The sequence below is a fragment of the Gossypium hirsutum genome, chromosome D06 (assembly GCF_007990345.1).
Source record: "Gossypium hirsutum isolate 1008001.06 chromosome D06, Gossypium_hirsutum_v2.1, whole genome shotgun sequence".
Taxonomy (NCBI): domain Eukaryota; kingdom Viridiplantae; phylum Streptophyta; class Magnoliopsida; order Malvales; family Malvaceae; genus Gossypium; species Gossypium hirsutum.
This window is the reverse complement of record NC_053442.1, coordinates 65,450,221-65,591,631: the sequence shown is the minus strand read 5'-3', so window position 1 is coordinate 65,591,631 and position 141,411 is coordinate 65,450,221. Positions and strand designations below refer to the sequence as shown.

The window sequence follows — 141,411 nt, the reverse complement described above, 5'->3', positions numbered from 1 at the left end:
CCTCCCTAAAAAACTAACTAAAATTTGAAGGTTGGGAGTCAAAGTGACAAAAAAAAGTGAGAAAAAAGGGTAAAAGTACCATAGAGGCTTCTATACTTGGACTCGGATTGTATTTTGTCCCTTTTACTCAAAAAAATGGGCAAATTAATCATTATATGTTATCCAAAGAGCAAATTGGATTTTTTTGTTAAATTTTAATTTATTTTTACTGTTAAAAGCTGATATTTCTATATCATTATAAGGTACACATGATACCTCACTTATTTTTTTTTAGTAGAGGTCACCCAACTATGATTTTTTTTTTCTTTTTTGATCAACTAACGATGAAAAGTTACAAAATGGTCACTCAACTATGTTTTTTTTTCTTTTTTGGTCACCCAACTATGAAAAGTTACAAAATGATCATCAAACTATTTAATTTTTTTTGTCACCAGCTAGCTAACGTGAAAATGGGAACACACAAAAATCCAAGATAGTTGGGTGATCAAAAAAGACAAATTTGGATAGTTAAATGACTATTTTATAATTTTTCATAATTGAGTGACTGAAAAAGAAAAAAATAGCTAGATGACTACTAATATAATTTACCTTATTCTTTATCTTACTATTTAAAAGTTTATATATTTTATGAATCGAGTTTTAGTTCAATTATCTTAAAAAATACGAGTTAAAACGTGTCCGGAAATTATGATTACTTAAAATGGAAAAGAAAACAAATACCCAAATGATTTATATAGTTATGTATACCTAAATTAAGGTAAAGACAAATTTCTATAGGAAAAAGAAAACAAAGAGAAAGAGAAACGTGCTGCAAATAATGTCTTGTTGCTTGGGCTACTCAATGTAATTGGAGTACACTCTAGGAAGCTTTTATCATATACTTTTACGTGAAGGCTTTGCAATTTGCCCTTTTTTTAGGTCTCGTTAGTGTAAACGAGTTATGTTAATTGAAAATATTAAATGGGTAAATTTCACCTGTTAATAAATTATTAGTAAGTTTACGTTTTGGTTATTTAATTTCAAAAAGTTACAAGATGACCGTTGAACTATTCGAAAGTTTTCATTAAAGTTATTAGACTATTTGAAAGATTTTATTTAAGACATTGGGTTGTTAAGTTTTTTTTTTAAGTCCAACTTGTGAGCTCCAATCGACGATTTGACGATCAATACAGTGGATTGGTACCCATTGATGAGTAGAAGAACATATCTTAGATCCAAGTCGATTTGACGGTCAGTGTCAGACATAAAAGAAATTAAATTGTAAAACAGAAAGAGAAGGAGAACTTTCAGTTGGTGTAGGCGGTGTGAACAAAGAAAGCCATATAGCAATGATTTTAATAGCCTAATGACTTAAATGAAAACTTTCGGATAGTTCAATGACCATTTTGTAACTTTTTGAAGTTAAGTGATCGAAACATAAATTTACTAATAGTTTAATGACTTTAGATGTAGTTTACCACATTGGATAGACGTATTTGTCATTCGACATGAAACTAATATAATGGTTAGAAACGTATCTTTTTTATGGATAACATATAGAGTTTCACTCTAGCTTGTTTTTTTATTAGACTTGTTCACGGGTAAGGTGAGTCTAAATATGATGTTATTACTTATTATTTCAACTTAGGTTTTGGCCAGATCCCAATTCAAAGCATGGGCATATTGTTTTATCTAGATCGAAACCAAGTCATATTCAAATATTTCATGTTCAATCAGGTCAAATTAATTTGAGCTTGACTTGCTACAATTGAGGGTTGCCGGTTGGAGCTTTCCCCGCTACTAGAGATGGCAACGGGGCAAGATGGTTTTTTGCCGAACTCAACTCAATGCTCCCAACATATAACCTAATTCTAGCTCAATCCGAAATTAAATATTAATTTATTCATCTCAAACCTTACTTGAAAAATCAAAGTTATACTCGTCTTTGACTCGATCTAATTCGATATGCCACAATTTTAATTTTGAATTATATTTTTTTAATTGTGATTTATTGTCAAATTATTGTTACATTGTATAAAAAATATTACATTAGTTAAATACAATTTTAGTTGTTTTACTAAAATATATATATTTTTTAAGTTTATAAATATAATAGCGTTGCTAAGAAAAATATAATAACCAAACTATGCAAAAATGGTTTTCATGCACTATATTATGGGATATGAATATGATGTCACTTGAGAGATGGAGCTTCACACAAGCATCGAGTTATGAACTCTTTAATTTGAGACGTTCAAAATTTCGAAATGTGGTTGAGAAGATATTTGTTCTAAAAAAAATTCTCATATTAATAACATCACTTTAGTGTAGTATAAAAAAGAAAAAAGGTTGGACCATACTAATGTGTTGCATACTTTGCAACTTCATTCATAGGTGGATTCAGGAATGTCAATACTTCGAAGAATACATGAAAGAAAGAGATCTTGATAATATTAATGATACAGATTCGGATGATGATAATGAACTCGATCAAGGATCAACATTCAATGAAAATGAGCTCATGTTAAATACGAAAGAGGAAATTAATAACCCAACAAATATGGAACAATTAAATAAAATTGCATATGACGTTTATTTTTCTTGTTATTTTTATTAGTAATCGTATTATCGGTTACTTTTTTGAACTAACATAATACATATGATAATTTGATTTGATTTTAATTTTGGTTACTTGTTTAGAATTTTTTTTATCATGCTAATAATTTTTTATAGTATTTAATATTTTTAAAAATACAAATTACGTAACTGTTTAATTATAACTTATACTACAAAACATAACATACAGAATTATAGTTAGCCACACACATTTAAGGAATTATATATTTTTTAAAATTACAATTACACTCTCATTCAATTATTAGGTTCTATCCAAACAGACCCTGTATATATAACAGTATATTGATAATTATCCCGAAATAGGATAGAACAACTTTTTTCTAAACTCAACCCGACTCACTTAATCAATTTAAAAATTAGACCAGTTCCAAAATCCGATTTAATAACAAAAATTATCAAATCAAGATAGAAACTCTAACAACTTTTTTTCATCCCTACCCACTATCATTGCACTTGCCCCATTGAAGAAGGAACATCATTGATTAGAAGGGTTCATATCTTTGGGTGTTTCTTAACAGAATTGCAAGCATTAAAGGGCGACATGAAGCAATCTTGTTTTAGGTTAAAATATGGCACAATTTTTTGTAGTTTTGATAAAATTGAAATTTAGTCCTTTTATTTTTAAAATTTCAAAATCCAGGTTCAATTATTATTGTTAAATTTATTTTATTAAATTCAAGTTTATTACAATGTTACTTTTTAGTTATATTGCTACTGAGGGTTTTTTTTATTTTAAAATGTCACACTAATTAATTTAATAAAAAATTAAAAGTGTTAACGATTGGACTTGAATTTTGAAATATGAAAAGTAGATGGACTAAATTCATAAAAATAAAAGTAAAGAGACTAAATTTTAAATTTGTGAAGAGTACAAGGACCTATGTTTTATTATTTTAGTTGTAGTAAAAGAAGGAATGGGTTTAAGTTTTTGAGAATTATCATTTGGGTTTGGGCTATTGGGTTATAATTTTTTGAATATTTGGCCTGGATTTTAATATAAGAGAAAGTTTTCTATTTATAATATGTAAATGTAGTTAATTATATTAAAAAGGGTCAACTAATTTTTTTAGTTCATTTTAGTCTCAATTTTTTTAATTTCTTTTAATTTAATCCCTAAACTTGATTTTTGTTAATATGTGTGCCATGTCATTATTTAAAATTTTTAAATATATATAATTCTTAATTTTTATACTATATGTATATCTTTTTAAAAAAGGGTGATGAGGTGGCATAATGTCTAAGTGTCACATTATCACACTTTAATGAAATCCATGTTTGGGGATTAAACTGAGAAAAGCTGTCAGGTTTTGGGACTAATGTGAACAATAAAATATTTAGATATCAAAGTGGACCTAAACCTGTCCATGGGTCGGGCGGCCTGGCCCGGCCCGAAATATGGGAGGGTTCGGGTAAAAATATAGGCCCGAAATATGGGCTTGGGCAAAAAAACGAGGCCCATTTAAAAAATGGGCCGGGCCTCGGGCACCACTTTCTTGCCCGGCCCCGGCCCGAATATAATAAATATATATTTTTTATTTTTATTTTTTAATTTTAAAATACTTTTAAAATTTTTTATTTTTTTTTATTTTTAAAATATTTTTTTAATGTTTATTAAAAAATGGGCCAGGCTCGAGCTTATGATATTTTTCCCGGGCCGGGCTTGGGCAAAATTTCAGGCCTATATTTCGGGCCGGGCCCGGGCCAGGAGGCGGGCCGAAAAGTTTTTCCATGGGCAGGTCTAAGTGGACCTGATTATCAGGTTCATGGGTAAAAATTACATCAATTCTATTTAAAAATTCATATAATATATATAATTGAGTTGATTTAGTGCTATACCTAAAAAATTTGGCTAAATGCTTAAATTTAGATTAAACCTTTTAAAGGTTACTCACGTAAGAACCAAACTTTTCAAAATAATAAAATAATGGCTAAACATGTTTGAATATACTCAAATAAAGCGGTTTTCACACATTGCTCTCTTATTTGTAGTATGACATTAGATGAATGACGATCTATTAACAGTTGAGACAGATATTACTTGAAAAAATAACCATAATTAAAAAATTAATATACAATATTTAAAAAACCCTTACTTGAATACTTCAAAAAAGGTTTAGTATTTATTTGACCATTTTAAAATATCTGGTCCTCGTGTGAGTAACCAAGTATTTGCTGCAATTTGATCATTTAGCCTAATTAGATTAGATAAGAGGTTGATAGTTTACTCAAGCCTATTTTATTTATTTATTTATTTTTAACAAACATTTATATATATTGGATAAAACTTTTAAACTTGAACGAATAGTTCAATTTTTTATATAAATTAATTGCTTGAATTTAAAAACATCTCTCATATGAAATTGAAGTAATGATTTTTCTTAAGGGTTAGAATTTGAAGTATAATTTTTTTAGAGAGTTAAAAATGTAATTTCGTCTTTGTATTAACATAAAATCTTACAATTTTTCAGGGGAATGAACTATAACATTTTCGTTCTTAGAGAGGCCGCAATTGATTTTTAAATTTTAGAATGAGTCAAAATACAATTTTACTACTAAATTAACTTAAAACATTTCAAATTTTAGAAGGACTAAAGGGATAATTTCTCATTTTGGGGCCCCTAGCTCTGACTTTATTCATACAGATAACTCAACCATTAAATAAGGATATTTATAAATAAATGAGAGAACACATATTCAAACATTGGAGACAACATTGTTAAGAAAGATAATCACAAACTCTAAACATGGATCATAAAACAAATATGCAAAATAACCAATTTATTTCCTGTTTTATAACTTATATTTCAATATACATATATTTATTTAGGGGATAATATAAATTTTTACCCCTAAACTTGACAACTAGGTTTACTTTGGTACTTGTATTTATTTTTTTGTTTACTTTGACACCTGAATTTTAACAACTGGGTTCATTTTGGTCCCTTAAATTGAAAAATATAAAAGTTTGATTATGTGGCACTCTGAAATTGTGCCTCGTCATCACTTGAAAATTTTAAAAATTATATAAATTCTTAGATGATGACGTCGTACAATATCAGAGTGTCACATTCAATGTTTTAATAATCGGACCAGTGGTTGAATAGGTCTGACAACCGATTCCAGATTCAACCACTTCGACTGATTCGGCTACCAGGCCAACAATAATTAAATAAATAATTAAAAATTCATAGAAATATAAAATATAAAAAATATTAACCTAGTTCAGTTGCCGATTTTTATTAGGATTATTTATCAGTCAGTCCTTGATCCGTCCAATTCTGTCTTGCTCCAATAACATTGATTGCATCATTAAAACTTAACAGGTTCGAAGTTCAGGGGCCAAAATAGATCTAGTTACCAAGTTCAAGAACAAAAATTCATAATTTTTGCCAACTTTAGGGGCCAAAATTCATAATACCCCTTTATTTATTGACCAATGAAATAAAGTCGGTTTGTGGGTCAATCTATAAGGATCCATGGGGCTTCTTATAACCTTTGGGCAATTTAAAGAACAAATAAAAATCAAAGAAACAGAGGAAAGTGAAAGAAAATCGAGAGAAAAAAAAATGGGGCTTGAAGAAAATCTCAAATCAATGAACATCAACGAAGAAGAAAACAAGAACCCTAAGAACCCTAACCCTAACACTAAAGATGAAGAAGATGGTGAACTTGAAGAAGGGGAGATCGCAGGTGAAGAAGATGATACGACGTCGTCTTCGTTAAAGAAAGGTATCGTCGAACAGCCTCACCCGTTGGAGCATTCATGGACCTTTTGGTTTGATAACCCTTTTGCTAAATCAAAACAAGCTATTTGGGGTAGTTCTATGCGCCCTATTTACACTTTCTCCACCATCGAACAATTCTGGAGGTTATTATTTTTCTGTTCTTTTTTTTATTTTTTATTATAAGGGTGTGAATTTTATGATTTATTTTGGGTTTTTGATGATATGTTAGATGTTGGATTAGTTTTTTGGGTTACTTTTTGGGGTTTTGGAGATGTTTGGGTTTCTTGAAATTTGGAAATTTGATTTAGGGCTTTTGTTTTACTTCTGCTATTGATCATTTAATGAATGTATAGGGTTTATTCAAAATAGGGCTTCATAATGAATTTGTAGTACCAAATCCTTGAATAATCTATAGTTATTTTTCTGTTTGGTACTCCAATATATATATATTTGTAATTTAGTCTACTCATTACAGTGAAGTTAACTATTGCTGTTTATAATCTTGTGATTATATATACATATACCAATATACATATATATATGATGAGTGTAAATGGGATTTGCTTTGACTGTTATTGTGGAAGAGTGTTCATATATATATGTACACATACATATATATACGTGTGTTAATATATGTGATGAGTGTAAATGGGAATTACGGGATTGCATTAACTGTTATTGTGGATTATTTTTCACATGTGTGTGTGTGTGTGTGCACGCATGTTTGTTTATATATATGATGAGTGTAAATGGGATTGCTTTAACTGTTATCATCAAAGAATGTTTACTGTAAGGATCTTGGATCTTAATGGATGATATTAAATTGGTCTGTTCTTTAAATTTCATTGTAATCAACCTTGTGGAAAGTGGTTTTATCTGACATAAGGTAATTTAATCTTTGTTTATTAAAATTTGGGATTGTTGCTTGGTGCCTCCTGTCGAATAAGTTACGTGATCATCAGAAAACAGCTATTTGGACCATCTTCATATATATCGCTGCCATTGATTGTGGATTTCATGTGTCATTTATTTTGTTAGTTTCTATTTGTTTCTCAAGTGAATGTGAGCTATGTATTTAACTTTTGAACTTTTCTGATTACAGTCTTTACAATAACATACATCATCCAAGCAAATTGTCTCCTGGAGCGGACTTCCATTGTTTCAAACATAAAATCGAGCCCAAGTGGGAAGACCCTGTCTGTGCTAACGGAGGCAAGTGGACTGTAAGTTTCCCAAAGGGGAAATCAGATACGTCTTGGTTGTACACGGTATTGTTTCAGATGATATAATGGTGTACCTTTTTCCTGAAAATTCGATGCTTAAGTGAAAAACGAGGCCTCATCTGTTGTATATTTTTTTCTGTACTAGTTGCTGGCTTTGATAGGGGAACAGTTTGAGTACGGTGATGAAATCTGTGGAGCAGTTGTTAGTGTGAGAGGCAAGCTGGAAAAAATAGCATTGTGGACCAAGAATGCTGCCAATGAAACTGCGCAGGTGACTTAAGAGTTACTTCATTACGAAAAATGACAGTAAAAGTATCATAGAGGCTTCTATACTAAGAGTTGGATTGAAATTTTCCCCCTCTACTCAGAAAATGGGCAAATCTATCTTTATATATTAGATCAAAGAGAAAACTGGTAGAAAATGGGTAAATCTATCTTTATATATTAGATCAAAGAGAAAACTGGTCATTCTGTTAAAAAGTTCATCCATTTTTGCTGTTAAAAACCAGTCTTTGTACCTCAGTAAGAGGTATATGTGGCATGTCACATGTCTTTGTCTAATTAATTTGTCAGCAACGCTAGTTTTTAACAGTACAAATGGATGAAAATTTTAATATAAAGACCAATTTACTCTTTAATCTAAAGTATAGGGACTAGTTTGCCTATGTTTTGAGTAAATGGGGCAAAATGCTTTCGAACTCCTAGTACAGGGGCCTCCATGGTACTTTTACCGCAATTTCCTTAACCGTTCTCACGGGTTTTTCTTGGTTTGGATGCAGATGAGCATCGGGAAACAGTGGAAAGAGTTACTTGATTACAACGACACTATCGGCTTCATATTTCATGTAATGGCTTCTTTTAATTTGCAGTGATCTTTCAGGTTTATGTCTTGAGTTTCTTGCTTTATAAACAAACACTTCCTTTTTGCCCTTTTCAGGATGATGCAAAGAAGCTCGACAGAGGTGCCAAGAATCGCTACACAGTATGACTTTCTGTAGAGTTCTTCTCTACCGGACGGCATGCGTGGCACAATCGGGACTCTCTGTATGCTTCCTATGGCTTATCTTTGTTGCCTCCTTTCAGATTCTAGTTTCGAGCTATTGCTGTTTTTTACAAAGACTTTTAGCTATATAAAGCGAATCTTAGTACTACCTTAAGTTTCAATTTTATGACCATTTATGAAATGCTTTTTCAATCACTACATTTTGTTATAAGGTTCTTGCTTAAAGGTATTACAGGGTTGCCTTTTTTTAAGCTCTAACCATATCGATCTGGGTTGATTTGGTTTAATTTGTTTCGGCTTTTCGTGTCCCGGGTTTTTTTTTCTGTTAAGCTAAGCAAGTATTGTTTGCAAGGTTGTATCATAATGAGTAATCACTGGTTTTAGACACGAGAGATTAGACCTGTGAATTCTACTTCGAACACGAAAGCTCAATCCGGGTTACTTGAATATGAACTTGACCCAATCTGTCATCATAAAAGTCGATTTTGGATTATTTAGGCTGATGCCAAGCAATTGTAAAGCGAACTTGTGGAATTTTGTTAAAAATGGTTCCATCCGTTAATTGGGCAGGTCAATCTAGTTGGTTTTGGGTTGATTTTAAAAAAATTTGGATTTTTTTTTGCTTTGAGTCAACTTCAAGATTGGGTATGTTTAGGTTTGGGTTAATTTTGGGTTTGAATTGTTTTTGGTTCAAATTATTTCGAGTTTGGGTTGTTTTGAGTTTTGAGCTATGGTTTTTCGGATAGGATGATTTTGAGTTATGGACATTTGGAATGTTTCGGATTAGTTTTGGGTTTGAATTAAATGGATCCGGAGAAAATGAGAGGTTAAGATAACTATTTTATTGATGGTAAAAAGATATAATGATAAATTTAGTCCTCAAAGTTTATGTTTTTTTTTGTTAATTTGGTTCTTATTTTTTTAGTTAAATTTAGTTATTAATTTTTTGAATGTTGATTAAAATATTAATTTTTGAACATTGTTGGCTAGGCAATTTGTGTGGCAATCAATATACATTTTTTGTTAATATGATATCGTGTTTTATGTGTTATGTCAACAAATAAATTAAAAATTATAAAAAAAAACAAAAACTTACAAAAAAATTCGTAAAAAATTTAGCAGAAAGTACACATGAAGTGTTATGTAGGTTAACATGTTTAAAATTTTAATATTTTAGTTTATATTTTCGTTAAAAATTAACTAGATTTTTTTTCTTTAAAGTTTGATGGTCGAATTAATCTTTTTTTAAAAAAAAAATTGAAAAAAAAATTGACAAAAAAAATGCAAATAAAAGTTAAATTGGACACTACATAAAATAGAACATTTTAACTGTAAAATGAAGAAAATGGAAAAGATATCTAAGCATAAACAATCTTCCCGAAATAAGTCTTAATCATGAATATTAAAAAAAAAAATCTTTTTAGTGAAATGTGATTTTAAAAGTAAATAATTTGGATTTGGAAGTGTCTAAATTTAAATTTATTCAAACATGCATATTCAAATGATTTATCTGAATTCGAAACGATTTGAGCTTAAAATGACTAAATTTTAAAATTAATTTATGCTTAAAATAACTTAAACTTAAAATTGACCTAACTAAAATGATGCCGAAAATTTTAAACTTTAAAATTATTTGATCTCGAAATTGATCTAAATTTAAGTGACTCAAAAATTTTAAAATCCAAGTTGATCTGATCTATATTAATAATAACAATTGTCATCTATATTGTTATGAAGCGATTGATTGAACTTGGTGTCACCTGATTTAGTGGCACCAAATAAATAGTGAAATTGTCAAAAACGCGAAAACTTCAATATAACATACATATCAAATTAGGATAAACATGCTAAACAAATCATATTCCACTAAATATTATTTATTTTTCCTACTCTAGATAATACGGATTCAAAATTCATCATCCCCTTACCCTTCCGTTAATGTTGTACTGATAAAATAATAATAGCTACTACCAACCCGTACTATTTGTATATTTGGAATTTTTTTCAATAATTTCATTATAAGTTCCATTATATATGTCCTTTTTGATAGAATGTCTAAAACTATCTATAACCCTTCCTCAACTAGAAGTGCTTATGGGCCGGTTCGGGCCGAGTTCAAGTCGGATTTAAGCATGATTTAACATATTTTATGCTTGTCCAAGCTCGGCCCAGCTCAAAATATGGACCTGAAATTTAACCCAAAATCGCCTATATTTGTAAAAGACTAACTCAAATCGACCCGCCCATATTATTTTTAAATTTTTTTTTAAATTTTTTATTTTATTTTAATATTTAATAATTTTATTAATTTTTAATTTATTGAAATTTTTTATATAGCCGTCTTAACATTATTTAAATGTTTACATTAAAGTAGTATTATATGTTTAGTATATGTTTATTTTTTTATTGTGTTCTAAATTACATAATATATAAATATAACATAATATAAAATATTATAAACTTAAAACGGACCAGGCCGGGCTCGAGCCTTGAATATTCAAGCCAGAGCTCAACCCATATTTTAAACGGGCCTAATTTTTTTTCGCAAACCCTTCCAAATTTCGAGCAAGCTTTTGAGCTTGAGCGGGTAACTCGACCCATGAACAGATTTATCCCCAACACATAAATAGGAAGATAATACGCTTCAGCGCACTTGAATCCACGTTTTTCTGTATTGGTAACAATGCACATGCTAATTGAGTTAAGACTCGATCGACTTATATGGGTTAAATATCTATTTAGGTTACAAAAATTGCAGTTGAGTGGGCTTTTATTTTCCAATTGAGAATTTAGCCCAACTCAATTATTTATTTTCGTATAGATATTTAATTTATAATAATTAATATTCTTTCTTTTACCATATTCCTTTTTATCGTCATATCTTCAAACTTTTTCCATTTCACTTGTCACTTAGTTAATAATTACCTCTCAAAATCAACTCTCTTTCCCAGCATTTTCCTTACAATTTTTTTCTTTTTCTTTTAAAAATTAAAGCTGAAGCAGCTTCTGATCTTGAGGTAATATTCTTTTTTATTTGCTTTTAATTATTTATTATTTAGTAATTTAATCTGCAATACCCAGAATTTCTTTTCGAAGATTGGACTTTTTGAATGGTTGATTAAAAAAAATGACATAAATTATGTGAAAAGTTGAGCATGAAATTGTTACTAAAAGTTCATGATAATTTAGGGAAAATTTATATAAGCCATATATATATATCAAGTGAGATATGGTTGATTTAAATGACGGGTAGCTTTGATTTTTTTTTTTTTTGCTTTTTTTTGTTATTGTTAAAATGAATTATATTTAGCTTAATCGATGGATGATAGAATACTTTTGTATATTGTTTTTGTTCACAGATTGTATGGGGCAGCTTGATTTGATTGTTAAAAACAAGCTGTTGGTATCTAATTCAACAGCTTGTATTATCAGCTTTGAATTTTTCAGGTTACTTAAAGCACTCATTGTAGTTTTTTTTTTGGGTATTTGATGGTGTTAAAGGAGATAGCTTACAGGTTAGTATGTTTTGGGTTAGTGTCAATTCGACGAGTGCTTATTAGGTAAAAATACCATGGTGGCTGTTGTACTAGGAATTAGATTGCATTTGGCCCCTCTCTGCTCAAAAAATGGGCAAATTAGTATCTATATGTTGGATAAAAAAGTTCCATCCATTTTACTATTAAAAATTGGTCATTGAATGTTAAATTGAGGTACAGGTGTTTTGGTTATTCTGTCAGCCAAGCCAGTTTTTAACAGTAGAAATGGATGAAATTATTAACAAAAAAGATCAGTTTGCTATTTGGTCTAATGTATAAGGACTAATTTGCCCATTTTTTGAATAAAAAATACTATTTGACTCCTAGTACAACGGCCTCCATGATACCTTTACCGTGCTTATTATTAAGGGTATGAATGTGTTAGCTGATGTTGCTTCTTTGTTTGGGAATGTTTTGTATATAGAAAAGGATCATGAGTGATAACGAGGATCGATCAGTTTCTCAAAAGAATAAAACAAAAATGCCTGAGAAACATAAACATGTTCCGAGTAGAGATGTTTTGCCCGGGACTGATCTTTGGACAGATGGATTGATTTGTGCTTTTGAGTTTATTCGAGGCCATAAGAAACCAATGAACACAAGATATGGTTATAGGGTGCAAGTGCCTACCAATAAACTAACCGAGGCATCTTCTCGAGGACTTGGTGAACAGAAAGTAATGGAATCCTCTTTCAGTTTAGAGTCAAGGGATCGTGTGGCTGTTTCTTTAGATGAATACAATAATGGACATAGCCTTCAACCAAGCCGGTTTCGTACTACCGAAAAATTTGATGGAAGCTATTGGGCACCTATCGGGTGGGAAAGAATTTCGGACCTTGTCAAAAATGTGCAAGTCAATGGAAGCTGGGATTCACAACAGTTTGAATGGATAGATAATGAAGATGATTTAACCGTTGCAGATTTAGCAGCTCCGTATTGGGAACGACCGGCAGGGCCCATATGGTGGTGCCATTTAGCTGCTGGTAACCCCACCGTTGTGTCTTGGCTCAACAATGCTCAATGGTTACATCCTGCTGTTAGCTTAGCTTTGAGAGATGAAAGCAAACTGATAAGTGAGCGGATGAAGCACCTTCTATACGAGGTAATAGTCCCCGACATTCTGTAGGTAAACTTTATTTTGCATCAGTTAAATATCATTTTAACGAGTTTCGAGTTAAATCAATTTATGTACTATTCGATTCTCTTGAGTCTCAACTAAGGGTGAGTTTGGATGGGCGGTGCGTTTACCTACGGTTTGTGTAAGAACAGCGGTGGCGGTGAGATTAGATACTGTAACGATACTATAGCGTGAGACAAAAAGTAAGTTAAACGCACCACACCGCACCCAATCGCCCATCCAAACCCACCCTAAGTGGTGATAGAATATCAACTTGAGTTATGTGCTGTTTGATTCTGTCTAATGCCAACTAAATGGTGATATAGTATTATACGCATTTCGAGAAAAGTATGAAGAGAATGAATAGTAGCCTGCATCTTTGCTAATCTCTTTTAGGGTAAACTACACTGGTAGTTACTCGACTATTACTAAATTTTTTTTTTGGTCACCCAATTATAAGAAGTTGCAAAATTATCACCAACTATTTGTTTTTTTTTCTTTTTTGGCCACCAGCCGTTACATTACTAATGGAAAAAAAGTTTGGTAGTTTTTAAAATTGGTTTAATAGCAACTTTAACCCTCAACATTTATACATTTTATCCATTTAGTCTTAATTCTAAAAATTTTAACCCTCAACATTTACACATTGTATGATTTGGTCTTTTTTTATAGTTTTGTTTTTTTTTTGTGACACTAATTTTAAAAAAATGAGAAAAGATGAAATTTATTATCATGGATTTTTAGGTATTTTCATTCTTTGTGACATTGAGGATTAATTTTAAAAGAATGAGAAAAGATGTTTTTTTAGTTTTTTAGTGAAAAGATCACAAAGAAAAGCAAAACTACAAAAAAGACCAAATCACATAATGTTCAAATATTGGGGGTTAAATTTTTTAGAATCAAAACTAAATTGATAACATGTATAAATGTTGAGGGTCAGAGTTACCATTATGCCAAATTTAAAAGCTCACATCATCTTTCCCTTGGCCATTTAACGGTGACCAAAAAAGACAAAATCAATTAGTTGGGTGACCACTTTGTAACATTTCATAATTGGGTGACCAAAAAAGTAGCTTCCCAATAATTAGGTGACCACCAGTGTAGTTTACCGGCTGTTTCTTACCAGTATCCCACTTGATATCTATTCAAATGTAATAATTCATATACAGGATATCTATGAAACCTCCTTAGTGGTATTTGGTTTTGTTAGATAATTGATTGCGAATTTTATCATTTATAAAAGGTCCCGGTTAGAGTGGCAGGAGGGCTGTTATTTGAGCTATTGGGACAATCAGTTGGAGATCCACTTGTCGAGGAAGATGACATCCCTATCGTGCTCCGTTCTTGGCAAGCGCAAAACTTCCTCTTAACTGTTCTTCACGTAAAAGGGACCGTATCTGGTGTAAATGTTCTCGGAATAACAGAAGTTCAGGTTGTTCATTTTTTACAACCCCTGTCACAAAGTTGCTTTCATATATTATCCCATACAAGCTAACAGTTCCATGTGATTATCGTTTCATACCATTTTTTTCAGGAGCTTCTTGCTGCTGGAGGTCACAACGTGCCTAGAACAGTTCATGAAGTCATAGCACATCTAGCTTGCCGCCTTACACGGTGGGATGACAGGTAGTTTAACTTATTAATATTAATGTTAACTCTGCTATCAAGTCTTTCCTCCTTTTTGTGTTTGTGATCTCATCAGTTATCCAAGGCAGACATATCAAGCACTTGTCTGTCACTTTTTTTATTGAATTAATTGTGTCAGAGATCCCCAAACTATGACTTTCATTCTAAATTGGTCATTATACTTCAAAGCATTCTAGTTACATCCTCAAACTATCGATATTATATCAATAAGGCCTAAACTTCACAGCATTCTAGTTACATCCTCAAACTATCGTTACTAAATCGTTAATTTAACCGTTAAATGAGATTTAAGATTTTATGTGATATAAGATCTTACGTGTCATTTAATTGTTAAATTAATGGTTTCAATAATGTATGGATTTGATTGATATAACATCGATAGTTTGAGGATGTAACTAGAACGTTTTAAAGTTTGAAGATCAATTTAGTATGAGGGTCATAGTTTGGAGATGGTTGGTGCAATTTACTCTTTTTTATTTTATTTTGAGTGAAGTTTTTGTTTTCATAACCTACATATTGTTTGTTCGAAAACATGGATCAGGCACATATCGATGCCCGTTTTTCACCTCAGTGTCGAGTTCTTAGCATTGCAAAGTATTAGATGACCATTCCTAATGTTTTTCTCCGTTGAAGCCATACCTTTTTTGTATTTGTATATCGTAGTCATATATGTGCATTGATATTTGAAGCAATGTTTATCAATACATATTATTATATCCATTGAAAATTTCAGTCAATCGAACATTTTACATGGAGAAAAACTGCAGTTTCATCAACTTGAACGTCATTGGGAGAAAACTGTAATGGTTGCAATTCTATAGGTAAAAGTATCATGGAGACCCTTGTATTAGAAGTTGGATTTCATTTTGCCCCCTCTATTTAAGAAATGGGCAAATTAATCCCTGAATGTTAGACCAAAGAGCAAATTAGTCCTTTTGCTAAAAATTCCATCAATTTTTACTATTAAAAGCTGTTCTTGTACGTTAACATGAGGTACATATGGTGTGCGATGTGTTATTATTTGATTATTCTGTCAGCCATGCCAGTTTTTAACAGTACAATTAGGCGAAATTCTTGATAGAAAAGATCAATTTGCTCTTTGAGCTAACGTACAAGGATTAATATATCTATTTTTTTAGTAGAAAGGGCAAAATACAATCTGGCTCTTAGTTTAAGGGCCTTCATGATACTTTTACCCATTTCTGTATGAAAGTAGTTTATTATATTTGGTGTATATATATATATATGCATCATTTTGTGGTTCTTAAACTGATTCATAGTTTCTCTTTAACAATTTCAATTTGTAAGGTTGTTTCGTAAATCCATTTTCGGGGCAGCAGATGAGATCGAATTGAAGTTTATGAACAGGTTCTTTACTTAAAAAGATCATATAAAATTTTCTCTTTAGCATGGAGTTTTTGATATTTCCACGCATAGGAAATGTGAGTGAGAAATAGTTTTATTGTGTAGGAGAAACCACGAGGACATGAATCTTTTCGCCATTATTATGAACCAAGAAATCCGAAGATTGTCAACGCAGGTATATTACGTTCCTTCACTCATCAAAATCCGCCATTGTAATTGGAAAACAATTATATATGGTGAACTTTGATAACTTCTTAATATTCCAAATTGTAGGTAAGAGTACCATGGAGCCTTTGTACTAAGAGTCGGAATGCATTTTGCCCCCCCCACTAAAAAAAAATGCAAATTAGTCCTTATACGTTAGGTCAAAGAGCAAATTGGTCATTATGTTAAAATTTTATCCATTTCTACTGTTAAAAATTAGTCTTTGTATGATTATCTAGTCGTTTCATCAGCCACATCAGTTTTTAACATTACAAATGAAAGAAATTGTTAATAGAAATGATTAATTTGCTCATTTTTTATGTAGAGGGGGTAAAATACAATTTGAGACCTTTATGGTACTTTTACCTCAAATTGTTTAGCTATTAGAGATATTTCTAATTGGTTGTGTTCGCATTAGAGTATGCATTTGATATGGCTGTGTAAATGAAGAGTCATATCTTCGTACCTATGTCTAATTATGTATTGGACACGGGTACTTCAAGAAAAATGAGGAGTTTGAGCAATATGGAGCACTAATACGAGAGCTCACAACTACTCTCAGGATAAAGCTTAGTTGCTCGAACTTGTTCTGATATGGATGTTGCACTTTCTAAATATTATCTGAGTTTTCATCTCCCTTGCTCTCGTAAACTATATAGTGCTACTATATAGTTAATTGCACCAAACATCCCTAAATTATGACGCTCATTTTAAATTGGTATTCAAGCTTCAAAACATTCTAATTACATTATTTATGTTACATCTATAAAGTCCTTCTGTTACTAAAATCGTTAATTTAACCGTTAAATGAGACGTCATATCTTACGTGACATAATTTAAAATGAAAGATTTAAAGAGAAGTGAATATTATAAGAATTTTGGTTTGAGGGTTTCAAACTTTTATAGAAACTATCGTTCACTCCCTTTTTCATTTCGTTTTATTTTGTTTTTAATTTTAAAAGTTATATGGCAACATTTTTTCTTAAATTTTCATTTTAAATTATGTCACGAGATTTTACATGTCATTTAATAGTTAAATTAACGGTTTTGGAAAGGACCTGATCAATGTAATATCGATAGTTTAAGGATGCAATTAGAAGATTTTGAACTTTGGGGACCAATTTAGAATAAGAGGGTCATAATTTGGGGATGTCAAGCGTAATTAACTTGCTACTATATTGTTTGTATTAAATCTGCTCGAAAATGCAACCCTCGTAAATCTGTGTCCTTTTCTGCAACTCAGAAACCGTACAGTAAACACGAGCATAGAAGTCTCATGTAGTTTATGCGGCGCATATTCATGAATTTTGTGTTTCCGTTTTAGGTTATCAGGGTGAAATGGTCACTCCACGCAAGAGAAGAGATTGTTTTCGAGCTTCTGCAACATTTGCGGGGAAATGCGGCTAGAATGTTGCTGGAAGGAATACGAAAGAACACAAGAGAGATGATTGAAGAGCAAGAAGCAGTTCGTGGCCGTTTGTTTACGATTCAAGATGTTATGCAAAGCACTGTTCGTGCGTGGTTACAGGTTTGTATAATTTCATCGATTTCAAAGCCCATCTCATTCTTTTACCTCGTTCTGAGTGATCCGGTGACTTCATTTGCCTATTACGATTACATTATTGCAGGACCGAAGCCTTAGGGTAACTCATAATTTAGGTGTTTTTGGTGGTTGTGGCCTTGTTCTTACCATTATTACTGGGCTGTTTGGAATCAATGTTGATGGGATCCCCGGGGCAGAGGGTACACCATATGCGTTTGGTTTGTTTACGGCCATCCTCGTTGTCATTGGAATTGTGCTAATTGTTATCGGCATGCTTTATCTCGGGTTAAGAGAGCCTATAAATGAAGAGCTAGTGCAAGTTAGGAAGCTAGAGTTACAAGAGCTGGTTAAAATGTTCCAACACGAAGCGGAAGCTCATGCCCAGGTTCGTAAAAGTACTTATCGGAATAACTTGACCCCAACTAGCGGAGATGGATTCCTTGACGATGCCGATTATGTTCTTATCCAATAACACATATACAACTGTTCAAGTACTATAATATGTACCATTTGCTAGCTATTGATGGCTAAAAGAAGTTTGGTTGAAAGACGATAAATTTTGTACTCGTAATCATAACAATCATAACACCGATGAATGCAATTACGATCATTTCTATCCCGGATTCAAAATCGAATGCTTTTTATTGGATGCAATGAGATGGCAGGACAAATAGTATCAAGAAAGCACAACATTGCAATAACATCAATGTAAACAACATCCGCCGCAAGTATATATTCAGTTCTATCGCATTCAAAACAAGGCACAAAAATTATCCTAAAACATATCAAATACAGTATCATTACGGAAAGATAGTACCGTCAAGCTTATCTCGTTTGGTTCAATGTAAACACATTTTACTTGAGGAGAGATCTCGTAAGATGTTCACGAGCGGTAGCCAATGCTTGAGTTATTGTCTGTTGGAGCACCAAATATGTTAATATGGTGGCAATGGATTTGGCTAAGGGATAATCAGAAGAATGAAAAAGAAGTAAGTTTACCTGCTCGGACAAAGGAGCTCCGGCATCCATACTATGACTATCAACTTTTCCGGCAATGACATTTGCATCAGTTTCAAGAATGATACTGTCCATAGATTAAAAAAAGGGAAAAAAAGAAAGTTAAAACACAATGATTGGAGAAGCATCCTATGGGGATAGTTGCTTCTAGTGACTCCCCTTGGTTCTATATCCTAATTTCTATCCTTTTTCATTCCCTATCCAATAAATCCAAACATACGTGAATGAAAACTGTAAAAACTAATCGCTTCCTTTCTTTTTCGGCCTGTATCCTGGCATACATCATTAGAGGATAAAATGTGTGATTAGAACAGAACCAGCCAGATGTTTAACCTAGAGTATTTTGAGGAGAAGAATTAAGAGACATTTCCGGCAAAGAATTTTACCAGAGACGCTGTAAATAATCGAACAAGCAAAGAAAATTTATCTACTTGGAGATTCATGAAACAACATTACTTAAACTACGATAGTACAATGAATGATAATTCATACCCGCCATCAACAATCTCATCGAGGCACAACAAAATAAGATCCAAGTTCTCCAATGCTTCCTTTTTGTCCTCAGTGCCTCTGGAACAAGGGGAATATACTAAAGTTAGGATAATGATATTGAACACAAACGTATCAGAGGACAGTTATAGTACGAAGTATGATGAAAAAACCTAAGGAGGAGTCCAACAGCATCAAAAAATCCCTGGAGCACTGTGGCCAAGATGATCTCGTTTTCATTTTCACCTCCGGTAACAAAAAAGTGAAGGTCTTGAACGAACTTGTATACAACAATATAGTTGTCAAACATTGTTATCTCAGCTGTAAAAAACGCACCATGTTAAAATAGCAATATGAGCCAACCCATAATGTTTCTTGTTCCATGTTACACGGATTTGGGAGTAAATGTGAGATGCAAATATGTCAATTTTATAAACAACAATAATTCGTATATTTGGAGGATTGCACCTATATACTCGTATCTGATTATGTCTCGAATATGGGTGATTCGAACATGGATTATTCAAGAAAAATGAAGAGCCAGAGTGAAATGGTTCTAATTGACCCAAGAGAATGGCTATGTTGCTTAAGTACTCTTGTATGACACTCGTGCCTGACACACGGATATGAGGATATGACATCCAAGGATCTCCCAATACATAGAAAAACTTAGAAAAGACTAACCATACCCATGAGGGATACATATCTGTATCCGACACTCACAGCCGAATCCGAGTAACACAAGAAAATGGTAAAAGGCAAACAATGTCCAAAACAATATATCCAAGGTAAACCCTTTATGCACAAGAAAAGAGCCTCTCTTTTTTTTTTAATTCTCAATTTCAATAAATTGTGAGCACCATTGATCAACCTTCCTAACATATGTATAAGATCTATACATACAAAAATCAAATCAAATCAAATGTAAGGAAGCATTAACGAAGGAAAAAATGGTGCAAAAACTGATCTACCTTCAGTTCGAGCATTAGTCTTCTGGGTTTTGGTAAACACAGCTTTCTCAAAAGCTTCCTTAGCAGCATTCGTTGGCCAGTCATCTGAGTAATACTTAACAGCTATACGTTTCCCTTCGGAATCCAAAAGAAGGATGTTCTTAATTGTAGGGCATAACTCCTACAAACAAGAAAATCAATGAAACTTCCATATAAATAAAGATTCAACTAACCAAGCTAATTCAAATCTTAAAAGGATAAAAAAAAATCCTTCAAATATAGTTTCAATTTAAAATGCTTTTCTAGCACTCCAGTTCAAGTTAAATCCTAAAATTCTAAATCTAATTTAATTTCAATTTTAAAATTTAATCCTTCAAAACTAAAAAGCTTGGATCTGAGTCTAGCACTTAGAAAAGAATAATATACATGTGAAGGAAAATAAATTCAAATCCTACAAACAAGAAAACCAAAGAATTTTTCATAAAAATAAAGATTCAACTAACCAAGCTAATCCAAATCTTAAAATAGAAAAAAAAACCCTTCAAATTTAGTTTCGATTTAAAATACTTTTCTAGCACTCCAGTTCAAGTTAAACCCTAAAATTCTAAATCCAATTTAATTCCAATTTAAAATTTTTAATCCTTCAAAATTAAAAAAAGCTTGGATCTGAGTCTAACTCTTCGGAAAAAATTAACAATTTTGCATATGAAGGAAATTAAATTCAAATGCGAGGTGAATAAATTCAGATCTGACCTAGAGATAACTGAGCATAGCCAAAGCGGATCTTTAATACAGAAAAATTGGAAATAAACAAAAGAATTATTGAAAGTTCGTATGATGCGAAATTGAAAGACTGCATAACTGAATGAGAGAAAGAAAGCTAACCATTTTTCCTTTTTTTTCTTTGTTTGGCAAGATTTCTCGGGAAAATATCGGGATTTTCTTTTGACAAATGCTCTTTATGAACTGTGTGACTGCGACGAGAAATAACGGGACGAGGGAAGATTGGAACTGGTCTTAATACATGTAATTTTATTATTAGAGTTAATTATAACAACTTCCTCAAATTTTGACTTTCATTCTAAATTGGTCCTTAAATCTTAAAATATTTTTATTGCATTCTTAAATTATCGATGTTATATAAATAATTTTTTTTGTTACTAAAATTAAGTAAAATATCGAATGTTATATGACATAATTTAAAATAAAAAACTCAAAGAAAAAATATGTAAAAATCTTGGTTTTAAGGGTTCTTATTTTACTTTTAGTTTTCAATTTCAAAAGTTAAGCCGAAAAATTTTACTATTCTTTAAAATTTTCAATTAAAATTATGTCAGATAAGATTTTATATGTCATTTAATGGTTAAATTAACGATTTTAAAAATGAAAAGACTTGATTGATATAACATTGATAGTTTTAAGATGTATTAGAATGTTTTGAAGTTAGGAACAAATTTAGAACGAGGGTCGTACTTTGATGTTTAGTACAATTAACTCTTATTATTATTACCACCCAATTAATTATTTACTTAATTGACTGTAAAATAGTTGAGAACACATGTGATTTACCCAGTGACAACGTCGTCTTGGTCCCCTTATAGAATTTAATGGAGTAAACATAAAATTTTCTATTTTAAGGGGATCAAGACGATGCTGTCCGTGGGTAGATCACATGTGAGCTAAAATGCAATTTAACCATGTATTAACTTAATTTTTTATAGAATTTAAAGGAGCAAACATGCAATTTTCCATTTTAAGTTAATACATGGTTAAATTGCATTTTAACTCACCCAAAAATGAAAAATTTTTAATCTAATCTTTTAAAAATTATAAAATTATAAACTGATAAAATGATAAATTTACATTTTAACCGTTAAAAAAATATGTAAACTAGAGTCCCAAAAACTTTTCTGCTTCTACCGCTAAGTCGGCTGCTCAACTTACTTCAGCTCTAGTTCTTCTCTTCTTTTTACATTCCAGTGTGTTGTCCCGCCTCCCTCTCATAATGGGGGCCTCTTTGGGCTCAATGTGGGTTTTCTCTTCTCCGCTAATGAGAGGTTACCACCTTCGCTGGAGTTGTGGTGGATCTGGGTGCTGCTGGCGATGGTGATGTTTACGAGGGCTGGCCTCGGCTTCTTAACTGATGCAATAAATTTTACCTACGGAATGCCGAGGACTATTACCTCATATAGAAGATGCTTCATCATGTAACCACTGGGCATCATTGAGCCAAGACAACGGTGAGGCGACCAGCAACCAAATGGCACCACCATTCGGGCCCTGCCAGTCACTCCCAGTCAAACCATCTTCCATTGACTCGCACATTTTTCAACTATCAAACCTTTCGGTAGCAAGGAACTGGTCTGGTTGAAGGCTACGTCCATTGCTGTATTCATTGAAAGAATTAATCACATGAACATGATCACTTGGCTCCAAATAGAAAGAGGACTCTGTTAGTTTCTGTCCATCCAGTCCTGAAGAAGAAGGCTCGGTTTCTTATGACCTCGAATAAACTCGAAAAGCACAAATTGTTTGCCTAGGACCCTATAACCAACCATATCTGGAGTTTATCAGTTTCTTATGAACCCGAAAGCACAAATCAACCCATCTGTCCAATCTCTCAGGCATGGAACCAGCATGGAATTGGCCTGGTTCAAGGTTAGGTCCATTATTGTATTCATCGAATGAAGCAACCAAACCATCCCTTGGCTCCAAACCGGAAGAGGACTCTGTTAATTTCTGTCCATCCAGTCCCGGAGAAGAAGGCTCGGTTTCTTATGACCTCGGATAAACTCGAAAGCACAGATCGTTTGCCTTGGACCCTATAACCATATCTGGAGTTCATCGCTTTCTTGCCCATCCGTCCAAGGATCAGTCGCAGGCATAACATCTCTACTCGGGACATGCTTATGTCTCTCGAGCATTTTCTTTTTGAGAAACCGGTCCATTACCATTCATGAAGTACCCAAAAACAAACTACAATGAGTGCTTTAAAGTAATCTGAAAAAAAAGTCAAAGCTGATAATGCAAACTGTTGAATTAGATTTAGATACCAACAGCTTGTTTTTAACAATCAAATCAAGCTGCCCCATACAATCTATGAACAAAAACAATATACAAAAATATTCTATCATCCATTGATTAAGCTAAATATAATTCATTTCATACAAGAAAAATCAAAGCTACCCACCATCTAAATCAAACTTAATAATTATGAGGTTATAACAACAGTTTCTGGGAATTGCAGATTAAAATACAAAACAATTAAAGAAATAGAAGAACAATATTATTACTAAATTATACAAAGGCTGCTTAAATTTGCCTACCAGCAGCATCAGCAACGAAAGGTAAATATGGAGTCCGACCCAAAATACTAGAAACCACCCCATAAACAAAACACAAACAACTAAAAACAAAAACCCCCGTATGTCCCCAAACCATGACCTTAAACCCCAACCCGACCCGACCCGGATTAAATATTCTCGTTAGCAACAAAGGCACCACCAGCAACACATCCAATGTCACAGCCTGCATCGAATTGAACCTAACGTAATGACTGAAACTCGGGTTACGAACCACACCAAGGTACAAAGCAAAGAAAGCGACGAAGCTGGCGTAAGGTACGGATTTGTAGAGGGATAAGAAGGGTAAAATGGGGTCAAATAGAATACCCAATTGAGGGTATTGGATGAATAGGTAGCGACCATATTGAAGGGAGTTGAAGAAGGGGAGACTGTAAGCTGCGACGGAGATTAACCGATCTGTGGCTGGAGTAGGGTTAAGTGACATGCGGGTGATGGTGGTGGTGGGTTTCTTTGGAAGGCGGAGATTGGGTTTTGGGTGGCTGAGGAAAGGGATATTGGGGTAGGGTTTGGGGTTTAAAGGGGAAGGTTTTAGGGTTAAAGAGGGTAGAGAGTAACAGAGAGCAGCCATTTTTGGTTTTCTTTGTTTGAATTGAAAGGCTTATGGGATTGGTTCTAATTTTTGCCTTTGGAAATTCGACTTTTATATGTGTTGTGCCGGACCGGTGAATTTTAGGGTTTTGTTAGAGAATAAACAGTAAATCTACCCTGGAGAGGTTCAATTAGTCTTTTTATTTAAAAATTGGTAAATCAGTCTTTTTATATTAGATAAAATATTAAATTGATCCTCTATGTTAAAATTTTTATCTATTTTTACTGTTAAAAACTGACGTAGTTGACAAAATAACTTAGTAGTTACACTTCCACGTGTAACCTTATGCTAACTTATAGTGACTAATTTTAACAGTAAAAATTAATAGAATTTTTAACAATAGGATTACTTTGCCCTTTGATTTAATGTACAAAGACTAATTTGCCCATTTGTTGAGTAGAGAGGGTAAAATGTAATCCGACTCTTAGTACATGACTCTCCATTGTTCCTTTACTAAGGAAATACATTGTTTAGATCATGCGCCAAAATTAGATTTGGGTCAAGTTTAAATAACATATTTCATACTTATCCGAGTCCGACCCAACTTAAAGAATATATTTAAAATTTTGTCCAAACCTACTTATATTTGTAAATGATTATTCTATTCTAAGCCGAGCTTATAAAAATTAATAAATAAAAGACCACTCGCCAAAATATCAATGCTCAAATTTTATAGCTTTGGGCACACTATCTTCATCGTGCTTTTCCTACCTTAAGTGGAAAAAGGTCCTAATTCAAACTCTCGACACTCTGGTTCATAACCACATTCTCTAATCTCTTTTTTGAAATTTAAAATTTAATATTTAATATTTTTTTATTTATTAAAAATTTATATATAAACAACTTAACACTTTTTATATTTACATTATAATATTATATATTATTATAAATTTAATCATTATAAACTATATATAACATAATAAAATTTATTACAAATTTAGATCACAGGCCGAGCTAAGCTCGAGTCTTAAGTGTTTAAGTCTAACTGTTAGCACCATTAAATATTTTTATTCAATTCCGGTCAATTACAAAATCAATATCATTATTATTATATAGCTACTAAGTGAATATTGTTTTTTTTCAAAATACTACGCCATTGATTTTTTTAAAAATCTTTGATCTTAGAAAAGCGCACCATGGTCTGAGTGAACTATAGGCAGCTACAGAAGATAAAATAAAGTGTTGGAACATTTTCAATATATATATAGTGTCTCAATAGTTACAAATGAAAAGTTATAAGTAACTAGAAATTCTTTCACTTGATTATTAGCAAACAATCATGTTATTCAAGACATATATGTCTATCCATTTGAGTAATAATGTTTCTATAAAAAGACGTGAGATCTCTTATAAATAGGTGTGAAATTTCATTTACATGGCACCAATATATATATATAGAGAGAGAAACAAAGTTTCTTTCTATTCTTTCACTATATTTTATATTTATAGATTGTTCTATAAAGAATTACTGTAGAAAGTCTTTATAGAAATTAATGTCTATGCTATGCTCCACTCAGTGCTCGATAGACTGTTTCCGCTAGTGCAAAACGTAGATAGTTATTGGATTTTATTGTATCCTCAAGGTTCATTTGCCGGTAACTCTTTTGCACACTATAATGTAGGTGGGGACGAAAAGAGATCAAGTGAGACAGATTAGAAGAAGCTTTTAATCTGGAGCAAATTCACTGGTTCCACAAGTCTAGGGTGGATTGGTTTGTTGCAGGAGAATGAAACACAAGATACTTTCAAGCATTAGTAAAAAGGAGAAGAGTTAACAATAGAATTTGGCCAATTCGTAACAACAATGGCATATAAGCTATCTCAAGAAAATCTAAATTATCTCTGTTCTCCAATTACTAATGACGATATCACCAACACAGCTTCTTCTCTTGGACCTGATGGTGTAAGCCTGCTATCTTCTTTGCATTGGGACTTTGTGATAAACTGGTCTGTCTGTTATGGGATTTCCTCAATGGTGGATACACCGAAACCTTTCGTGCATATCTTCGATGAACGGAGGAATTCGACAAGGAGATCCTTTATCTCCTTATATTTTCATTCTCTGCCATAATGTCCTTTCCTCAACCTTGATCAAAGAAAAAGATGAAGGCCTCATTCATGGCATTAAGCTAAGCAGAAGAGGTATTGCTCTCTCCCACCTGTTATTTGCTGATGATGGAACTCCAAGGCTGGAGAGCTAATCTCCTCTCCTTGGGTTGTTTCTTCAAGGTTCTAAGCAATGAAACTTTAGCTCTAGCTTCTTCAAGTTGTTTCTTGGCATCATTTGTTTCCTCTTTTCGAGGCTTTTTCGGTAAGCCTTCAAAAAACTCTTTCGCTTCTTTCAAAGCCAAACTTATTATAGCCTTAACTGCTTTAATTACCGCAATCTGGGCATTGCTAGAAACCTCCTTGATCACCATATCGGATTTCGTTTTCTCTTCTACGACAGCGGGTCCAGCATCGGTAGCCCCAAGGGCGACAAGCTGGAACAGCCGCAGGTGCGAGAACAGTAAGTGATTTAATTTATTAATAATAAAATATAAGCGATTTAATTTGATTATAAAATATATAATAATAAAAAATATAAAATTATTTTTATTTAAATTTAATTATAAAATATAAATAATTTCTATACTTTTATTATTTATAACAGTAAGGCAAGGGATTAAATTGGCGTAAATAAAAGTATAAAGACTAAACTGAAAATATATGAAAAGTACAAGGACTTAAAATTCTTTTATCCTTTTTCCATACATCTCTTTACGTACTCCATCTTCATGGCATTCGCATGAATGGACTAAATTAAAACTGTTCCAAAACAAGACACCCATCTACGATATCCTCTGGTGCTAATAATTTCACTTCTTTTTTTTTCATTCAAATTTTTATTTTTATTTTCCATTTCTCAAAATTCCCATTTCTTCTATTGTTCTTCATTGAATCTGCATTTTCTTTTAAAAATTTTCCCCCAATTTTCTTTTTCAAAATGGAAAATGATCAATTACTATCATATTTAAGCCCTAGGAAAAAATTAAGGCCACCCCCAGTTTTTCTCCCATCAATAGTCGAATCACTAAATTCACCAAAGCCGCCGCTACCACCATCATCATCTTCAGATACCATTTTAAACCTTCAAGAATCGCTTTTACTTCAAAATCAACAAAATTCACCAGCAACACGATCAGACCCAAATCTCACATGGCGAAAAATTAATCTCCACCGATGCAAAACGGCACCAGCAATGGCGGTTTTAATGGATGCAATCAATCCATCAATCCCTAAACCTAAATTCGGATCCGAATCAATTGTAAGACAAGCTTGTATACTTTTAATATTGTATTTATCATTGGGTGTTGCCATATATTGGTTTAATCGTCATCATTTCGTCGGTCCAAAAACGAATCCTGTTGTCGATGCATTGTATTTTTGTATCGTCACGATGTGCACCATTGGGTTCGGTGATATTACCCCTAATAGTAACGCTACTAAGTTGTTTTCGATCTTATTTGTGTTGGTCGGTTTCGGATTTATCGATATTTTACTTAGCGGTATGGTTAGTTATGTACTCGATTTACAAGAGAATTATTTGTTGAAAACGGTTCAACATGATGGTGACAAAAGAGATTTAGCAACTAGTTATATCATTGATGTTAAGAAAGGGAGGATGAGGATTAGATTGAAAGTTGGTTTAGCATTAGGTGTTGTGGTACTTTGTATTGGTATTGGTGTTGGTGTTATGCATTTTGTTGAACATCTTGAATGGTTGGATTCCTTTTATCTTTCGGTTATGTCGGTTACGACAGTCGGGTACGGTGATCGGGCATTTAAAACGATGCCTGGTCGGCTTTTCGCTGCAATTTGGTTGCTTGTATCGACCGTTGCCGTTGCTCGTGCTTTTTTGTATCTGGCTGAGGCTAGAGTTGATAAGAGGCATAGGAGGATGGCTAAATGGGTGCTTGGTCAAGACATGACTGTCTCGCAATTTCTCGCCGCCGATATAGACAACAACGGTTACGTAAGGTATGCATCTCCATGAGCACAATATTAAGTTATATTTTTATCCTAAAAAAGTAATTTCCCATTTTAGTAGGGGTCAGGCCCCTGCCAGTCACCCTCCCTTTGCCCCTGCACAAGACGGTTTCGACATCTGCTTTTCGTTATTACGATCGAATATTGATAACTATAAACGCCTTTTATTACCCTTTTCATGTTATGTTTGAAAACTCCCCAAAAACCTTTATGATTTATCTATGACCCCTCTAAAGTAACCTTTTAGCTTCACCCATCTTTATGTTCGTTTAGGTGTTTGTGATATATGATTAAGTTTGATGTCGGTTTACATATGCAGCAAATCCGAGTTCGTGATATACAAACTCAAGGAACTGGGAAAGGTATCGGAAAAAGACATAATGCAAATCTCCCAGAAATTCGACAGGCTCGATTCCGGCAACTGCGGAAGGATATGCCTCGCCGACCTTAAGGATAGTCATCATTAGTATACAACTATGATTTTTGAAGGTGCAATAGGAATACCAACAAGTAGAGAAAAATGGTGGGTTCATGTTTTTGTATTCAAACGTGAGCATCGGTGTTTATACGAGCCTTTGTTCATGTTCTGCTTTGAAGGCATGGAAAAGTATATATATAAATGTGAGAGATACATCATTAAATTATATCTATCTTATCGATCTAAAATATTATATAGATATTTAATGCTTTAATTTTTTACATAAAATGAATAGTTAGACCTTTTTTTAAATTACCAATTGAGCCTTATCTTGATTGACATTGGCATTGTTGCCAATGTAGAAGGATGTGTGTTCAAGTGTGCTAAAACTTATTATCCTCCTATTTATGGATTAGGGAGGGGTTATGGGTAGTTCTAAGCATTATGTAAAAAATAATTTTTTTTTAATTTAGGCATAATGTCAAATTTGTCCCTTAACATTTAATCAATATTTCCGTTAAAAATAACCATTCAATTCTTTTTTAAATGATGGTCAAATTTGACTATTTTTAAAAGGTTGAATGTCAATTTTAACTAAAAAAAGTTTAAATTGAAAAAAATATAAAAATTAAGGACTAAATTTAATATTATATCTATAATTTATGTCAAATTCGACATGCAAGATGTAGGGCATGAAATATAAAAAATATCAAAATCTCATAATCGAGAAAAGTAAAAATAATAAAATAATATTAATTTAATCTAAAATCTAATTTAAATAAGAATTATTTTATATATTTCAAAAATATCTATATTGCTAATACTTAAAAAATGTTAATACATATAAAATTAAATTAATAATATATAAAAATAAGTACGAAATAGCATATCGGAACATACTGATACTAGTACGTATCAATATCAATAAGGAAACGGTATATTCACTAATACGATATTAATTACTTTAATATAAAATTATTTTTAAAAAAATTGAACAATTTCATTATAAGTTCTAATCATATCTGCTCTTTTTGACACAATGCCTAGAACTACCCGTAGCCCCTCCCCAACCCATAAATGGAGGATAATGTGCTTTAGCTAGACCTGTTCATGGGTTGGGCCACTCGATTTGAATCGAGTCTTGTAAAGGTGTGCATTTGATTGAATCGAGTGAAAAAATTACAAGTTAAATGAATTGACGAGTCATATTTTATCATCTTAACTTGATTTGAATTTTTTTTAATTGAATCAAGTCGAATCCAGTGAAATTGTTCAAGTTAAATTAAAAAATTAAACATGTCAAATTAAATACTTGTGACAGTATAATTAATTTCATATTAGAACACATAAATTTGAAACCATATAATATATTTTAAAACATTTTTAAAGAAAAAAAAGAAGATATTTTAGTATGATAAATTTGAATAATTAATTAACTTGTTTATGTCCCAAAATTATTGTTTTAGAAAATTTTAAAATTTTTAACTTACTTTATATATTCTTCAGAATTTTTTTTAAATTTTTTTATAAATTTTTAAAAAAATATATAAATTTTAGAATTTTTATAAATATTTTGATTGTTTTTGTAATTTTTGTTGAAAGAGAGACCAATTTACTTATTTTTAAATTTGACAAGGATCAATGGAATATTTACACCAATCTATTATTCAAATTATTCGAATAGTAAAATTTAATTCAACTCGACTCGAACACGAATTACTTATTAACTTGAAATTCAATTTTTTTTTTCAAATTGAATAGTATTTTTTTCAGCTATATTTTTTATTTTGAAAAGCATAATTGCTGCGAGACAACACAAATTTTATACTTTGAATTTGTGCTCTACAGCATAATGGACATGGTAGGCTATGAGTCGAGTCATCTATTTAAATTTGAAAGTTTTCCTAAAAAACGAGAGGGTTTAGATAAATTGATAGAATATGTAAGTATTGAGGATTAAATGTGTTACTACACCAGTTATAAAAAGGTTTTTCGCTATCAATTTACCAGCGGATAATCAAAACAGGAACAAATTCAAATGTTAACGCCTAAAATTGAAAATTTTTAAAGTTGAATGACCAAAACAGAAAACAGGACTTAATTGGATCAAAATTAATTATCCCTTTTAAAAAAGAAAAACATTTCAATAAATAGAATAGCATGTGCAATTGTCAGTTGATTGAAAAAAGACAACATAGAAATTCAAAGAATATAATTATTATCCACTTGACCCGATCTTATAATTTCTGTTATATTATTTATAAACATTAGATGTATTAAAAATTTAAGTTAAATAAAATTGTATGCAAATACACGTTTTATGTTAATTAATGGTATTTAAATTAGGGAAAATTTTGAATCTCTCGGGTTGATATTGTCTTTGATGGAGATTTTGTCTTTTGATTATGAAAAAAAGCTTGAACCCATTGACTTTTTAGACAACCTTAGTCACTTACGTTCTCATTAGAGTTGGGAGACAAAGCTCTAGTTAAGGACAATACTGATTTGTTGAAGGGTTTGTTGGTTTTCGACGGATGGAACTTTGAAAACTTCTCTTGAAGGAGTTAGTCTCCCTTCAAAATACATATTGCAAGCACTGTTTTCAGAACCGGACCTGATTGAGAATCGACCGAGGTACTAGTTTGGAATAAGGGGTTGGAAAAGCTAACCCACTAACTGATTGAACTGGTTGAATCGGCACTCTAGCCTGTTAAACCAATTTTCTCTATTTTTTAAAATAATTTATTCAAAATAATTTATTAAATTAATCCGATAAAAAATTAATAATCCGACTGATTCAACCTCTGATCCAATTATGAAAACCTTCATTTAGAGATTGTTTTTTTGTATTCAATCATAATTTTTTTTGTTAGGTTGTCAATTATAAGTTATAATAATCATACCTATCTTAATTTGCCTAAACCAATAATAAAACAATATAAAGTTGTTTAGAATAGAAAAAAAAACTTATTTTTTTATCATTTAGTTTAAACCAACCCAAAATAATAACATTAATAATTAGGTAAGGTTCCTTAGTTTGTACTTTTGCATAGTTCCAATACTTAAAAAAATGTAAATTATAAAAAACAAAAATAGTGGTTAGACTCTTTTAATATTATTTACAATAAGATATTTTTAAGTAAATTATATTGGTAGTTGTCGATTGAGTCTTAACTTGATTAGTATGAGTATTATTGTCAATACAAGAGTACGTAAGTTCGAGTGCACTAAAACGTATTATTTTCCTATTTATGGGTTGGGGTGGGATTATGGGTAGATTTAGGCATTGTGTCAAAAAGAACAGATATAATCAGAACTTATAATGAGATTATTAAAAAAAATATTATATTGGTAGTCATCAAACTATTTTTGGTCATTTAATTATAAAAAGCTACAAAATGGTTATCAAACTCTTCGACTTTTTATTCATTTATCCCTAGCCATTAAATTAATAACGAAAATATAACTTGACAACTTTTAAAATAGACATGATAGTAACTTTAACCCTCAACATTTACCCATTATAAAATTTGGTCTTTTATTGAAGTTTTGTTTTTCTTTGTGATATCGAAGGTTAATTTTAAAATAATGAGAAAAGATAAAAACTATTATATTAGATATTTGGGTGTTTCCATTTTATATATATTTATCAAATTTAGTTGATAAATTTGTTAAATTTTTTTTTTAGTTTTTTAAGTATAGGGGTCGTAAAGAAAAACAAAACCAAATTACACAATATGTAAATGCTGATAGTTAAATTTTTTAGAATCAATACTAAATTGACACAATGTATAAATGTTGAGAGTTAAATTTGTTATTATGCCAATTTTAAAAGCCATTAAATCATCTCTCTGCTAGTCATTTAAACGAATAGTGATCAAAAAAGAAAAAAAAAATCAAATAATTGGGTGATCATTTTATAATTTTTCATAATTTGGTGACAAAAATGAAACTTATCAATAATTCAGTGACTACTAGCGTAATTTACTTTTTTTTTTTTAAAATTTGACTCTTACAAATATAAATGCATACCCAAAGCAGCAATTATAGTATGAAATCAAATCAGTATAAAGTATAATAGATGAAGAATCGGAATTCAATGAAATCCTTGTCATATACATGCAGAGACTAAAGACTCGTACACCACAATTGTAAATGATAAGACTCGAATTTAGATAATAAAGATTGAAAGCCTCCACTTTAACCAACAATATAAAAACCAATAAATCGGTTCGATTCTATGTACTTTATAATTTTCACACTTAAACACCAAAGTTAATATTAAATATAAACTATAATCAAACAAAATAAAAATATGATGTGACAAGTTAATAAAATAATATATTTTTAAATATATATAAAAATAAAAATATATAAGGCATTATTGTTTAGTATCAAGTTTTAACATACGCAATTGTCATCTGTAAGTTTTTAATCCCGTTACATGTTGATGTCATGTGAGCATTATTAGTCTGGTGGGCCGGTTTTAATCCTGGGTTATTTTGATTCTTAGTTCAAGTGTACTTTATATTTGATTTAATTCTATCATGTAATTGCTCGAACATAAATTTATAATTGTTTTACTATTACAGTGTATTTGTATTTGTAAACTCTAAAAAAAATTATGACATGACAAAGTCGAATAGGCTTTTTGGTCAATGGTACTTGACATTTCAAATTTGAGTTCATACGTGATTAGTAAGTGGATCAAAATAGACCTTGTTGTCAAATTTAGGTACTAAAGTGAAAAAAAAACCAAGTTAGGGGGGAAAAATATATTATCCCTTTCTTATTTATTTATTTTTTCTTGAAATAAAAAATTTCTAATTTTCTCATTTTTCCTTTCATATCTCACTGTCTCCAACTTCACATTTACAACGCCCCGAAGCTGAAAGCAAAATACTAGCCAGAAAAAAAAAAAAAAAAACCAACTACCACCACGATCACCACCAACCGTTTTATTTCAGAGGAGTGAAAACGACGCCGCATCTGAAACCTTTTCTTTACTCTTCAACCAAGCTGCTGCTCATTCATCCCTTTCTCTCTCTTTTTGGTTTCATTATTAAACACACCAAAAAAAAGAATTTCAAATTATTGGTTTTAAGGTGATCGTATTTATGATCACGTCGTAGCTCTCTATTCCACGCCATTGTTCTTCTGTTTAACTCGGTAACCGTTTCCTTCGTCGTCGTCGTCGTTTTTTCTGTTAATTTTAGGATTTTGATGGATTTATTTTTTTTTACAGTTTTGAGGAGGTTATTGTTTGATCTAGGGAAGAAATGGTTGTTTCTGGGCCAATTACGCCTGGACAGGTACGGTTTTTGAATTGATTTGAATTTTTATTGATTCAGGGTTGCAGGTTTAGTTTAGATTTAGTTTTTGAGATGAACAATGTGGTTTTTGAGCTTCTTCTTTTTTTTTTTAGTTTTTGCTAGTATTGAGTCTGTGATTTCTATGTACTATTTTTGAATTTTTATTGATTCAGTTTAGCTGGTTTAAGTTTAGATTTAGTTTTTTTGAGTCGAACAATGTGATTTTTGAGCCTTCTTTTGTCGTTTTTGTTAGCATTGACTTTGAGATTTCTATGTACCAATTTGAATTTTTATTGATTCTGTGTTGCTGGTTAAGTTTAGATTTTTTTTTTTTGAGATGAACAATGTGATTTTTGAGCCTTTTTTTTTGTCGTTTTTGCTAGCATTGACTTTGAGATTTCTATGTACTAATTTGAATTTTTATTGATTCAGTGTTGCTGGTTAAGTTTAGATTTAGGTTTTTGAGTTGAACAATGTGATTTTTGAGCTTTCTTTCTTTTTTTTTGTAGTTTTTTTTTAATGCTAGAATTGACTTTGTGATTTCTAAGTACTAATTTTGGATTCTTTTATTTGGTTATTGTGATTTTGTACTTCTTTTTTACTATATTATTTGAAGGATTATCAATTCTAGTAAATATTTGTAGAATATATTTTTTTAATTATCATGCTAATTAAAATGATGGTAGTACTTCTAATGTTAGACTTCATTTTCGCTTTTTTAAATTAGAGCATTTTTTTCTTAGAAGAACTTAAGAATTTTTATGATTATTGTATCACGCAACTGTGTGCTTGGTTTGAATGTGTGAAGATATTTGACTTGTAGCTTAGTGACAGTCTAGAGACTGATCTAATTGACTATTGGTTAATTATGATAATACTAGTCTTCATAATGTATTGAGTCTATGTGAATTGTTTGGGATGCAAATTTACTTGATATTTGATGAAAATAACTTATTTGTAATTGTTATAATGCGGGAATCACATTTTCATTCATCTACTGCAATTGATGTTTCATTTTTCTTCTCTTAATTGTTTTCGACCATGCTTGTATGTGTATATTTCACTCCCCTATACTAAATTTAACTATGTTGCCTGTTCTTATGTAAGTATTGTTTTATCTTTCTTTGCCCTTTTTCACTTATTTCATTCTCTCGCAGGCACTAGCTTTGCATGAAATACTTGATGAAACCTTTTCTATTATGTTGCAGGTGTCTTTTCTTTTAGGAATTCTTCCTGTTTTCGTTGCATGGATATATTCAGAGTTCCTAGAATACAAGAGATCTGCATCTCATTCTAAAGTGTAAGAAAATGCCTCTCTTAGGAGTTAAAATGGCTGTACAAATTTGATAGGGGTTTATATTCATTGGATTTATTGACTTCAATATTTGCTGATCCTAATGTCCGAGTTTCAATTTGCAGCCATGCAGACAATAATCTGGTTGAATCAGGAGATGAGAAAATTAAAGAAGATGACCGGGCTCTTTTGCTTGAAGGAGGTCTCACTAGATCAACATCTGCTAAAGTCCATAGTTCAACCATCAAAACAAACTTGATTAGGTTACTTTCTTTGAGTTTCGGTGTTGTTATGGAGTTCTCCATGATTTTACTCTTTACACCCATCTTACCATTTGCTTCTTTTGATTTTCCAGGTTTTTGACTATGGAAGACTCTTTTCTGTTGGAAAATCGAGCAATTTTGAGAGCAATGTTGGTCATTTGCAGAAATACACTTTTTTTGTCAGCTTTCTTTTTCATCTTATGTTTAACAATGTATTTAATGCAGGGCTGAATTTGGTGCTATCCTAGTGTACTTCTATATATGTGACCGCACAAATTTACTAGGAGAATCTGCCAAGGTGTTTTAATACTTCTTGTTTGTGATATTGATTATAATTTGTTTTCATGATTTCCTCTTCTTTTTTTTTTTTTTCAATTTTTTGAAATGCTTCTCAATTATATTGTTGCATCTTCATACCTGATAGGGTCTTGGTTTTCATTTTTATATGTTTCATATTTTTTTTAGTGCTTTCTGGTCATGGTTTCATCTTGCTTTCTTGTCAGTCCGATTTCCTTTCCCCTTCACTATGACAAAAAGAAGATTTAATCTGGGTTCTCTAGTTCTGTAAAAGCTCTTCAAGTAATTTTTGCGGTCCGGAACCCTTTGAACTCATTGTTTTTCTTATTTTCCCTTCTAGGTGAATGTTATTTGTGTAAACAGCCTTTTATTTTTTTCCCTTTGTACTTGCATCCTTCCTTTGGTCCTCAAATTTGGGAGGATACTAATCTGTAATAAGCAGTTTGTGAACACCATGTCCTTTCACTAATAGTTTAATATACATAAATTCCTTAAATTGCCTGAAAGGCTGAAATTATTTTCTTCTCTTATGGTTGGAAATGTTTGATGGCTAAGATTTTCCTTTATTATTGGTTAAAGGGGCTATATATATTAGCAATTGATGATATATTGAGGTTTAGTGCTTTGTTTTAACTCATTGAAGAACACTATAGAGAATTATTTATCTATTTTAAATTATTTCTTATGTGTGTTTCCTTGGACAGAAATACAACCGCGACCTTTTCCTCTTCCTCTACGCTATTCTCATCATAGTTTCAGCAATGACTTCCTTGACGAAACATAATGATAAATCGGCATTCTCTGGAAAGACCATGCAATACCTCAGTAGGCATCAGACTGAAGAGTGGAAAGGATGGATGCAGGTAAGTGTTTATTGCTAGACGATCTTTAGATCTGCACTGATGCTCACACGAGACTTTTTCTATCTCTATCACATTATGAGATTGCTTGTGTTTGCAAGTCCACGGGAATCCATGATATCCGCTGACCTTTTCTTCTGAACCAAATAATTTTTCAGAGTTCTGCCAGCTGCACTTACGTGTCTTTTTTGCTTTTACAGGTCCTATTTCTAATGTACCATTATTTTGCTGCAACGGAGATATATAATGCAATACGTGTCTTTATTGCCGCATATGTTTGGATGACTGGATTTGGAAACTTCTCATACTATTATATTAGAAAGGATTTTAGTTTAGCACGTTTTACCCAGGTAATATTCTCTCTTTGGGTTATAATGCCATATCAGCACTCCAGCCGTGTAGTTTATATATCGGTGAACCAAAGATCCTTGTATAACTTTGATTTGATGCAGATGATGTGGCGACTAAACTTTTTCGTGGCATTTTGCTGCATTGTTCTCAACAATGATTATATGCTTTACTACATCTGCCCGATGCACACGCTTTTCACCCTGATGGTGTATGGAGCTCTTGGGATTTTCAACAAGTATAATGAGAAGCCATCGGTGATGGCTGTGAAATTTCTTGCATGCTTTCTCGTAGTTATCTTTATTTGGGAAATTCCCGGAGTTTTTGAAATATTCTGGAGTCCATTGGCTTTCCTTTTAGGTCAGCGACCTACCTACCTCTTTCTTCTACTTTTCATTTGATTTATTGACTTAGCTGAGTAGTTTACAGTTTAGATAGTTCATGTCCTTTTGATATGCTTCTAAATAATATACATTTTTTATTGCATTTCAATCGGAATGTTGTGCTTTCCGATATGAACCTCATGTGTGAACATGCAAATGAGCCCCATTGAATTAGTTTTCAATTTTATTTCAAAGTTCGTTCATTGTTCTTGGCTTCGATATGTTATAGCTGTTTGGTTATATCATTTCTTTTTCTCCCTTCAAATGGCAGGGTACACGGATCCTGCAAAACCTGATCTGCCTCGGTTGCATGAATGGCAATTTAGATCCGGTCTTGACCGCTATATATGGATAATCGGAATGATATATGCTTACTATCATCCCAATGTAAGCTTTTATAATCTTTTGGTTACATGAAAGTCATGTTTTCTTGGTGCACAAGTACAGTCTCTTTATATTGTTTTAAATCGTAGATCGAGAAATGGATGGAAAAGTTGGAGGAATGTGAACCCAAGAGAAAATTCTCAATCAAAGCAAGCGTTATTTCGGTTTCTCTATTCGTAAGTTTCCTGATCTTTTGATCACTATAGTTTAGATTATGCCTATCGGTTTTCTTATGTAAGCTTTGTTTGTGTATTTTCTTAAATTCTTCAGGTCGGGTATCTGTGGTACGAATATATCTATAAGCTGGACAAAGTTACGTACAACAAATTTCATCCCTACACATCTTGGATTCCCATCACGTGCGTATTATGGATTTCTTTTCGTAATTTACTCGGATTACTTGAGGAAGTTTATATTACTTTAGATGAATTCCGGGATCTGACTCTCTTCTTCTCGGCTTTCTTATGGTTCTAGTGTCTACATTTGCTTGCGGAATTCCACCCAGCAGCTTAGGAATTACTCTTTGACTCTCTTCGCGTATGTTTCCAGACTATTACTAATTTCATTCAATCTGTGCCTCGTTACAACATTGTCGATTATTTATTTGTGTTTTGAGGAGCGTCCGTTGTTATGTTGCTCTTAACCTAATTATGCTACGTTTTTGTGCTTCTCAGGTGGCTTGGCAAGATAACTCTGGAGACATACATTTCTCAATTTCATATCTGGTTAAGGTTTGTTGACAGATCAAAGTTCTCTCTTTTTAATTTGGCCCTCAAAATCGATATCTACGAAATAGCACTGAAGCGGTGAAAGAGTAACAAGTTTACGGGTCTATAAGATTCTCATAATTGCATTTCATACGTGCAGATCAGACATACCTAATGGACAACCAAAATGGCTACTTTCATTTATCCCGGAATATCCACTGCTCAACTTCATGCTTACAACTGCCATTTATGTGTTGGTAAGAAAATTTCCTCTGATATTCCGTACCTTTCCAACTGTTCGTTTTGTTCATTTGCTTGCCGTCTTCGCCCTTCTACAGGTATCTCATCGACTTTTCGAATTAACAAATACGCTCAAGTCCGCTTTCATTCCCACAAAAGAAAACCGACGACTACTATATAATGTTATAGCCGGAGTAGCCATTTCCGTCTGTTTGTACTGCACCTCACTTATTCTTCTTCAGATTCCTCGTTCAACGGTAAGCTCCTAATCCCGATGAAACATTAACTAAATTTCCGAATTCTAAATGATGCATCAGCTCCATTTATTTGCCATACCGTAGTAGCTTCTTATGAACTAGATATTATCAGAATTCACCATGTTCTTAACCTGTCAATAACGATTCCACCATTACAGGCCTGAGAAAACACGATTCATGAATTAGAACCAGCTTTCACACGGGACATACGAAAAAGAAAACATATACTTGGAGCAAAAATAAAGAAAAAGGAACTTGGAAGGTATCTTTAGAATCTTCCTTTTGAACTAGATGTTTCCGATGATTGCGAGTAAAATATGTCGTTTTTTTTCATCTGTCGAGCCAAAACTAGAAGTCTTGGCTCCTGCTTGGCTGCTCGGGTCACCGATGATCGGAACAGGCGTATAGGGACTAAATCTTTCTTTTTCCTTTTTTACATTTCTGCTGTAACATTGCAAAATTTTGCATATATTGTGTTTTCTTTTTGTATTATTTTCGAGTCATTCATTGAAGAAAATGTAGATTCTATGTGACATAATTTGAAATCCAATACTAATGCAATTGTTCTTTTTTTTTTCTGAAACTTAGAAACAAGAAAAATAAAGCAAGTGAGAAATTAGGAATTAGGGTTAATAATTGATTAAAAATAATAGTTTAATTATTAAAATGAGAAAAAAAACCCGAAAGTCCAAAGCGAGGAAAATGGTATAATTCAAGCTTAAACCAAAAAATTATTGTTTATAAATTATATTTTGTTATAAAATAAATAGAGATGGAGAAAATAAAGGACAAAGAAAATATAAAAGCAATAGAGAATGTATTTTATTGATCAAAAGGGATGATTACAATGCTTCATCAGAGTCTCTATTTATAGACATAAGAAATATAAAAGAAGCAGAGATCTAGTTCTATTAACTATTAGAATTTGAAGTATATTAAAATTCTATCTTAGTCATGATGGACATCCACTTAATAAGATATTCATAATACTCTCTTAGATGTCTTTTAATAGATAATATGCCTTATTAAAACTCTTGGATGTCTATTAATAGATAATATGCCTTATTAAAACCTTATTAGGAAAAATCTTGTGTGATAAAAACCTAATGAAGGAAAAAGAGTACACAATCTATAATATGCATAATATGTTGCTTCATTAAAAACCTTACCAATAAAACCTAATGGGACAAAACCTCGATTAAGGGAAAAAGAGTGCAACGCATATTAACTCCCTCTCATGAAAACATCACATATTTTTTCATATTCTACGTATTCAATCTTGTACTAGTTTTTCAAATGACTATTTGAATATATTTGCTAAGTATTTATATTACCATTCTTTTAAAAGTCACGAGTAAGGAAAATTTGAAGAAATATATTTTGATCTCTTCAGGAGATTTAACAATAATCATAATAAACTTTAATCATGATTCTTTTATAAAAGCACAAATAGGTATTTTGGATCATTTTATAATTTTCCTTCAACTACTATTTATTAAGTTAAATTTACCACATATGTTCAAATTATTTCAATTCATATAAATGAACAATTTCTCGAGAATTTCAATATGCTTCTAGCATCCTAAATTCTTCAAGGATTTTAATATAAAACTTTACTATATAGTGATTCATAAAAGGTTGTAATAATAACCATTAGACGCAAGTTAAATCTTTTATGAATTATCAATTTAATAATACATCTAAAAGTTATTACATCCACCACAAAAGAATATTATATCTTTTCATAATCAATGTTAAGACTAAGCGAAAAACTTCATATTTTTATTCCGCTTTTGCAAAACTATTTCAATTGCACCCTCGTTGACTTTATACCTTTAGATATTTGGACTACTAGTCCAAAAACTCCACGAATTTAATTGTACTTGAGTTGTGTCTTTCTATTTTGATCAATTTATTCCATATCTATATTTCTTAATTGATTAATTCAATATCTTCCTTTTATTTCATTACTTCAATAATAATATTGCATACAAAATCATTGTCGACCACATTTATTATTCGGTTTCACATTTTCTCGAATTGAAGTAACTTATCGAGATCAATTATTTTCATTATTTTAAAATTCAGTTTCAGGTACTTGAATCTCTTTTGAAGTTTTACTTATTAGTTATGTCTTGGGTCTCTTTTGGAGCACCCGTCTCCACTATATGACCATCTAGAAGAATTTTAATCTTTGGACCCGATCAATCTATGATTTATTCTAACTGATTGTTGTACTAGGACTTTGATTCAAATTAAAATATTAGATAGTATATAGCACTTGGTTATTCACATTAAGTTTGTAAATACATCTAACAGTTAACTTGTAATGAGTTATCCTTATTGAATTTCTGGTTCAAATTACTCTCCCCCTAACTCATTACAAGATATTATTTCTCTCCCCCTAATGTCGAGAAAACTATCGAATCAAAATTATAATCACAAATCATGTCATAATTGAATCCCGAATACATTCAAAACATTTAATAATATAAAGAAACTTGTAATTAATATATATTCTCAACTTTCTTTGAGGATTCACTCATCTTTATGCATTGTGGTGGAACAATTTGAACATATACGCACATACAAAAATTTAAAGATGAGATGTTTAGCTCTTGATCAAAAACCAATTGTAATGGGGAGTATTTATAACTTATTAGCTTGATGCGTACAACACGTAAATCAACATAATCTCATGTTGAAATAGGAAGTTTAATTCTCATAAGTAATGGTTTAGACATTAATTAGAGGTGTTTAATCAATAATTTTTCTAAACCATTATACGCAAACTTTTAAAAAAGTTTTTCAAACTCAACCAATAAAAGATTGAGATATAAATTCATCAGTATTAGCAAAATGAATTGTTTTAATTGCATGATCTAAAATTAATTATTTAAACAAGCAATCTTGCAAACGATAGATTGCAAATTAATAATACATATGTGATTATTTTGTAAATGCATTTACCAAAATCATATAATATCAAAACCATCTACATGGTGGATGAATGGGTCCATAATCGTTTCAGAAATGCAAGACATTAGATATCAACTTTAGCTAGTGAGTTTCCAATAATCAATTTTCATTGAAAACAAGCAACATATGAGAATTCTTTTAAATTAAAGAATTTTCTAGTTTTTTTAATGAATGTCCATATGTGATTAAATGCTAAAATTACATATTTTATGTAACTAAATTGGTTAATTTACGAGAGCGCACCACTGATTTTTCCATGTTTATGTTGAATTTTATGCAGGGGTGCAATTTGGGGCTAAATAGAAGAAAAAAAATAACAATTGGGCTAGATTGAAGAAATAAGCAAATAAGGAGGGCCAAAGCAAAATTTTTCCAAGACATAATTAGCTGAAATTTTCGTTGACTTAGTGGGAGATTATGTAAGGATTTTTATATCATGGAATATTTTATTTCCTTAATTTTTTATGGCTAGTGGCTCTTAATTTAGCAAAGCCACTAGTATAAATAGGGGGCTACATTGTTCATTTATTCATCAAGTCATTCATCAAGTCATTAATCAAGTTTTCATCTTTGGAATACAATTCCTTATTCATTCTCACGAAGCTATTTGTTGTTTATGGTTTCTTTTTCTTTCAATTTATTAATTTCTAGTTTGTCACCAACTTAAACCATTTACAATTTCTTTTCAAACTTCCTTTTCATTTCCAGTAGCTAAACCATCCCACTCTAATACACTACCAAAATTTTAGCCCCCATACTTAATCACGCCACCCATTATTTTTACCCATTTTTACCTTATTTAATTTATCCAACTCCAATATGCCCTAAACCTTAGTTAACTAAATCCATTTTCAGCTTTAGGTCGGAGTTAGCCTCGTCAAGACCCGTGAGTTACGAACCCGAGTAATTTAACTCCTAAATTCTAGTACTTATTATTTCTCTAGATTAAGAGTATGATTTTTTCAACTCACAAAGTCAAATCAACACTAAGTCAAAAAAGACATCGTTTGAGTTAGTGTGGTTAGACTTACAGTTAGAATTCCGAAAGGATCGATTGTTTAATCGGTTTTTCGTGAACACATTGGAGTGCCAAGTGGGGATTGTTGTTTGGTTTCATCAAGGGAAGTAGTAACCGAATTTAAATGTCCCATGCGGTTGAGGGTATTGGTTCGAGCTAGGCTCTTCTAGAAAGCAAAGCTGCCGGAGTTCTAAATCACGAACGTTTCGTTGGTTGTTCGATCAGTAAGGGTTAGTTATAGGACGTTCCATAACTAATTTACACAAGGAAGAGTTGGTGTCCGAGACGTCCTTGGTAGCAATAACTAGCTTATTGGAAAAAAAGAGTTCATCTAATTTCAAGGATCGGTTCAAATACGAGGAAAAACCCGTGCCTAAAGCTAAGTTTAGTTTAATTAATTTTTCTTCAGATTTATTTAACTGTTTTTATTATTTTATTTTCAGCCTTTACTTTTCACGCATTTTTTCCCTGTTTATTTCAGGTTTCAGGGTTTCGATTTTATCCTCTCCCTAAATTTCTTGGGCACGAAAACTGCCCCGACATAAATCTAGTCAAGAGAGAAACAATTTGCAATAAACCCAGTCTCTGAGGGATCGACCCTAATCCCTATACCGCTTAAATTGCAAATTAGGCATAGGTTTATATTGGTGGAATCAACAGCCATCAGTTTTGGCACCGTTGCTGGGGACTGACAACACTTACAATTGTTTAAATCGTCTTCATGACTAGATCTTCATCCAGAGATCTCGAATACGACCCAGAGATCGAGAAATCGGGACAAGCACGACGAAAAGAGATAGAAGCTCTTAAATGTGCAAGTAAAGCAAAAGTTGAGCTAGGACAAGGGATCCTAGAATCCGACGTCGAAAAGTTGAGACAAGCAATTTGTGTAGAAGCAATTCGACGTGGGAAATAAGTCGAGGTGGTTGATCCTGAGACCAAACCACTTCTCGAAACAAAATAAGCCGAAGACAACCTCGATGAACTAGAAAGGATGGCAAACCGAACTATTCGTCAACTAGCCACTGCTCCCAACAAGCAAACACCGTTATGCATCAACTATCCAACCGGAGAAACCCCGTTAGAGTTGAATCAGGCCTAATTCACCTTTTACCCACTTTTTGAGGCTTGAAGAACAAAAATCCACACACTCACTTGAGAGAATTCCACATGGTCTACTCAAGCATGAAACCTCAGGGAATAACCGAATATGAAATTAAACTTCGGGCATTTTCATTTTCTTTAGTTCATACAGCAAGAGAATGATTATTTTTCTTACCCTCCAGTTCTATTACAACATGGGATAACTTATCTCGTGTATTTCTTGACAGATTTTTCCTAGCATCGCGAGCAGTTGAACTTAAGAGAGACATAGTAGAAATTCACCAAATAGAGAGTGAATCGTTGTATGACTATTGGGAGCGGTATAAAAAACTATGTGCAAGTTGTCCTCAACACGGTTTGACCGAGCAATCACTTCTTCAGTATTTTTACTAGGGTTTGCTTTCTATGAAAATGAATATGATTGACGCTGCTAGTGGAGGGGCACTTGTAAATATGACTCCTCAAAGGGCAAGAGAATTGATATCCACAATGGCGGTAAATTATCAATAGTATCGGCCAAATTCAGAACCCACAAAGCGGGTTAATGAGGTAAACGTTTCATCTTTAGAAGATAAATTGGATAAGCTTACTAATATTGTTCAATCCATGCTTACAGAAAAGAAGAATCTGACCCAACTGTGTGGAATATGTACTACGTCTGAACATCCAACGGATTTATGCCCAATCCTTAACGACAATTCAATAGCAGATGTTGATGCTGTCAAAGGTTTTCCAGGACCTCCAGAAAGACGCTATGATCCTTTCTCCAACACCTACAATCCCAGATGGAAGGATCATCCCAACTTGAATTATGGAGCTAATCACCGGTATAATCCATCATACCAACCAAGACCTCCTCCATCGCCACAACAACAACCCAAACCGAACACATCTCTAGAAGCTGTTATGGAAAGACTTACCATCGATGTTGCAAAATATCAACAGAGGACAAAGACATCAATACAAGAGTTAACTAATCAAGTTAGTAAACTCTTGATGGTAGTTAATCGTTTGGAGTCTTAAGGTAAATTACCTTCCCAGACAGAGCCGAATCCTCGACAGAATGCAAGTGCAATAACTCTTCGTAGCGGAAAAATTTTGGAAACAGTTCCAGACAAAAGTCATGAGCAAGACAAGAAACGAGAAAATTAGATCTTTGATCCAAAAGCCAGACCGAAATCAGAAATTCAAAAAGTGATGCCACCTCTTTTTCCAGGGAGGCTCACAATGGAAAAGAAAGAGAATGAGGAAAAAGAAATCCTCAAAACATTCAGGAAGGTGGAGGTAAATATCCCTTTACTCGACGCTATTAAACAAATCCCTCGCTATGCGAAAATTTTCAAGGAATTGTGTACTAGCAAGAGGAGGTTAATAGGTAACGAAAGAGTAAATGTAGGAGAAAATGTCTCTGCAGTATTGCAAAAAAAAATTCTGCCCAAATACAATGACCAATGTATGTTTGCTATTTCCTGTGAGATAAGTAATGTAGGAATTAAGAAAGCCATGTGTGATTTAAGGGCTTCCATTAATGTTATGCCTTATCCTATTTATAAGTTGATTAACGCGGGTCCTTTAAAAGAGACAGGAGTAATAATCCAGTTGGCGGATAGGTCAGTCGTCTATCCCGAAGGGTTGTTTGAAGACGTCATTGTTAAAGTTAACGAATTAGTTTTCCCTGCAAATTTCTACATTATTAATATGGAATACGACAACTCAACTAATTCGTCTGACATTTTGATTAGAAGGTCGTTCTTAAGTACCGCAAGTGCAAAAATTGACGTTCAGAGCAGAATACTGACAATGGAGTTTGATGGCGAAATTGTGAAATTCAATGTCTACGAAGCTATGAGTCATCCTAACTCACTATCAAATATTTCTAGCATTGATATTATGGATTGTTTAACTCAATCTTATTTTGAATATCATGAATTTGATGAGTTAGAAACTATCCTTTACAGAAGCATTGACATGAATGTTTTAAATAATCTCGAGGAATTAGCAATTATAAAAGATTCGTTGAGAGAAATTGTCAAACACTTAGAGACGCAAACATCGTTGACAAATCGAGGTAACCAATTTGAATTATTACCTTCTCAAACTAAAATATTACCTTCGGTTTTACAGCCACCAACCTTGGAGCTTAAAGCATTACCAAACCACCTTAAGTACGTCTTCTTGGGAGAGAAAGACACTTTATCGGTGATAGTGTCAAACAAACTAATCAAAGACGATGAGGAAAGTCTAGTTCGAGTTCTGAGAGATTATAAGGAAGCTATTGGTTGGACAATAACCGACATAAAAAGGCTAAGTTCATCCACTTGTATGCATAGAATTTCCATTGAAGATAACACGAAACCAAAGAGAGTTGCTCAGAAGTGCCTTAATCCATCCATGATGGAGGTAGTAAAGAAGGAAATCCAGAAACTGTTAGATGCTTGAATGATATACCTGATCTCCAAAAGTGATTAGGTTAGCCCGGTTCATGTCGTACCCAAGAAAATTGGCGTAACAATGGTAAAAAACTCGTCAGGAGAGCTGGTCTCTACCCGAGTCCAGAATGGATAGAGGGTTTGCATCGATTACAGAAAGTTGAATGCAGCTACTCGGAAAGACCATTTTTCACTTCTTTTCATTGATCAAATGCTCGAGCGATTAGCTGGTAAGACCCATTATTGTTGTCTTGATGGGTATTTAGGATTTTTCCAAATTCCAGTGGCTCTTGAGGATCAAGACAAAACAACTTTCACATGCCCCTTTGGAATGTTTGTGTATAGACGAATGCCGTTTGGACTCTGTAATGCTCTGGCCACTTTCCAGATATGCATGGTGAGCATATTCTCCGATTATGTCGAGAGAATAAGTGAAGTCTTCATAGATGACTTCACGGTGTACGGTAACTCTTTTAACAAATGTTTTGATAATCTTGCTAAGATATTACAAAGATGTCTAGAATTTAATCTTGTTTTAAATTATGAAAAATGCCACTTCATGGTTAACAAATGATTAATTTTGGGTCATATAGTTTCCTCAGAAAGTATTGAGGTCGATAAAGCAAAACCATATATTATTAACTCATTACCTTACCCCATATCTGTGAGGGAAGTTCGTTCGTTTTTTGGCCATGCAGGATTTTACAGACGATTCATGGAAAACTTCTCGAAAATCGTGCAACCGCTTTACAGTCTGTTACAAAAAGAGAAAGAATTTGAATTTGACCAAACTTGTAAAGACGCATTTGACGCGCTGAAGTAGAAATTGGTCTCCGCTCTCATAGTGCAACCACCAAATTGGAACTTCCCATTCAAAATCATATGTGACGCAAGTGATCGAAGTGTGGGAGCTGTACTTGGCCAAAGAATAGGCAAAAAGCCTTATGTTATCTATTATGCTTCGAAGACTTTGGATGCTGCCCAAAGTAATTACACAACTATTGAGAAAGAATTATTAGCTGTTGTGTTTGCTTTAGACAAATTTAGATATTCCTGTTGGGAACTAAATTGATTATCCTTTTTGATCATGCAGCTTTGAAATATTTAATAGGGAAGAAGGAGGAAAAACCTCTACTGATTAGATGGATTCTGCTTCTACAAGAATTCGATTTTGAAATTCGGGATAAAAAGGGATGTGAAAAATTGGTAGCTGACCATCTGAGTCGATTACCGATTCCAGTAGATGACACACCATTAAAAGATAACTTCTCAGACGAAAACTTATTTTCAGCAAATGCGCTTCATCTTTGGTACGCAGACTTAGTAAATTATATAATTACAGGAACTGTTCCTTCGGAATTACCAAGGTCTAAAAAAGATAAGATAAAAAAAGATGTTCGGTATTACATTTGGGACAATCTTTACCTTTGGAAGCATTGCTCCGATCAGGTAATTCGATGGTGTGTAGCAGAAACAGAGGTACAGTCTATCTTAACTTTTTGTCATTCTTATGCATGTGGATGACACTTTGGACCTAAACGCACTGCATATAAAATTCTTGAGTGTGGACTATTTTGGCCAAACATCTTTTGTGATGTCTTTTTATTCTGCAAAACCTGTAAAAGATGCCAAAAAGTTGGCAATCTTAGTCGTCGAAATGAGATGCCCCTTACTCCTATTCATATTTGTAAAATTTTCGATGTGTGGGGCATCGATTTTATGGGTCATTTCGTTTATTCTTTCGGTAATTTTTATATACTATTAGTTGTTGATTACGTTTCTAAGTGGATAGAGGCGAAAGCCACTCGCAATGATAATGCTAAGACTATGGTTGACTTTCTTAAAAGTTCTATATTTTCCAAGTATGGCACTCCACGAGCATTAATCAGCGACAGAGGAACTCATTTTTGCAATAAGCTCATAAGTGCACTTATGGAGAAATATGGAGTGACTCAACGAATTGCCATTGCTTACTATCCACAAACAAATGGGCAAGCTGAAGTGTCGAATCGAGAAATCAAGTCCATCTTGGAGAAGACTGTTAGACCTAACAAAAAGGATTAGAGCTTGAGACTAAATGACGCACTTTGGGCTTATAGGACAGCTTACAAGGGACCAATAAGCATGTCACCTTATCGACTCATTTTTGGTAAATCGTGCTATATCCCGGTCGAATTAGAGCACAAAGTATTTTGGACAGTTAAGCAGTGTAATATGGAGATGAAGTCTGCAGGGAAGTCTTGAAAGTTAGACATCCAGGAACTCGAGGAAATTAGAAACGATGCATATGAAAATGCTCAAGTTTACAAAGAAAATATGAATGTGTTTCATGACAAGCTAATCACTAGGAAACAGTTTTCAATGGGACAAAAAGTTCTTCTATACAACTGTAACAACCCAATTTTGGCCTAAATTGGAACAGTGGTTTCGGGACCACACATCTGAGTCTGAAAAATATTTTAATATTTTATTCTGTGTTTATTTTGTGTGAATTTACATGTGTGAAAGTTTCGTGAATTAATTTTGTTGTTTGAGTGTCAATTTAATAAAAAAAAAGGGGGACTTAATCGCGTAAAATGAAAAATTGATGGTTAAATAAGAAAGTGCTTAATTGTTGTTGTCTTTATAATTTGGAGGTCTTATGTTGAAATTTAGCCAAATTATAAGGTAGTGGACGGCATGTTGTTTTAATATATGTTTTTTTATACATTAAAAATAAAAGTTAAAAATGATAATATTATAATATATGTTATAATAATAATAATGATAATAACAAAGCCATTATCATATCATCTTTTCCCACTTTCGAAACTAGAGAAAGAATAAAAGATAAAAGCTTGGCTAGGGTTCGGCCATTGTTGAGCTAGATTAAGGTTAGTCTTTTGTTCGTTTTTTGATAATTTTTACGTTTTTGAGATCGTTGCTTTGTGTTCTTTAAAACCCATGCTTAAATTGCTGAATTGAATGGTATATATATACATTTAGTGATAAAATTATTGAAATAAGATGTATTGAATTGTTGACTTTCGACACTAAGTGTGCGAGTTTAATTGTAAAGCACCAAGTGTGCGAGTTTAATGGTAAAGCACTAAGTGTGCAAGTTTGATTATTGAGCACTAAGTGTGCGAACTTATTAAATATTTTCGTAAATATTTTCGAATAACTATTAGCATTGAGTATTTGTCTTATTGAGAAATCATAATTAGTAAAATGAGTAAACACTTGGAATTTTTGAGTAATAGCCATTATGGTTTTATTTAAGGTTAAATTTATAGGTATTAAACCTATGTGGTGATTATATTTGGAATCATATATATATATAATATGATTCTTTATATTACATGATGAGGAAATGCATAATGTATTTGGTCTTGTGTTTAAATTTGAAGAAATGTTTATGGATGTATAATTATATTGATTTTAGTTAAATCATAGTAATAAGTAAATAATTATCTTATGATATGGTAAGCTAAAGGTAAGATGATTTAGTAGTATGAATTGGTTGAATATTATTTGAGATATCGGTTTAAATAGTAGAGTTTATTTTGCTTATAACTTACAAAGTTAAATTAGCTTACAATGTGTTGGATAATTGTTTTGATGTATAGATTTCGGTGTTCGCTACGTGTTCGGGAATCGTCAGCTAAGCTCGTCACACTATCGATATTTTCTTTTGGTATTTTGCTAAATCGTTCTCAAATATATGGCATATATAGCATAGTTAAAATATTGATTTTGGAACCAATGTGCATATGTATTTTAAAAGCCATGCGAAAATGGCTTATCTCTTTTGGTTTGAATTTGGTATTAATGCATATGCTTTAATGGTTTAAAATGTGGTATATGTTCATGTAATTTTTATGCTTAAATGCTGCCCAATTGATGTATTTATGCTGCTCAAATTGTCATATATATGCTGTCCAAATTTTTGATGTAAAAATGCTGTCCAATTTTGTATACACATGCTGTTAAATTTTGTGTATAAGTGCTGTCCAAATTGGTGTATGTATGCTGCCTAATTTTTGGTGAATCAATGCTGTTCAATTTTGTATATACATGCTGTTAAATTTTGTGTATAAGTGCTGTCCAAATTGGTATATGTATGCTGCCTAATTTTTGGTGAATCAATGCTGTCCAATTTTGTATACACATGCTGTTAAATTTTGTGTATAAGTGCTGTCCAAATTGGTATATGTATGCTGCCTAATTTTTGGTGAAAAAAAAATGCTGTCCAATTTTATATATATATGCTGCTCAATTTTTGATGTATAAGAGCTGTCCAAACAGGGTAGATTACCTATGTTTGTAATATGTAGTATAGTTAGTATATTGAAATGAAATAAATGTTTGGATAAATGTTTGATTTATGATATTAAATTTTGATTAGGTAAATGATAATGATGTGGATGAATTGTTGAAACATGGTTAGTATATGAAACTTGATTAAAGATGCATTTTTGATTTAAAATTGGTTATGTGATAATATATATATATGGAATAAAATTTCGTGGTTGAGTTAAAAAAATTTTTTGAGTTGAATTTTGATCGGTAATGCCTCGTAACTCTAATCCGACGACGGACAAGGGTCGAGGTGTTACAACAACTCTACTTTAAAAATTTTCACTGGTAAGCTTCGATCTAAATGGATAGGTCTATTCATTATAACTAATTTATTTGTCGAATGGTGCAGTGGAAATTCAAAGCGAAGAAACCCGGAAGTGCTTTAAGGTGAATGTCAACGACTGAAACCCTTTTACGAGAATTTTCAAATGCACACAGTTGAGGAGATTGTTCTCGAGGAACCCAGAACTTGAATAACAGGTCGTCGAGCTAACGACGTTAAACAAAGCGTTGTTGGGAGGCAACCCAAATTTTTTCCTTTATGTAAATAAAATTTTTGGTAAAACGGAAAATGAAAATGCATGTCGAGGGTCAGTTCTGTCGAAGGAAAGATTTGATACTTAAGAATGTCCATTGTGACTCACCTCTCTTTCCTGGGAACTTACTTGGTGCATTTATTACGACTATTTTACTAAATCTTATAATCTTGATTTTTAAATAATTTATTTCTTGAGTTTATAGCTTAGCTAATAAATTCAAGAAATAAAAAAATACACATTTTAATTTTAATATTTTTATTTTATTTTTACAGAGAAACATTTCAAGACAAAATTAAATTTCCCATATTAGCCCACAAAATTCTCTTTATTTCAGCCAAGACCCACTTCACCTAACCACCATTTAAACCAATCCAATACCAAAACTAACCCATTAACCAAAACCCAAACTTATCATACCTACCCAAATTCAAACCAAAAAAAAAACCCAACCCCAAAAAAATAAAGAAAAAAACACTCAAACCACCATTCCCAATAAAAAAATAAAAAAATCAAAAATCAAAAATCAAAAATAAAACCCACCCCCAACTGTCAACCCCATACCCCCATTTTAAACATAACCTTTCACCCGTCAAATATTAAACTTTCACCTATCGCATCCATCTTTTCACCTAGAAAACTACAACCCCATACCCCCATTTTAACTCTTCCCTCTCTTCCTAACCGTCTACCTCTTTTCAAAAAAAAAAAAACCTTTCACCCATCAAATCATACTTTTTCACCTAGAAAATTAAAACTTCACTACCACTCTCCTCAAACAAATAAAACACTTCCACCAATCAAATACCCCAATTACCCCCCATTTGACTGGCCATAAACTAAAACCCCTTTTTTGAATCCTACTATTTTTTTCTTTACTAAGTTCCTTCCTTTACCATCTTCAAAACCATCACTCACCACCTCTTTTTTTCAAACTAACCGCCCCACCATGGTCCGCACCCGCGATCACGCAGTGTAAGAACTGCCATCCACAATAAACCGACGACAAAATTGGTTCACCGCCCCACCTTTCGTCACCATCGACTCCGACAAGTCTCCTCCCTTTCCGTCATCGTAACCGCGCCGTCCTAGGAAGAATCGCAACCCAACCCTGATTGTCATCGTCTACCCGCTCCATGAGCCACCTATTTCGGATAAACATCCTCCAAACAGCCTGGTTGAACCACCGAACTCATCCGACAACCAAGATCGACCTTCTCCTCGACCAAGCTTCCATGCGCAGCAACCAACACAACCGGGGCCTTCGAGAAGAACTCCGCGACCCGAACGATGATGCTGAACTACATTCGACGCAAAGACGAACCTGAGGTTACCAACAGCCACCGTTGGCCGGTTCATCAATTTCGACGGCAGACGATGACGAAAATTACGAAGATGAAACGGACCACCACGATACTGACTTTCACCCACGTGAGCGCGGTCAGTTTCGACAAGGAAGAAGATTCATGCCCCCGGAGAACAGATTTCACGGGAATCTAACGTTCACGAACCCGGCACATCAAGCACAATTCGAACAAATCCAACATCGCCCTCTTCTGATATGTAAGCACGTAGACTCATTCTCATTATATTCTTTAGAAATTGAAGAATTTGTTAATCAATATTTTAATGCTATTGGGTGGACTGATTTTGCTGCCATTGATGAACCTGCATATTATGAGTTGGTTTTTGAATTTTATTCCATACTTCAACCGCTCTGTTAACACTGTAGACACATCTCGTGCTGTCAATTTTCACTTACTAGGTGTGCATTATAATCTGTCTATTTCTGTGTTTAATGTTGCTTTGGGATTCGTTAGTGACGACTATTTAGCAACTGACGACTATTATGAATCATATCTCGACAGACCACCTGACTTTGATGCTAATGAAGCTTTAGCATTGTTAACTGAAATGCGACAGATATCCTACGACCCGAAGCATTGTAAAAACATAGGAATTCATAGTCCTACACTTAGATACAAACATAGATTCCTTGCTTTTAATTTTTCCGGACGAAATGATGCATCTGCCTCTTTAACTAAGACTGAATTATTCTTTCTATGGTGCATGCATTTGGGTAGGAAGGTGAATTTAGGCCATTGGTTTGCTATTCAGTTTCACCATGTTTTGCGATCGAATCGGCCACTAATTTTGGGTACTTACATCAAACGTTTAGCCTCCAATTTGAATCCATCAACTATCAATTTTAGTTCTTTGAATTTGGCATACAAAACGGACTCTTTAGATAAGTACTGTTTGGATTATATGGGGTTACTTACCGGTACCCATTCTTCTTTTTATTTTGTTCCTCCAAGTACGAGAATGGACCGATCGCATCAAGTATTCCGACGAAGACACTAGCACGAAACGGAGCCTCCAACTTCTGTTGAATTTTGGTTAACCCGAATCGAGGAAGGACTCTAATCTTTACGCACTTTAGTGACAGACGTTCTCACACACCTACGAGAACACCCTCCACGGCGTTGAAATACATGGGGAGTTTCTTTTTTCTCTCTTTTTCCTACTTATCTTTGCTTTTTATTCCTTAAATTTCATTGGGACAATATAAAATAAGTAGGGGGAGGGAAACATAAATTGGTTCAAATTTGCTTATACGTTATTGTCTTTTTGTACGTTTCACGTGGAAGGTAAATAATTTCCTTGATAAATTAGGATGGTCCACTTATGGTTTGACATATTTAGCTATTTAGATATTTATGTATAAACTTTTCAATAGCTTATTCATTCTCAAAAAAAAAAAAGAGAAAAAAGAAAAGAAAAGAACAAATAATAAATAATACTCCTCTAATACGAATGTTAATAGTGAAAATTGGGGTTGTACAACGGTCCGAGTAACCGGAATGTGGTGCTTGGGTTGTCATCACATCTTGCGTAAAAAGGTTCGTGTGGCTGTCCAAATTTCTTTGCACTCACTCCGCTAACAAGTTATCATGAGTAGGGCGAAATAACCCGCTTAAAGACGTCTGAATCGAGTAACCGGAACATGGTGCTTGGGTTGTCATCATGTCTCGCGTAAAAAGTTTTGAAAATGTCCTAAGTACAAAAATAATAAAATGAGTGGTAAGTTTTTCTTATTTCTTAGGCTAAGTTATTTGGGATGATTATATGTGAAGACTAAATTATTGAATTGTGCAAACCATGGGGTCAAGTCCTATTATGGAGAAAATGTTTCCTTTTGCAGATACATGCATAATGCTCGAGGACTAGCATTAAATAAGTAGGGGGATTTGATTAAATATTAAAATTACATATTTTATGTAATTAAATTGATTAATTTACCAGAATGCACCACTGATTTTTCCATATTTATGTTGAATTTTGTGCAGGGGTGTAATTTGGGGCTAAATAGAAGAAAAATGAAACAATTGAGCTAGATAGAAGAAATAAGAAAAGGAGGAGGGCTAAAGCAGAATTTTTTCAAGATATAATTAGCTGAAATTTTTGTTGACTTAGTGGGAGATTATGTAGGGATTTTTTTTATCATGGAATATTTTATTTCCTTGATTTTCTATGGCTAGTGGCTCTTAATTTAGCAAAGCCACTAGTATAAATAGGGGGCTACATTGTTCATTTATTCATCAAGTTATTAATCAAGTTTTCATCTTTGGAATGCAATTCCTCATTCATTCTCACGAAGTTATTTGTCGTTTTTGGTTTCTTTTTCTTTCAATTTATTAATTTCTAGTTTGTCACCAACTTAAACCATTTACAATTTCTTTTTCAAACTTCCTTTTCATTTCCAGTAGTACACTACCAAAATTCCAACCCCCATACTTAATCACGTCACCCATTCTTTTTACCCATTTTTACCTTATTTAATTTATCCAACTCCAATATGCCCCAAACCTTAGTTAACTAAATCTATTTTCAGCTTTAGGTCAGAGTTAGCCTCGTCAGGACCTGTGAGTTACGAACCCGAGCAATTTAACTCCTAAATTCCAGTACTTATTATTTCTCTATATTAAGAGTATGATTTTGTCAACTCACAAAGTCAAATCAACACTAAGTCAAAAAAGACGTCGTTTGAGTTAGTGTGGTTAGACATACAGTTAGAATTTCGAAAGGATCGATTGTCTAATTGGTTTTTTGTGAACACATTGGAGTGCCAAGTGAGGATTGTTGTTTGGTTCCGTCAAGGGAAGTAGTAACCGAATTTAAATGTCTCATGCGGTTGAGGGCATTGGTTCGAGCTAGGCTCTTCTAGAACGCAAAGCTACCAGAGTTCTAAATCACGAACGTTTCATTGGTTGTTCGATCAGTAAGGGTTAGTTATAGGACGTTCCATAACTAATTTACACAATGAAAAGTTGGTGTCCGATACGTTCTTGGTAGCTATAACTAGCTTATTGGAAAAGAAGAGTTCATCTAATTTCAAGGATTGGTTCAAAGAGGAGGAAAAACCCGTGCCTAAAGCTGAGTTTAGTTTAATTAATTTTTCTTCAGATTTATTCAACTGTTTTTATTATTTTATTTTCAGTCTTTACTTTTTCACGCATTTTTTCCCTGTCTATTTCAGGTTCCAGGTTTTCGATTTTATCCTCCCCCCAAATTTCTTGGGCAGGACAACTACCCCGACATAAATCTGGTAAAGAGAGAAATAATTTGCAGTAAACCCAGTCTCTGAGGGATCGACCCTATTCCCTATATTGCTTAAATTGCAAATTAGGTGTAGGTTTATATTGGTGGAATCGACAGCCATCAATATGAATTCTTAATTAATTTTCGCATCATATGATCCAGAATAATCTAATTGGTCACGCCAAGTAGTAAATGTATTTGTATTAGTAAACTTCTGGTTTACTTAATCATGTTTTTCAATTGTACTAATAATGTAAATATAAATTTTGACAATTAATAATTTTATCGTTTTTTATTTTGTATTCACATATAAGCAATATTGTGATACTTACTTCTGGAAATGTCTAAATCAATATGAATTCTATAATGCTACTAAGTTAATAAATATAATTTCTAAATAATTATATGCAATGTTCGCTTCAGGAATAGCAATTTTTTTGTTTTTTAGATATTAATATATTAACTCTTCTGAAACTTTCAACTAATTTTGTACTATCAAATATTGGAATAATATTTGTTTGTTTTAGTACCAAATAAGATAAATATTTTCTATCTATAATGATAAAATTTATTACTACATTCTCATATTCTTCCTTAAAGAATATTAACAGAAACAAAATATTTGGGCATATGCTACATATGTGGCTAATAATATTTTATATCACATTCGTAACATAAGTTATCTTTACTATTTGAAAAGTTATTTTATAGAACTCTCATTGTTCTCTTATTTATTACTATGTTCCCACTTTTAGTGGTCCATGAGTATATCTTTTATTTTCTTTATGTTTACATTCACTCGGAGAATGCAACAAATCTAGTAGGACGAACTTATAAACATCCCAATAAATTATTTATTTCATAATCACCATCACAAACATGCGTGAGATTTCAAATCAAAATTTATCTATTAATCTTGTCATGATTAGTCTCCAATTATAATAAACATGATATAATAAATAAAATATAGTAAAATATAGCTTAAGATCTTTAACATCATTGTCATCACCATGATCCATTATGAGATTGAATCTTTCAACATCTTAAAAATAAAGTTGTAAGGATGAAAACTTAAGATGAAAGAGGAATTGGATTTGGGGGACGACTTTGAAAGATTTTGAAAAAAATAGAAAATCATCGTGCTAATAACGTGTTATAAAATAAAGAGAGATAGAGAATATAAAGAATAAAGAAAATATTAAAGTAATAGAGAATGTGTTTTATTGATCAAGAGAAATGATTTCAATGCTTCATCAGAGTCTCTATTTATAGGCATAAGAATATAAAAGAAGTAGAGATCTAATTCTAATAACTATTAGAATTTAAAGTAAATTAAAACTTTATATTAATCACGATATTCATAACATATTTAATATTTATTTTACATTAATTCATATTTAATTATTAAAATATAAAAATATTCAAATTAAAAACTTGACTTTGATCCAACTTGGTTTGACTATAAAAGTCAATGATTTAAATCCATTCAATATGAATTCGAATTGACTTAAATATAAATTATATTCAACTCGAATCGTCTTAAGCCTAAATTGGTTTGTATTTTATGTGATCTAAACTAAAAACAATCTAAAATCCAAATGATTCAAACAAATAATCTAAAATTAATACGGACGCATAATAACCTGACTTCAAAAGTCAAACTTAAATTCAAGTGACTAAAATTCAAACCTTAAAAAAACTCGATCTAAAAAATAATTTAAACACGAAATAATTAAAAAATTAAAATTAATTAAAAAAATTTAAAACGAATAAAAAAAAACTTGAACTTATCCACGTGTCTACGTCAAAACAATCAAGACTAAGGGAAGTGAAAGTCTCGACACTTCAATCTTTGGTCAAATTTATTTTTAAACATTTATTCCTTGGTTTCCTCAAAACCCAATATGAAATTAATTTTTAAGTAATTATTTAAATCCCGTCATTTTCTCCTAAAAGTTCTTAAGCTTCTTATATGCCACTCAATGTAGCGTAAATTACATTAATAGTCACTTGTTATATATATATATTTTAATTTTTTAATTATTTTAAAAAATTACATAATGGTCCTTGAATTATTTAATTTTATCTTTTTTATTACTTAATAATCTTAGATTTTTTGGGTGTCTTATAGAACTCTTCATAGTCCAATCGCAATCCGACCTTGCAACCTAGAACTTGACTTTTAACAGACACCCTTACTATCTCGCGAAATTAATATGGAATGCTCCGCAATCTTGCAAGGTGTTATCGACAGGGGATCCTTTGCAACTTGTGCGAGGAATGCTCTTAGCCTTATGAGATGCGATACGCGACTACTTACATGTTATAGGAGGACTTGAAAGCACACCTCGCGAGGTGGGTTAGGTGGCCACTTCTAATAATACTTAGATGTGAGCCCTGTCAGAAAAGACATGTATAGGATATGTGTCAAACTTAAAGGGGGGCATGTCGTCCTGAGTTATATGCATGGCATCTAGTTACCTTCCTAGGATGTCACATCAAGAGAACCATGTCTTACAAATAAGGAAGGATCGCTCTTAGGGGAGACAAAATGAAACTTTAATAGGGTGTTTTTATTTTTATGTTAGCCAACTGGTAAAGGTGTTCATGGGCCGAGCCAGATCAGGCCTAAGCATGATATTAACCTACTATATGCTTGTCTAAACTCGACTCGAAATACGAGTTTAAAATTTTACCCAAACCCGCTCATATTTGCAAAAGATTAACCCAAGCCCATTTTAAGCACACCCATATTATTAGTTTTTAAATTCAAAAAATATATATTTATATTGTATTATTTTAATATTTGATATTTTTACACATTTTTATATGATCATCTTTACATTATTTTAATGTTTGCATTAGAGTAATATTATATATTAGTATAGATTTATTTTTTAATGTGTTCTAAATTACATAATATAAAGTATTATAAACTTAAAAATGGGTCGGACTCGGGCCTTGAATGTTCAAGTTCGAGCTCGCCCCATATTTTAAACGAGCTTAATTTTTTTGCCTAAGCCCATTTTTTGAGCCTAATGTTTTTACCCAAACCCTCTCAAATTTCGGGCGAGTAGTCCGGTCCATGAACAGGTCTACTATCAACTGGTGACCAAAAAAGACAAAATTAAATAGTTAGATGATCATTTTGTAACTTTTTATAGATGAGTGACTTGTTCTGTAATTTACCCAATAATTAATTTCAATTCGCTCACACCAAAATTTCCCGTCCTAATACATCCCCCATCACCGTTCATCACATAAAAAATCGTAAAACATATTGTCGATATCATCGTCCGTCGGATTCGGATTAGTGTCTAAAACACACACACAAAAAAAAAAAAAGGAAAACATAAAATCTTAGTTCATTTAATTTATTTTTATCATTAAATCTCAGATTGCAACGAGAAGACTCCACGGTCCACTCGTAATATATAAATATTTATTCATTTCTTCTTTTTTTCAATTTTTTTTTTATAATTTTGAATTATGCTAAGCTTACAGTTCGAGAAATCTAACTTGACGTTGATCCAAAGTAAACGGTGATTCTTTTACTATATTTTACCCTCTTTTTTTGAATCCACGCTTTAGAAGTTCTTTTTGAATTCCTTCGAAAGCATTTCTTTTTCTTATTATTTTCTCGCGTTTTCTGGCGGTTTTTCTTGCGTTTCAAACGAGCCAAAAAAAAATTTTTTTGATGAAAAAACAATGGCTGCGAGGTGTTCGATTTGTTTTTTCAGCTATGGATTTAACGGTTTGAGTGAAGGTAATTATGGAAATGATGTTGATAGTTGGAAGAAGAACGTATCATTGTTTTTGCCTTCTCGTCGTCGTTTACTTCCTGTTTGTTGTAAAATACAGCGACGGAATCTCAGGTGCTCTTTTTTTTTCTTCACAGCTTTCGAAAATGGTCGGTTTTATTTTTATTTTTTATTGAGGAGACGCTTTTTCTTTTTGGCTTTAATTTAGTTAAATCTAGATATTTCTTTGTTAGAATTTGATTTCGCAATGCATATTAATTGCGGATTAGTACTCTTTTAACATTTATGTGAATGTCGCGATATTGTTTGTCTTAGAAGAAGCTTTTTTGGCCTTAATTCAGTCAAACCTAGACATTCTTAGCTAGAATTTTGATTTTGCAATGCACATTAATGGCGGATCAGTGCTTAATATTTATGAGAATGTCAAATGGTTACTCTTTTCTATTTATTTAGATGGCAAGAAAGAAAGAAGGAAAGAAAGAAACGTTTTTTTGTAATAATGTTAGTAAATGAGCTTGTAATAATTGACTGTTATAATTTGATATTTCATGAATAACTCAATGTCGATTTTACATCATATAAATATATTATCAATAACTTGAAAGAAGAATTTTTATATTTTGTGTTCCTACTGATATATGATCCAGTTGTTTTGATGCTTCTATTGATATATGTGCAGTTCATATAATAGAAGACAAGGGAAGAAGCCTCCTTTTGAACGGATTCGACCAAGTGCAAAGTTGCAGCCAAATAGCGATGATGAATTTGATCCTGAACATTCTGTCCCAAATAATGGAGATATGGAGCCTAGTGTTAATCGTGAAAAAACTTTTGAAGAAGATGTTGACGCTAGGGGAGATGCAGAGCATACTGATGAAAAGAATTTGGGTACTCAATTTGCCTCTGCCATTGAAACTAACAGAGATGTAAAGCATGCCGATGAGCAGATAACGGACAGCCCTGCACAGTCTGCTGTAGCAAAAGCTTCGGTACATTCATTTACCAAGTTCTGGTTTTCCCCCTTTCTTCCCTATATGCCATATAGATATTTCAATTTGATTTGTATATCTTTGTGAACATTTACCGGATGGTGGTGAAGTGGGAAGAGTAGAAATACGTTTACACTGCTTACTTTTTGTGTGTCTGATATACAATATGGAATAATTATATCTTTGTTGAAGTTTGTTAATTAGTATTTTTGTAAGCTTTTTGAATAGAAAATTGGCATTATGGATGTTTCTTTTGGCTTTTAAGATGCATCGTTTAATCTTACTGTTCAAGAAGTGGTTTGAATTCTTTGTTTGATTATCATGTTGTTTTGATAAAAATAATAATTTTCTTTTAGGCTAGATTTATGGGCATATCAAGGCTTGGGAGAAACAATTATTTATTGAACTATTAGATAAACATGCTCATGCACTTCTACCGAAGGCTTAAATTTTAAATACTGATAATCCTTCTTTGCTTTTTGCAGGCCATAAACGGAGTTGGTGCAGAGCTGCTCTCAAGTGTTCAACCAGACGACCTGATAGGCATGATAAAAAATGCGGAGAGAAGTAGGATACATTGCTATTAGAGAATTCTTGTAGATATTTTTATATAGTAATCTTATTGGAATGCTAGTTTCTGTTAAGAGAGGTATATCAAATGTTTGTATACTAATGTTTCTAAATATGTAGATATCCTTCTTCTCAATCAAGCTCGGGTTCATGCACTAGAAGATCTTCATAAGATTCTCAGTGAGAAGGAGACATTGAAAGGTGAAATTAACAAATTGGAAAAAAGATTGGCTGAAGCTGATGCACAGATTAAATTTGCTTCTCAAGAAAAGGTGCATGCAGAACTATTAGAAGATCAGTTAGAGAATTTGCAAAATGAATTGATTAATAGGGGTGGTTCTGGAAAAAGTGAGCTTGAATTGTATGAGAATCGAAGCAAAATTTCCAACGAAGGGGCACTTTTAGCACGTGATGGTCACATTCATTCTCTTAGCAAGGAAGTTGATTCATTGAGGACAGAAAATCTAGCCCTAAAATATGATATCCAAGCGCTTAAGTCAATGCTTAGCAATTTGAAGAACACTGATAAACGCATAGTAACACTGGAAAATGAAAGCTCTTTTCTAGAGTCCTCCGTGAAGGAGCTGGAATCTAAACTGTCAGTTTCTCAGCAAGAGTCTTCAAATATTTCTACTCTAAAGACTGAATGCAAGGACCTATGGGCAAAGGTAGAAAATTTACAACTCTTGCTGGATAAGGCAACTAAACAGGCCGACCAAGCCATTTTAGTGTTACAGCAAAACCAGGATCTTCGGAAGAAGGTTGATAAATTGGAAGAATCTCTTGAAGCGGCTACTATCTTTAAAGCCTCATCTGAGAAAACCCAACAATATAATGAACTTATGCAGCAAAAGATAAAACTACTAGAGGAGCGTCTTCAAAAGTCTGATGAAGAGATATATTCGTATGTTCAATTATATCAAGAATCTATAAAGGAATTTCGGGACACCCTTAATAGTTTGAAAGAGGAAAGCAAGAAAAGGGCATTGGACGAACCAGTTGATGATATGCCTTGGGAATTTTGGAGCTGTTTATTGCTTACTATTGATGGTTGGGTGCTTGAGAATAAAATATTAAACAGTGAGGCAGTGCCGTTGAGAGAAATGGTGTGGAAGAGGGATCGACGCATTTGTGATGCATATGTGATTTGCAAAGAAAAGACAGAGGATGAAGTTATATCTACATTTCTCCAGCTGATATCATCACAAGCTAGGTGCTTATTTAACCAGTCAATTTTACTACATTACTGCCTGTTTTCCCCTTTTAAACTTTTCCATTTTGTTGATCTTTAGTCCAGGGTTGCATGTCATTCATATTGCTGCTGAGATGGCACCAGTTGCTAAGGTATGTGTTAGCCCCTTATATTTGCTGCTCTCTTGGCTAATTTTTAATGAATGAACATTATAAGGGGTCTATCCTTTTTAGTCTTTTTTTCAAGTTGGTGCACTTAACCCTTCTCTATCCCTGATGTCATATTCCCTTTGAAAATTGTGTTCTTCTTCTTTGATTGTAGAAAAGGAAAACCACACATGTAGTTTATTAGATTGTTAATTTTTTTCAAGGTGTTGTGCAACCATTTGATATTTTTGCGGTTCTGATGCCTTGCATTTTTTCACTTTTAGTATAAGAACATATAAGTTAGAGGAACATCTTAACATTTTTCATTTCATGTTCTCTGTAATCTTTGCCTTGCTAGGTTTGCTGGCTAATGTTCTTATCCTGTCCTGTGTGTTTTTTCCATGTTCACCAGTGCTTTTTCCTATGGTTATACTTGCTGCTGTAATGATTGGTGTGCATTCCTAGTTATTATTCTAGTGGTTTCTTATTTAATCATAACGGACAGAATTGCACTATCTTCACTAAAGATTGCACTTTATAAAGCTCACAAAGAGTACTATTGTTCTTTCCTTTTGGAGCGCAAGTAGAAAGCACTAAATTAATGTCTAGGTTAATTTAAAGCTGTTCTTTATGGCTTGGGTTCTTGTGGAAAGACTGAAAACAAGTGAGACCTTTTAAAATTCAAAGAAGCTGACATCTTTCATTTACAGGTTAATCTGCTTATTTCATATGAAACGAGTTTACCACTTTCCTTACTACAGATCAGTCCTCTTTAGCAGTTCTATTTGATCTCCTTGGCCTATTGTTTACCTAGATTAAACAAGCTTAAAGTTTCAAATTAATGTGCCATAGCAAGCTGAGAAGTTCAACCACAAGGATTTCAAATACAGTAATTTTGTAGCTTCCACCTTTTGCCCTTATTACCAAGCGAACAAGCTTATTGGGAAGTATGCTGGAATTTTGCATAAACACAATATATGGCTTCAATTTGCTTGAAAGTAGCTGATAGTGTTAACCATCAATGTCCATGTACCTTCCGCTGTAAGGAATCTTGATACTTTGGTGCTTGGGAATATATTTTTGTGGTCCTGTTTGGACCTGCATGGCTGGATAGCTTGCTGTTTTATGTAATCAGGAATGTCTCAATGGTGATTTTATTTTATCTCTGCATTATCTTTTCCATTTTTTTTCCAATCCACCTCTTTGATTAGTGAATATTAAAATCTATTTTTCACAGTAATCACCAAAATTCTTATATTGAAAAATGGATATGCAATAATTGGTTTGTTATTTTTGTTCTTAAATTTTCTAGTATTATTCTTCTTGTGTATTTTTACATGTTTGTTTGGAGGATTAATTGTTCTTTTCTTTTTTGTTTTTATATATATGTGTGTGTATGTATATTTAATTCAATTATTTTTTATCAGGTTGGTGGCTTGGGAGATGTTGTGACTGGTCTTGGTAAAGCATTGCAGAAGAAAGGGCACCTTGTGGAGATTGTTCTTCCAAAATATGATTGTATGCAATATGATCGTATTCGTGACTTAAGGGTATGTTAGCATATTGGAGATTTGAGAAGCACTAAGTATCTGTGTTTATGATGATTTAAATTTTTGAACAGGTCTTAGATGCGACAGTATACTCGTATTTCGATGGCAAACTATTTCAAAATAAAGTTTGGACTGGTACTGTTGAAGGTGAGAATTTTTTTCCTTTCCCTTCCGCTTGCATGTTATTATCTTTGCGTTCTGAACGTGGAATTTAATTCACAGGTCTTCCTGTTTATTTTATCGAGCCACATCATCCCAGCAAGTTCTTTTGGAGAGGACAATATTACGGAGAGCAAGATGATTTCAAACGTTTTTCATTTTTCAGTCGTGCAGCACTCGAGTTGCTTCTTCAAGTTGGAAAGAAACCCGACATAATTCATTGCCATGATTGGCAGACAGCTTTTGTTGTATGACATTTAAACTCTTGTTTCTTTTGTCACCTGATTCATTTTTCCATATCACTGAAGCTTTTTTCTTTCTATCTCAGGCACCACTTTACTGGGACTTGTATTTTCCAAAAGGTTTGAATTCAGCTCGAATATGTTTTACTTGCCACAATTTCGAGTACCAAGGGGCTGCACCTGCTTCAGAATTGGCATCATGCGGTTTGGATGTCCAGCAGCTACACAGACCTGATAGAATGCAGGATAACTCGGCACATGATAGGGTCAATCCTATTAAGGTGCTGCAATTTTTTTTTTTTAATGTAAAGTTTCTTTCTATTCTTTTTCTAATTTCCCTTCTTTTCAGGGTGCAATTGTGTTCTCTAACATAGTAACAACAGTATCACCAACTTATGCACAAGAGGTCCGAACTGCTGAGGTATGGATATTTTTGTAGCTTTCTTTCAAGGGTAAACGACATTCAAGGTTATTTAACTATTAGTAACTTTATGTTTTGGCTATAAAACTTCAAAAAGTTACAAATTGGTTACTAAATTATTTGAAAGTTTTCATTGAAGTCACTGGCTTATAAAATCGCTGCTGTATGGCCTTTATTTGCACCACCTGCACCAATCGGTAGCTCTCTTTCGCCTTCTCTTTTATATAGTTCAAATTTTTTTATGAAACAACCTGGAACGTCACGAATCTGTGAACTAAGACCCAAATAGCTTTCTTCTTTGATCTCCAAAATTAATCATCATATTGAATTGAATCTAAGGTATGTTTTGCTATTCGTCAATGGATATTGATCCACCATACCGATCATTGAATCACTGTTTGGAGCTTGCTAGCCTGACTTTAAAAAAAAAACTTAACAGCACGTTGAATTAAATAAAAACTTTCGGATAGTTCAATGATTTAAATGAAAACTTTTGAATAGTTTAATGATCTTGGGTGTAGTTTACCCTTCTTTCAACAACTTGGTTTGTTTTCTTAGTTGCGAGGTTTAACTAAAAATTATGCTCTTTTTCTTTCTGTTTTTTTAAAGGGAGGAAAAGGCCTCCATTCTACACTTAATTTTCACTCAAAAAAGTTCATGGGGATCTTAAATGGGATCGATACTGATGCTTGGGATCCTGCCACCGATATTTTTCTCAAAGTGCAGTATACTGCTAACGATCTGCAAGGAAAAGCAGAAAATAAAGCTGCCATGAGAAGGCATCTAAGACTTTCTTCTGCCGATGATTCTCAGCCTCTGGTAATTTTATTTCTAAGGTCCTTTTTTGTAAGATTTCAATGATATCCTAATTAGAACCTTGTACAGTTATGTTAAGTTGATTTGTGGAATACCATATTTTTGCAGTAACTCGAATAAGATTATATGGTCAGGCTTTCCGCTGACAACTTTTTAAGAATTTAATTAATTTCGAGAACAACTGAAAAATAGATTAATCAATTTTGAGAATGAAACTGTAGCATGAAATGGCCTTTATATCCTCATCCAATAAGAACACTGTAATCCGACTGCCTATTAGGAGTTTATTGAGTTTTATTAACATTCTGATATGTTTTTTATATCTTCTCTACGCAAGCTTTTGAGTGTACACTATGAACCGGTTGTCACCTTTGGTTTTGATAACATGGCATCACAAGTTCTTTTTTTCCCCCTCAACCAACTCGTCTTTATTAGACAATGTACCGTGTGAATTCTAACTATGGTCTTTTATTTATTATTGAATAGGTGGGCTGCATAACAAGATTGGTGCCACAAAAGGGTGTGCATCTAATTAGACATGCCATTTATCGAACGTTGGAGATGGGTGGTCAGTTTGTGCTTCTTGGTTCAAGTCCAGTTCCCCACATTCAGGTAAATCTCTACTGCTGTTCTATGTAAATGTAATGACTGGAAAGTAAATAAGGTTCTCGATTTCAAATCGAACAAATTAGTTTCGTTTTTTTTTTTTACCCTTTTGAAGGTTAAGGCTGCCATCTTATCCTTCTGCTCTATTAAGTTTCCTTTAAACAGTTTTCGAAGAAGAGTTTCTTATTGCATTTGTTGGTTGTACTCTTTGTTATTTGGGACTCGGGTGTGATCCTCAGAGGTCATATCTCCATATCCGTGTGTCAGACATGGGTACTTCATGAAAAATGAAGAGTCCGAGCAATATAGGTTGTACTTTTGTTATCATTGACCAACAGGGAAGGAAAATACTTTCCCTCTTTTAAATATTTTTTAGAAGCTAAATGAGTCCTTGAAAAGAAAAACCAGCAAACAATTCATGCAACTCCGTTACCGTTATAACGAAACTGGAACAAAACCTGTTAATCATATGAATACTGCATAAGAGAAAGCACTAAGAGCAGTAAAACCTCCATTTAGGCTTCATTTTATGCATTGAACAACAATGGTTGACCTCCGAAGTAGTTCTTTCATTTTAAGTTCATTTCTTTTACCGTGCTGTATTTCTGTGTTTGAAACCGTTAGTAGGGTGAGATCCTTTATGTATTTTATATTTGATTCTTTTGCAGAGGGAGTTCGAAGGTATCGCAAACCAATTTCAAGATCATGAACACATCCGGTTAATATTAAAATATGACGAGTCTCTTTCTCGTTACATTTATGCAGCATCTGACATGTTCATAATTCCATCTATTTTCGAGCCTTGTGGCCTTACACAGGTATGATCCAACCTTCAGCTTTAGTAATCTTTGTTTGAATGAGAAACTAAACCGAACCATTAAATGGAAATTCATATAAAACATCAGAGCCTCTGTTTTAAGTTTCCCATTTTTTTGTTCTCATACCAGATGATAGCAATGAGATATGGTTCCGTTCCAATTGTCAGAAAAACTGGTGGTCTAAATGACAGGTGAACTGCTTTTCCTTAACATGTATGGTACTTGTCTAAAATGTTGTGAGCTTATTCTTTTATAATTTTCTTCTGCAGCGTTTTCGATGTTGATGACGACACAATACCTTACCAATATCGAAACGGTTTTACATTTGCAACTCCTGATGAACAGGTAATTTTAGTTACAGAATTGTTGAAATGTAATTAACCACAATTCCAAGTTTGTTTCACTTTCTGATATCACTAATTTTTCTCTCTCATACTTCGGCACAAACCCGACAGGGACTAAATGGTGCATTGGATCGTGCATTTAATCTCTACAATAACGACAGCGAGACTTGGCAACAACTTGTCCAAAAGAACATGAACATAGATTTCAGCTGGAGTTCTTCAGCATCACAATACGAGGAGCTGTACGCGAAATCCGTTGCCAGAGCAAGGGCAGCCACAAGTCGCACGTAAGGTTCAGTCCCAAACTCTTTCTTTTTGTTCGAGCAAAGCCGAATATCCATAAATCCCGATAACAAGTGAGTTCATCCATATATATATTTTTACTGCTAACAGATGATTTTTTTTTCATTGTAATATCAATTCACACCGTTCATGTTGTTGATAAGAAAAAAAAGCCTTTAGGTAATATATAATATAATCAGTGTAACATTTTGTGTTAATCCTCTAATACCATATACATTATAGATGGTTGAGAAAATATATTAGGGGAATCTAACCCCTTTAATTAAAATTTTCAGTTAATTATTCTTTTTATCATTTTATTTTGGTCAAATTTTTTGTTGTGATTTTTATGTTTAAATTTGGGATTTAATTCGTATATAGCAAAAATCGTTTCGTTCAATTTGATTGATAATTTTTAGTCAAGTTGATTAGGATGATTAATTTGGTTTTGTAGGTGGTTAAAATAGATTATGTTTATCGGTTATCAATTATTAATTTTCATAATTATATCAAACAATTTAAAATTTTTAAATAATATATTTATGATATATAAAATTTTAATCAAAACTCAAACTATCTCCTATTTGTGTTTTATTTATTATACTTGGAAGTAAAGCTTGTTAAACTAATTTTTTTTAGTTTTTTTATAAATTTTTAATATTTATTTAATCAAACCAATTGGAAGGAAAAAAATTCGAAAGTTAATTTAATCAATCAATATTAGCTTATTAAGTCTATTTGGTTAGGTAGTTAGTTAAAATATAAGCTTGATCAATTAATTTGATTTTAACTGAATAGATCGATCAAACTAATCAAATGATAGAAGAGATTGTTATAGTTTTGATTGTAAGACTTAAAAGTAATTGATCTTTCAAATTCGTATTTTAATTTTTCATAAGTTCAACCTAATTAATCTAAATAATAAGCATAATTATTTTTTTAATTATTCAAATTAAAATATCTATGTTGTTTTTTTAAAATGTCCATTGATTTGTATCATATTTTACGTCACTAACCAACAAAGAAAACATAAGAAGGTATAAAACCACCTCTTTATTTTCTTTAACCTCGCTTTCCGGGAACAAAGTTGGTGGCATTCGCCCAAGCATTGTTGTCTGCAGGGTCAGCCAAGTTCCCTAACAGTCCCTCGGTTCCTTCCGGTCATGATTGCTTAAACGAAGAACCTGAACATCGAAAACATAGCCAATCTCCCGTTCTTAATCTCTTTCACCTTAAGTTCAGCGAATGCCTCCAAGTCATTTGCAAGAACTAACGGGTCAAAATTATTACCAGGGTACAACGGGTCAGTTACTTCATCGAGCGGTCCACCAACAATGCGGTAACCCTGGACAGCACCCATTCAGATAACTTGGCAAGCCCCAATGGCTAAGATGCTTGGAGCATGGATCAAGCTTGGGTTACCCAAATACTCAAAGCCACCTTCGCTGAAGATTTGGGAACCGATTTTGAACCACACGGCTTCCGTTTCGTGATAGGAGCTCGGGGAATATGCACCCCAAAGCTCATAACATCTCCCATTGACAATGGATGATTTCCAGCTCACGGTTTCTAGCAAAGGTCTCTGGGTCAGCGGATAGTCCAATTGTGTCCCAACCGTAAACTCCAGGAACGCTCAGTCTAAGTAAAACTTTGGTTTCCTAGAGAGTGGACTAGCTCTAACCATGGGTCAACTCATCGGCTTATGCTCCAAGATCTATCCGAAAAATGATATAAGCTCAAAAAATAAATTTAGAAAAAAAAAATAAGGCTTGTTTTCTAAATGAGTTGGTATCAAATAAGATTTTTTTGGCTCAGACCTGGCTTAAATCTGTTTAATTTTTTTTCTGTTGTTGTTTTGTTGTCATTTTCTAACATATTGCTACTATTTTATTATTATTGCTTAGATATTGTATAAATTTTGTTTTATTGTTAATTTTTCTACTATTTTAAAGACATTTGCTTGATTAGTTGTAACTATTCTAATATTATTTAAATATAAAAACTTTTTTTTAATGTATTTTTAATTTATTGAGAAACATTTATTTTAATATTTTTAGTGAGTTTGATATATTATAATTTTTTAAATTTATTTTTTATAAGAAAATATAAAAAATTTAATACGTACAGGTCGAATCGAGCTCGAATTTAATAATTTTTTATTTGGAACCAAGCCCAAACTTAAAAAACAGACTTAAAATTTAATATTGACCTAGCTTAACCTGACCCATGATCAGGTCTAGAGTGAATTTAGTACAAAACCCTGTCCAATTCGTACCACGAGCTGCAAGAGGCAACTGGCTTAGTGGTTTTTCTCATGGAAACACAACCACTGGCATTGATCCCGAGAGTGGACGGAGAGAACTTCATAGCTTTTCCGGCGAAGGACAGGGAAGAAAGTGCCATGGTTGCTGTTGTAGTTATATATATATATTTGAATGTTTGATTGTGGTGTTTATATAGATTTTTGTGAAAAGGGTACTTTTTATCTTACAAATATCGATAGGTGAAATCTTATTGGTTGGTTATCATTTTAGAAATTTTATTTTCAATGCCCACGTGGCATCTTTAGAGACCATTAATCCAATATATGTTGATCTCAAGGTTAAGTGTTGTTTATTACACCAATGAGATTATGCCACCTGTGAGTATTAGGCAGCCCAATCAATATCTACTTACAACAGATAACCTTTTCTTTCTCTTTGGCATAATGGCAAATTTAGCCATTCATGCTTACATTTTTTTCAATTTGACCATTATTATTCTTTTATCTAAATTTATCTCTAAACCTTTAAAAAATAGTCGAATTTAACTATCAATCTTTAAAAAAACAGTCCAAATGATAATTTTTTTAATAGAAATACTAACTAAAACGTTAAATTTTCAAAACATGATTATTTGCATGGCAATCCATATGTATTTCATGTTTTTTTTTAATTTTTACGAATTTTTTAATTTTTTAATATTTTTAAAAATTTTAAATTATTTGTTGATATGACATAATATCATCATGAAGTGCATGTGGACTACCACACAGGTTGTAACCCGAACATCGTTGAAAGAATTAATATTTTAGTCAACATTTTCGTTAAAGAAAGCGATTTGACACTTTTTGAAAAGTTAATGATCAAATTTAACTAAAATAAATAAATATGACCAAATTGACAACAAATATAAATGTTAATGGCAAAATTTATAATGAACATATTATCACATTGCTTGTGACAAATTCGATTACATATGACAACGAGGAGGGGTAGTTTTTTGTTTGCCCTAATCCCGCTCTAAACTCGATTTGATTTGATTTTTTAAAATTCATCCTCGACTTTGACCCAACCCAAAAATAACTTTCTTGATCCCACCCATCCTACCTCAAAATTTTAGATAATGTTTTACAAAATATTAATTTTTTTTCGAAATTAAACCAAATATATATTATAAAATTACGAAATTACAACAAAATATATAAAATAATATTTATAAAATTTAAATATATGGTACAAACTCTTATAAAATAATGAAATTATAATTTAAAAAAACATAAAACATAGTTATAAGATTAATTTTTTTTAAAATGGATCCATTATAAAATTAAAAAAGAGGGGTATTTTTGCAAAATGGGGTCAAATAAATTTTTTTAATCTCAACCCGACTTGACATCGAAACTTTTAATTAAAAAATCGACTCACCCCGCCTCGAAACTCGATTTTTTTAAGACAAAAAAGAAATGCATGCATTTTAAGTGGGCACATAAACATGAACATTGAACATATCACCTAACCCATTCAATTTGTTGGCAAATGATTTTGTATAGTTACACAATTTTGTATATTTATTTATTTAATGCTTTTAAGAGGATGAAAATGCTTTAAAAACCAACTTTGGGGACTAAAAAAAACTATAAACATTCAAAAGCTCTGTTATAAAAATCAAAACTTTGTTTTCTCTTACAAATATTATTCCACTTTGCACCAAAATGGCTAAACCAATTGGTTCCACTCCCATTTTCTCCCTCTTTGTTATGTTTTCTTTGTTGTACTCAGGTAAGTTTTGCTGATTCCTTTTACCTTTTAATATTGGTTAAAATATGCCGTAGGTCCTTGTATTCTTTATAAATTTAAAATTTAGTTTTAGTACTTTTATTTCTAGAAATTTAGTCTCTCTATTTTTAGATTTCATAATTTATATCCAATTATTAACACTGTTAAATCTGAAATAATAAAAAAATAATCACTTGGTAGCAATGTAACTAAAAAAAATGATTTTGTAATAAACCTGAATTTAATAAAATAATCTTAGCAATTGGACCTAAATTTTGAAATTTGAAAAGTAGAGGGACTAAATTCTTAAAAATAAAAGTACATAGACTAAATTTTAAATTTACAATGAGTATAAGGATTTATGACATATTTGAACATTTAGTAATTCTATTTTTGTTTATATGCTTTTATTATTCTCGATAATTTAGAACACAATTAAACAAAAAACACGAACCTGATATATAACAAAGGGTGTCTTAATTTGTGTTCCGATGCTTAAACCAATAAAGAATGTTAAGCATATAATAATGGAACAACGAACTTTTTTGGCCCTTCAACTTTATAAAAAAAGTTATTTTAATTATTCGTTTCTTTTAGGCCTTAAACTTGCTTTTGTTTTGTCAAATCATCCCAAAATGGATGGAAAAATTAACGTTTGTTAACTTTGCTAACGTGGCTTACACATGGATGACATGTCAACTTTTAATTAATTTTTTAAAAATTTTAAAATATTTTTTTTGTAATTTTAATAATTTTTAATTTTTTAAAAACAATTTTTATATATTTTAAATTTTTAAAAAATTAATTAAATGCTTACGTGTTATCTGCGTGGTAATTCACGTGTATGCCACATCAGCAAAGTGAAAAAGTTAGTTTTTTCATTTATTTTGGGGTGATTTGACAAAAAAACGTAAGTTTAAGAACTAAAAAAAGGTGAAAATTTAATTGGAGGACTACAATTTTTTTTTTGTAAAATTGGAGGGCCAAATAAACAATTATACCTATAATAATATAGAATGAAAGAAGATATAAGATAAATTTAACGATTTTAGGCTTACCTCGTACCTTGTAGTTAAAAGAAATGATAAAATTGTAATTTAATCTCTCCCAAAATCGTAGAGTTATAAGCTAATATAATGATAAAATTATATATTATACCTTTCAAAAAAATTCTAGTTCCATCCTTGAAGGTATGACCACCATGTTCAAGAGGTAAGGTTTTTTTAGGGTTAACACATTTAAAATGTTAACCCTGTATGATATAACAATATTTATATTTAAAATGTTAACACGTTTAATAATTTATGTTGTGCTTATATTTATACGACTAACACGATACGTGACACATGCATATACATCATAAGTTTAGTATAGTATTTTTATTTATTTCACTTGTGACCCAATTTTTTTTAAGTTAAACTTCAGTTTGATCTGATCCATGTACATTTTTATTTATGCAGGAAGTTCTCAAACGATACCTAATGAACGGGTAACTAATTCAATCTAATACATTTACTTCAACATTTTAGTTAGATTTTACTTAAAACGTCATTAGTTCTTGTATTTTAATAAAATGCGAGATTTAATCGTTGTATTTTTACATTTAAAAAAAGGTTAAAATCCTTTTGCTTTTTTTTATTATTTAAAAATTCAAATCTAGTTATTAATATCATTAGAATTTACGGTCAAAATTTACTAATTTGGCATGTATGTTCTCTATCAATTACGCTCCAAGTCATATGAGAATAGTCAAATCAACTTATCAAGTTGGTAAATTTTGACACAAAAAATACTAACAATACTAATGATTGGATTATGATTTTTTAAATTAAAAAGTCAAAAGATTTAATGATTAACTTTTTAAGTACGGAACCAAGATTTAGTTTGGATGGGCGATGCGTTTATCTCCGGTTAGGATAAAAATAGTGGTGGTGATTAGAGTAAATATTGTAGTGTGGGACAAAAAGAGAGCTAAACAATAAATAACACCTATAAGCTAAACGCACTTACCTCTAATCACGGAATAGCGGAATAACATTCTTTTTAAACAATAAATATTAACTCTGTTGAAATTAAGCCTTATTTGATTATTTTTAACAAAACAAAGACTAAATTATCTATTTAATAATAGATTATAGGTGTTCATGAGCCGGACCGAGCTTAAGCATAGTATTAATGCATTTTATGCTTGCCTAAACCCGACCCGAAATATGGACTAAAATTTTATCCAAGCTTGTCCATATTTGTAAATGGCTAACCCAAGCCAATTTTAGCCCCACCCATATTAATTTTTGAATTTTTTTTAAAAAAATATCTATATTATTTTAAATTTAATATTTAATAATTTTATATAATTTTTTTCATTTATTAAAATTTTATATATAGGTATTTTAACATTTTTTTAATATTTACATTATAGTATTATGTATTACCATAGATTTAGTTTTTATGTGTTATAAATTATATAATATATAAAACATAATATAATATATTATAAAAATAGAAAACAGGTAGGGCCGAGCTTAGGCTTTAAATGTTCGAGTCCAAGCCCGACCCGTACTTTAAACTGGCCTAGTTTTTTTCGCTCAAACCCAATTTTTTGGGTCTAATATTTTCACTTAAACCCTCTAAAATTTGGGATAGATAGCTCGACTCATGAACAGTTCTATAATAAAGGGACTAATTTGATCTGGTCCTTAAAATAAAGGGACCTATTAGATACTTTCACCCCTATATTAACCTACTTAAAAACTTCATTTTTTTTTAATCACAATCCCATGATTATTTGCAGAAAACTTGGTGCATTGCAAATCCATTAGCTAGCAATTCGGCACTGGCTGCCAACATTGAATACATTTGCAGTCAATTAGATTGTGGCTCTATAAACCCTAAGAGCACGTTTGGTTTGCTGTATTGGATTAGAGGCATAATGGAATAGAGGTGTAATGGATTAGAGGTGTAATGGATTAGAGGTGTAATAGCAAATCAACTGTTTGGTTGAATGTAATGGAATAGAGGCGTAATAGTAATCTTGTGTTTGGTTGAATGGAATAGAGGTGTAATAGCATAATGGAAAAAACTAAAATGACTAGAATACCCTTAGCATAAATTTGTTTTGGTAAATGATTATTGTTATTGTTATTTAAATTTTAATAAGATTATTATTATCAATAATAAATAATTTAATCATATTTAAACATAATTATAATTAAATATATTATAATTTAATAAAATTCTTATATGAATTTACTAAAATTATAATATATAATAGTATAAAATATAATTTAAAATAATAATAATTAAATATAATTTAATAAAAAAATATAATTTAATAAAATTCTTAATATTAAAACATTCTTATATGAATTTACTAAAATCATAATATATAATACTATAAAATATAATCTAAAATAATTATTATTAAATATAATTTAATATAAATATATAATTTAATAAAATTCTTAGTATTAAATATTCTTATACGAATTTACTAAAATCATAATATATAATACTATAAAATATAATCTAAAATAATTGATTTTGTGGATTTGATTAATTGATGACTTAATAATTATTATTAAAAAAACCCATTTGAATAATATAGTGTGTTAAATATCTTTCTTTTTTTTAAAAAAGAAAACATGATTTGTTTGTAGCATTTTACTTTTTTTTTGTTTCGTTTGTTGAGATAATTTTTGTAGTGTTAATTATAATTGAACATAATTAAAAAATTAAAAAAGAATTAAAAAATAAACTCCATCAAACCTGTGAGCCATTCAAACTCTATCAAATTCTATTAGTACAAGACTCTTGTAATTCTACAATAACAAACACAATGATACTATTTATTTTGTTACAAGAAAATTGATCAGAAAAGATCTCTGCTTGGAAATGAAAATAATTTAGATGTAGATATTCAAACTCCAAATCTACTTGATAACACATAGTACATACTGAAAAAAAAATCAAGGACTAACTGATATTTAGGAAGAAGCTCTAGGTAAAGCACATTCTACATTTTTGGATATGTTCCCACAGCAATATCGGTATATTGATCTTTAGAAAGAAGCTCTAGGTAAAGCAAACAGTTCTAGTGCATTCAAGATGAACATGAAGGCAACATATTTGTAGAATGCAGGTCTTGCTGCAGAAGGACAAAGAAGCAACAGTAAGTCTATGATTAATCAACTTGCAAAAAATGTAAGTAACTTAGATGAACATACCAGGTTACCTTTCTCTCCACTTGGAATTATGCATTTAGTGGATTACATTTGTGCTTGTATGGTTCTTGAACACAACATGATTCCAACAAATTTTAGGCGCTACTTACCGCATGAATCACAAGTTACAAATGCATAAAAATGTAGATCCTTCGTGCATCCTTTAGCAGCTTCAGAAAAAGAGAGCAAGATCTCTGTCTACAAGTTTTCCAAACAGAACATATTTTAACTTGAAATGTAAGGCATGAACGATTATTTTTATATTTATTTAACACCATTAGCATGAAATCACATATTTTTCACAGCAGGAGATGCATGCTTCAATATAAATTTATAATCTGCATCAATGGCAAACTACTTACTGATTTAAAATGCAGAGTCCAATACTATATACCAGCGGAAAGAAGAAAATAATACCTGATGGCCATGGCATGGCACAATCCCAACTTGAATTGTCTGATAGTTAATGTTTTGGTCTCGGGATATCTTGTATCTTCATCATATTCACCTCTGGTAATATGCAAGTCAGGACAAAGTGTCTTCAAGTAATCTTGAACTTCCTGAAATTTTAGTCCGAATTAGCTGGGCCAGTGGTAATTTTAATAAGAAAAACAAAAACCGTAAAAGTTCAATTGGTAGAAATACTATGGCATAATTTCCATAAAGCTAAAGCTAACAAATCAGGTTCATTTGATTTGTTGTTGGCTATGCAAATAAGAGAAAAATAGCTTTTCAAAAGTGCTTTTAGAGCCATAAGCAATACTAAACAGATAGTAAACTCTTAAATTTTAGACCAAGCTTTTCAAAAGCATTTTTCATAAGCATTTTTTTGCAGCACTTTTCAAAAGCAATGAGAAACTAGCCCTTAGTGACTAACTTCCTACATGTTTCTAAGTTCAACCAAATATGTACTTCAATCCTACTTACTGCTATGCTACACGGACTCTTCTCGTTTTCTCAAAAGTGGCACATATGCCCTACACATATTCAAAGGATTGAGATAAAATCCTTCAAACATACGGAAAAGCTTCGGAAATTTTGAACATACTCATGTCAGAGTTGGGCACAAACTAGTATCTGACACGTGATTATACGCATTTCAGATCAAACATGACAGGAATCATTCTTTGCATGTATAAATGCAAGGTAGCAGCAATGGCTATTCGGATCAAAATTACAATTATCAAATAAAACAATTGCTGGCGATCATTTAAAATACTGATAATTCAGGTATGGTAGCTTCTGCTGCTTTTCCCAAATTCAAACTAGCAAATAATATCTCTTCGCATATTACAACTCAAAGAGAAAATAATTGGGCAAAAACATGAAATACAGATTAAATTAGGCATAAATTTAGCATAACTACTACAAAGGAATGAACAATCCATAGTTCCAAAAAAGGAAGAGAAAATTAATATATTCAATTGCTTGCTGAGAAACATAAAACCCAAAGTGCTAAAGAACTGGAACCAAATTCAACTATGATTTCAGCTAAAAAAAAAAAATCCAGAAAGGAAAAGAAAGATGGGATACCTTGATGCAAAGATTACCAGTGCAAAAGACGTGTTGGATCATTCCAGGAACTAGCATGAACTTGAATTTGGGAGGGAGATCAGCCGCCCGATGGGGTATATGCAAATCCCCCAAAGCCAAAACCAGCACTATCTTCTTCTAATATCTACCAATAACTACAGCAATTTGATTCAGAAATTTTGAAAGAAACCCAAACAAGGAAACATGAGCATGAAAAGAAATTGTATAAAAATGATTGATTACGGGTGAAAGATTTGGCTTTCAATTTTGGGAATGAAACCCAAAAATGCACATAAAACACTATAAATCGGGTGAAATATCAAGTAGTTCCAGAAAAGAATAACTTCAAAATCATTTCTTCCTAAGCACCCAAGCACCGAAATATAAAATCAAACAATAAATCGTGAAATGGATGTGAGAAAAAGGGGTGACCTTGGAAGGATCGACTTTGGGGAAGCTTTTGACAACGTCGAGGACTCCGTCGATTACTTTGGGGAAGCTTTTGACAGCGTTGAGGACGAGGGCAGAAAACGGAAGAGAAAAAAGGGAAAGACGCGGAATGGGTAATCGGCGCTGAGGGGCCGTAATGCCTATTACACGCAATCAATGTAATGGGGGAGTAACCGATTCGGCGGGGAATGGGAAAACAGCGAACCAAACAACCGTTTCCTGGTGGGCCTGCTGCATAGGGGGGGAATACGCATGCAGAGGGGGGAAAACAGCGAACCAAACACGCTGTAAGGGTCCTTGCTTTGAACCAAATTCTCGAATGCACCATGCTTCGTTTGCTATGAATTTGTATTATCAAGCCAATGACAGGCACCTTGCTGATTGTAATTTTATAAACTCGGGTTTGGTTTCGTTGATTGATCCAAGTAAGTGTGCCATTCCCAGTACTTAATTAGAGTGTCTGTTACCTGTTTGTTTAAATGCCCAAGTGAATTTATGGTTCTTTGTTTTATGTTTTTGCAGGTTATGGTAACTGCAGTTTTCATAGTGGTATGTTACTTATCATTAGCCGCCATTTTTAGTAATTTTTTTAATCCTATTTGGTATTGTGTTTAACACTTATATTTGACTAGTGGCGAATCTTGGCGATAAATTAGGGATCTAATTAAAATTTTTAAAAAAATTAGCGGTTTAATGAGAGTTTTCAAAAAATTAGGAGGTTAATTAAATTTTTTTTAAATTAGGGGCTTAATGAGAATTTTTAAAAATTTTGGGATCAAGGCCCTCCTGTCTCCCATCACAATTTAATTAACCATAAAAGGTCAACAATTGAACCCACCTAACCTGAATCCAAAAATGATTCAAACTCGGCATGACTTAAACCAAAGATGAGTTGAAGGGCAAACCCGATCCAAAACTAATCCTCCCACCCATTTGACAAATCTAGTCCAATGTAAATTTGAACAAGGGTACAAGAGTATAATCTTTTTAGGGTTAACTACATCATTAGTCACTAAATTATGGGTAAGTTTTTATTTTGATTATTGAACTTTTTGAAAGTTTTTATTTAAGTCATTGGGCCATTAAGTTTTTTGAAAAAGAGTTCCGCTAGTAAGCTCTAAGCGACGATTGGTACTGTGGATTAGTATCCATGTTTGAGTAGAAAAACATACCTTAAAATTAAGTCAATCTGATGGCCAGTGTCGGAGATTAGAGAAAAAAGCTGTTTGAATTTTGGTTTGCGGATTTATAACATCTAAAGTTGTTTCATGAAAACAAAATCGAATTGAGAAAGGAAAAGAGAGTTTTCGATTGGTGCATGCAATGCGACCAGCGAAAACCATATAATATCAATTTTAATAGCCCAATGACTTAAATGAAAACTTTTGAATAGTTTAGTGACTAAATTGTAACTTTTTTAATTAAATGTCCAAAATAAAAACTTACCAATAGTTTACTAACTAAAAGTGTAATTTACCCATCTTTGCTACAATTAATCTGCTTAATCTAAGATGGTGTTGGTAAACCCTTTTACAGGTGGAGGTCTAGCAGACGAAGAACCATCGGTAATGTTATAAAAGAAAGTTTCAAGGGTTAATATAACTTTTAGTTTTTAAATCTCACAATTAGGTCCATTTTAATAAATATAGTATCTAAATTTGGTAACTTAGTTTATTTAGATCATGAACTTGAATTCTATCCCTATTTGATGACATGATACAATATTAAAGTGTCACATCGTTATTTGAAATTTTTAAATATATATATTTTAATTTTTAGATAATGATGCGGCATAATATTAGAGTATCACGTTATTAGACTTTTACATTTATCAAGTTCGAAGAACAAAATAGACCTAATTACTAAGTTCAAGTACCAAAGAGAAAAAAAAATACAAGTACCAAAGTGGACTAAAAGTTATAGGCATAATGATAAATTTAGCCCTTAACATTTACATATTTTGTCAATTTAGGGCTAAATTTGGCCCTTAATCTTTTAAAAAAGTCAAATAATATTTTTTAATAAAAATGCTGACTAAAACATTGATTTTTTAAGGCGTGGCAACCTATGTAGTATCTACGTGTACTTCATGTTGACATGATACTATTTGTTTTACCAATAAATAATTTAAAATTTATTAAATATTTAAAAATATAAAAATACAAAAATCATAAAAAATATAAATATAAATAATATATAAAAATTTTAAAAAAATAGCATGAAATACATGTGAATTGTCATGCAAATTACCATGTTTAAAAATATAATGTCTTAGTCAATATTTTCATTAAAAAATAATTCAACCTTTTTTGAAAGATTAATTTTCATATTTAATTCTTTTTAAAAAAAGTTGAGGGCTAAATTTAATTAAAAAATAAATAAAGTCTAAATTAACAAAAAAAAATATAAATATTAAAGACTAAATTTATAATCATGTCCCCACCTCACAAAGTACTCTCATTTCTTGAACCATGTCGAGTTCACAATCCGGTATTATTTTCTTTGGATATCTCCAATACATCGAGGCTCGAGAAGAATCAATAATTGGATATCCAAAAAGGACAATACTAAATCATGAGCGCAATGTTACGCGATTTGTGCGGGGAAAATGAGAGTACTCGGTAGGTGGATGGGTCATATAAACTTGGGATCTGATGGTGTGCTAATGGGGGGGGGGGAGTGTAGGAAACTTGGTGTGTGGCAAAGCCAGGAACAAGTGATGAGCTACTACAGTTGAACATAAACTTTGCCTGTAACCTGGTGGATTGCAACGCCACTCATTCCGGCGGCGTTTGCTATTATCCAGCAACACTCATTAACCATGCATCGTACGCCATGAATCTTTACTACCAGATCACCGGGCGGAAGAAATCGAACTGTAATTTCAGGGAAACCAGCCTGATTGTCTCAAGTGATCCAAGATTATATTACCCTGTTTTAGCTGCTTTATTTGAATATATATACTTACTTTTTTTTAGAGAAGGTTGATTTTTTCGGAGAAGTCTTCATGTTGTCTGTTTGGAGTAAATGAACGATAGGGGCGAAGTTAGAAATTTTTGTTTAGGGGAGTCAAAATAAAATTATAAAATTTTTAGGGTCAAAGCTATAAATACTTATATTGGAGGGGCCAGATTTTGAATTTTTCCTTTTAACTAAAGGCTTAAAATGCTTAAATTTATTGTTTTACTTATTGGAGGATCTTATATAGCAATTCTACCATTTGACAAAGGGGGACCAAGGTCATTGCTTGCTCCCCTCTGCTCAACAGGTTAGCATTGTCCTAAGTCGAGTTTGGATTTTCTCTCCTGATTTTATGAATAGTTTGAGTGCCTGAAGAGACCACTTAAAGCACGTGTTCACAAAACGAGAACACCTCATCAGAATGAACTATATATACCACAAAGACATCTATCAGAAAAATGGTGACCATTTGATAAGGTTTGAACCCCAAACTTATAACGTATAAGTAATCTTTAAGGGAAAATGATACCACTTGATTTAGTAATATCACCCCGCTAAAGAGTAAGTCAATTCCAAACGGACAATACTTCAAAGACTTTTTCAAAAGAAGTTGATCCATATATAACCTGTTTTGAGATTGGATTTTTGAGGGTTTTTTTTTTGGCAGGTTATGGGAACTGTTCCTACCCTTGTTTCACAGTGCAGTGAAAAAAAAAAAACACTACAATGGAGTTTCTTAATGTTTGTCGGAAGATTTCATGTTCTTTCGGTTATCTGTCTGAATTTCCCAAAGCAAATTTGGGTTTTAATTTCATAATCTGGTGTTGTTTCCTTTTTACTCTCTAGTTTCTATAACTTATCTTATGGTTCATTGGACTTATAAATTTTCTTACTATTTTCCATTTTGATATTGTTATGGTGTTCGTCATTAACGACCCGTTACCCGATCAGGGTCGACCTAATCCTCTTTACTTCAGTAGTCAAATGGTACAATTCGCTCTTATGAGTTCGCATCATCATGCAAGCGAACTCATACTTAGAAGGGACGTTGACCCTAGAATAAAATAAGTGTTGACATGTATTAGGGCCTACCTAATATGTCACATCTAGGGACAATGTCTCATAAATGGGAAAATTGTTCTCTACGAAGGATAGGCTCACAAAATACTCAACAGATATCAAAAGTTTTATATTTTATCCGTTGATAATATATAATTTTATGCATAAACAACAGACTAGATGATGACATATCATATATATTATAAATTTCCTTACGCACATATTTGTGTGGAAGTTATGTATTTAGAACACAGAAATTATTTTAAAAATAACATACAATAAATAATGAAATTTATGATTTGAAACTAATTGATAATAATATATGAAATATGTACGATATTAAAATAAAAAAATAGATTAAATTGTGAGTGAAATGAAATTTAAACCCGTAAACACATCATATTAAGAATATTAAATGCATTACAATTTTTTATTGTGATGTTGTCATTAATCTTGAGTTAGTGTCGAGTTGACTTGTGACATCGACTCAACCAACAATATTATCGATATATACAATTGATGTAGATAATAAAATATGCATAATATAATTAAAATGTACATATTATATTGAAATTAAACTTTGGTTCAGTGATGAAGTTAATGTTTTATTGACGTAAATAACACATGTTCAAATCCAATCAAATGCATTTTTATGGACTTTTTAAATGACTAAATTACCTTTGAATAATATAACTTATTTTAATTACGGAATGACATTTTTATATTTTTCCTAATCGAGTCGATGCTTGGTTGACTAATAACACCAACTCAGATAAAGGCTTAAATAATATATATATACACACTAGTATCATGAGTAAACCAGATATCATTAATAATTCACATTATATATATCTTAATACATTCGTATATTTAATTTTTTTTATTTTGAATATAGAAAAAAAAGTTGTATATGAAAAGTTAATCCAAATAGTAAGTTTTTTTTAGAGATATCTCAATATCCATGTGTGTCAAGTTATTTAATGAATGTTGAATAGTAACAAAAAATTAATGACAATTTTCATAACACTACTTATGGCAAAAAAAAAAAAAAACCACACATGCTAAAACGGCCTATAGAAATAGCATGACCTTGACATCCATAAATATCGAGTTCTTTTTGTAACAAAAAGGTCTGAACTTCACACCCACAGAATGGAAGTCTTACTATATTATGTCAAATTCATTCGTACAAGATTCTTTAAGGGAATCTTGAAAAAGTAATTAAAATAACTTCGATATCCGTAGGTGTCAAGGTGATGTCATTTTATCAACAAATGATTAAACAACAAACTATACATGTTACTATGTAACATCCGTTAGAGAACTTGAACTCGACATTCATGAGTATTGAAGCACCCTAAAAAAAACTTATTATTAAAATTAATTTCTCCATATACATATTTCGATAACTTTTTTGTTATATTCAAATAAAAAATTCATATATTTATATCGTGTTCACATTTTTTTTTTCATAAATATTTTGATACCTAAGATTTTTTTTTATATATTTTAGACCAATGTGAATATTTTTTTATATAAAAATAAATAAATTGGAGAATATTTATGGTAAAAAAAAAGGAAAAAAAGGAAACAAAAGAAAAAGAGATTATTCCCAAATCTTTGCAAATTATATATATATTTAAACCCACCAAGTAATGGGGAATCTAGAAATTTAGGTTTTTAAAAAAAAAGGCTTTATTCCCATGGGATAATTCTTAATAAGTCCCTAAGCTTTTACAATTGTGCCCCAATCACAAAACAAGTGATTGATTTGTTTATTAATTGATTAACATCAATTACCATCAAAATTAATTGACATAAACCTAATTTAAATAATTAATCTCCACTTTTAATAAAAGTGATCCCTTTGTTTAAGGGGGGAAAATGTTGTCCATTCATTTTAGGTTAAAAAATATGCTATTAAAATTTCTACTTTTATAAAATTTAAAATTTAGTACACAACAATGAATAATATTATAATTTTTTTATATAAAATCTTTAAATAAATATAAAAATTAAATAAAATATCTAAAAGGTTATACTAAACCTTTACCATTCCATCTATACTTTAATTGATTATTATAAATATAATTTTTTTTCACTGTCGTGAGTATGACATAATCTGATTAATTTTGTCCTTAATGTTTACATTTTCTTTTATCATTTTGACTCTAGTTCTTCTTTTTTTGGATGACTTTGGCCTTAACCTTTAAAACTCAGTTAAATTGATTTTCTTTGGACGGAAAAATTATCGAACTGTAAAAATTTTAGCTACATTGACGTGATAGCTTGTATGACAATCTATATGTACTTTAATGCTGAAGTGGATAATTATTCTTAAATTTTTATGAATATATACACAGATTGCCACATAGGTTAGAGTACCAAAGCCGTTAAAATTTCAATATTTTAGTCAAAAGTAATCTGATTAAACTTTAAAGGTAGAATTAAAGCTAAAATGATAAAAAGGTAAACATTAGGGGCTAAATTTGAAATTATACATTTTATTAAATTCTTGATTCATCAAAACGCGGTTTAGTTGTTCGTCTAAAATTTATCAAGCTATAACGCCATCTGCATATATATATATATAAACCACCTCTTAATCCCTCTTCTTCTTCAACCAAAGATTTTTTTAAAAAAATCCCACAAAATATTTTGAAAAAAAAAACCATAATGGGAAGAACAAAGATATGGGCAATATTCAAAAGGCTACTCAAGAAAGAATCATGGAGGTGGAAGTACGTTTTAGGGTCAGCTTTCAAGTGGAAGAGACTACACATTCATCACTTTTCTTTCATTGACGATTTGCTTTTCAAAATTGCTTCCATCTTCGAAGCGATTTTCTTGGTTTCTACTCTCTGTTTCTTCTATCTTTGTTGTGGATGTCAAATTTGATAGATTCTGTATGTACATGTATCTATCTCTGGGTTCTTTTTGGACATTTTCTTTTGGGTTCAGATGGGTTCTGAGAGAAAAGTGATTTCATGGAGACGAAATTAGGGTTTTGTAGCCATTGTTGAAGCTTGTTTTAGAACTTGTTTGAAAGGTGGTGGGAAACTGGAAATGTAGGGAAGAAAGATAACTTATTTGGTAATTTTTCACTCTTTATTTGGGGAAGTTTTATTTAGGTTGAATTATGTTTTAAGTTCTTTTACTCTTTGTAGTTTTGTAATTTAATCCTTTTCCTTTTGTTGTTGAGAAGTTAGTCTATTTGAGATTTAAAAATTTAGATTCAATTGTTGATATCGTTAAAATTATGTTGAAATAAAAAAAATATTGTAATAAATCCGGATTTAATGGAAGAATTTTGATAGTATTAACCATTGAATTTATTTATTTTTTCTAAAAACTGAATTTATGAATTTAATAGAATAATTTCAGTGATATCAACAATTGAATTTGTTCTTTCAAAAAAAATCAATTGAACTTACATTATAAAATGTATAAAATAAAGGACTAAAATTTAAAAAATAAATGTAAAAGGACTATATTCTAAATATATAAAAAATTCCAGAGGTTGGAGCATATTCTACCTTTTATTTAAAGTTAATGCATGAGTTTCTTCTCTTATTAATTTCCTCCCCCCCCTACGCCAAGGGTTGGCATGTGCCTTGCCGACAAAAAGGGAAAATTGCATTCTTTTCCTCTAAAATATATAAAATTATAAGACAGTATATGGTAAAATTGCAATCTTTCCCTTTAAAATGATAATTTTATTTAATTTTATTAAAATTTTTTAAAGATATTAACTAATGTAATGGTAAAATTGCTTTCTTATAAAAAAATATAATTTAATTTCAACTTCTCCAAAGAAATTTTCCACTTCGTCTTCAAAAAAAAAAAAAAAAGAGTACATATTGCAACGAATTTTGATATTAAGTTCTGGGGTTTAAATAAAATTTTTAAAATTTTCAAGGATTTAATTATAATTTTTTAAAATTTTGGTAAGTTTAATTTTCTTTAAATAAAATTGGAAGCTTAATGAGCATTTACCAAAAAAAAAAAAGAGAAGGAATTTAATTAAATTTATTAAAACTTTTGAAGAGCTTAATAATAATTTACAAATATTTTGAGGGACTGATGTTGCTTCATTTTATCATTTAGAAATTCTTGATTGAGGTTACTGATTAATTGCATAAGATCTCCTTAATTTATGGTTAATTCCATAAGATCTGTTTAATTTATAATTTATAATTTAGAAATTTTTATTGATATTTAAGAAAATATAATAATTGTACGCATAATTTACATATAGTGAGACTCGAATTAGGTAAGTGGAAAATAATATTTTATATATAAATTTTACATTTTAAAAATAATATTTCATATAAAAAATGCTTTTGATTATATTAAATAAAATAAAAAATTACATTTTAAAAAAAATGGAAGAAGGAAAACAAAGAACTAAAGACATAATCTCACTGTTTTGAATAGCTAAAACTATCCTAATTTTCTAGTATACTAGGGATTTACGCCGTCGCCGTCGTCAACATCACCTTCATCAACATGATGCATCTCTTTCAGTTTCTGTTCCGAGTACATCCATAACGTATTGCTAGTCGCCATCAACAATCGCCGGCTCCCGAAGTTCATTGCGGTCCGGTCCATTGACAACCATTGTGTCCCGATCAAATCTTCAATCACTTTGTTATCGATCAAATTAACGAATTGTTGCACCACTAGGATGGAGCTCGTATCGGAATCCGATGCCGCCAACAAGTCGCCGATGATACCGAGCTCCAGATAGTCAATCCTGTCAAGTAACTCGGATGTTATCGGCGAGTCTAGCCCGTCTCGTCTCCCTACAATGAATAGCTCAAATTTATTCTCCATTTCTTTTAGTGCCTCAATAAGTTCTTCCCCATCATTTACAATCTTTTCTTCGTATATAATGAAATCATCGTTGGATGTTTGTATTCGGAAATCATTTATGCAATCGTCGTCGAGTTCATTTGATTTCCTTTGATCGCGGGAATCGGTTTCTAATAATCGTATAACAGTTAAGAGAACACCGGGCTTCCTCGCCATCCTCCATGCATAAGATAAAGCTTCACAATCGTCGACTCCGCCGATGAACACCATTGCTATTTCATGTACCCCGTAGTCAGGATCCGAACCGTTGGTCACTTCGAACCCACGGTCAATGAAGATTCCGACCGAACATGGGGCATTGTCAAGCACATTTTGGTTTATGTTAGGAAATGAAGAGATAATCTCTTCGAGGCTCTGTTCTGTCGTAGCATGCTTATGAAACGGCAATATCAAGAGTGCCACGAACTTGTCTTCAGCTAAGCTACAAATATCCCCATGCATTGCCGTGAAAGGCGACAGCGTTGTTAACGATTGGACACTTACGTTGTCGTTCGTTTTCTCGAATTCATTGAACGCGGTGACTATTTGGTCCATCTCGGAGCTATCGTAGTCATGGTGCGCACCATTTGCTTTCGTTTCTTCAAACCGGGGGCTGTGCGAGTCGTGCACTATGAGCACGGATGATGGCTGGTCGGCGAGATCGACAAGGTGGAGCGCGAACACTGTCAATTGATTGTGTCGGGAACCGTGCGATATTTCGAGGAGCTTTAAGATCCCTGGTACGTTGCAATATGAATGGATGCATACGAGGATTCGAAGTTCGGTTTTGTTCCTAGCTTCTTGAATGGTCCTGCTATTGTATTTTATGAACAGATTGGTCCTCTTGTAAAGGGTAGCAATGGTGGGAGCAATAATGCTGTTCATTAACAAAATTGAAATAACTGTCACAGCATAGTCACCAGCATGCAAAACCTAAATAAATAAGAAAAAAAAATTATATGAATATTTTTAAACTTATCCATCTTCACATTTGGGATTTAATCATATATTTTAATTTGTCATAATTTGATCTGGAATGCGGCATTAAGTTTTGGAGGGACCTAAATATTTTTTTTTAAAATTTGGCAGGTCTAATTGGAATTTCCAATTCTTTTAGGGGTCTAATTAAAATTTTCAAAAATTTTGAGAGGATCAACAAGAATTTCCAAACTTTTTGAAGGATTTAATTAAAATTTTAAAAAAATGATGGGCTTCCTGAGAATTTTGCTATATTTCCTATAACTCATAAATAAAAGGATAATGCATTTTAGCACACTCAAACTCGCATATTCCTACATTGACAACAATGCAATGCCAGTCACATTCTAACAGTAATAGTTAATAATTTATGATTAAACTAGAATGTTACCAATTTGGACTATCTAATACATTATAAATTAAAATAGGGTAAATTACATCCAAGATCACTAAACTGTTAGTAGTTTATATTTTGGCCACTCAACTTTAAAAAGTTACAAAATGATCATTAAATTATTCAAAAATTTTCATTTAAATCACTGAACTATTCAAAAAATTTTATTCAAGTCACTAGACTATTAAGTTTTTTTTTTCTTTAAAAGCTTGACTAGCTATCTTCAAGTAACAATTTAATGACTGGTACAATAGATCGATACTCATCGGCAAGTAGAAAAATATATCTTAGATCCAAATAGATCTGACGATCAGTGTTGATAGAAAGCTATTTGGAATTTAGTTGGCAGATTCGTGACGTTCAAAATTGTTTTAAGAAAAAAAAACGAACTATAGAAGAGAAAAAGCTATTTGGAATTTAGTTGATGCGGATGAAGAATATCATACAACAACAGCTTTAACAATCCAGTAATTGAAATAAAATCTTTCAAATAGTTCAATGACCATATTATAAGTTTTTTGACAAAAAACGTAAACTTATTAATAATCCTAGAATTTGATTAGGGTAAAAGGAGAAAAAGAGAGAAAAGAAAGTACCCCTTTGTCCAAAGCAGTGATACAAACAAGAATGGCCCATATCCCCTTGGTGGTCATGAGTAAGCCAAGAGCAAAGCTATCTTTAGAGTGAATGTTGGTGAAAAGTGAAATCGGTAGGAAGCTAAGGATCTTAACGGTGAAAAGCAATGGTACAACTACAAACACGAGGCTCCACTTTGTTATCTTGAAGATGTCGACTCGGAGCCCGGCGACGGAGAAAAAAAGGGGCATTAGAAGCCCCGAGATGAAGTAACCAAATCGGTCCATCAAGACGAGCGCGATATCATTGGGCATGATAAGCCCAAAGACGAACGATCCGACGATGGGGTGAGTGCCGGTAATGTCGGTCGTGAACGCGCTTAAGACAACTCCGACGAGGGCGAAACACAAGTAGCAATCACTATAGTTGTTGTTGCCATCGGATGTGAAATGAACCATCCATCCGAGGAATGGACGAATGAGGTAAAAAGAGGCCACTACGTAGACTATTGTCACAAGGATGACATATAGTGCATTAGCAGGGTTATCACAAAATGGGATCAAAATAACGACAAGAATCCACGAACCCAAGTCGCTGATGAGGGCGATTGGCATCGTCAGTCGACCGATTTCGGAGTTGAGTAGCTTGAGGTCACATAGGATCCGGCCAATCGCCGGGAAACTCGTGACGGTTAACGAGGCAGCCCATAGAAAACCACATCCAATATTGTGAACTTGAATCCGATATTGATCGAAGGATTCAAGCAATGAATAAAAAAAGGCAACCCCAACGACGAAGGGAAAGAGAAGGCCAGATATAGTGAGGATTTTGGCCTTTTTGCTTATCCGACCAACGGCAGTTAAATCGAGCTCTAAGCCAACTAAGAACATGTGAAGAAAAAGGGCCATGTATGCCAAGGTTTCCACTGTAACGACATTTCTTTTCGGAAACAAATCTGAGAAGTACACTAACTTCCCTAATGCAGATGGACCTAACAATATTCCACCCTGCAAAAACATCAAAATATGGTTTGAAATTTTGAGAAATATATATATGCATGAATTTTGAAACATATGGAAACAAGGGAGCTTACAAGAATATCAGAAACGATACGAGGTTGATGTAAGGGTTTGAAGAGGTGGTAAAAGAAGCGAGTGACGATTAAGATGGCAGCGAGTTGAGTGATGAAGATAGGGAGAGCTTCGACGAAAGGGTTTTGTCCTTGCCAAATTCCATTGTAATTGGTGATGTTCAAAACGAAACACCGATTCTCATTGCCGCCCAATTTTTGTGGTTGCTCCATCACGCTACCATCGATCCTCTCCGCCGGTGTGGGGGTGTCAAGTGGTGGCTTTTTGTGGGGAACGGGGAAATGGGTCAAAGTGAAGAATTGAATTTTTTCTTCTTTTGTGAGACGGTACGGCCAACGGGGTAAAGTGTAAAAATATAAGGTTATCCGTTCAATTTGGTTCCACTTTCTGTGGTTTTATTCTGATGGTATGTTTGGTCTGGGTTTTTTATTTTATTTTATTTTTTATACTCCACTTAAATTATTTATAAATTTTATATATACCTAATCATGGATCGAGCTAAGCCTCAATAGAATTTTAAGTCCGATTTTAAGCTTGGGTTGAAAAATAAGTTTAAAATTTTGTTTAAGTCTGACCCAATTAAAAATGTTAAAGCTTGAGCCTGACCTGGTCCGCCCGTATTACATTTTTTATATTATTATATTTATATAAAAATAAATTTTAAAATATAATACATCAAATACACTAAAAACATTAAAATAAATATTTTTCAATAAATTAAAAAAATTATTTATACTTAAACAATATTAAGATAAGTGTAACTTAACAAGAAAATATCTCTAAAATATTAGCAAAATTAATAATAAAATAATAGTTATACAATATTCAAACAATAACAACAAAATACTAGCGATATAACAGCGAAACAACACCAAAACAGTGACAAAACAATAACAGAAACAATGAAAACAGCATGAAAAGTAGCAGTTTTTCTTTTTGCAAAATCAGGCCGAGTCTGGACACAAAAAAAAAAGCTCACCCGAGACCCAGCCCATTTAGAAAACAAGCCTCGTTTTTTTGTCCGAACTCATTTTTCGAGCTTATATTTTTGCTCAAACCCTCTCACTTTTTGGGCGGGACTTTGGACTGAACCGGGTGGCTTGACCCATAATCAAATCTAGTTAGGCCACTCACTCAGGTCTAAAAGTCTACCTAAAAGTGGCAATAATTTAAATATAGACCCAAAAAATTGGCTTTGATAAAAAAAGTCCATTTTTTAAATAGGTCAGGCATTGAATAAAACTTTTTGGCTAGGGTCCGATCCGAATCTGCCTAATTTGTTTTTGCTACTATTATTATTTGAATATTGTATAATTCTTATTTTATTTTTAAATTTGATACTATTTTAAAGAGATTTGTTTATTAAATTGCAAGTATCTTAATATTATTTAAGTATAAAGATTTTTTTAATATTATTTGATGCATTATATTTTTTAAATTTGTTTTTATATAAAAATAATATTTTTGTTTCTTTTTGTTATTGTTGTTGAAGGTGTTATGGCGAAGCTTAATGAAGCAGCGGCGATGGAAATTGGTGATCCAAATTCAAACATTTCTGACCAGAATCAACCCCAAGTTCTCGATCAATGGTCAGTTTTTTTTATGTTTCTTTATCGAATTTTAACTTCAACAATTGCATCAACTGTAGTCATTTGTCGGCGAGATTCATGCAAATTAATTGCAGTCGGTCTTAGTTTTGCTAAGTTCGCCAATCGGACGTTGACCTGGACGCCGGCCGGTGATGTTGGTGATGTTGATGACGATTAGAAATGGACGGTCAGTTTTTTGCTGACAGGAGGGTGCTAAGTTAAAAATTTTGTAACTTTTAGAAGGACTAAAAAAATAATTTTTCATTTTATAATTTTTATAACAGGATATAAAAATACTGATGTGGCAAGTCCAGTCAGCTTAAGGCAACGGCTGAATGACCATTTTGAGAAATTATTATAACGACAGTGACTGAATTGACAAAAACAATTAGACTGACTAAAATAAGAACAATTTTATTTTAGGGTGACTTCTGATGTAGTTTACCTTAAGTTATATTCGTTTTTTAAGGGTAAAGCATACTAATAGTCACTTAACTTTAATATCGATAACAGAGTAGTCGCTCAACTTTTAACTCAGTTATTCAACTTTCAAAAAATAACAAATCAGTCACCATTAACTATTTTTTGTTACAGACGTAACGGGACTTTCACTTTCCGTCATTCTCTCCCTCTCCCCTGCCGTCATTTTTTTTTGCCTCGTTAGGGATATTGCACCGTCATCTTTTAAAATCTGTAAGAAAAAATAAAATTAAATTACGCAATGTATAAATGTTGAGAGTTAAAGTTGTTATTATGCCAATTTTAAACGTTGCTAAGTTATCTGAACGCTAGTAACTTAACTACTGGTGACTAAAAAAGAAAAATTCATATAATTTGATGACTATTTTATAATTTTTCGTAATTAAGTGATCAAAATAATAATAATTAAATAACTACTAGTATAATTTATCCTAAAATAAAATCGAGTATAATTATATAATTGAGGGCCAAGGGGGTATAACCCAAGAATTCTCTAGAGTTAGGAACTAAAAATATCTCTGCCACCATTTCTTATCCCTTTCTGGTTCACCTTTCCAAAAACTTTAAACCCAAAGCTTTGAAAAAGAAAAAACATGAATTCTTCGTCAATTTGCATGGGGATTTCAGCTTCATCTTCCAACACTTCTTTCAATCAATGCTTAAACCCATTTTTGGGTAAACTTTTACCTTCAAAACCCAATCAAAATCTCAGGAGAACAGCTTGTGTAAGAGTTAATACCAAGGCTCTTTTATCATCTTCAAAACAAGCTGTGTTGAATGATTTCCATGAAAGAAGAGCTCTCAAGGTTTTTTTTTTTTCAAACCCAGTTTTCTTTGTGGATTTTCGATTCTGCTTTGTTGTTTTGATTTTTAACGTTTTGTGTGTGTAGATTATCTCAGGTTTGCAGAATTTTGATAGAGAGAATGTGGCTTCTGTTGTTACTGCTGCAGATAAGGTTAGTTTTTATTCTTTATCACATTACTCTCTTAACTTGGCAAATTTTTTAAATTTTATCCCTGAACTTAGAATTCTGTTAAGATAGCGGACAGCGGACGTGATTATGTCCGTTTTTTAGAAGTAACCAAATAAATTAATTATTTAGAAAAATAATCATTCGTATAATTATGTACGAAAATGATCCATTTTAAACAGTTAATTTCGGTGTCACTGTTGCCATCGGTGGCACCATCCTAATAATGGTCCAATCATTGATTGGTTTAAAAAATTAATAATTTTTTGGGTGTCGCAATTGTCATTGGCAACACCAGATTAAAACGTGATTATTGGATGAAAAAAATAGTGGGACTCAATTAAATACTTTTAAACTTTTGGTTTATTTGTATGTTAGGTTTGTCTCTTTTGAAATTAAATTTAATTAGTCCTTAAAAATATAAGAATGACAAAAATAACTATTTTTCATTTTTTAAAATAATAAATTTTAAAAAAATATATAAAATTTTTATTTAAATTACCCAATTATATCCTTAAAAAATTTTCCTAAAGTTTTAAAAAAGCTGATTCGAAGTTCAAAAGTTGTTTTTAAGGAGTCAACAATGAACTATAAATTTTAAGGGATTAAAGTGCAATTTTATCATTATATTAACTTATAATTTTACAAATTTTGAAGAGATTAAATGAGTATTTACCATTTTGGGGTCAACACTCTTACTTAGCCAAAATTTTATATAAAATTTAATTTTTTTATTTTTAAAAAATGTTTTAAGTGATAATAAAATCCAAATTTAGAGACGAGAATGCCAAATTTGGACAAAAAAAATGGATCAAGATAGAAAAAAAATTTAAATTTAAACACTAAATATTACATTATCCTTTATTTATTTCATTTATTATTATTTGAAAAGTGTGATTTTTAATTCAGGGTGGAGCAACTCATGTGGACATAGCTTGTGACCCAGATTTAGTGAGGCTTGCCATTGGCTTAACTTCTCTTCCTGTATGATTTTCTTAACCTCTCTTTCTCTCTCTCTCTCACATATTTTAATCTCGGTTTATCAATTCAATTATGAAATTATAAAAATATTATTTATTTTAAATTATAATTAATATTATTATGATTACACTTTTATCTTTTTATATTATAAATTATAAATCCAACGGTTGAATACTTATTCAATGATTAAAAATTTTCTTTTGCCGACATCGAGTGTGTGATAAAATCTAGCATATATAAAGGAAATACTTAATCCATATTTGTAATTTCCCAAACTTCAAAACAAAGTTCACCATAACATAATTCAATTTAATTCATTTTAGTCCTTAATTAAATGGAAATTTTCATTTTTGACCCTTAAAAAAAGTTAGCAGTTCATTTTAAGTCATTTTAACACTAAGTTTTTTTTTTAAAAAAAATTATCTCAGTTCCCAACACAAAATTCTTAACTTCACCTCTAAGTACAAGTAAAACAATTCATACAGGCAAGACCAGAAGTCAGGATGGCAACGAGACGGGACGGGACGAATTTTTTGCTTGCTTCGATTTTAACTCAATTTTTATGAATATATACCCAAACCCTCAACAAATTAGGGAAAAAACGTATTTACAATTTTATTTTATTTTATGATACTAAGGGTGTGTTTAACATCGAGTTGGAAAAATATTTTTCAAGTTAAAAATAATGCGAAACAAATAATTTTTTGAGTCAAGTTAGTTTTTCAAAATGACTTATTTAGTCAAATCAAAAGATTGAAAAATTTTAGTTTTTGGCTTTTCAAAAGTCAATTCGGGTGTCAAATTATAAATGTGACCTTCATTTGTATATTTAAATTAGATTTTACTAATAATTTATAATTGCTTAAGACGTATTTAAAATTTATATTTCATATATCATAATTTTAACAATAATTCTCGTTATATTTGTATTATAATCTAAGCCGAATATTTGTTAATACTAAAATAATAATAACATGACATCATGCTAATAATAAATACATGAGGAGATAAAGATATCATTTTGATTGGTATAATAACAAATTTAGTACTTAAAGTTTACACATTCTGACAATTTTATTTTGATTTAACAAGCTTAGCCTGCATGTAAATGTGTAAATATTGAGGTTAAATTTGTTGGTTTTTTTTTAGAATTAAGACATTAATGTCGTGATTAATTGTCCTTAGTTGCTCATTTTAAAATTTGACAGGGATTAAATTGGTCTGTTTTTTTTAGGGGTCGATTTGTTCCGTTTCGAAATTGAGATTAAAAATTAATATTTCATATATCATAAAATTAACGAGTTTGGATATTTTTAAATTAAATTTTTATTTTTCGCATTATTTTTTTACAGCAATTCTAAGCACATGCAATCTTTAATCAAACTTCAAAAGAATACTCTTCTAAAGCAATACTAAACCATTGCTATTACAGGTTTGTGTTTCATCAGTTGATCCAGCAGCATTTTCTGCAGCAGTTGAAGCTGGAGCTTTGATGGTTTGATCTGAAAGCAAGAGCTAATAATAAGGTCCAATCTTGTAATTATGTTAATTAAGTTTGTGAAAATTGCAGGTTGAGATTGGGAATTATGATTCCTTCTATGAGGCTGGTGTTATTTTCTCCCCAGAGCAGGTATATCAAAATATGCTAGTAACTCGGAGTTACTGTATGTTACTTGAACTCGGGTTTGAGTGTATATTTATGTTTAAATGTGTCAGACATGAATGTCGAATAAAATACGAATCGAAATGAATAATTGTAAGCAAAATTATGTGAACATAGCCTTGGGTGGTTGGTGAGAAATAGGCTTTGGAATTTTGGGGTCTTTGTTGAAGGATTTCCGCCTCTTGAGAAAAATTTTTGAAGTGTCGTTCATTTAGGGTCGGTCGATCTCTCAACACATCCGCGGCGTTGTTTATGATCAAGGTTTTGTCTTCTCGACTCTATGGAGGGCTCGAGTGCCTAAGGCTGCCTGAAAAGGCATCAGGCTTGCACCCTATTGGACCTACTGCCTCTTTAAGCAGCCTTAGGCATTCAGGCTCTCCACATAGTTGGGAGGCAACCTTGACCAGGGACAATTCCAATCCGTTGAGGGTTTGTCTTAAATTCAAATTCCATCGTGTTCAGTGTGTCATATTTACACATGTGGGTGGTGGGAGGGGGAAATTAGCATTTTTACCCTTTAAACTTTATAAAATTATAAATTAATAATGGTAGATTTGCAATTTGGCCCTCCAGAAAATGATAAGATTTAAATTTAGTTTTTTTAAAAATTATAAAGGTATTAGGTAATACAATGATGAAATTGCATTTAAGCTCTTATCAAAATTTATAACTTAATTTTGACCCGCAAAAATAATTTTTCTGGCTTCGCACATGTTAATATATATATATAAAGAACATTAAGAAAAAAGTATATCCCTATTAAATACATACTTGGAAATGTTTTGACTAGTGGAGCAATATCAGATTCCAATTTGTGTTTGATCATGTTTCTGCAGATACTAAAGCTAACAAAGGAAACAAGGGGCAATCTTCCTTCTATAACACTATCAGTTACAGTGCCTCACACACTTAGCCTCCCTGACCAGGTTTTAAACCCTAAAGCATCCATTAAAAGCTTTAGCTGTTACGACCGACATTTTTTAATGGATCTTTGAGCTTTTAACATTTTCCACCTCCCCAAACAGGTCAAGCTTGCAGAGATGCTGGAAAAAGAAGGTGTTGATGTTATCCAAACTGAAGGAGGAAAATGTTCCACTCCCTCAAAATCTGGTGTCCTTGGTTTGATTGAGAAGGTAAATGGTTTTTTAAGTGTGTTACTCTGGTTTAGGTGTAAGTATCGGGATTTGGGTATGTGTTTGACGTGGGGTCTTTAGAGGATTATATTCTCGTATTTATATATGAGAGTATGACCGATGTGGATATTGGATGCAATCCTATTGAAAGGATGGTAATGGACGATATCCGAATCTGTTTTACAGAGCAAATAACGGAATACTTTTTGTTAATGTTTTTGGAACTGGACTTGTGGTCGAGCTGGTCAGATCACTAGCTCTTGGTCCAATCGGTTCAACCGGTCCAAAAATCTTAAAAAGAAAAATTCTAAAAGAATGAATAAAAATGGGGAAGAAAACAAAATTGAGATAAAAACATGGAAGAACCCGGTTCAACCGATTCATGGTTTGCAGTTCAACCCCTTGTTCTAAAACTGATCTAATCCCTTTGTTTAGACCAATACACTGATTGGTTTCTGGTCTAGCCGGCCCGGGTTAGATAACATTGTACTAAATCCAAATAGGAGCACACACTTAACAAGAGTATAAGCACTGTCAACAAATGTAAACTATGGACTCCCATGATTAGTCTAGTGGTTAAAGACTGTTCATTCGAGTTCAAGCTTTCGAGAAAGCAATGGGTAAACCTTTATTTGATCTAGCTTTCTTTGGACGTAATGTTGTGCAAGTGTGTGAATACTAACCCCTTAATTGATTCGAACCGGGATAATAATAAAAAGATTTGTAGGAGGTCATATTGATTTTATTGTTTTGGAACAATTAGGCAACACCAACATTAGCAGCAGCATATTCAATATCAAGGGCAGTGAAGATACCAGTAATGTGTTCATCTGGACTTAGTGCAGTTACTGCTCCAATGGCAATTACAGCAGGGGCAGCTGGTGTGGTATGCAATTCTTTTTAAGATTTGTAGTGAGACATTATTAATCTGATAATATGAAAAAAATAGTGAAATAATTGGTAAAAAATTGTTTTTGGGGGGAATGCAGGGTGTGGGATCAGCAGTGAACAAGCTTAATGATGTCATAGCCATGGTTGCAGAAGTAAGAAGCATTGCTGAATCATTGAAAATGGCGGCTGCTGATCAACAGATTACACACACTGACAGGAGCTTCATGATGTAGGTTTCAGCTTTTTTATCTTAGTTTTAGCCATAAATAAAAAATGAGTTGTACCTGGATTTTGGGTAAAAATGAAATGATTCAAGGGATCAAGCTGTTGAAACTGTGGTACCAGATAACCATGCCATAAATTTCTGCAGATTTTCTATGCAGGCACTACACTCGAGTTAATTGCACCAAACTTCCCTGAACTATGACCCACAGTCTAATTTGATCCCCAGACTTCTAAACATTCTACTTAGATCTTCAAACTATTGATGCTATATCAATCAAGCCCTTCAATTATTGACATGTGAAACCAAAAGGAAAAAAAAAACGATAATTTTTGTAAAAGCTTTGAAAATCTCAAAACCAAAATATTTATATCTATTTTTACAATATTCATTTTTCTTCAAAATTTTCATTTATAAGTTAAATTAATAATTTTAGTAACAACACTTTATTGATATAATATTGAAAATTTAAAGATGTAATTGAAATATTTTAAAATTCGAAAAGCAATTTAGAATAAAGGTCATAGTTTAAAGATGTTTAGTGCAATTAACTCTAAACTTAATAATTAAACCAAGAAGTTCACATATAATTTTCATATACCAGAACTCGAACCTAAACACTCAACGTTTCAAGGTCTCAAGGTCTCAATCTTACTAACACTGCCAACCAATGTCTCACCAATGTTTCATTGGCAGAAAAAAAATGTTAAATCGTAAATTTATCATTTACTTGGATTGCACTCCTAGGAAAAAATAACATTATTGGAAGGGGCAATCATGAAGCTCGAAAGGTTTAATCTTCATGAATCATAAACCTGACATGAAATATATATTCCAAAAAAGAATCTAATTCAAGCAATGATAGATTCCTGGACTTCCAAGTTATTAGGCAGAAGAAACTACTGCCATTCATTATACTTTCAGCAATTCAGAAGAAAATACAACTATATGTATATACATACATATATACCCAATAAATGATTATGGGGGGTTCTCTTTAATGTAAAGAACAAGAGTTCTGAACAATTATTTTTTTACCAAATTACAAGCACCAATGCTTCTGTGATTCTGAAAAAAATAATGTACAGCCAACTTCTTAATTTCATAGTCCATACCTCACCAGGCATGAGTTCCTCCCTTTGTCAAACCAAAGGTAATGGCGATCATGGCGATAACGGACTGTAGAATTAGAACGGGACAGCACCAAAAAGGAAAAGAATTTAGCAAATATTAAAGAAATATTAAAGCAACATATTGAGGTGCAAAGCAAGAATGAGCAATCCAGATTTGTGATGCAGGCACAAAATGGTAATCAGTTTCAAAGGGTAGTAAGCATATCAACCATGCATTTGGTCTATGTTACTCCCTCTTCATTTTCTTTGAAATATGTGTTCGACACATTTCATACATATGCACGTGGTATATAATTCCAAATGTAAAAAATTTACTGGTAAACTACACCTAAAATCACTAAACTATTAGTAAATTTACGTTTTGATAATTCAACTTCAAAAAGTTACAATATGGTTATTGAACTTTTCAAAAGTTTTCATTTAAGTTACTGACTAATTCAAAAAATTTTATTTAAATTACTGGGCTGTTAAGTTTTTTTTTTTTTTTTAAGTTCAGCTAGTGAGTTTCAAATAAAGATTCAACAAACAGTACGATATATCAGTACCCATCAACGAGTAAAAGAACATATGTTAGATCCAAGCCGACTTGACAATCAATGTTGGAGATCGGAGAATAAAATTGTTTGGATTTTGATTTGCAGATTCGTGATGTTCAAAGTTATTTTTAAAAAAAAACTTAAAACTGTAGAAGAAAATGGGAAGGAAAGCTGCCGGTTGGTGCAAGTGGTACAAACAAAGAAGCCCATACAACAATGATTTTAACAGCCCGTTATTTAAATGAAAATTTTCGAATAATTTAATAACCATTATGTTACATTTTGAAGTTGAGTGACCAAAACGTAAACTTACTAATAATTTAGCTCATACTGATACTGGTATTGTATTAGTCACTCAGCCCCGAGTCTAAAGCAACATAACAATTGCTGGTTTCAGGATAACTTCAATAGAACTACTACTATGTATAACTTCAAAGTAATAAGTATTACGTAGATGGTTTACTCGAACTGAATAGTTAGAGGTCATTTACTTCCTTACGAGTTTCTGAATGTTTTTTTTTTTTTTGCAAAATGCAGACGGATTAGTATCGATATCCAGAACGATAGATAACAGAGCAAGACATGAAAGGCATTCAAAGAAACCATATGCAAATAAGAAAGAAAATGAAAAACTTACAGCAATAGCACATGCAAGGTATCCTGCTTTTTCTCTATAATCCACTTTGACACATAGTAGAATAAAAGTTCCAACATACCAGGGAATACCACCAAAGAAGAAGCCAAGAAAAAACCTATCCAAAAATAGTTATGGCAAGAAAACCTTTGATGTTAGACACAGAAAGACGGAACAAATTTAGGCAAACGAAAAAAGAAAATGCTGAATTATTGCTCTTCTTTCAATAAAAATACCATAAAGGCCCTTGTATTAGGTGTTAGATTACATTTTTCCCTCTCTACTAAAAAAATGGACAAATTAGTCCCTGTACATTAGATCAAAAAGCAAACTAATCATTTCTATTAAAAATTTCATTCATTTCTACTATTAAAAACTGACATAGCTGACAGAATAACCAAACAATGACACATGGTGTGCCACAAGTACCTCATGTTGATGTACATGGACCAGTTTTTAATAATAAAAATGGATTAAATTTTTAACAGAAGGACCAATTAACTCTTTGATTTACGTATAGGGACTAATTTGCTCATTTTTTTAATAAGGGGTCAAAATGCAATCCAACTCCTAGTACAAGAGCCTCCATGATACTTTTACCCTCATCTTTCTTTCTTTCTTAAGAGCTCCATTCCATGGAAGATATTGCAGCAACATAGTGCACCTTAAATTAAGATATATTGTTACCCTAGATATTACATTGACACCCGAAACTTCGTAGAGGTTGATTTGCATGATGTTGTTATTTACATTTGATGACTTACACAACTCAACCAGGTAATAAATTCCACTCTGTCAACTCCATGCATTAGAATGAGCTATGCCTTTTTAATATGCTATAACTAATGAAAAAGTAGCTATACAAGGAAGTTAGGAACGATCATTTCTGAACCAAATCACCTATACACAGACCTGAAGGCATCAATATCTGAGGCATTCACAGCTTATTAGCTTACAAATGTGGGATACAACACAGGTTTATTACTTGATATAATAACATAAGCAATTAATAATGGAAAAAAAAAGACATTGTTGATACAAGTTTTGGGTTGAGAGTTTGGAGATGGTTCACCCTGGAAGGGTAGAGAGCCATAAAGCCGAGTGTTATCAGAAGTACGGTGAAAAGGGGGAGAAGCTTGTAGTTTCTCCAAGATGATTTTGTGAGGTCCCAAAAATGGGGTTCTCGGCCCTTCCACGGAGAACTCATCTTCTTGGAGAAAGGGGTGTAATCGAGTCGAGCCGAGCTCTAATACTGTCAGTCTCGAGCTCAACTCAAAATTTGGAGCTCGATACTCAGCTCGAGCTCAATCGAATATCTATTTTTAAGCTCGAGCCCAAGATTGAACTCGATTAAGCTAGTTTACCAATTTTTATTCTCAAGCTCAAGTTCGGCTCAATAATCAAGCTTAGAGTTAATAATATTTATTAAGGACAACAACGTAATTTAACAATATAAAATATGAAAAACTCAATAAGGCTCGCAAGCCATTCGAGCCAAATATTACTAAGCTCAAATTTCACTCGATTGATAGCTCCAGCTGCTAGAGCTCAAGCTCGGCTTGATAATTAACAAATCGAATTCGAATTTTTTCGAGTCAAACTTGAGTAGCTTGCAAGCACTAGTGTCTCATTTACCCTCCTGGGAGAAACTAGAAGCTTCTCCCCTTTTTTTCACCATACTTCTAAGACTGCTCGGCTTGACGACTCTCCCCCCATATCTAAACTCTCAACCTAAAATTTGTATCAACAGACATAGTTGCATCAACCTGTTCATCTACCAGATGCCGTACGAATTATGCACAAGGAAAAGATAAATTTAAATGTCCAAAAGAATTTATGCTCAAAACCTAGTTTCACATTATTGTTAAAACACTAACAGATTCAAAAAACACCGAGAAAAAAACAAATCAATCCAATAACTTACAATAACCATCCCATTCCAAGTCCACAAACAGGTAGGCGAGGTTGCCTCAAGGGCACGGGTTCTTCAACTGGAAAACCTTCAAATAACATCAAATTCAAACAGAGATTCAAAAACCCAATTCACTTTTAACAATCAATCAACTCAATTTCAGACGGTTAGGGTTCAAAGACAGATTATAAATAAGAAAAAAAAAAGCAACCAATACCAAAATATATATACCTGTAACGGTCTGGTAGCCATGGACATAGGGGTTGGCGGCGCAGCCCGGCGGAGGGATGGCGTGAGGTAAGCCGACAAAGGGCTGAGGAGGCGGCTGTTGAGGGAAATGAGGGTGGTAGTAATTGGCTACGCCTTGAAACGTGCCGTATTGATATTGGCTTTGAGGGTTCAAATTGGGGGTGACGCCTCCTCTATTTTTCCCATCTTCGGTCATTTTTCTTTTTTTGCTTCTTTTCGGCGGCAAGGGTTTTGAGTTGTTACCGCCGGCGGTGATAAAGCGGCTGACAAAGCGGTGGTCAAATATATTTATTTGAAAATGAAAATAAATAATATAGATCGTTGTTATCAAGAACTGGATGTTAGAATTTGTTTAGGGTTAATATAACATTTGGTACCTGAATTTAGTTTCAGTGTTCAATTTGATACCTGTGTTTGCCTTTAATATTCAATATGTTATCTAGACCAAACCACATTATGAATATTTAACACGTGTGCTATAGTAAAAAAACAACGATAGTTACTTGCAAAAAAAAAATTAAGTATTAAATTAAACATCGAAGCTAAACTCAGGTACCAAATTGAGATAAAAAAATTTAAATACCAATTTGAAAGAACTCATGTACCAAGCTAAACCTTGAAGATAAACTTAGGTGCTAGTTTGGGACAAAAAAATAAAATACTAAATAGTATATTAACCTAAAAAACATAGGTAATTAATTGAAAAAAATTTCAAACACCAGATTGAACATTTAATACAAAATTAATCTACTTAAATGGGACAAAGAAAAACTAAAGTATCAAATCAAAAACCTGAGACACCAAATTGAAAATTAAAGCGAAACTCAAGAATCAAATTAAGATAATAAAAAATCTCAAATGCCAAATTAATATTGAATTAACCCAATTTCCTTTTTGACTTGAACAACGTGTCTGATACATAATGGGATATTGGCGAAAAAGAATTTCTTTAATTTGGGCAATCTAATACAAATTATTATTTATTATCGATTTTTTAATTTATTTTGGGATCGAAATCATTAGATTCAAAAACATTAATCGCTCTACTTTTCAAATTAAATTTTGGTTAGTGCCTTGTTAAATATTATTTTTGGGAATTTTTTTATTTCAACTTATATTACCGTGATTTTATCCGTAGGTGATTTCTTTTTATCGATATCTTTTATAGTTTTGGTTATATTTTTAGTTTTTAGTGATCTCTGACATTTATCAATTTTATTAAATTCTCAAAAAATGTTATCATAATAAATTATAGTAATAGTGATAAGCTTTTGGTAATTTTTTCTTAATGGGTCTAGGTTTATTTTAATAATGGCAGAACTAAGATACAAATTTCAAGAATTTAATAAAATTGATACATCTCTATTCCGGCTGCGGTCACTATTAATTTAAATTTTTCTTAAAATATTTTCACCACCAAATCTAAATCATTCTTTGTTTTAAACATATAAATATACCAACAGACCAATTTTTAGGTTCGTATTTTCATCATTGTTCTAAATACTATGTTCAAAAGAAAAGATAACACCATCACCATTTATAAAACACAGATAAATCCATTTGGGTTTTTGTTTTTCACACTTGGCCTTTGAAACCATATGCATGATAATCAAAATACCACATCATTAACTTGGTTTAGAAATTGGAGACCGTCCACGTCCCATTGTGAATCCCCGTGTTCCATCAGGCATTCTAGGTCCCGGTGGTGGCTTCGATGGTTCTACGGCATGGCATGAGGATGTAGTTCCATGGCCTGTATGATGTAAGCATATTACGAAACAGAATCGAATAGGGAAAGAAGGAAACACGAAAAAGACAATGCCGGTTTTGTAATACCGTGTCCATTGGCACCACGATTTTTCTGTCTCCTCCCTCGTCCTCTGTTTCTAGGTCGAACCCCATTTTTCTCTTTGGACAAATGCTCCCCATCCTAAAATGTAGAAGCAAAGTTGCACCTTTGATTACTACACTCTCTTCTTGAAGAGTTGTGTGAAATATTCGATTATGGCACATCCAAGAACGAGGAAGAAAAAAACGAAATCTACCTTCATTTAATTCTAAATTTTTTTCCTTGTAAGGAATAATAGAATAAAGAGTTAATGTTTAGTGCAAGTATATCGGAATTCGCATGAGCGCATGTTTTACACGAGACTAATTCTTGCAATCAAGTAGATAAAATAGTACTGAGCATGAAAAAGAAAGAACATGTAGCATGCATACCTCATCATCTGGTATATCTTCATGATACTCACTTGAAGCATTTTTCTCCTCGGTTCCAGTTTGATCAGATACCTGAGCATTGATGTTTTTTTCATGAGCAGGTCCCCTCCAAGCTTGCTTTCGCTGTCCATGCTTACCCTAAAACACGGAAATAATATCAATACTGGCTTATTCCTTGGTAGAGAAGTTGTTCAAGAAATATGGACCATTACCTTTCGCTCAAGAAGCTTAACATGCATGCCATTTCTCCAGTCATGTTCATCGTTCAAAGTAGCCACCTTATGAAACCACCGGAGAAGTGCTCCGAATCAATTAATCGAATAATCAAGCAAGACATCAGTTACAAAGACTGAAGACTTCTTTGACACTTACAGCTTTTTCAGCAGCCTCAATAGTCTCATACTCCACCAGTGCGTGTAACTAGATCCAGAAACCGGCCAATTAAACGGACCATAAACAAGGTTATATACGTATAAATGTAAATAGCTCTTACTAATAAAACCATATCTTGCCATAAAAAAGACAAGTTTTTTAAATCATAATACTTTTTAAACTTAATTATAATTAAAAAATAAAGTAGTATTTTTAAAGTAAATGGTTATTTTAGGGTAATTATTTATCAAAATTTAAGTCTTAAATGCCCCTAGATACATATATACACCCACCATGTGGGTATTTTTTTTTTCAAGAAGTAATATAAATAGTTATCTTGAAAAAAAAGTCATTGACAAAAGTGGGTAGAATTTTAATAAAAATATGTAAATTTTCAAATAAAAGAATTATAAAATTAATGCACATAAATAGCCTTCCTATATTACTGAGTTAGTGTCACTTGACTCATGATACCGAACTCTAGTCAACAGTTTATTATTAATATAGATAAAATTTAAAGATAAAACCTAATCAATACCCACGATAACAATGCATTGTAAAATGCCAACTGATTTATAAGAAGCAACTCAAAAAAAAAAAAAAAGAAAACTTAAAATGTTCATTGATCATATATAAGTAGTTAGTTTATTAAAACGAAAAAGAGAGAAGAGAATGATAGAGAAAGGACACAAAATTCCTAACTAAACAAAATAGTATCAGCCAAATTAGAAACCAGTTCCATACCTTACTACTGATCAATATATCGGCTCTACCAGTTTTCTTTGTCTCTTCAACAGCATGTGGATCACGAACTGATATTTTCTTTATCCTGAAAATTCAGAAGAAACAATAATTTAGACAAGGATAATCCTCAAACAACGGAAAGAAGAAAGAATGAGAATATTTTCTTTATTTAAAAATGAAAATATACCTTCCCACTTCACCAAATATCCTCTTAATATTTTCTACCGAATGATCCTCTGGAAGATTATCTACCAAAATGGTGAATAACTACGGTCCACAAATTAGATGCCACGATGCCACGAAATTAAGAGTAAAATATGCGACTGAAGCCATTATGTTCCATAAGAGAAATACCTTTGGATCCCTAACTTCAATGAACGGAAGAGGATTCCGACGCTTTACCTTCTTCCCATCAGAACTCACAACCTGAGAGGGTTTCAAACTTTCCATGAAAATAGAAATGGCATACCAGAGGGAAGGACGAAACAAAAAATTCTAAATTATTTTATTGTAGCGTATCAAATCCTTATAACATATACAATTTAGGGCCATATAGCAGTTGATCTGTACAAAAAAGGGCAATATTTCTAAGGAGCGAGCATCTAGAAACATACAAGTAAAGATGACTCTTTGAGAGCAGCAACTATTGATGTATAATTCCTGGTGAGTCTTTTCGTTTTCCTAAATGAAGAAATAACTGAAATAGGAACTGCAAGGAAGACAAAAAGCCATACGGAAGTCAATAACAAGATATCAAGGTAATAAGAATAGATATTTTTATCTGAAAAAGTGATGGGTACCTTCTAATAATAATTAATCAATTAAGAAGGTCTCAAATTAGAAAAGTATAACAAAACAAGAACACAATGAAAGCTTAAAATCTTTATACTTATCTTTATGAAAAAGACAAGAAGAATATCAACACTCCCTTTTGCATATATCACATGATAAGGAAAAGAGTGTCATAGATCCATCTATGCAATAGACACCAATCTAACTAATTCACTGGTTGCCATCATGCCATGCAACTTATTCCACCCAATGAAATACTCTTCTGCTCAGTTTTGCTTTCTTCAATGAATTTTCAAAGTGCATTTATATAAATATAAATATATACTAGAATTCAAAAAAAAAAATGGAAGGGAAAACAAGAGAGAAAGATATAAGCCAATGAAAAGACACGGCCTCTTCTGGTTCAAATAATGCTAAGATTAATAAAAGGAAGGGAAAAGTGGACACAGCTAGCAAGCCAGCCCCTTCCATGTCGCATGTACAGCAATTCTATTACCAACTACCCGTTTCATTGTTTGAGGGAAAAAAACTCAAAAGATAAGGTTCTCATGTTTCAAACACAACAATAAACATGACCAATATTAACTAATCGGTGGATTGAATATACCTATGCGTAGTTTTTATTTCTCAAATTCATCCTCCCAATCCAAGTCCAAATTCGTTTTCTTAAATCTTCTACCCGATTGCTGAATCTGATTTAAACTCCTTTTATCATTTTGGCCAAAAAATTCCATTTCCCTGATGATTCAATAGGTAACTACTTGTTGCCACATAACTAAACTAATCAAAGTGATAAGTTAAAACATAATACTTAAAAAGTACAAGCAAGCTACATTAAAAAAAAAAAAACTAAATACCAAGCAGAGTTCTAATCACTTACCAAAACCTTCTTTGTTCTTCTTAATTAGTCCCATCATGTAATTATCAGTAGGCAGATTTTCATCGCTAAAATAATATTCCGCCTACAAAATCAAACATAAACATAAATAAAGATCAACCAGAACAATTTCTAGGGCTTAAAATGTCAAACAACACGAGAGAAAGAGAAAAAAATATTTTTTGGGGGCACGCTTGCCTGCTTAATGATCTTCTTTTTGAGATCATCAGTAAGTACATCAACCGCCGAGGAGATCTCATGATTCTGAACCTGATCCTCCTGGCCGTGATCATCTTCATTTTCGTGACCGTGATCGTGGTCAATATCATCATCGGACGGCGGAGACAGAATATCGTCTTCAGGTGACCCGATGGGAACGGAATCGAGAGGATCGTGCGGCGGAGAAGGCGGGATGGAGTCGGCGGTGGCGGACGTCGGCTCCACGTGGAGGTCCATCTTGGAGAGAAAGGGGGGGGGGGGAAGAGGTAAAAGAAAAGTTTTGATTAAACGAAGGGAAAAATCAAAACCCTCCCGCCCTTCTACCTCTCTGGTTTCTTCTGTCCAGTGACCCTTTTATAAACGAAAGAGTATTTTCCGTCAAATTTTTTGGTAAATTACACCTAAAGTTACTAAACTATTTGTAACTTTACATTTTGGTCACTTAACTTCAAAATGTTACAAAATGATCACAGAATTATTCAAAAGTTTTCATTTTAGTTATTAACTATTCAAAAGTTTTTATTTAAATCATTGGGCTATTAAGTTTTTTATTTAAAGTCTGGCTAGTGAGTTCCAAGCAACGATTGGTATAGTGGATAATACCCATCAATGAGTAGAAGAACATATCTTAAATTCAAATCGATCTGATGATCAGTATTTGAAAAAAAAGCTATTTGAATTTTGGTTTCATAGATTAGCGATATCTAAAGCTATTTCATGAAAAAAAAAACTAAATTATAGAAGAGAAGAGGAGGCTACACAACAACAATTTTAACAACCCAATAACTTAAATGAAAACTTTTGAATAGTCTAAAGACCATTTTGTAACTTTTTAAAGTTGAGTAACCAAAACGTAAATTTATTAATAGTTTAGTGACCTTACATGTAATTTACCCTATTTTTAATCCCTTTGGATTTTATAATTTTCAGTAAAATAATATTTTAAATTATAATAAATTTTTCGGATAATTAAAATTAAAATAAATTAAAGATGTTAAAATTTATAGTGTTGACTTCAAATCATATTATATTTATAATTATCTATTTCCTATATAAAATAAATAAATAATAAAAGTATCCTTAAATTAAAATAATTTTTTAAAATAATAATATTTTAGTTATTATCCAGTTGAATAAATATCAAGTTAACCTGCAATAGCAACTCATTTACATATTTAGTATATACTAACAGTTAATTGCATTAAACATCTTCAAACTATTATTTTCATTCTGAATTGGTTTTAATTACATTCTTAAACTATCAAGATTATATCAATGATATCCTTTCGTTACTAAAATTATTAATTTCCTTGTTAAGCAAAACATTAGGTCGCACGTGACATAATTTACAATGAGTATTGTAAAAATAGATATCTTAAAAATCTTTATTTCGAGGTTTTTGAAACATTTACAGAAATTTTATCGTTCACTCTTATAGTCAGTTTTACTTTATTTTTAATTTTTAATTTAAAAGTTATATGCAACATTCTATTCATTTTAAATAAATTTAGCTCTATAAAATTTATGATATTCTTTAACCGTTTTAATAACGAAATGGTCTAAAATGATATAACATCAATAATTTAAAAAAATTATTCGATTTAAATTTTAATGTAAATAATTGTTGTCTCCTAATATTACAAAATATTTTAAATGTGTACCCAAAAGTAAAGACTTATCCAATCAAATATAAAATGACAACTTTCATTTCATGCTTATCTATCACTTATTTAATGAATCGAAACCTTAAATTCAGTGAATCTGACAGTTTCATCCAATCGTGACATTCATAAAAATTAAATAAAATTATATCAAAGGAAACGAACCTTCTTGTCTCATCTCCACAAAAAATTACTGCCAAATCATTTGAGAAATAGGTTACTTATCTCTGGAGTTTAGTATTAATTAGGTATCTTGAGTTCGTTTTGTATTGAATTAATTTAAATTTTTAAAATTTTAGGGGTATTTTATCGAATTAATTTTGGGTTTAAATTATTTTTAGATTTACATTATTTTAAAGTTAGATCGTTTTAAGTTCAGATCATTTAAGACATGGTTATTTGAATTGGATCAAATTAGTCAAGGTGTTGATCTGAAGAAGAAAAGTGTTAAACCAATTGAATCAAGAACCGATATGGACCAACTAGACTAGGCTAAAAACCGGTTGACCCGGATATTTTATTTTTTTTATAAATTTTTAATGATTTATTTAATCTAATTGGACAAAAGCATCAATTGAGCCAATTGGACCAACTAGACCGGTTGAACCATTTGGACCGACAAATCGATGACCTGACTAGTTCGACCATCAATCCAGTTCTAAAAACCTTGATTTTAAATTCAAATCGTTCAAATTTAAAATTCAAATATTTCAAGTTTTGGTCACTTCTGGTTCTATTCATTTAAAGATGAAACTGTTCCGAGTTTGAATCATATCTATTTCGAATTAAACATGTTCAGTTTGTAATCATAATAATTTAATAAATATTTAATTTACAATGTTTAAAATATTATTATTTATATTTTTATAAATTCACTAGACATGTGACTTCAAAAATATTAAATAAAAAATAAATAAATAATTTCGGAGCGAGCTACTTGGTGCAAATATAACCAATATATTTTATTATATTAAACATATATATGTGATATATGATAAGAAAGGATTGTATCAAATTAAGATGTCATGCCATTTGTATCTCATCTCAATAGTTTAATGCCACGTCAACTTTTTTCTCTTGAATTTTAGTATAATCCAATTGAGAATACCAAATGACCTGACATTCTAATTTCATACAATTCTTTCTCAATATACTATAAATCCTACAGAGGTAAAAAGACTTACCTGGTCACAGTCAACTCCTTTTTTGGTGCAAAAGAGGGAGACGGTTAGAGTTGCTTCGGACTGATTGAAGACAAGAGCTGGCTCAGAGTGGCTGGTAAATCCGACCAGAAATGTGCACTTGAAAATATACCTGAACATATGGGAAAAACAATTATAAATCGACTTCGAATACCTGAAAAAATACCAGAAAACCACTTTTAGTACAATTACCTGCTTTTGCTTTATCCATTCCTTATTCCATGACCACATGAAACTGCAGGGGAAAAGTTGGGAGTCTACGCATTTACAGAAGTTGTTAAAGCTGAGAATACAGAAATAGATGATGTACATGTCGTTTGATATGGTCGTAATCTGTTTCAACGTGACCTTTTTTATAATAAAAAGGACAGTCGTGAAAAGATGCAGGCAATGCCAATGATAATGACCAAATAAAAGAATCAATTGATTTGGGGCTCGAAATTATAATTACACTAAGTCAATTACCTATGATCATAGTTCACTCGATATATGGGTGGGCAAACCCCAGCCACATATAACCTCAAAAAATGTCAATCAGAAGAACGTTAAAATCAGGTCATGATTAGGTGGGTCTCGTAAATGCCGGTCTAAGTGTAGATCAACAACAAAACATGTAAGTTAAACCACAGCCTAGATAAACTGGGAACCTGGTCAAGTAGGCATGGACTGCTTTTGGAACAAGAAAAAACTATACTAAACCATGTCAAAGGGCAGTGTATTCAGTGGCCATGTCAAGAGACATTAAAGCTCTTACATGGTTCCCTTCATCATGTTACTGCCTCCCTCTAAATAGATAGCATCTTTAATCGGGAAAGGGTGAGCTTCCGTGTTAAAAACAAATTTATCGAGTGGTATAACAGAGCTATCCCCAAAGAGTAAGTACAAATACTTCAAAGTTTCACCGAGGAAAAAGGTCTCCATCTTATCTCTTCTTTGAGGAGGAAGTGTGGTGACATCGTTTAAAGAAGTGTATCCACCGGAATCCACCTTTGTGTATTTCTCGAATGACTGAAAGATCTGCCAACCCCATTCCCGATATCTGCAGTGCATGATATTAAGTAAAAAAAAAAAAGAGTTTACACGCACTCGGACTGGGAAAGAGAGACTAGAAACTAAAGAACTAAAAGAGCGTACTTTGGATCTTGAGTGATACGATACAGTACAAACAAGGATTCAACAGTTTCAGGACGCAACAAATTGTGACGATCATTGAACTTAATTATTATGTCATTTACATATTCTGAACTCTGATTTCCGCCACCAAGACCATCTTCATAAAAGTCCTGTTAAAACCGGAGCAGCCATAGATAGATGAATAAGCAAATATGAACCATTTCGGTGCACATGCAAATTAATTTGATCCTATACTGATTTTCACAAACAGGTTAACCAAAATCATCTAACCTTAGTATGAAAGTATGCAATTTCAGGAGCCAGACCAGTGGAAGTTACTGAATACATCTCGAAACATGTCTTGGCTAAATCTTCTGCGAGTTTCAAGTTTTCGAAGTCTTCAATCGTAAGAAGGTTGTCCTTCATGGCTTTCTCCTTTGTGATGCCTTTAGTGGCACCAAGTGCGAGAGTACCAGGCAAAAAACACACCTGGCAAGTGCAGTAAAAATACTTCACATCAATGAGGGGTGTTCTTCAGGATCCGACAACAGAGAGGCTTTCATTGGAGTCAATGATTAACACGAAAATATAACTTATAAATTCACGTAAGTGAATAACTAGAGCTATAATGATTAGAAACACTGTGGTGGGAGGAACTCTTCCAATCACTAACTCTTTTGCACTATTCAGCTTGTTTGGTCTAAATGGAACCAAACTGTTATTCTACAGAATACTCCTTCGAAGGTATGGGCCAATAGCCTACTTCCTGACATTATTCAGCATTTTCTTTTTTTTTTGAAAAGAAATAAACTCTGATATACAGAAAACTACTGCTTTGGCAGAGTGAGCTAATAGCCTAGTTTTGATGGTAAAGCCAACACGTTTTTGTGCCAAGGAAACAGGATCAAAGTTTGACCTCACTGGTAAATAAAGGTTATGGAATGGACCAAGGAGACCTCTTGTTGATCCCATAGGATAGATCCAAAGAACGGGCTTCACTTTTATGCATCTAAGATACCAGTTAAGCTTGTTTAAGTAAGCAACTGGCAAATTTATTTTCGAGGAAGAGCAAAAACTTGTACAAGGATTATAACCACCTAATTAAGTTCGGATAAAGAACATCGGTTTTTTCAGCCTGCATTTCTGTTTCCTCTAGCTCATTTAAATTGCCCAAAAGAAAATTGAAAGAGGGTATCAGGCAGCACACAGCAATTAAATTTCTACTTGATTCTGCTGAATATTATCGAGTGGTATACGAAAATGTTATCAAAAGGAAACTTCGTTGAAGCAGAACTTAGAAGGCACATTAAAGTATCTGAAAGAAAAATTCTCAGAACTAAATATTAGAGGACATTGGGCTGTTCTGCGAACAGATAAGAGGAATAGAGAAAAGAAATAAAAAGAAGATCAAATATGAATTTCACAATATTGGATATGTAGAGACCAAAGTCCTAATTTGCTGAACACAACTATAACGATTCTTCAAATTAAAAAAAAGAAAGTGTACTCACATTCTCAACTGTACAAGCCTATAGACATATGTCCTAGAAGCACATAATGCAGAAGCTTATTCTTGAAAATGTTCTAATGCTTTAGACAGTAGGATGGCAGTATGAGACTAAATTTGATATCTTTCACCTTTTTAAAAAAAAAACAGACGCCAAATATTTCCAATTATCAAGGTATTCCTAGAAACTCAAGGGTGGAGAAAGCACTACATACCAGGTGATCCATTTTTGGACTGAAAGAACCTTTGGATCCACCAGGCAATTCCCCCACAAAAACCAATTCATTTGGTATCGTTTTTTGAACAAGCAAGTGCCTAACACCCCTCATTGCCTCCTCATACATATCATACAGATATGTGAAATTACCGTCTTGAATAGATCTTAGCTGAAGCCACACTTTGATTAGGTACTCATAATAGCTATCACCTCGAGATCCGAGTCTAATTTCTTGTCCAATAAATTCACCAGAATGAGGACTGCATGTCATAACAAGATTATCAAAGAGAAAATAAATAAATGCTCACCAGAATGATCTGCATTCCATATTAAGACAATATCAGGCCTAGATAACTTTAAATAAATATTATGATGACAGAACACAATGATGATAAGTATAAAAATGATATAAATGTATGATAAATGGAATTAACCTCGAATCATTTAGTCCAAAGAGAATGGTACCTTTACATACAAGAATAAGTCAGATTTATATTTGAACAACCATTAAAGATTTTCGTTGTTCACATTTGTGGAAGTCATAAAGGGATAAGGCAACCATAACAAGGGAAAATATCAAGCCAGCCATTTCCTACACATTCTCGCAAATCATTCACAACTAAGAACGAATTATTCTACATGTGAAATGATAAATTGAACACATTTAGCCTGAAAAACTGTTTGACCTTTATCATGAAGTTGATTGTGAATACATAAGGTCAATTCACAAGAACTTCTAGAAAGAGACAGTAATAAAATTTTCATCGAATTGACGACTACATAAGACGGTCAATTTTAGCACTAACTCAAAAATAATAATAACAATTTGGGGGGGGGGGGTTGATGGGTATGCAATGTCTCTAAGTAATTCGCTGTCTTCATTGTTTTCCTTTGTCCATTTAAACACCGCTCATTTCATCACTTAAGGCAATTTGTTTTCGCATAGTTAAGTACATTAATTAAAAACAAAAATATGTGACAGCCAGATGTCAAAGCAATCCTGCATGTTTAGAGCATCCAAAAAAGGTAACAGCAATGACATAATGAAAAACCAGGTTATCACATTGTTTTCCTCTGTGTTTAAATGACAAAAATCAGTTATCTTAGCAAAAGAAAATTTCTGTCAACCTAAACTTGGCAGGCTACAAATCTAGTAAGACATAAAGAATGACATTGCTGTTTTAAGTAACAACGACTTGGGAATTACGAAATATTTGATGCAAAAGAAACATACCTGATATAGATAGGAACTAGTCCTTCCACCTTTGGAAGAGTTTTGAAATGCGCGAAAACCTTCATCCCTTCTGTTTTATACTTCGGATCACCAGAAATTGCACTGAGGTAATTGAACTCAAGCTGTAAAGTGGAAACTTCTGATGTACTACTCAGTAGATTACTGGCTGGATGAGCTGAGGAATTTTTTAGCAGAACATCACTGTAAGGAATGGGAGTTGGACTAGAAGTAAAAGCAGATAGCAGACGATCAGCCAAATTTTTTGCAATCTCTAGATAAATGGTAGGTTTTGGTCCCGTATTTGCTAAGTTCATATCTTGATCCCCCCACTCAAATGATAAGCACTCAACAGACCACCTAAGACCCGTATTGTGGTTTCAAATAAATTAACATCCCCTTTCTGGCTAATCCTCTCTAAAAGATTTGACTCAATCCATGATCCCGCTTCAGAAACAACTTCCTCAAGACCCATTATCATGGCAGTATCAAGAGAATCTACAACAGTAGCACCTAGACCTCCTAGCCCATCAAATCCCTGCATGCTCAGTGGCAAAAGCTCATCGTAACCCATCGCAAACTTTTTATAGCCAGACCATGCATGGGTAAAAGCCTCCTTTACGTTTCGTTGTCTAGCTTTCCATTTTTCTTCATCATGCTCATTCGGTTTACCAGTAAATATACCAGAACTAACTTTTTCATCCCCTGATAACCGAGGAGGAAGCCTTGGAGCTCTTCTCAAAAGTTTTTTAAACCTTAGACCAACATCAGTAACTACCTTTTGTTCTTCATTTGTCCCAAGACCTTTTGATAGTCCATCAGTAACAGAAGGTGTTTTACTTGCATGTGTCAACATTAGACATGCTAAGCCAAATATCATAAATAATCCTAAAAACTTCCCTGTACTACAACTTACACATTCACGCTTCATATCACTAGTAAACAATGTTTGAGTGATCACCTGGAATACAACATATAAGAATAGATAATAAATTCAAATTAAACACGTAAATATGTAAATCCATATAGGATTCAAATATCCAAATCCATTATCCATACAAAAAAAAAAAAGCAAATTCAAATATCCGACACCGTTCGAACCAAAACCAAATCAGATTCAGATATCTCGATAAAAAATTTGATCGATAGTATCAGATATTCAAATTCTTTTTACTATCCATTGTCATCTCTTCATTTTCAGCGCGCTAAATTCCTTGCTAATCTTTTTTTTTTAATCTCATCTCTTTCACACTGATCGCTTCCATAAATATAATTACGTTCACATGAAAATCACATCAATATGCAGATCGTTAACAATAACCTAATAATTTAGCCATTAACTTCCTCTTAAAGCAATTTCTAACTTAAAACGAAACAAATTTCCAGTTCATCAAATGAAAAAATAAAAAAGTACAATTCAGGAAAATGAAAAGCAATAAGGAAATTAAGAAACAAATCCAATAAGAAAAAAGGAAAAAAAAATGAAGGGAAAGAGAGATCATAATACCTTAAAGAAAGATCGGTGACGGAACTTGGCATTATCATAGTGAACATCTTTCACAGAATAAGGAAGCGATTTCGACATGATCGAAAAACTCTGATCTAATTTTGTCCTTTTTTTTTTCTTCTAAATTTATCAGTTTTAAATCAGGAATTTTAACGGGCAAAATTTAAAATAAAGAAATAAACGGAAATTGTGAGGAAGCAATGGAAAATTTTATTTTTTGGCGGGGGACTGAATTCGCGCTAGAAAGTGTTAAAACGTTTTGGTTTAATTTTAGTTAAGTCCTTGTATTCTTTGAATTTTTGGAATTTAATCTTTCTGATTTTGTTTCTATAAATTTAATTGGCATAGTGCCAATTTAGCCCTCTATGTTTATATCTTTTGTCAATTTGGTTCCATTTTCTTTTGCTAAAATTGGCCATCAACTTTCCATAACTAGTCAAATCACTTTTTTCTAATGGAAATAATTATTAAAACATTAATTTCTTAATGATGTTTGCCTGGCAACTTGCATGACCGTCCATCTATAGCTCATGCTAATATGACATTATTTGTCTTATATGTCATGTTAACAAATGATTTAAAATTTATAAAAAATAAAAAATATATATAATTCATAAAAATTAAAAAAAAAAGCATGGAGTCCATTTGGATTGCCACAATGTTGCAATGATTAAAAATTTAATATTTTAGTCAATAATTTTGTTAAAAAAACACAACAATTTGACTCTTTTTGAAAGGTTGATATCAAATTCGACTCTTTTTAAAAGGTTGAGAACCAAATTTAACTAAAAATAATAATAAATGTCAAATTGATAAAAGATGTAAATGTTGAGGGCTAATTTGACATTATGCCGATTTAATTTCTATAATGAAATTTGAAGTCACTTAATACATTATTAATTGAATTTTAATTTTCAAATCAAATAAGCAGAGGGATAAATTCTTCAAGTTAGAATCAAATAGGTTGAACCGGTTAAATATGGAATTGGTGGTCCTATTGATTCAATCAATACTATTAAATTTGTTTATTGTAATTTATAAAATGGATGTTTATGTTTATATTATTTTGTTTGTGCTTGCTAAAATTTTTTTTCCTTATTTTTTTATTTTGTACCAATTAAAGTGACGATTTTAATAGTTGAACAAAAAATTAATGGTTTGATCAGTTTGATCATCAGTTCTTACAACATTAGTAAAAAGAACATGTGTGTGAATAGTTGAAGGGGTTGGCTCCTTTGGATGAAGTCTTCAAAGAGTCATTTGTCGGGCAATCAATTTGTCCCTCAACAGTAGAAGGTATTATCTATCTGTCAGTGTTTTGTCCTCGACCTCCACGAAGAGTCATGTACGGTTCACAGGGGTACGTACCTTAGTTGATGGAGATACGACCTGCAAGAGCTCACGTATATCATACACGATTCTTCGCAAATGCCAAGGACAAAACTCTGATATGGGAATAATACTTTTGATTATTGTGAGACCGATTGACATCTTGACAAAAAACACTTTAAAAACTTCTCTCGAAGTAGCCGACCCCTTGTTACGAAACATCAAAACAACTCCAAACACTTAAAATTTGTTTGAGGTGATAGGGACATATGCACTCAAAGAAATAATTAAGGAATACAAAGCACTATTTTCTTTATAAGATTTCCTTTCCCACACCCCTCCAATTTACTATAAGAATAAACAAACTACATACATACATCAATGAAGCTTTGGTAGATTTATTGTTTTTTGAGTTGTGTTGCAGCAGCATCAATGTCTTGTTTGAGTAGATAGACTGCATTCTTGAACTCAGTGAATTCTTCTTCATTGAAACTTGGTGGGATTGTCTGGTTTTGAATTTCTTTAAAGGTTTCCCAATGTTGAATGGCTTCTTGTTCCTTTTGATCCATCATGGAAATAATAGCCTGAAAGTAACATGTTTTGCAACTAAGTTTTTTGGTCAAATTTCGGTTTTGGTCCGCCTACTATGTCAAAATTTGTGATTTTGTGTCTGAACTTTTTCTTTGAGGTTTACAAGTACAATTACAATACATATTCGAATTAACCATAATCAGAACAAAGCATGACAGAACACCCTTAGACCGGTAATTGGAATATATCTGGAGCTAAACTAGAATAGCTCTAAAGAGGACCCGCGCATTAGGAGCGAAGTCAAAAATTTATTTTAAGAGGTAAAAGTGTAATTTTATCATATTTTGAGTTATAATTTTATAATTTTTTTAGGGATTAAAAGAAAATTTTACTATTTTTGAGGGGCCAAGTCCACTGCTGTCCCCTATCTACACATCTACACCCTTACCACATAAGGTGAGATTTTAAACTTGAATAAATTTGAAAACAACTCGCACATGATTTACACAATGTGAAAATCGAACATGGGACATCAAGATCTCAAAAGCCTCGTTATAAAAGTATTCCAATTAAATATTGATATTGATTTCTTCTTCTTAAAAACACTCTTCAACTCATCACGTTGACATGATTTTCTTTCTTTTTTTTGCGATGAAAGGAATGTTTTTAAAGAAAAAAATTCACATCAACATTTTAACCGTAACAGTAACGTTATTTACTATTTAGATTAACTTATGAGTTATAACATTATAAAAGTAGATGATTAAATTATACCACATCAAAGTATAAAGACTAAATTCCAAAATTAAGCATAACAAAGGGACCAAAATGTAAATATGTCCATACAGTACTCACCCTCTAAAAAAATAATAAATAAATTGATTTGCAATGTTACCTTATAAAGAGAGAATTTTGCATCAGAAGCCTCTACTTTTGCTAAGCACTTCGAAGCCTTTTGAACATCTCCCTGCAAAGAAACGGATCAAAGATAAAGGCCAAAAATAGATTTAAATATTTGAATCCGAATCTATTATCCAAAAAATATATATACCAAATTTCGATAATGAATATCTGAATCTATTATCGACAAAAATAAAGTAGATTTAGTTCATGGATCTGAATCTACTACCGATTAATGTTTTAAAAACTGAACTGATGGTCAAACTAGTCAAGTTATAGATTTTCAATTCAATTGGTTTAACTATTCGGTTCAACCGTCAGTTTTTTGTCCCGATTTCTGATTTTTTTTTCTAGTTATGAACTATTCATTTAGAGACTGATTCAACCCTTTTGTCTGAACTAATATGTCGATCGATTTTCGGTCCAACCGGTTTGACTAATCAATCTTGTCCGATTCCAATAACACCGCTAAGGATAATAATTAAGATATTCAGATAAATAACATCTGAATTTATTAAAAAAAATTGAATATCCCTAACTATCTAAATTTGCAATAATTATAAATTAAAATTAAAGGTAGACTTATTCATGGGTCAAACAGGTTGATGCCTTGTAAGCTCAACTCAATTTGGGCCGAGCTTTGACAAGAGTTTTTGTTTTAGCTTAAGTCGAATTTAATTTCAATAATAAAAAATATGTTTTAAAAAAACAAATTTAATTATAAATATATAATATTAATATAAAAATATATTTTAAATATTTTATTTTTTTTAATAATGAAATGAATTTTGTAAATGAATTAGGCTGAAATTGAGCCTAAGCTTAAATTTTTGTTAGAATCAAGGTAGCATCTGACCCGGCTCATAAACAACTAAAAAATTATAAGGAACAAACCTTGTAGATGTACAATTCAGCAAGCAAAAATCCAATCTCACTAGCTTCATTTGAATTGGGCTTCATTTGTGCCTTTTTCTTCTTCATTGCTTTTTTCAATATTTTTATTGCTTCATCTTCTCTTCTGTTCATCTCTAGTCTTCCAAGAACTTGCTTTTGAAACCAAACAAGAAAATTCACATTTAAACTCATATCTTACACAACTTTATATTTAAATATCGATTAAGTCTTAACTCAATTAGTATAAGTATTGTTGTTAATGCAGGAAGACGTGAGTTCGAATGTATTGAAATGCATTATCTTCCTATATATCATTGTGTCAAAAAAAAAACCATAACCTGAGATTATCATTCATATGGTTTTTCGAGTTGGATTTATTTTAAGATTGACATTTAAGTTTAGGTTTTTTGAGGTTACTTGTTTGGTTTATTTTAAGTTTTTCGGATCAAGTCATTTTAGGTTTGACATTGGAGTGTAGGATTTGAGTTAGGGGCGATATTAAGAGGAGCAAGAAAAGGGTTTGGCCCCTGCAAAATAGAAAAAAAAATTCTTTAGCTCTTTTTAAATAACAAAATTTTAAATTAGTCCATTGATAAAATTGTATTTTGGCTATCGTAAATTTTTAAGTTTCAATTCTAGCCCTTTGAAAACGAAAATATTATAGATTAAACCCTAGAAAAATTGTAAAATTGATAAAATTGCATTAAGCTTTCTCAAAATTTATTATACAAATTTGGCCTAGCAAAAATTTTACAACTTCATCCCTATTTGGGGTTGTACTTGTTTGATTCATTTCGACTACAAGTCATTCTAGATCCTAGATTCTAGTCATTTCGGGCTCAAGTTCGACAGGACAAAAGGTGAAGACAAGGGGGCAGGCAATGGCATTTCCCAGTAAAATTATCTTTTTAGTCCTTTTAAAATTCATGCAGTTACAAATTAATATAATTGTAAATTTATAGTTTGCCCCCCAATTTATTATTTCATTCGTACCCCTCTAAACAATATTTTAGCTTTGACCCTGAATTTTTATGATGAAATCGAGTTAGCTTTCAAGTTCATATCAAAATCAACCATTCTAAATCACATGGCAATCTCAAATATATAATATTTTTAATTGTATCATTAAAAAAAAAACAGAAAAAAGAAGAAAAAGAACCTGAAGTTCCTTGTAATGGGGTTGTTCATTTTCAAGAAGAGTCTTTAGCTGTTCTACATCATCACCACTTTGTGTTGTTGATTGCTGCTTGCCATAATTAACCAATCTGTCCAAAGCTAGCTTTCCGCCATGGAAATGGATCTCGGTATCTTTTGCTGCCGCCGATGATCGGTTTTTTTATTGTTCCATGCACGGCTCACATATTTCCACCCAATGCAAATTCCTCCGATGATGATGAGAGGTGTCGTTGCTACAATAGCTATTGTTCTATACTTGCTTTCTTCCATGTTCATCTTCTTAGCCGAGTTCACCATACCAGACCTTAACTAGGGAAAATAATGGGTTTTTTTTCTTTTCTTTTCTTAGTTATAGAATAAAATCCCTCTAATGTCAAAGCTTAATGAAATGTTGAAGAGGATTATGAAAATGAAGTGGCCATATAAGGTGGTCAAATTATCTTGATTTCTAGCTTGCATGAAGGGGAAACACAATATGCATACATACGTAGAGAGATGTATTGTGTACCATGGTAAAATTTATGGAGTTCCTTGTACTGAGTGTTAGATCGCATTTTGCCTCCTCTACTTAAAAGATGGGCAAATTAATCATTATATATTATATCAAAAAGTAAACATGCCACGTGTACCTCATGCTGATATAAAGAAACCAGTTTTTAACCGTAAAAATGGATAAAAGTTTTAATAGAATGATCACTTTACTGTTTGATCTAATATATAGGGACTAATTAGCCTATTTTTTTAATAGACTAGACAAAATGCAATTCGACTCCTGGTACAAGGACCTCTATAGTACTTTTACTTACAATATATGTCTTTTTAAAAATATATATATATATTTGTATTATTTTACCGCACCAAAGTAGTAAGTGTCACCCATTTAACCTTGTTTGTGGTCTTTTTTAATTTCATTACTAGTGTATAAAATAAATTTTTATTAACTTTTTTTCACTAGTAGTATATTAAATATCGACTGTGTATATCAATAAATGGTTGGAGAAATGGCAGTGGACTTTTTCGAGACATTTGGACTGAGTTCAAATCTTAGAGTCATTCTTAGAGGAGGAGGGTTTTAATTAAACAATATCTCTAACTCGAACAAGATTAAAATCGGATGAAGACTTTATCATAAGCATATATATTTTTAAAATAAACAATTTATTGATTTAGAGAATCCCAAGCAATGAAAAACTAATATACATTCTTGGAATCAACTTAAGCTTAAGGGAAAACCTAAAATATTCCTTACCCTTCTCATGAGATTAGCCCTTTCTTTTTTCTTTTTTTTTCTTTTTCTTTTTTGTAACTTTATGATACAAGATTTCTTACCAAATAACTATATTTATAATTTATTTATTCATTTTTAATATTCTTGTAATTTCTAGTACATGAAAAAGATTAAAAAGTTTAATGAGAATTTCTAAATTTTTAAATTTAATTAATTCAAAATTTTAAATACATTTAAAATAGTTAATATAAATAAAAAATATTTTAATAATTTAACTTCAAGTGTGATTTCGCTATATTTTTGGCGCCTTAGAGAATTTTTACGAAAATTCTCAATTTTGCGAGAGTTAGGCTAACTTAGGCAGATTCGGAGCAAAAAAATTGCCTAACGCCGTGTAGTTAGCGAGACAAAAGGTCTAGCTCCGTAACATTTGGATTAGCAATGTGTCATCATCACATGTGGATCGAGTAACATGTTCCATTCATGCCAAATTTAAATTATTTTTTATTAAATAAACGAGTTTAATTCAGCAAGCTCAATTAATTCAATTTTTATATAAAGTGATCTCGTACGTTAAAAATGAAGCTTAGATTAAGCTCGAACTAAGTTTTAAATTTTGAATTGAGCTCAAATTTCAGCCTTTTAACCCTTTTTAATTTCTTTATTAAATAAAAAATTATATTTTTGACCCCTATTAGAAGTTAAAAATACAAAAATATAGCCCTTTTTTTTAGTTTATCAATTGCACCCCTAAGTTTATAGTTCTTGCATTTATGTCTTTTTTCCTTCTTTTTTTATGACAAAAAGGAAAATTTATTATTAGTGCATCAAATTAATAGGGTTTATAACTTAGGATATGATATTATTAGGAGAAGTGACCATGAATCTCGAGTTTTTATGAATCATAAAATAGATATAAATGATATTTTAATTATAAAAAGAAATTAAAAGGGTCATCTAGTACAAGGCTAAGAATAGTAAAGGGATAATAATAATCAAAATAAAATGGATCCATAATCAATTTATCATTATACCTTTTATTTTTGGTTTAACTTTGAATTTCATCCTTCTAATATAAGAAAACTAGGAAGTTAGTCTATATACTTTAACTTTTTATAATTTGATCCTCTTACTTTACGAAATAAGAATTTAATCCAATTGCTAGTGAACACATGAAATTGAATTGTTGATTTTGCTAATTCATTGCATTAAATTGTTGAGCTTAAATTATTGAACTATTGATTCCCATGTCATCAATTTAATGACAATGTTCAACTGTGTTACCTAATTGGACTACTTTTTCAGTTTTTGTAAAGTATAAGGATTAAGTTCTAGTAATTTAAAATAGATAGAGGGGATGAAATTCAAAATTAAACTCAAAATGTTGTCCGTTGGGCGGTCGGTTTGTAACAGCCCGATTTTGGTTCTATTCGGAACAGTGGTTTCGGGACCACAAATCCGACGAGGAAAAATGTAATGGCCTGAATTTTCAAAGGTGTCAGAACGGTGATTCGAGATCACTAAATTTGACAAATGAGTAGAAAATATTATTAATTTAGTGAGTATAAGTTAAATGTGAAGTTAGGAAAATTTTTTAAATAGTGAATAGTGCACTAGAAATAAATATTAAAATAATTAGAATTGAAAACGAGGTATTGAGACATCGGAAATTTTAAACCGAGTCATAAATATTTTTATAAATATTTATGGAGTGTTAAAAAGTTAGTATTAAAGTTTCGTCAAGAAATTTTAAAGTTCCGATAATTAATTGAACAAAAAGGACTAAATTGTAACAAATGCAAAATTATAGGAAATTATTAAATAGCTTAAATGATAAAAGGAAGAGGACTTAAAAGGAAAATAGACCCAAGGTCTATCTGGGCTGGACGGCAAAGGCATGAAATCAGGAAGAAAGTCAGGAGAATTAAGGGTAAAATTGGAATATTGCAAAATTTGCTTAATAAAGTTAGGACCAAAGTGGAATTATCTAGATTTCTCTTCATTTTCTGCATTCTCATCAGCTAAAACACCATAGAAAGGTTTCTTCAAGCTGGTTCTTCATATTTTTACTGCAGGTAAGTTCAATTCTTGATTATTTCTTGAAATTTTTGTGTTTTTGGGACTTTTACAACTAGGCCCACTTGTTGAATTCATTAGTTTTTGATTCTATGAAAGAATTTGAAAGTTGCTATGAATACATGCTGGAAGTATATGATTATTTAGCATGGAATTAGAGCTTTAAATTGTTCATATGCTGATTTTATTAAAAGAATTGAATAGAAAGTGAATGTTTGGGACCTAATAGTAAAAGAGTTTGAAGATAGAGTTATATGTGGAAATTCTGAATTTAAATAGTTGTGATACAACTTATAATGTCTAGGAAAAGTATTAATTGAGAAAATTAGATTAATTGAGGGGTTAATTGAGAAAGGACCAAATTGTATAAACTGTGAAATTTGGGGCAAAATGGAAATCAGCATTTTGCACTAAAGTAGTTTTGGACAGCAGCAGTAGTATAACTTTGAAAAATCACCAAAAATTGTGAGAATTGAATTAGAGGGTGAATAAAATATAAAATTAAAGCTTATTGAGTCTAGTTTCTTATAAAAGAAACGGTGTAAGCAATGGAATTATAAATCATGAGATATAATAGATTTTATGAGACAAGGTCAGAATGAATTCGGGTTCCCCTGTTTTGATTTTGTAAAATTATTAAAAATTGTAAAAAATTTATTATGAGTTATAATTTATATTTTTAGAATCCTTAATGAGTCTATTTTCATAAGAAACAAACGAAAACATCATCCAAATTCTGTACAACGAGATAATTAATTTTTAGTGAAGAGTGGTCGGAACTGTCAGACAACGAAACAGGGGAAAATTTAAAGAATAAACTGTACTATTTTGCTCAACAAAAAATTATGAAAATTTTATGGTAAGAAGATATGTGAGTCTAGTTTCAGGGAAAATTTACGGATCTTAATTTGGAGCTCTGTAACTCTAGATAAAAATAATTTAGTGACTCAGACTTAGACGGACAGCTTGAATTTTACATACAAGAAAATAGTGAAAGTATGAATAATGTTGTTTAAGTGTGTTATACACATTAAGGATGTGGAATGGAGAGGAGGAGGAAAATTGAGAAATATATGAATGATTTGTGTATAATTGGTCATATGCTTGATTATAATTGATAAACGATGAAATAGAAATGATGCTTATATTTGTGCATTATTGGTCATGGTTTAAGCTCATGTGTGAAAATAAAGTTTCATAGTATGCGTGTATGGTATATTCGGTATATGATTGGCATGAAATAATATCATGAATGGTTTATGAATTAATGTAATACCCCGAAAATTTCTACAGTAAGGAAAGTAAAATAATATCTCTGATATAATAAAATAAGGAAATAAAGTGCTAAAAAGGGTAATTTTGAGTTATGGCAACATTGAGAAGTATATTATGACATATTAATTCAAGAAAGGATTAAATCGCAAAAGTAAGAAAAGTTTTGTTACTCAAGAGTAAATACTCAAAAGTTGGGGGGTTAAAGTGTAAATATGAAAAATTTGAAGGATCAATAGTGTAAATATTTTAAGGGTGGAATAATCTAGAAACTAAGGAAAATGGATGGATTGGGACCAAATTGAATAGATGAATAATTATGAGGGACTAAATTATAATTTTACCAAATTAAGTGATGACTCAATGATAGAATTTTAAAAGATCTAAAGGGCAAAATGGTCAATTTGAAGAAAGAGAAATCTAGAAAATAATGATGATGTTGGAGATATTTTAGAATAAATAAATAAATAAATATTAGTTTATTAATATTTTAATTAGATTTTTAAATGATATTTTATTATTTTATTATTATCGTCATTATTAATATTATTGTTATTATATTATGAAATAAATTAAAATATGACAAATGGATGGTAATGATAAAACACATGTGTAATAATATGTAAATGTACAAATGTAATATTTATATTGTTTATTAAATAGCTATTTATTATTATTAACTATATATATATAAGATATAAAGTAAAAAAAAAAAAGAGAGAGAAAGGGAGAAGAAAGTTACAGAGAAGAAACAACAAAAATAAGGGAAAGAAAAGAACAAGGGGGAAATTAGAGAATTGAAGCTTGGAGCTTATTTTGGTAAGTCAATCAAGTCCTTTTCTTTTAATTTTGATATTTTAGAAGCTTTAGAATAAGGTTTTGATGAAACTAAGTTAACATATTGAAAGTTTATGAGTTCTCAAGTATAGTTTATGTTGAACAAAAACATGAATTAGGGACTTAATTGAATGAATTTCAAGCTAGAATTGATAAAAGGATTAAATTGAAAATTAAGCTATAAATTTTTATGTTGTAGGGACTAAATTGAGGAAAATTCGAAGTTAGGAAAATTTTCTGAAAATTTAATAGTTAAATTTGAGTTTGGATGGAATTTGAATAGAAAAGAAGTATGAATTGAGTTAGGAAAGTAAGTAAACTTAGTTAGAATTAAATTGTAAAATAAGTTATAAGAAATAGTTTTGGACAGCAGCAGTGGTCTAACTTTGAAAAATCACCAAAAATTGTGGGAATTGAATTAGAAGATGAATAAAATATGAAATTAAAGCTTATTGAGTCTAGTTTCTCATAGAAGAAATGGTGTAAGTAATGGAATTTAAAATCATGAGATATAATTAATTTTGTGAGACAAGGTCAGAATGATTTCGAGTTCCCCTGTTCTGACTTTGGAAAATCATTAAAAATTGTAAAAACATAATTATGGGATAAAATTATATGTTTAGAATATTGAATGAGTCTATTTTCAAAAGAAACAAACGAGAACGTTATTCGAATTCCGTACAATGAGATAATTAATTTTTAGTGAAGAGGGGTCAGAACTGTCGAGCAGTGAAATAGGGGAAAAATTTAAAGAATAAAATGTACTATTTTGCTGAACCAAAAATTCTGAAAATTTTATGGCAAGAATATATGTGAGTCTAGTTTCAGGGAAAATTAACGGATCTTAATTTGGATCTCTGTAGCTCGAGATATAAATAAATTAGTGACTTTGACTCAGGCGGACAGCTTGAATTTACATACAAGAAAATAGTGGTAGTATGGATAATGTTGTTTAAATGTGTTATACACATTAAGGATGTGGAATGGAGAGGAGGAGGAGGAAAAATTGGAAAATATATGAATGATTTGTGTATAATTGGTAATACGCTCGATTATAATTGATAGACGATGAAATAGAAATGATGCATATATTTTGTGCAATATTGGTCATGGTTTGAGCTCAGGTGGGAAAATAAAGTTTCATAGTACATACGTATGATATACTTAGCACGTGATTTGGCATGAAGTAATGTTATGAATGGTTTATAAATGAACTCATGTTGGTAAGTTACGTGTAAATAATACAGTAATATATTTTTATAAATTGTTAGTGATATGATTTGAATTGTGAATATGAGAAATTGTGATTTGAATGAAATGAAAATAAAGCATTAAATTGCATGAGTATGTATCGGGTATCGTAGGCCCTAATTATTATGATCATAATATTTTGAGGATATAATTGTGAAAATATAAATGTTGGAATAAAATATTTAATTTAGATGAAGTTTTATAACTCGGTTAAATACGTTTACAAGTGTATGTGTTCTGGTAATGCCTCGTACCCTATTCCGGTGTTGGATACGGGTAAGGGGTGTTACAATTAACACATGTTGGTAAGCCTGATACATGAATAAGTGTTGTGTTCATCCATGCTTATAATGCTTATGCTATATGTGTATTTGGCTGACATATTTGGTGTATATGCTTAGGCTTTGGCCAAGTAGTGGCTAGATTATGCTATGTTAAATTTATAAGTTATGCATTGAAATGGTTTATCATGTGGTTAGCCCCAAAAAGAGTTATGTTTAAATACACTAGCTTGCGACTATGGTTGAATGATATGTTTATATCTTATGTGATGTGCATAGAAAACGAGTGTGGAAAGATGATGAAATAATAAGTTCATATGGCTGAAATTTAATGATTAAGTGTTAATTTAATGAAATATATATTGTATGATGAAATGTATTTAGTGTTGAAATGAGAATAAAATAAAAATGCGAAAATCGAATAAATGATCAAATTAAGCGAAACGCCGGATTTGAGTACTTCTGATCAAGAGATAAAGTGATAAGTGGTAGCTTTAGCTACACTTATCTGATCAAGTGACAAAGTGATAAGTGGTAGCCTTAGCTACACTTATCTGATCAAGTGACAAAGTGATAAGTGGTAGCCTAGCTACACTTATCTGACCAAGGACAAGTGATAAGTGATCATACGTAAGACCATAGTTATACTATGGCAAAGTGAAAGTGAAGTACTCAATTTTCCGTAACCGTTCCTTAATTTTGATCCAGGATGGTAAGTGACAAATGGACCCAAAAGAATTAAAGCAAATGGATAAGTGGTTGTGTATTTATACCAGGATGATGTTGTTATTTAAGCTAAAGTGATATTTTCATTGCAAAATTGAGAATTTCATAAATGTGTTAATGAATGGTATAATCGATAAACGTTGAGTTAAATGGTAAATACGTATTAGTGTTAAACTTAGTGACATTGAATTGTTCGTGAATTAAATGGAAATTGCTAGTGATATGATTTAAATTGTGAGCATGAGAAATTGCGAATTGAATGAAATGGAAACGAAGCATTGAATTGCATGAGTATGTATCGGGTCTCGTAGGCCCAATTTTATTATGATTATAATGTTTTGAGGATATATTGTGAAGAGTTATAAAAGCATGTTAATAATTTTGAAAGTTTTAATTTAGATGAAATTTTATAACTCGGTTAAATACGTTCGCAAGTGTATGTGTTCTAGTAATGCCACATACCCTATTCCAGTGTCGGATACGGGTAAGGGGTGTTACACGATTGATCCCTTAACAACCAATGGTATTATTCTCATGCCTGGTTCGCATAGCCTAGCGTGCCTCGGTTGGTAGTACTTATAAGACACAAAAGATTTATTAGTATATGACGTGTGAATAATAATAGAGCTACCTGAGCTAGGAGGGACTCAAACCACCAACCAGAACCTTATAAAGCCTTTACCTACAACCACGATACCACTTGGGCTACAAGTGACCAAACCCCGACATGTGGACAATACCTTCAATTATAAATGGACCAATCATATGCCCGATAAACAACACTTCGAAAACTTATCCGAAAAGAATGGACCCATTTAACATTCCTTCATTTTTCATACTTTTTAAAGCTTAAACCCTTTTTTAATTCCCAATTCCACCACATTGTCTTTATTAATGTGACAGATAATGAACCATATGTAACAACCCGTTTTCAGTGAAATCGAAACAGTGGTTTCGGGACCACAAATCTGAATTCAAAAATTTATTTTAATATTACTTTAATATCTATAGCATGATAATATGATTTTATAAATATTTCGTTAAGAAATTTTACCATTTGTATGCTTAATTTGTGAAAAAGGACTAAATCGCAAAAGTGAAAAAGTTGTATTCTAATAGCTAAATGTGTTAAATAGCTATAGAACTTTAAAGTGGAGGTCCTTATGTGATAATTAGACCATTAAAGATGATATTGGATGAGCATGGCTTGGTAATTGAGTAATTTTTAAAGTTAGGTAAGGGTAAAATGGTAATTAGGTAATAAAAGCTAAATTAAATAAAATAACACAAATTGGCCATCCTTCTCTTTCATTTTCACCAAAAATTTCAGCAAGAAACACCATTTTTGGAGATTAAAATTTCATCCATTTGTTTCCCTTGCATGTAAGTGATTTTGGTGTTCGTTTTTAATGATTTTTATGTTTTCGAGATCGTTGTTGCTTAACCTAGCTAACTAGGGGACCAATTTGAAAAATGATTGAAAGTATAGGGTTTTTCCATGAGATAATTTTAGTTGTTCTTGAAGTTTAATGTAAGAAAATGAATCCTTGTTGTTAATTAAATAACTTTTGTTAAGTGAGTTTTAATGAAATTGTCAATTATGGGTTAAATTGAGAAATGTGTAAATTGTGTGTTAAATGTGAGAAATTGTGAAATGTATGGGCTGATATGAGCATATATGATTTTTGGCTAGGCTTGGGTATGGTGAAATTTCGTGAATTTCATTTTTACGAGCCTAAGGACTAATTTGTGAAAAGGTCAAAAGTATAGGGGTAAAATGATAATTTTTCCATAACATGAATTTTGGATTAAATTGAATGGATTGAGAATTTAATTAGTTAAATTTGATTATTTAGATCAAGAAAATCCACGTTCAGAATTAGATCAAGGCAAAGATAAAGTAGTGGATTGATCGGTCGATTTACTCCGTACTAATTCGAGGTAAGTTCATATGTTAATAAGAATTAAATTAAATGTGTTTTAAATGCTTTATTATAATTGTGATGATACGACTCCATAGAAATATTTGACGAAGTTTCGACCACGTAAGGATCCCGATTGAACCTTAGGAATAGATAAGATACAAATGACATGTCATTAGGGGTTACCGTGTTTTGGTGCTGGTCTCGTACGTCCTGCCGATAGCTGAGTTTTCAGCATGTGTTGCGATTACTTTACAGCTTATGTGAGCAGCACCGTGTAGCTATATCTTGACTGACAGCTTATGTAAGCATCGATATGAGATATGAGATAGTGGTGGTTTTGACCACGTGTTAGCACATAGTGTGTGAGATACCTGAATATCTGATAGTATTCCAAATGGTTCAACGGGCACAGTGTTATTACGAGGATTATTTGAGTTCAATACGAACCAATACAGGTATTCATGTGAAATACGGGAAGTGATTTATATTTGATACATAAATACAAGACTAACATGATTGTGGATTATGTGTTAGGCTTTGAGCCAAATGGAGTTGATTTATGTCTTAATTTTGCTTATCTAAATTGTGGATGAATGGTAAGTTGTATTTGAGTTATACGAACTTACTAAGCTTAATTGATTACTCTGTTTTATTTTTCGTGTTTTATAGTGATTTGGAAGCTCGTTCGGATTGGAAGTTGTCGGAGATTGCATCACACTATCAAACGCTTATTTTGGACTTTATGTTTTGGTTAAATGGCATGTATAAGTCATTTTGGCTAATGGTAGTCTATATGTTTTGTTGTGTATTTAGCCAATTGATTTGGCTTGAAAATGGTGTATGTTTTGTTATGTAAATGTGTGTAAATGGCCTTATGATATGTGGTGTATAGTTGCTATGTGAATGCCTTGTTTGTGAATTGATATTTTGGGTACTAAATGGTTGAGATTGAGATGTGGTATGCATGCTAAGTTTTAGGCACAATGTCTCAATTATGTGTTTGACCATTTAGGTAGAGTTTGGAAGTTTATTTGGTATGTTTTAAAGTGATCAATGGATGTGCTTATGGATATCATGTTGTATGAGTGGATATTACATGTTATAAACTTGATATTGGTTGGTTTTGGATGTCTAAATATGTCATGGTTATATGCAAATTGTTGTGTTTAGGTTGGTACCAAATTGGGTAAGAAATATGGCTTGAAAAATAACCTATTTTTGCCCACACGGGAAGAGACATGGGTGTGTGTCTCAGCCGTGCGTGACACACGGCCAGGTGACACGACCGTGTGTCCCCTGATACTTTAATAAAAATCAAGTTGGTAGCTTCACACGGCCTAGCACACGGGCGTGTGGCTTGGCCGTGTGGCACAAGTCAGTTTACCCTCTAGTTTTCACACGGTCTGACACACGGGAGTGTGAGGCCATTTTGAAGGGTACACGACCTAGCACACGGGCAGGTGGTCTGGCCGTACGACCCAAGTCAGTGAGTTACACTGGTATGGACACAAGCTGAGACACGGCCATGTATCCCCATTTCGAATTCCCACACGGCCTGGCCACATGGGCGTGTGTCCCCTGCACTTTGAAAAAATTTCTTGAGTACTCGGTTTAGTCCCAAACCACTTTTAATGTCTATTTGGAGCCTTGAGGGCTCATATTAGGGACTATATGAATGAATTTGATTGGTTTCTAAAATGAATGTGTTATGAAAATGAAATGTTGATTGTTTGATCTATAAGTCCGGGAATGTTCCGTAACACTGTTCCGGCATCGGATACGGGTTAAGGGTGTTACACCATATCTTTCAAAGTTTTAATTTCTTAGAAACGTCGGTCTTATTATTTCGTCGCTAATGATCATTAACCTCACCTCTTTCAATAATTAGTAACGATATTCCAAGAAATACCTGTCTTTACCCTTGTTTGACCACAAATATATGTTTATTTAATTTCATTTTTAATTATTTAATTTCTATTTTTTATTTTATTAGAAAAATAATTTTCACGTTGTTTATGTAAATGATCCCGCAAATTTTAGTTTGACATAAAAATAAATTTAGCACTTAATGTTTACATATTTTGTTAATCTGGCTTTTATTATTTATTTGAATTGGCTTTTGGGTTTTTAAAAAAAGTCAAATTTGATAATCAACTTTTAAAAAAAGTCTAATTATTGCTTTTTAAATGGAAATAGTAACTAAAATATTAAAATTTTTAAACGTGGCAGTCCCCAAGGCAATCCGCATGTACTTAACACTAGTATTTTTAAATTTTTATTAAATTTTATATATATTTCAATATTTTTATATTTTTTAAATTGTTTGTCAACGTGGCATATATGACAAATAGTGTCATGTTAGCATAAAGTACATTTGGACTATTACGCCAATATCATTAAAATAATTAATGTTTTAGTCATCATTTTCGTTAAAAAATGATTTGACACTTTTCGAAAGGTTAATGGCCAAATTTAAATTTAAAAAAAATAAGGGTCAAATGAACAAAAGATGCAAACATTGAAAGCTAAATTTATCATTATGCATTTCTTTTAAGGTCAACAATGTATCGACAATGTTGACAATAGTTGAGGTGCCGGAATCTTAAGTGTTTATATTCGAGTCCCACCATGATACATATAATGTGGGGATTCCAAATCCAAATTTCATTCTAATTTAGAATCCGTAATGTGGGGCCTAGTTTAGATTTGTTTTGATTTTGGTGCGAATATATTTCGATTATCTATTTGACACATGCATATAAGATGATCTATCAAAATCATGTATCAATTTAACACATGCATATAAGATGATCTATCAAAATCATGTGAACATCAATTACTAAGTCATCCATCGTTATCCTTCAATAATTAAGTGAGAATTTTTTTAAAAAGAATATATTATTGGTTAAATTGTGATTCTTCATAATCAAGTGATTAAAACCAAAAAATAATAATAATAAAGTTGGACGACTAAATTAGTAATTTTAAAAATATTATTGATTTGATTTCATTTGCTAAATGCATGGAAAACATGGATTGAATAATAATGTTTGATTTGATTTTGTTCGGGATAATAATTAATAAATTCAGTTTGAATAATCAAAAGTTATATAATTTGGAAATAAGTTCAAATATTTCATATATTTTCGTGTACTCTTCACAAATTTAGAATTTAGTCCTTATACTTTTATTTCCAAAAATTTAGTCCCTTAACTTTTCAAATTTCAAAGTTCAAGCCCAATTATTAACAATGTTAAATTTTTTTATTAATTTTGTTGGTGTAACATTTTGAAATAAAAAATATATATATCACTCGATAACAATGTAACTAGAAAAATAAAAAGTAAGGAGACTAAATTCCTAAAAGTAAAAATATAAGGACTAAATTCTAAAATTATAAAGAATATAGGAACTTATGACATATTTTAATCTTTGAATTATTATAGTTTTATTTCTTTATTGAACATATTATGGTTTTATTTATTACAACATTATGTTGTTTTTAAAATTAATTCTTAAAATAAGTGTGTTTTGAGATTATTTTTTAAAATCTATTTTTCAATGAACGTTTCGATATCCATGAGTGTCAAGATCTGATTGGTTCTGATTCTTCATAGATTTCATGCTTCTTGATCTTTGGAACACTGAAAAGTAAATATTTCGTGTCGAGCTCTCATTGTATTTAACTTAGGTATCAAAGATCAACAATGACATTGATTCGAGAATTTATTGTCCATGCCAGTCCCCCCAATTTAGAGGTCATCATGGGCCAGGTTGGGTTTGGGCCGAGCCTCAATAGAATTTTATGTCAGTTTTCAAGATTCGGGTTCGACCCAACCCCAAAAATGAGCTTAAAATTTTGTCCAAACTCAACCCGAATAAAAATGTTAAAACTCGAGCCTAGTCCACTTGTATTGATTTTTTTATATAAAAACAAATTTAAAAAATATAACACATCAGATACACTAAAAACATTAAAATAAATATTTCCCAATAAATTAAAAATAAATTTAAAAATTATTTATACTTAAATAACGCTAAGATAAGTGCAATTTAACAAGCAAATGCATCTAAAATAGTAGTAAAATTAACAATAAAACAAGAGTTATACAATATCCAAACAACAACAAAATAATAGTAATATAATAGTGAAACGATAAGAAACAATGATAAAACAACAGCAAAAAGCAACATTTTTTTTTCAAATTCGAGTTGGGCCCGGGCTAAAAAAGCTTACTCGAGCCCGGCCCGTAAATGAGCCTCGTTTTTTTACCCAAACCCTTTCATTTTTTAAATAGGCCTTCAACAGCCCGGCCCATGATGAAGCCTACTCCAATTTAATTCAAGGATGCCTTGACAGTCGACACCATGCCCTATAAAAACTCTAAATTATCTACTTTTCCATTTCAACTTCAACTTGTAGGTAAAATGCTCGCATTTAGTTTCAGCATGAACACATAGCTCCTCGAGCCATGAACAAAGAAAAATTACCACCTCATGTTACTTAATTTTGTTGTTATTAGCTATGAAATTCTATGTAGACTCTAGTAAACAAATATTATTCTTTTATTATTTTTAACGGGAAAAAATCGAACAGTTCGATCTCGACATGATCTTAAATTTGAAAAATCATATCCGTGTATCGAAAACCACTTACGGAGGACTGATTTCATAACAATATCTAGAATGCCCTCTTCAAAATCGTGTTGGACTTGCTTGCCACCTTAGTTGAAAGATGGAGACCGGAGATAACTAGTAAGGGACCTTCCAATCGATGAATAACTAGTAACAAGAGATAATGTAATTGATATGCTCTCGTTATTCCACCAATTGTTGGGTGCAGTTTTAGGAAAAAGTAACCCGTTTTAATACCGACGAAATAAACAATTGATGTCGACTTTTGCAAGCATAGGCATAGATACAATTGATGTCGATATATGTTTGGGGTTAATGGCTGCTCTTCCAACAATGCCATCTTCTGGGTTCAAACTTGCATTCTCTCATTGAGAGTGTAGTGTGCCTTACCAGTACTCCCACTTGTTAGTTAATCATAATCACTTAACATTAATGTTTAATATATATTTTTCATTTGTATAAATATATATTGTCATTGCTATTTGGGATAAAACAATATTTAGTCTCTGAAATTGGTAACTTTTTCAATTTGGTCCTATACTTTTTTTATCTACATTAGTCCTAAAACTTGATAACTTTTCCTAATTTGGTCCCTAAACTTGGATTTTATTAAGTTGTGATGATATGACATTCTTAGATTGTGCTACGTCATCACCTAAAAATTAAAAAGCATATAATCTAAAAAAATACAATAAATTATAAAAGAAATTTTTATAATATTTTCAAGTGATGACAAGGCACAATATTAGAGTGTCACGTCATCATATTTAACGAAATCTATGTTTAGAGATCAAGTTGAGAAAAGCTGCTAAGTTTTGGGACTAATGTAGACAAAAAAAAGGTTAGGGACCAAAATGAAAAAAAGTTAACAAATTCAGGGACTAAAATGTTACTTTTTCCTTATAACGACATTTTCTTTTTGGTTAAATTGTTCTAATAGTATATATATTATACTTAAGTTGTGGATTTAATCATTATACTTTGATTTGGTCACTTTCAGTCCTTGTACTTTTTAAAATTTGAAATTACAGTTCTAACCAAATAGTAGCTATTAATTCATTAAGTTATGCTATTACCAAGATCTTATGCAACAAACATATTATCACACTCGTAATGTCATGATAGTTTGTTATTTCCACATATTACTTACAAGAAAGCTAGATAATGGAACGGTTGTCATTTGCATAAAAAAATGAAATTTGAAAAGCATAAAATATAAGAATATGATCGAATTAGAGAGCATAGACTAAACCTACAACTTTACACATAGTACATGACCAATATTAGATTTTAATTGAACATATTTAACAGCAACCATTTGGGTCATGATTATATTTTAAAATTTAGACTTAAGTTGATCAATTCGAAATGTACAAAGATTAAATCTATAATTAATGCATAGTATAGGGACTAATAACAAAATTTAACTTTTTATTTAATTTCAATAAAATATTCAAAATTCACAATTTCAATTGTCATAGTTACCAAAAATTTTCATAAAGAATCACTGGAGTTGGATGAGATAGCAATGGTCACTCTTACCTTAATCAGTGGTTGAATTTGATCTTCGCCCTGAGTATGAAGTAACTTTAAAACTCGTTACCAGCATCTACCCCTTTAATAGGTCTACAGAATACGAAAAATTAATTGTTGGACTCGTTCCGATAGATACATTGAAAAATATAAAAAAAAACCCACGTAACGCCAAATGGCTACACACTATAGTTAGTAACGCCTTTAGCCCCCTCTTTTTCCCTGTTTGTGCATTACCAAAACCGTCACCACTCACCACCATCTCTTTTTCCCATTTTAAATACCCCTTCCAAATGCCCTCCCAAAACACACTCCATCCACAACTTTCTCTTGTGTTATTTCTCGTGCTCTCTTTTCAAACGCCACCATGGTGGTTCAATCCAATCTTTCGACGTTGAACCATTGTTCATCGATCGAAACACGTAAACCCGCCACCGTTCTCGACTCTATACCGTCGATAAACTTGAAAGACCCCGAATCGAAAACTCACATAATGAAAGCTTGTGAAGAATATGGGTTCTTCAAGGTGGTGAATCACAGTGTTCCAATGGAGTTTATAGCTAAACTGGAAACTCAAGCTTTGGAGTTTTTTAATCTTCCTCAATCCGAAAAAGATAAAGCTGGTCCACCAGATCCTTTTGGTTATGGTAGCAAAAGGATTGGAAGCAATGGTGATGTTGGTTGGATTGAATATCTTCTTCTCAATACCAATCCTCAAGTCACTTCTCTTAAAACCCTCACTGTTTTCCGGGAAAACCCAGAAATTTTCTGGTAAAATATTTTTTTATAGAAGCAAAAGTTTTCGGTCAAATTTCAATTTCGGTCCCTCTACTGTTCTTAAATTTTAGTTTTTATCTTCATATTTGGTATAATTTAGCTTTTCTTATAATGTCATTAATTAGTTGAAATAGTCTACACATTTAACTATTTTTTAGAATTTTCCCCTTATAAGCAAAAGTTTTGGTCAAATTTTAAATTTAGTCCTTTTATTATATTTAAATTTAATTTAATTTTTCTATTTTTATAATATCCATCGAAATAATTCATACGGTTAACCATTTCAATTTCAATTAAATTGCTAAAATAGATTTTCCCCCTTTTAATATTATAAAATACTTCTACAAGTGCAAATGCTTTGGTAAAATTTTGATTCTGGTCCCTCGACCATACTTAAATTTGAGTTTTATCTTTATACTTTGTATAACCTAGTCTTTCTATTTCTATAATACCATTATTTAGTCCAAATAGTTCCTACTATTAAATTGCTTATGTAGATTTCTTTTCTCTTCTAATATTATAAAATAAATATAAAAAGCAAAAGTTTTGGTCAAATTTTGATTTTGGTCCCTCTACTATACTTAAGTTTGATATTTATCTTTATACTTGATATAATTTAGCTTTTTTATTAGTCCAAAGAGTTGACACTGTCAACTATTTCGATGACCAGTAATATCATAACAATAGGCTATTAAATTAGAAGACTAATTTTTTAATTTGAGCATAGTAGAGGGACCAAACCTGAAATTTTACCTTTTTAAAAAAAAGACTAATTCTTTTTACTATTTTGATGGATGACGCAGGTCAGCTGTAAAGGAGTATATTGAAGCAGTGAAGGTAATGGCATTTGAAGTACTGGAACTAATAGCAGATGGTCTGAAAATTGAACCAAGGGATACATTGAGCAAGCTGTTAAAGGATGAGAATAGTGATTCATGCTTTAGGCTAAACCATTATCCACCATGCCCTGAATTACAGGCATTGAGTGGCAGAGATTTGGTTGGGTTTGGGGAACACACTGACCCTCAAATAATCTCTGTTTTAAGATCCAACAGCACATCTGGTTTGCAAATTTGTCTGAAAGATGGCGTTTGGGTTTCTGTCCCACCTGATGAAACTTCCTTTTTCATCAATGTTGGTGATGCTTTGCAGGTACACATAATATTGATGATGTCATTCTTTTTGAATTTTTTTTTATCAAAATCGGTGCTTGTTGGGACGAGAGCGGTGTGAAACTCGGTACCTTTTGAAAGAAGTGTTAGTTTTGAGTCATGCGAATGGAGAAAATAAGTGTCGAGAGAGATTTCATCCTATGACTCATCTTGGAATAGAACCAAGGTTTGACGTGTGAATCTTATTGACACCATTGGACCAAGTGGTGAAAATTTTGGCGCCTTTTAGATAAAGTCTTGTTTGTTTTGAGTTTTGTTAACGAAAAAAGAAATATTGAGAGAACTTTTATCCTGTTTAATATATGAAATAGAACCAAAGTTCGAGTCTTACTAATAATCCATTTAGTAGGTGATATTTAAGTACTATTGTTAATCTTTTTTTTTACTATATCAATACTTGTTGGATAGAATGGTAAGGAACTTGGTACCTTTTAGGCTAAGTATTTGTTTCATCCTATTTAAGATATGGTCGGACTCAATTTGGAATAGAATCAAGTTTCAAATTTTACCCTAATCTTGTACATGTAAATTTTGGGGTTTAAATCTTGCCAGATGTAATCTACTCGATTAATAATTTATGGGGTTTTTTTTTTCAGGTGATGACAAATGGGAGGTTCAAAAGTGTGAGGCATAGAGTATTGGCAAATTCACACAAATCAAGGGTTTCAATGATATACTTTGGAGGACCACCTTTAAGTGAAAAGATAGTACCTTTAACTTCACTAATGGGAAAGCAAGAAGAAAGCTTATACAAAGAATTCACATGGTGGGAATACAAGACTTCAGCATATAAGTCAAGGTTGGCTGACTATAGGCTTGGGTTGTTTGAGAAAAAAACACACCAAGTGCAAGCCATTGAATGAAACCCCCCCCCCCTTCCTTCTTAGCTTTAAAAACTTAGGGTTTTTTTCTTTTTTAATTTTGTCAAAGTTTAAAAGAAAAAAAAAGTAGTCAAAAGGTTGACTCTACTTGCCATAGGTGATAAGCAAATAGGTCTTTTGGTTTTCTTTTTTATTTTTCTTTTTCTATATTAAATGTGACAAATATCTAGCCTTCTCTACTATCAATGCAAACTTTATTAATTATATTTTGGTTCAAATATGGTATAAATCCTTGTATTCTTTATAAATTTAGAATTTAGTCTTTGTACTTTTATTTTTAGAAATTCAGTCTCTTCACTTTTCGGATTTTAAACTTCAAATCCAATTGTTAACATATTTAGTTTTTTTGTTGTTGAATTGATTGGTGTGATATTTTGAAATAAAAAAAAGTACTCAATTGGTAGCAATGTAACTAACAGAATGACGTTGTAATAAACTCAAATTTAACACAAATTTGGAATTTAGTTATTATACTTTTATTTCCAGGAATTTAATCTCTCTATTTTGCAGATTTCAAACTTCAAATCCAACTGTTAATAATGTTGTTGTTTTTTTTTTTTTGTAAAATTGGTTGGTATGACATTTTGAAATTTTAAAAAAGAATCACTTGGTAGCAAGCAATGTAACTAAAAAACTAGCATTGTATTGAACCTAAATTTAACAAAATAATTTTACGGTGTTAACAATTGGACCTAAATTTTAAAATCTAAAAAGAAAAGAAACTAAATTCCAAATTTACAAAAAAAAATATTGAGATTTATCGCATATTTCAAGCTTATATTTTTAACATATGTTGAAATGCGAAATTTAGATTTATTTGTACTAATATTTTTTAAAAATTGAATGGTAGTCAACTAGCTATCAATGTAGTGACAAATGACTTGTGTTGTTTAAATATTTGTTGATATCAAATCCCGAGTTCAAACCCTATGACAAAACATGTGATTAATTTTTGGGAGGTCTAACTAAAATCTTCAAAAAAAAAAGAGAGTTTAATAAGAATTTCTAAAAATTTTAAAGGGTTTAATTAAAATTTTCAAAACTTCCAAAGAGCTTAATTAGAATCTCTAAAAACTTTGAGGGACCTAATTAAAATTTTAAAATTTTTGACGAGCATAATAAAATTTTTTATGAGACGTTCCACAACCTGAACAACCCATTTTCTTATAAATTTCGATTAAAAAAATAATTCTCTAAATTAACATGGATAAATTTCGAGTTCATAAAGGATCATACTAATGGTGTTAGGTAAAGTACTTGTAGTTTCAAACCTCTTTTATTACAAAGATTGTCCACAAACAATATGTTGAAACTAGTTGTTTCTTTTTGGAAAGTCATTCAACATTATATATATATATATATACACACATTGTACCCAACATTGAAATGTCAAAATACAAATGTGTCTTTCAAACAAATTTTACAAATATGTCAGTGAGGATTCTGAAAAGGAAATAATGTAGCCAAAAGGATGAAGCTAAATCACTTTCATCAAGAGTTTGTTTTGACCATCTAAGCATGCTGTATTCAATTACAATCAAGTGGAGTCCATTTTTATCTCGATTCAAATTTGAAAGTTGTTATTCAAGTCACCGGGTTGTTAAAATGGTTGTTGTATAGCCTTCTCTGTTCACAATCGTCAGTTTTTTCATGAAATGGCTTTGAACGTTGTGAATCTATTAACCAAAATC

The 141,411-nt window shown here is 31.8% G+C and overlaps 15 protein-coding genes, 2 long non-coding RNA genes and 2 pseudogenes across 28 annotated transcripts; 9 read left to right on the top strand and 10 right to left on the bottom strand.

Moving 5' to 3' along the window:
* The first annotated feature begins 6,077 nt into the window (after positions 1–6,077).
* LOC107960247 (eukaryotic translation initiation factor 4E-1) lies at positions 6,078–8,762 on the top strand. Its single transcript, XM_016896548.2, has 5 exons — positions 6,078–6,484; positions 7,444–7,609; positions 7,710–7,835; positions 8,344–8,409; positions 8,502–8,762. The coding sequence occupies exons 1-5, from the start codon at positions 6,093–6,095 to the stop codon at positions 8,550–8,552; spliced, it is 801 nt and encodes a 266-aa protein (XP_016752037.2). The 5' UTR covers positions 6,078–6,092; the 3' UTR covers positions 8,553–8,762.
* Positions 8,763–11,415: 2,653 nt separating this feature from the next.
* LOC107960248 (uncharacterized) lies at positions 11,416–18,595 on the top strand. Of its 4 annotated transcripts, none has more exons than XM_016896549.2 (9): positions 11,416–11,584; positions 11,927–12,082; positions 12,528–13,205; positions 14,464–14,652; positions 14,755–14,846; positions 16,176–16,235; positions 16,338–16,407; positions 17,761–17,964; positions 18,065–18,595. In XM_016896549.2, exons 3-9 carry the CDS (start codon positions 12,537–12,539, stop codon positions 18,449–18,451), a joined length of 1,671 nt encoding a protein of 556 aa, XP_016752038.1. In that variant the 5' UTR covers positions 11,416–11,584; positions 11,927–12,082; positions 12,528–12,536; the 3' UTR covers positions 18,452–18,595. The 4 variants fall into 4 exon arrangements, with proteins under 4 accessions (XP_016752038.1, XP_016752039.1, XP_016752041.1 ...); XM_016896550.2 differs by having other exon boundaries at positions 11,440–11,584; positions 11,987–12,082; XM_016896551.2 differs by having other exon boundaries at positions 11,462–11,584; positions 12,000–12,082.
* A 60-nt stretch (positions 18,596–18,655) lies between these two features.
* LOC107960250 (coatomer subunit zeta-1) lies at positions 18,656–21,881 on the bottom strand. The gene is made up of 6 exons (XM_016896553.2): positions 21,321–21,881; positions 20,457–20,616; positions 19,659–19,806; positions 19,489–19,566; positions 18,979–19,063; positions 18,656–18,894 (listed from the first exon to the last, which is right to left on the bottom strand). Exons 1-6 carry the CDS (start codon positions 21,321–21,323, stop codon positions 18,835–18,837), a joined length of 534 nt encoding a protein of 177 aa, XP_016752042.1. The 5' UTR covers positions 21,324–21,881; the 3' UTR covers positions 18,656–18,834.
* Positions 21,882–23,629: 1,748 nt separating this feature from the next.
* LOC121218679 (protein TIC 20-II, chloroplastic) lies at positions 23,630–24,500 on the bottom strand. Its single transcript, XM_041096273.1, has one exon. It carries the CDS (start codon positions 24,366–24,368, stop codon positions 23,748–23,750), a length of 621 nt encoding a protein of 206 aa, XP_040952207.1. The 5' UTR covers positions 24,369–24,500; the 3' UTR covers positions 23,630–23,747.
* Positions 24,501–26,551: 2,051 nt separating this feature from the next.
* On the bottom strand, positions 26,552–27,220 carry LOC107961074 (50S ribosomal protein L12, chloroplastic-like). The gene is made up of 2 exons (XM_016897316.1): positions 27,158–27,220; positions 26,552–26,872 (listed from the first exon to the last, which is right to left on the bottom strand). The coding sequence occupies exons 1-2, from the start codon at positions 27,218–27,220 to the stop codon at positions 26,552–26,554; spliced, it is 384 nt and encodes a 127-aa protein (XP_016752805.1).
* Positions 27,212–29,148, top strand: LOC107961531 (two-pore potassium channel 3). Its single transcript, XM_016897643.2, has 2 exons — positions 27,212–28,409; positions 28,738–29,148. The coding sequence occupies exons 1-2, from the start codon at positions 27,376–27,378 to the stop codon at positions 28,883–28,885; spliced, it is 1,182 nt and encodes a 393-aa protein (XP_016753132.2). The 5' UTR covers positions 27,212–27,375; the 3' UTR covers positions 28,886–29,148.
* Positions 29,149–33,684: 4,536 nt separating this feature from the next.
* Positions 33,685–39,753, top strand: LOC107960252 (protein REDUCED WALL ACETYLATION 3). Of its 2 annotated transcripts, XM_016896557.2 has the most exons (17): positions 33,685–34,005; positions 34,082–34,148; positions 35,357–35,448; positions 35,568–35,705; positions 35,798–35,854; positions 35,931–36,003; positions 36,707–36,865; positions 37,063–37,212; positions 37,315–37,570; positions 37,865–37,980; positions 38,067–38,153; positions 38,248–38,336; positions 38,452–38,514; positions 38,652–38,708; positions 38,845–38,941; positions 39,023–39,181; positions 39,340–39,753. In XM_016896557.2, exons 2-17 carry the CDS (start codon positions 34,116–34,118, stop codon positions 39,343–39,345), a joined length of 1,632 nt encoding a protein of 543 aa, XP_016752046.2. In that variant the 5' UTR covers positions 33,685–34,005; positions 34,082–34,115; the 3' UTR covers positions 39,346–39,753. The 2 variants fall into 2 exon arrangements, with proteins under 2 accessions (XP_016752046.2, XP_016752045.2); XM_016896556.2 differs by having other exon boundaries at positions 33,719–34,005; positions 37,063–37,570.
* A 12,133-nt stretch (positions 39,754–51,886) lies between these two features.
* Positions 51,887–55,213, top strand: LOC121218678 (uncharacterized). The gene is made up of 2 exons (XR_005915180.1): positions 51,887–53,151; positions 53,907–55,213. It is a non-coding gene; the product is annotated as an uncharacterized lncRNA (long non-coding RNA).
* A 4,292-nt stretch (positions 55,214–59,505) lies between these two features.
* Positions 59,506–68,401, top strand: LOC121218677 (probable starch synthase 4, chloroplastic/amyloplastic). 3 transcript variants are annotated; one of them, XM_041096271.1, is made up of 17 exons: positions 59,579–60,065; positions 60,631–60,940; positions 61,426–61,507; positions 61,631–62,723; positions 62,803–62,854; positions 64,276–64,398; positions 64,470–64,545; positions 64,621–64,805; positions 64,886–65,080; positions 65,149–65,220; positions 65,830–66,039; positions 66,523–66,648; positions 67,311–67,323; positions 67,408–67,460; positions 67,590–67,651; positions 67,730–67,805; positions 67,916–68,401. In XM_041096271.1, exons 1-17 carry the CDS (start codon positions 59,899–59,901, stop codon positions 68,093–68,095), a joined length of 3,075 nt encoding a protein of 1,024 aa, XP_040952205.1. In that variant the 5' UTR covers positions 59,579–59,898; the 3' UTR covers positions 68,096–68,401. The 3 variants fall into 3 exon arrangements, with proteins under 3 accessions (XP_040952204.1, XP_040952206.1, XP_040952205.1); XM_041096270.1 differs by having other exon boundaries at positions 59,506–60,065; positions 67,311–67,460; XM_041096272.1 differs by having other exon boundaries at positions 59,578–60,065; positions 65,947–66,039; positions 67,311–67,460.
* Positions 68,402–68,846: 445 nt separating this feature from the next.
* Positions 68,847–69,963, bottom strand: LOC121218676 (chlorophyll a-b binding protein of LHCII type 1-like; annotated as a pseudogene).
* Positions 69,964–76,015: 6,052 nt separating this feature from the next.
* Positions 76,016–78,544, bottom strand: LOC107960255 (uncharacterized). Of its 5 annotated transcripts, none has more exons than XR_001701114.2 (5): positions 78,309–78,544; positions 77,877–78,031; positions 76,761–76,903; positions 76,347–76,541; positions 76,016–76,267 (listed from the first exon to the last, which is right to left on the bottom strand). It is a non-coding gene; the product is annotated as an uncharacterized lncRNA (long non-coding RNA). The 5 variants fall into 5 exon arrangements; XR_001701115.2 differs by having other exon boundaries at positions 76,355–76,541; XR_005915179.1 differs by having other exon boundaries at positions 76,355–76,541; positions 77,877–78,021; positions 78,309–78,474.
* On the top strand, positions 78,314–82,163 carry LOC121218675 (PLASMODESMATA CALLOSE-BINDING PROTEIN 2). 2 transcript variants are annotated; one of them, XM_041096269.1, is made up of 5 exons: positions 78,314–78,751; positions 78,849–78,875; positions 79,863–79,891; positions 81,180–81,246; positions 81,955–82,163. In XM_041096269.1, exons 1-5 carry the CDS (start codon positions 78,463–78,465, stop codon positions 81,993–81,995), a joined length of 453 nt encoding a protein of 150 aa, XP_040952203.1. In that variant the 5' UTR covers positions 78,314–78,462; the 3' UTR covers positions 81,996–82,163. The 2 variants fall into 2 exon arrangements, with proteins under 2 accessions (XP_040952203.1, XP_040952202.1); XM_041096268.1 differs by having other exon boundaries at positions 81,012–81,246.
* A 4,647-nt stretch (positions 82,164–86,810) lies between these two features.
* LOC121218456 (cation/H(+) antiporter 15-like) lies at positions 86,811–88,085 on the bottom strand. The gene has a single exon (XM_041095642.1). It carries the CDS (start codon positions 88,083–88,085, stop codon positions 86,811–86,813), a length of 1,275 nt encoding a protein of 424 aa, XP_040951576.1.
* A 958-nt stretch (positions 88,086–89,043) lies between these two features.
* LOC121218674 (cation/H(+) antiporter 15-like) lies at positions 89,044–90,588 on the bottom strand. Its single transcript, XM_041096267.1, has 2 exons — positions 90,242–90,588; positions 89,044–90,155 (listed from the first exon to the last, which is right to left on the bottom strand). The coding sequence occupies exons 1-2, from the start codon at positions 90,449–90,451 to the stop codon at positions 89,121–89,123; spliced, it is 1,245 nt and encodes a 414-aa protein (XP_040952201.1). The 5' UTR covers positions 90,452–90,588; the 3' UTR covers positions 89,044–89,120.
* Positions 90,589–92,752: 2,164 nt separating this feature from the next.
* Positions 92,753–98,316, top strand: LOC107960257 (uncharacterized protein ycf23). The gene is made up of 9 exons (XM_016896563.2): positions 92,753–93,114; positions 93,199–93,264; positions 94,189–94,263; positions 95,693–95,755; positions 95,831–95,890; positions 96,760–96,849; positions 96,949–97,056; positions 97,820–97,942; positions 98,046–98,316. The coding sequence occupies exons 1-9, from the start codon at positions 92,902–92,904 to the stop codon at positions 98,178–98,180; spliced, it is 933 nt and encodes a 310-aa protein (XP_016752052.1). The 5' UTR covers positions 92,753–92,901; the 3' UTR covers positions 98,181–98,316.
* A 684-nt stretch (positions 98,317–99,000) lies between these two features.
* Positions 99,001–103,020, bottom strand: LOC107960258 (60S ribosomal protein L18a-like protein). The gene is made up of 4 exons (XM_016896564.2): positions 102,617–103,020; positions 102,398–102,473; positions 100,477–100,591; positions 99,001–99,349 (listed from the first exon to the last, which is right to left on the bottom strand). The coding sequence occupies exons 1-4, from the start codon at positions 102,828–102,830 to the stop codon at positions 99,287–99,289; spliced, it is 468 nt and encodes a 155-aa protein (XP_016752053.1). The 5' UTR covers positions 102,831–103,020; the 3' UTR covers positions 99,001–99,286.
* A 1,122-nt stretch (positions 103,021–104,142) lies between these two features.
* Positions 104,143–108,188, bottom strand: LOC107960259 (la-related protein 6A). The gene is made up of 11 exons (XM_041096265.1): positions 107,838–108,188; positions 107,643–107,724; positions 106,585–106,679; positions 106,325–106,396; positions 106,158–106,237; positions 105,971–106,055; positions 105,227–105,274; positions 105,067–105,132; positions 104,855–104,992; positions 104,471–104,564; positions 104,143–104,387 (listed from the first exon to the last, which is right to left on the bottom strand). Exons 1-11 carry the CDS (start codon positions 108,093–108,095, stop codon positions 104,260–104,262), a joined length of 1,146 nt encoding a protein of 381 aa, XP_040952199.1. The 5' UTR covers positions 108,096–108,188; the 3' UTR covers positions 104,143–104,259.
* Positions 108,189–109,409: 1,221 nt separating this feature from the next.
* LOC107960260 (mannosyl-oligosaccharide 1,2-alpha-mannosidase MNS3-like) lies at positions 109,410–116,425 on the bottom strand (annotated as a pseudogene).
* Positions 116,426–137,183: 20,758 nt separating this feature from the next.
* LOC107960261 (gibberellin 2-beta-dioxygenase) lies at positions 137,184–139,949 on the top strand. The gene is made up of 3 exons (XM_016896568.2): positions 137,184–137,661; positions 138,471–138,819; positions 139,436–139,949. The coding sequence occupies exons 1-3, from the start codon at positions 137,258–137,260 to the stop codon at positions 139,700–139,702; spliced, it is 1,020 nt and encodes a 339-aa protein (XP_016752057.1). The 5' UTR covers positions 137,184–137,257; the 3' UTR covers positions 139,703–139,949.
* The last annotated feature ends 1,462 nt before the right edge of the window (positions 139,950–141,411 follow it).

What these genes read in the sequence shown, in the direction of transcription:
- LOC107960248 (XM_016896549.2), top strand. Translation starts at nt 12,537, where the DNA reads ATGAGTGATAACGAGGATCGATCAGTTTCTCAAAAGAATAAAACAAAA. An exon ending in TGAAGCACCTTCTATACGAG is followed by an intron (nt 13,206 to 14,463) that starts GTAATAGTCCCC and finishes CATTTATAAAAG; the next exon opens with GTCCCGGTTAGAGTGGCAGG. An exon ending in GAATTGAAGTTTATGAACAG is followed by an intron (nt 16,236 to 16,337) that starts GTTCTTTACTTA and finishes TTTATTGTGTAG; the next exon opens with GAGAAACCACGAGGACATGA.
- LOC121218674 (XM_041096267.1), bottom strand. Translation starts at nt 90,451, where the DNA reads ATGGAGCAACCACAAAAATTGGGCGGCAATGAGAATCGGTGTTTCGTT. An exon ending in GTATCGTTTCTGATATTCTT is followed by an intron (nt 90,156 to 90,241) that starts GTAAGCTCCCTT and finishes ATGTTTTTGCAG; the next exon opens with GGTGGAATATTGTTAGGTCC.
- LOC107960250 (XM_016896553.2), bottom strand. An exon ending in GACTAATGCTCGAACTGAAG is followed by an intron (nt 19,807 to 20,456) that starts GTAGATCAGTTT and finishes CGTTTTTTACAG; the next exon opens with CTGAGATAACAATGTTTGAC. An exon ending in GAGCTCCTTTGTCCGAGCAG is followed by an intron (nt 18,895 to 18,978) that starts GTAAACTTACTT and finishes GTGCTCCAACAG; the next exon opens with ACAATAACTCAAGCATTGGC.
- LOC107960259 (XM_041096265.1), bottom strand. Translation starts at nt 108,095, where the DNA reads ATGGACCTCCACGTGGAGCCGACGTCCGCCACCGCCGACTCCATCCCG. An exon ending in TCAAAGAGTCATCTTTACTT is followed by an intron (nt 106,397 to 106,584) that starts GTATGTTTCTAG and finishes AAACCCTCTCAG; the next exon opens with GTTGTGAGTTCTGATGGGAA. An exon ending in TTAAGCTTCTTGAGCGAAAG is followed by an intron (nt 104,993 to 105,066) that starts GTAATGGTCCAT and finishes TCCGTGTTTTAG; the next exon opens with GGTAAGCATGGACAGCGAAA.
- LOC121218456 (XM_041095642.1), bottom strand. Translation starts at nt 88,085, where the DNA reads ATGAACAGCATTATTGCTCCCACCATTGCTACCCTTTACAAGAGGACC.
- LOC121218675 (XM_041096268.1), top strand. Translation starts at nt 78,463, where the DNA reads ATGCCTATTACACGCAATCAATGTAATGGGGGAGTAACCGATTCGGCG. An exon ending in TAACTGCAGTTTTCATAGTG is followed by an intron (nt 78,876 to 79,862) that starts GTATGTTACTTA and finishes ACCCTTTTACAG; the next exon opens with GTGGAGGTCTAGCAGACGAA. An exon ending in GATTGTCTCAAGTGATCCAA is followed by an intron (nt 81,247 to 81,954) that starts GATTATATTACC and finishes TTTTTTTGGCAG; the next exon opens with GTTATGGGAACTGTTCCTAC.
- LOC121218679 (XM_041096273.1), bottom strand. Translation starts at nt 24,368, where the DNA reads ATGGCTGCTCTCTGTTACTCTCTACCCTCTTTAACCCTAAAACCTTCC.
- LOC107960247 (XM_016896548.2), top strand. Translation starts at nt 6,093, where the DNA reads ATGGGGCTTCTTATAACCTTTGGGCAATTTAAAGAACAAATAAAAATC. An exon ending in ATACGTCTTGGTTGTACACG is followed by an intron (nt 7,610 to 7,709) that starts GTATTGTTTCAG and finishes TTTCTGTACTAG; the next exon opens with TTGCTGGCTTTGATAGGGGA. An exon ending in CTGCCAATGAAACTGCGCAG is followed by an intron (nt 7,836 to 8,343) that starts GTGACTTAAGAG and finishes GTTTGGATGCAG; the next exon opens with ATGAGCATCGGGAAACAGTG.
- LOC107960252 (XM_016896556.2), top strand. Translation starts at nt 34,116, where the DNA reads ATGGTTGTTTCTGGGCCAATTACGCCTGGACAG. An exon ending in ATGCTTACTATCATCCCAAT is followed by an intron (nt 37,981 to 38,066) that starts GTAAGCTTTTAT and finishes TTTAAATCGTAG; the next exon opens with ATCGAGAAATGGATGGAAAA. An exon ending in CAATTTCATATCTGGTTAAG is followed by an intron (nt 38,709 to 38,844) that starts GTTTGTTGACAG and finishes TCATACGTGCAG; the next exon opens with ATCAGACATACCTAATGGAC.
- LOC107961531 (XM_016897643.2), top strand. Translation starts at nt 27,376, where the DNA reads ATGGAAAATGATCAATTACTATCATATTTAAGCCCTAGGAAAAAATTA. An exon ending in GACAACAACGGTTACGTAAG is followed by an intron (nt 28,410 to 28,737) that starts GTATGCATCTCC and finishes TTACATATGCAG; the next exon opens with CAAATCCGAGTTCGTGATAT.
- LOC107960261 (XM_016896568.2), top strand. Translation starts at nt 137,258, where the DNA reads ATGGTGGTTCAATCCAATCTTTCGACGTTGAACCATTGTTCATCGATC. An exon ending in GAAAACCCAGAAATTTTCTG is followed by an intron (nt 137,662 to 138,470) that starts GTAAAATATTTT and finishes TGGATGACGCAG; the next exon opens with GTCAGCTGTAAAGGAGTATA. An exon ending in ATGTTGGTGATGCTTTGCAG is followed by an intron (nt 138,820 to 139,435) that starts GTACACATAATA and finishes TTTTTTTTTCAG; the next exon opens with GTGATGACAAATGGGAGGTT.
- LOC107960257 (XM_016896563.2), top strand. Translation starts at nt 92,902, where the DNA reads ATGAATTCTTCGTCAATTTGCATGGGGATTTCAGCTTCATCTTCCAAC. An exon ending in TTGAAGCTGGAGCTTTGATG is followed by an intron (nt 95,756 to 95,830) that starts GTTTGATCTGAA and finishes TGAAAATTGCAG; the next exon opens with GTTGAGATTGGGAATTATGA. An exon ending in CAGCAGGGGCAGCTGGTGTG is followed by an intron (nt 97,943 to 98,045) that starts GTATGCAATTCT and finishes GGGGGAATGCAG; the next exon opens with GGTGTGGGATCAGCAGTGAA.
- LOC107960258 (XM_016896564.2), bottom strand. Translation starts at nt 102,830, where the DNA reads ATGACCGAAGATGGGAAAAATAGAGGAGGCGTCACCCCCAATTTGAAC. An exon ending in TGGCTACCAGACCGTTACAG is followed by an intron (nt 102,474 to 102,616) that starts GTATATATATTT and finishes TGTTATTTGAAG; the next exon opens with GTTTTCCAGTTGAAGAACCC. An exon ending in ACCTTGCATGTGCTATTGCT is followed by an intron (nt 99,350 to 100,476) that starts GTAAGTTTTTCA and finishes CTAATTCTACAG; the next exon opens with TCCGTTATCGCCATGATCGC.
- LOC107961074 (XM_016897316.1), bottom strand. Translation starts at nt 27,220, where the DNA reads ATGGGTGTCTTGTTTTGGAACAGTTTTAATTTAGTCCATTCATGCGAA. An exon ending in GCGAATGCCATGAAGATGGA is followed by an intron (nt 26,873 to 27,157) that starts GTACGTAAAGAG and finishes CGGCTGTTCCAG; the next exon opens with CTTGTCGCCCTTGGGGCTAC.
- LOC121218677 (XM_041096270.1), top strand. Translation starts at nt 59,899, where the DNA reads ATGGCTGCGAGGTGTTCGATTTGTTTTTTCAGCTATGGATTTAACGGT. An exon ending in GTCCAGTTCCCCACATTCAG is followed by an intron (nt 66,649 to 67,310) that starts GTAAATCTCTAC and finishes ATTCTTTTGCAG; the next exon opens with AGGGAGTTCGAAGGTATCGC. An exon ending in TTGCAACTCCTGATGAACAG is followed by an intron (nt 67,806 to 67,915) that starts GTAATTTTAGTT and finishes CAAACCCGACAG; the next exon opens with GGACTAAATGGTGCATTGGA.